The sequence below is a fragment of the Akebia trifoliata genome, chromosome 4, assembly GCF_017979445.1.
Source record: "Akebia trifoliata isolate Shusen 1 chromosome 4, ASM1797944v1, whole genome shotgun sequence".
NCBI lineage: Eukaryota > Viridiplantae > Streptophyta > Magnoliopsida > Ranunculales > Lardizabalaceae > Akebia > Akebia trifoliata.
The window spans coordinates 9,897,072-10,028,175 of NC_141378.1; the positions used below are offsets into that span (position 1 = coordinate 9,897,072).

General features: G+C 34.4%; 10 protein-coding genes and 1 pseudogene across 13 annotated transcripts; 5 read left to right on the top strand and 6 right to left on the bottom strand.

Moving 5' to 3' along the window:
* Window positions 1–1,350: 1,350 nt before the first annotated feature.
* On the bottom strand, window positions 1,351–4,344 carry LOC147403659 (protein HYPER-SENSITIVITY-RELATED 4-like). The gene is made up of 2 exons (XM_086437676.1): window positions 3,459–4,344; window positions 1,351–1,849 (listed from the first exon to the last, which is right to left on the bottom strand). Exons 1-2 carry the CDS (start codon window positions 4,323–4,325, stop codon window positions 1,463–1,465), a joined length of 1,254 nt encoding a protein of 417 aa, XP_086293802.1. The 5' UTR covers window positions 4,326–4,344; the 3' UTR covers window positions 1,351–1,462.
* A 16,418-nt stretch (window positions 4,345–20,762) lies between these two features.
* Window positions 20,763–34,694, top strand: LOC147403660 (DnaJ (DUF3353)). Its single transcript, XM_086439327.1, has 5 exons — window positions 20,763–20,833; window positions 32,318–32,478; window positions 32,586–32,689; window positions 33,602–34,046; window positions 34,269–34,694. The coding sequence occupies exons 2-5, from the start codon at window positions 32,330–32,332 to the stop codon at window positions 34,417–34,419; spliced, it is 849 nt and encodes a 282-aa protein (XP_086295453.1). The 5' UTR covers window positions 20,763–20,833; window positions 32,318–32,329; the 3' UTR covers window positions 34,420–34,694.
* A 2,689-nt stretch (window positions 34,695–37,383) lies between these two features.
* LOC147403661 (ubiquitin fusion degradation protein 1 B-like) lies at window positions 37,384–44,158 on the bottom strand. The gene is made up of 10 exons (XM_086439328.1): window positions 43,994–44,158; window positions 43,282–43,335; window positions 41,908–41,985; window positions 41,561–41,585; window positions 41,430–41,462; window positions 40,466–40,587; window positions 40,235–40,365; window positions 39,121–39,344; window positions 37,867–38,102; window positions 37,384–37,740 (listed from the first exon to the last, which is right to left on the bottom strand). Exons 2-10 carry the CDS (start codon window positions 43,282–43,284, stop codon window positions 37,642–37,644), a joined length of 951 nt encoding a protein of 316 aa, XP_086295454.1. The 5' UTR covers window positions 43,285–43,335; window positions 43,994–44,158; the 3' UTR covers window positions 37,384–37,641.
* A 7,119-nt stretch (window positions 44,159–51,277) lies between these two features.
* LOC147403662 (uncharacterized) lies at window positions 51,278–55,809 on the top strand. The gene has a single exon (XM_086439329.1). The coding sequence runs from the start codon at window positions 51,520–51,522 to the stop codon at window positions 54,934–54,936; it is 3,417 nt and encodes a 1,138-aa protein (XP_086295455.1). The 5' UTR covers window positions 51,278–51,519; the 3' UTR covers window positions 54,937–55,809.
* A 7,125-nt stretch (window positions 55,810–62,934) lies between these two features.
* On the bottom strand, window positions 62,935–65,868 carry LOC147403663 (arginine decarboxylase-like). The gene has a single exon (XM_086439330.1). It carries the CDS (start codon window positions 65,274–65,276, stop codon window positions 63,072–63,074), a length of 2,205 nt encoding a protein of 734 aa, XP_086295456.1. The 5' UTR covers window positions 65,277–65,868; the 3' UTR covers window positions 62,935–63,071.
* Window positions 65,869–88,500: 22,632 nt separating this feature from the next.
* LOC147403664 (histone H3.3) lies at window positions 88,501–89,846 on the bottom strand. Its single transcript, XM_086439331.1, has 4 exons — window positions 89,498–89,846; window positions 89,019–89,095; window positions 88,835–88,925; window positions 88,501–88,712 (listed from the first exon to the last, which is right to left on the bottom strand). The coding sequence occupies exons 1-4, from the start codon at window positions 89,567–89,569 to the stop codon at window positions 88,542–88,544; spliced, it is 411 nt and encodes a 136-aa protein (XP_086295457.1). The 5' UTR covers window positions 89,570–89,846; the 3' UTR covers window positions 88,501–88,541.
* A 1,740-nt stretch (window positions 89,847–91,586) lies between these two features.
* Window positions 91,587–98,054, top strand: LOC147403665 (putative apyrase 1). The gene is made up of 9 exons (XM_086439332.1): window positions 91,587–92,227; window positions 94,042–94,170; window positions 94,268–94,324; window positions 94,437–94,529; window positions 95,926–96,131; window positions 96,258–96,349; window positions 97,043–97,260; window positions 97,372–97,561; window positions 97,687–98,054. The coding sequence occupies exons 1-9, from the start codon at window positions 91,901–91,903 to the stop codon at window positions 97,794–97,796; spliced, it is 1,422 nt and encodes a 473-aa protein (XP_086295458.1). The 5' UTR covers window positions 91,587–91,900; the 3' UTR covers window positions 97,797–98,054.
* A 2,432-nt stretch (window positions 98,055–100,486) lies between these two features.
* On the top strand, window positions 100,487–105,583 carry LOC147403666 (protein BASIC PENTACYSTEINE6-like). Of its 2 annotated transcripts, XM_086439337.1 has the most exons (4): window positions 100,493–100,633; window positions 103,179–103,247; window positions 103,360–103,500; window positions 104,044–105,583. In XM_086439337.1, the coding sequence occupies exons 3-4, from the start codon at window positions 103,426–103,428 to the stop codon at window positions 104,959–104,961; spliced, it is 993 nt and encodes a 330-aa protein (XP_086295463.1). In that variant the 5' UTR covers window positions 100,493–100,633; window positions 103,179–103,247; window positions 103,360–103,425; the 3' UTR covers window positions 104,962–105,583. The 2 variants fall into 2 exon arrangements, with proteins under 2 accessions (XP_086295462.1, XP_086295463.1); XM_086439336.1 differs by lacking the exon at window positions 103,179–103,247 and having other exon boundaries at window positions 100,487–100,633; window positions 104,044–105,274.
* A 2,057-nt stretch (window positions 105,584–107,640) lies between these two features.
* Window positions 107,641–118,051, bottom strand: LOC147403667 (uncharacterized). 3 transcript variants are annotated; one of them, XM_086439335.1, is made up of 12 exons: window positions 117,669–118,051; window positions 117,505–117,555; window positions 116,499–117,418; window positions 115,852–115,941; window positions 115,311–115,775; window positions 114,539–114,650; window positions 114,284–114,454; window positions 113,893–114,134; window positions 113,703–113,796; window positions 112,646–112,698; window positions 112,483–112,563; window positions 107,641–112,375 (listed from the first exon to the last, which is right to left on the bottom strand). In XM_086439335.1, exons 1-11 carry the CDS (start codon window positions 117,880–117,882, stop codon window positions 112,495–112,497), a joined length of 2,481 nt encoding a protein of 826 aa, XP_086295461.1. In that variant the 5' UTR covers window positions 117,883–118,051; the 3' UTR covers window positions 107,641–112,375; window positions 112,483–112,494. The 3 variants fall into 3 exon arrangements, with proteins under 3 accessions (XP_086295461.1, XP_086295459.1, XP_086295460.1); XM_086439333.1 differs by having other exon boundaries at window positions 117,505–117,561; window positions 117,669–118,050; XM_086439334.1 differs by having other exon boundaries at window positions 107,641–112,387; window positions 117,505–117,561; window positions 117,669–118,050.
* Window positions 118,052–121,982: 3,931 nt separating this feature from the next.
* On the top strand, window positions 121,983–125,075 carry LOC147403668 (pentatricopeptide repeat-containing protein At4g13650-like). The gene has a single exon (XM_086439338.1). The coding sequence runs from the start codon at window positions 122,129–122,131 to the stop codon at window positions 124,532–124,534; it is 2,406 nt and encodes an 801-aa protein (XP_086295464.1). The 5' UTR covers window positions 121,983–122,128; the 3' UTR covers window positions 124,535–125,075.
* Window positions 125,076–125,244: 169 nt separating this feature from the next.
* On the bottom strand, window positions 125,245–128,493 carry LOC147403669 (pentatricopeptide repeat-containing protein At5g08510 pseudogene; annotated as a pseudogene).
* Between the last annotated feature and the right edge of the window lie 2,611 nt (window positions 128,494–131,104).

The window sequence follows — 131,104 nt, forward strand, 5'->3', positions numbered from 1 at the left end:
TAAGTCTTGAAGATTAGGGTTACAAGTAGGGCTACAAGTTGGTCTAGTTTAGATGGAGAACTAAACCAAGCCGATAGCTTAGGGCTGAAGTTGTGGTTAGGTTCTTGGTTGAAGACTTGTATACAACAAAACCAAACAAAGAATTGAATCTTTATATAATAAATAAACATATATGAATTTATTTTGAATATTTTAAGGCTAAGACAGATTAATTGACTTTTTTTTTATAGGCAGATTTGTGATATTATTGATTTGGTTTGATTCAATACTAGTGGTAATTTCGTTTAGTTTTGATTCTTATTTAGTGGAACCAATCTATGTTTGTTCGGTTCTAATTTGAAACCAAACTGAATCAAGTTGCGCCCTAGTTACACACCCGACTTGAATCTCTTTATAATTGGGTTATGACTCATACAAACTAGCTCCACTTGAATCCGATCCATTGATAGTCCTGATAGGTAGGTTAAATCCAAGCCTAACCCTAAAGATTGGGGTTGATTTTCAAGATTTATAAAAAAAATTAAATGTATGCATCTTTGGAGCTATTCTTCTAGTTGAAAAATGATGGGTGTCCATATATAGAACCTTCTTATCTCGGACTCATGATCGGGTGCCACTACTGAAAACAACAAACCAATGGGATTTATAGAAGATTGCACTAAGTGAGAAAAAGAACTCGATTGCATGAGTCACATTATTTTTTGCTTGACGTGAAGCGATGTCCAATAATATGCAATGGATACAGAGAATTCTCAACATAATTAATAAAAGTAAGCTTAAAACATTATACTTGGTACCTAGGGATTCGTATTAGTTGAATTTCCATTCTCCCATTGATTGCTTAACATGGGCATCCCCACCCCCCAGCCTTAGGGTGAGACTAATCCCACGGTCACATGCACCTACGTGGAGTTGAGTCAAGGGTCAACAGACCCTAGAGGGTGGATCAAAGGAATTCATTGCTTTGTGAGGTTTGAACACTTAACCTACCTTTCATGGGAGCTTATTAAGGCTCAGCTTGCCACTAGGCCTCCCCCTAGGGTTATAGGAAACTTGTATTTATCATTCACAAAAGAGTCAGGATTACCCCACGTGGCACACTCAATCTACTGTCACAAGAGTTTGAGAGCGACAGACAGATGTGTACGCCTTGCGATACATTTTTTTTATGGGGAACTGGAGTTGGGTCAGCCAAGAGAGTCAATTGAGTGTGCCACGTGGGATAGTCACATTATCACAATTCTTCACAAAAATATCTGTCTATGCTGCTAGACTACTGGCCATGTGGCACAATGGATGTAGAACATTTAACATTGAAACTTATATAAACTCCTTTTCCATATCGTCCAGTAATAGTTAACTTTGAATAGTAATTGCTAATTTGCCATAGCCAAACACCACCACAAACACTTACCTTACCTAAATTTAATTATTTAGTTTATTCATAATTGTCGATTTCCTCCTAACCTATCCCTTTATAGCATTGTCCATTTCTTTCCACTATCTTTCGTTTGAGATTCTTCTGCAATCCATGAAGGACAGTATCGACATTGCCACCCTTCATTAGCTCTTCTGTAACTTCTGCAGGTGTAACTTGTGCTTTCTCTATCAGACGTTCGATCTCTTTGAAAATCTTGCGGTTTGTGATGCCAAGGTAATTATAGGCAAGGTTTCTGAATCCCCGAGGAGTACAGTAGGGCATGTGAATGTGCATGTCGCTTCCTCGAGGTAACAAAGAAGGGTCCAGCCAATCCAGTTGATTTTGATTGGTAGTGAGCACGATGATCCGCTCGTCTCCATCGCTCGACCATAAATCATCCATCAAGTTGAGTAGACCCGAAAGGGTAAACTGTGTCAAAAGAGAAAAATGGACTGGGTTATATTTAGTTAGTGTGATATAGACATTTCCATGAAGATTCTGAGATTTCCATGAGTGGGGCCTCCAGTGCCATTGGGCAGGTTCAATTCGGGCTTTAATTGTATGAGTTGTAACCCAACCTAACGAGACACGGATTGTACCTTAGACCATTTCTAAACCCTATCAGGCCTAAATCAATTAAGCTCAAGTCCAGTCCTAACATTCGGACTTTTCAAAAATATAAATTCTTGTATTTTTCTAAGCTGTTTAGAGTCAGTTGTGTACTTTTCATCGTATACAAATAAAATAAAATGTTTAATCTCCATCGTAGTGAAACTAAGAATTTTTTTTTTTTTTTACAAATCATCATGTAACTAAGGGTGAAAGTTGGTTCGGTTTGGTTCCAAGTCAGAATTGAAATATAAGTCGGTTCCACTGAATAAGAACCAAAACTGAAGTGAATTATCATTAGAATCAAACCAAACTAAACTAAGGTCAGTTTTGTTCGATTCTATGGGCCGTCAATATCCTATAGACTTGGTTGGTAGTAACATATTTTTATTGAAAAAATAAATAATAAAAATGAAATTTCATATAATAAATTACTAATATACCTTTACAAAAAATATTATTAATTTATACATAAAATTGTCATTAGTATGTCCTAACTGTTAAAATAATCCATAATAAATTGATATATGTTTATTTATTATAAAGATTCAATTCTTTGTTTGGTTCGGTTATATACAAGCCTTGAACCAAAAACCGAGCGAACTGAACCAAACCAAATTGTTTGATTCTACATTTTCTAACCCAATAATCGAACCACAACTTCTTTCAAGTTGAATAAAATCAGCCCTTAGCTAGACCAGGATGGGCATTGCTAGGATTTTAGCCTTGCCCAGATTTAATTGGGTGGAAAACTTTGAACTCAATCCTACCAAAGCCACAAATCTTTTGTTTATTTTTAGGGGGCTACAATAGGTTTTATGTTTAAACTGGTGACTTATTCTACTTGAAACCATTAAAAAATTACCTAAACACCTTTTTATCTTCAAATCTTAAAAAAAAAAAAAGAAAGCCATTGGACCTGCATGCATAGCACATTGGACGGCTACTGAATTCCTAAATATAAAATTAAAATTCAATAGTGAAAATTAATTAATATATTTTTTTTAAAAGTACTTGGAATCTTATTGGGATGAAATCATGGAGAGGCTCAAACACGCTATTTTCCTAATAAATACAGGTTTCTTAGAGATTAGAATTCGTTATTTGCCTGACACTAATGCTGAGGTGACACAGGGCATTTACTGTGATTCTCACAATTCTGACGTGGGATGTGCACAGACATCTTCACGTCAGAATTGTGAGAATCACAATAAATCCTGTGTCACCCCAGCACGATTAGAAAATACAGGTTTCTTAGGGATTTGCATTCCTATGGATGATCCAACTCCCTCTCAGCCTCTAATTGAACTGACACTAATCCCTAGGAAAACTGTATTTCTTTGTGTTACAAAACTTTATTTCTTTCTTATTTGTGTTACAATCTTAGCGTTGTTGAACCTAGAAATTAAAATGCAAGAAAATTGCAAACCTTTGGAGGATCTGGGCTGCCGTAGTCCTTTTGTCTCGCTTCTCGAGGATCTCGCAATTCAACTTCAACTTTGCAATCGATATCTTCAATCGAAATTATGGATCGATTAGTAGTCGCAACTAGTAAATTTCTCAGCTCATCATAATCTCTATTAAGCTCCTCCTGTTTCGAAGCATAGATGTCGAATTTCAAATATTCAGCCATGGCTACTACCAAGTTTGATTTTCCAGTACCAGGAGGACCATATAACAGGTATCTACGTTTGCGAGCTTCTCCAACTCTCTTCAGACTCTCAATTAATTCTTGTTTTAGATCTGGATCCATCACCAATGTATCAAATGTTGCTCGATATTCTAGATCGATTGATATCCAAACACCTTCTTCTCCTACACTGTTAGGGTAGAAGGAGGTGTACGTGTTTATTTCTTTTATCATCCTCGATCTCTCTAGAACGTAAGGAAAGTAAGAATTCAAAACCTTCTCCTTGTGTTTCTCGTGGAAAATTAACTCCAAGAAACGATATTCTACTTTTCTTTTCCTTTGATTATCATGTGAATCTTCTTGAGTTTCGCTGCAATTGAATCTCCATTTGAGTTTAATTCCTTCGAACACATCATTGATCTCTTCGCCATTCTCGATTTTGAATGAGATTTTATTCTCTGTGAGAAATTTACTTATTTTTGAACATTCGATCGAGGAAGTGGTCTTGGTTTGAAAGAAGATTTCCATGGCTTCGTAGATATCATTACGAGAGAGTTCTTTGATGATAAGAATTAATCTACGAGAAAAGACAAAGGTGAACAAGTATCGAAAGCTCAAGAGAAGGAAGCCTATGAATCCAAAGAGCATCATCATCATCATCATCATCGAAGTAGCGTAAGTTAATACTAACAGGTTTGATGTTGAAGCAAAAGAATGCATGATAAACGACTTTATAAAGCAATCGAAGAAGGAATATCAGCGTGATCAGTATTCTAAATAGTTTCCAATACGTGTGTTAACCTACTAACGAGTTGACCGGGTTTATATTATATTTTCTTTAGGAAAATTATTAAAAGAGTCCCAACCCACTACGGTTTCCCGATCCTTTACATAGAATTGGTATCTACGTGTCACGTTTAGATGGATTAAAAAATAGATTAAGTTGCGTGCCCGTCTTATAAAATTCAAATCTAACTTTTTTATATATATATATATATATATATTATATATATATTATATATTATATATATATATATATATATATGGAAATGTTCAGCACCCTAAGTTTTACCACACACTTTAACAAACGTTTTTTGTCCTACATGGGTTAGAAGTTTTGGAATGAGCTGATTTTTGGTGAGGATGATCTCTATGATTAGAAGATCATCCTCCCCAAAAATCAGCCCATTCCGAAATGTTTACCCACATGTTTACACGTTGAAAAATCGTGGACCGTCCATTTTTTGTAAATCAATTTTGATGGGGTTAGAAGTTTTGGAATGAGCTGATTTTTGGTGAGGATGATCTCCTCACCATAGAGATCATCCTCACCAAAAATCAGCTCATTCCGAAACTTCTAACCCATGTAAGACAAAACGCGTTTGTTAAAGTGTGTGGTAAAACTAAGGGTGGCGAACGGGACCCATATATATATATATGGGTCCCGTTCGCCACCCTTAGTTTTACCACACACTTTAACAAACGCGTTTTGTCTTACATGGGTTAGAAGTTTCGGAATGAGCTGATTTTTGGTGAGGATGATCTCTATGGTGAGGAGATCATCCTCACCAAAATCAGCTCATTCCAAAACTTCTAACCCCATCAAAATTGATTTACAAAAAATGGACGGTCCACGATTTTTCAACGTGTAAACATGTGGGTAAACATTTCGGAATGGGCTGATTTTTGGGGAGGATGATCTTCTAATCATAGAGATCATCCTCACCAAAAATCAGCTCATTCCAAAACTTCTAACCCATGTAGGACAAAAAACGTTTGTTAAAGTGTGTGGTAAAACTTAGGGTGAGGACAAAAAACGTTTGTTAAAATGTGTGGTAAAACTTAGGGTGAGGACAAAAAACGTTTGTTAAAATGTGTGGTAAAACTTAGGGTGCTGAACATTTCCCATATATATATATATATATATATATAGGTCCCGTTCGGCACCCTAAGTTTTACCACACACTTTAACAAACGTGTTTTGTCCTACATGGGTTAGAAGTTTCGGAATGGGCTGATTTTTGGTGAGGATGATCTCTATGATGAGAAGATCATCCTCACCAAAAATCAGCTCATTCCAAAACTTGTAACCCCATCAAAAATGATTTACAAAAAATGGACGGTCCACGATTTTTCAACGTGTAAACATGGGGCTAAACATTTTGGAATGGGCTGATTTTTGGAGAGGATGATCTTCTAATTATAGAGATCATCCTCACCAAAAATCAGCCCATTCCAAAACTTCTAACCCATGTAGGACAAAAAACGTTTGTTAAAGTGTGTGGTAAAACTTAGGGTGCTGAACATTTCCCATATATATATATATATAGGTCCCGTTCGGCACCCTAAGTTTTACCACACACTTTAACAAACGTTTTTTGTCCTACATGGGTTAGAAGTTTTGGAATGGGCTGATTTTTGGTGAGGATGATCTCTATGATGAGAAGATCATCCTCACCAAAAATCAGCTCATTCCAAAACTTGTAACCCCATCAAAAATGATTTACAAAAAATGGACGGTCCACGATTTTTCAACGTGTAAACATGGGGCTAAACATTTTGGAATGGGCTGATTTTTGGAGAGGATGATCTTCTAATTATAGAGATCATCCTCACCAAAAATCAGCCCATTCCAAAACTTCTAACCCATGTTGGACAAAAAACGTTTGTTAAAGTGTGTGGTAAAACTTAGGGTGCTGAACATTTCCCATATATATATATGGGAGCGGTTAAGCAACAAACATCATTTTTCAGATCATCGTCACCAAAAATCAGTCCATTTCAAAACTTCTAACCCCATAAAAATTGGTTTACAAAAAATGGACGGTCCACACCTTTTCAACTTATAAACTGGGCTAAAAGTTTTGGAACGGGCTGATTTTTGGTGAGGATATCATCCTCACCAAAAATCAGCCCATTCCAAAACTCTTAACCCATATTTTGAAAAATGTTTTGCCAAAATGTTTGTTGCTGAACATTTCCCTATATATATTTATAAATAATAATGATAGTTTTGATACACGGTTGGCTACGCGGCTGACGTGGATAACGGCACATCTTTTTTCAGGATATCCCAATGAAAATGATATACTTGCCACGTGCGTATAATTATTTTAGAATTAGAAAATCTACCTTCGACCAATACTTGACGTGGCATAGACAAGGAATCATAGATATTTTTTCTTGTGATACACAATTGCTCATCTTTTACGGTGTACTTAATGAATCTTAACGCGTGCCCTTACATAACATGGTAACAAACCCCTTAAAATTCAGCCAAATTATACTATTTTGATGTTTTAATAACTTAAAAGGGTTGAGATCCACTAACTCATGAAGAATGACTAATGAGAAAACACATGATCCAAATCATATAAGCATGAAATTCAACCGATTTATACATATCTTGATAATACAAATGTCGATGATAAATCTCAACCATCTAGTGTTTAATTGGGTGGGATCATGCGTTTATTCCACGAGTCATACTTCATGGGGTCACAAAACCCCTAACTTAAATATTTATAATCTAAATTTTTTAAATAAAAAAAAAAAATGACATCTATCATATGTATGGGTTCGGGTGACATATGAGAAAACACGTGATCTTGATCTTGTAAACATGAAGTCCAATTATTAGGACTTATCTCAAGGACAAATCTCAGTCATTGGATTTTGTGTTTAAATAGTTGGGATCATAGTTTTTTCTATGAGTCATTCTTCATGAGTCAGTGGATCTTGAACCTTTTATTTAACACTCCATAATTGCACATCAACTTGGTCTCTTAGGTAGGTGCCAACTAGTTTAGTTGGTAAAGTTTTTGGATGATGACACCAAAGATTTTGGTTCAAATCCCGTCATCATTGACTTACTGAACTCATTAAAAATAGATTTATCAATAAAAAAAAACATAAATAAATTGGTCTTCTTGAATGCCCATAACCACACATCATAACATGCATATAAGATCATTGACAACTTAATGTTTGGCTCCCCCTCTTTGTGGATCTAATATGGCAAATTCTCAAATAACGTGTGCATCAAACGAATGAAAAAGACTCGAAGTGGTTTGGGATTGATTTTGATTTTTATACAAGTATTGAAATTATAAGTATCCAATCTCCATTATAATTGAAAATCGATTGTAGATAAGAGTGAACTTATTATTTTGTGATATACTTTAATTATTTTTTGTAACAAAATTATATATCTAACTATATATATATAATTCAGTAATGGACCTGAGAATCTTGATTTGGTGGTTGGAGAATTTTAAACCTATTCCTACCTTTGCAAGTGAGATGAAGACTCTAAATTTCTGTATTGTTAGATAGGGCATAACTGTGTTAGCGGCCCAAATTGCAATGTATTGCATATTAGGGTGTCAATGGGTACCCATTTAACCAAAATAAAAAATTTGGATCCCTTTTTATGGGAATTGATTAGAGTTGAATCTCTTGGAACCAAAATGATTGAGAATCAGAGCCCATAAAAATATACACAAATCAAGATCTGAAATCAGTTAAGGATAATTTTTTATGATTTCGATACTGGTTTCACTAATTTGAGAATGGAAATTAGAACTGACAAAATTTAACGATCTTGATATTGATACCTTTAGGAATTGAGCGATAATTAATCCATTGACACTCTTATAATGCAACCCGTATTCCATTCGACATCATTTTATAGTTCCTAAACCTAACCAAATGGGCTACATGCACAAACCACCCGATGGACCACCAAAACACCATAAATCACTGCAATGCGTAAAGCATAAGAAAACCCATCATAAATCATACCTGTCCATGGTAGGGCTGTAACGTGGGTTGGAGGGTAAACCCAGGCTCAGCCCAAGAAGTAGAACCCTCAACCAGAGCCCAACTCAACCCAACTTTCGAGCCTGAGCTCACTTGGCTCGACCCTTGCATCGCATGGAATGATATGAAAACATTGAAAATAATATAGGATACAACACACCATAATAAGATACCATATATATAAAGATTGTTGTTACAAGTTTCAATTTTTGTTCTTCCTTATATTTTGTTTCTTGATGATTTATAATACAAGATACATGCTGAAATGTCAAATATATATACAGATAACATTTTGCATTCTTGTACATCATTGTCATCTACTCACAAAGCCAAAATTTCGTGCCAATTTACATTTTCCTTACAATCTTGTACATTGATGTCTCACACGTTAGGATCTATCATATTGGTGTCTGGGTTTCTTCTATTTTTATTTCACTAATCATGTAGCATCTTCTTAAAAATCACAATTTCTTTTATGCTTAGCATTTTGAATGTTAAAATGACTATCTGATGATGAACTCAGGATTGAGGGGATTCTAGATTTATACTAACGTTAATGAGAGTTTCATCATTTCTAGCACTTATATTATTTCACTCTTATTGGGTTTTATTCATTTATTGAGATTCTACATGTTTGATTTAGATTATGTGTAATTTACTTCCCTCACGGGATCCAAATCTATTTGAATATTAGATCAAATCTAATTTGATTTGAGATACAAAATTCAATTAAATTTCATCTTTTTAAACAAAGTACATTATATAATTTTGATACTTTCCACTTTTATCATATCGGGGGCCTATTGTATCAAAACATGTTTGATAAAAAATCAATAGCTTATTAAATCAAATCCATATCAAAACTCAAATCCTCAATCTTGGATTTTAGGTTCATACCGATCCATCAATAGTCCTATTAAAAGTAGGTTAAATTAATCCAAGCCTAACCCTAGAGGATTGGGGTTGATTTTCGAGATTTATAAAAATATTAAATTTATGCATCTTTCGATGTTGTTTTTCTAGATGAAAAATGATACTGGGTTGGGTCCAGAAACTTTTTCTGTCTCACACATGATCGGGTGCCCCTACTAAAAACAGCATACCAATGGGATGATTGCACTAAGTGGAAAAAAGAAATAGAAAAATAACTCGACTTATTGCCATATTATTTTACTTGGCATGAAGGGGTATCCACTGATAATTAATGGGTGGTTGATACAGAGATTAATTCTCAACATAATTAATATAAGTAATAAGCATAAAACATAATACTTAGTACTAAGGGAATTAAGGTTTGGGTTAGCTGGATTTCCAATCTTCCATTAATGTCTATGTATATAGGAAACTTGTATTTATTATTCACAAATCAATCAATCTTTGTATAAAACTATGTTGCTGGACAAGTTAACTATGTGCAATTTTAGGCTCTACGGCCATGTGGCACAATGGATGTAAGACATTTAACATTGAAACATTTATATACTCTTTTTTTTTTAGAGTCGTGATAATTGGACTCCTCCACGTGGCATACTCAAATACTCTCTTGACATGACATGTGTTAGAACCATAGATTTTATGCCTCGAGAACACAATTGCATCAAATCTATGAGGATGTGCATATGTGTACCCAAGGCATAAAACTATAAGAGCTATGATAATATGACTCACCAGTCGGCATACTCAAATGACTCCATGACGTGATAGGTTCGAGAACTGTAGATCTGCTCTCCTTGGGATATATAATGGCACTTCCCCTAAAAAGATACAGTTTTGTATTTAGAGGAGAATATATCTACGATTCTGAGCTTGTCACGTCAGGGGTGTCAATTGAGTATGCATGTGGGTAAGTAGATTATCACAATTTTTTATTTAATATATTCTCCAGTATAATTCACTTTGAGTAGTAATTGCTATATTGCTATAGCCAAACACCACCACTAACACTTGCATGTTTTTGTTGCATTCAATTTTTTGCCTTTTGGGTTTGACATTCAATTCCCTCCTCCAGTATAATTCACTTTGAGTAGTAATTGCTATATTGCTATAGCCAAACACCACCACTAACACTTGCATGTTTTTGTTGCATTCAATTTTTTGCCTTTTGGGTTTGACGTTCAATTCCCTCATCCTTCTGTTCATTTCTTTCCTATCTCTTTCGCTTGAGATTCTTCTCCAACCCACTAAGGATAATATCGGCATTGTCACTCTTCATTAGCTTGTTTGCAACTTCTCCGGCTGGTGTTACTTCTATCAGACATTCGATTTTTCGAAAACCTTATGGTTTTGGATGTGAAGGCAATTATTGGCTAGGAGTTTGAATCATGAAGAGTACAATACGCATGTCCATGTGGCTTGGACGTAACTAAACAAGATTTAACCGATCCTTGTGATTGGTAGTGAACAAGATGATCCGCTCATCTCTATAGATTGACCCAATACGTTGGTAATTATCTTACTTGAGTTTACATCCACCTGCCTAGTCCCAAACCCATCAAGAAATATCAAAGGAAAATGATATCTTGGAGCTTCTGTGGACTGGTGGGAGCACCTGGTCATTTTAGAAGACTCAAAGTCAACTCATATTTTTCTTTTGGAAATTAAAATGCTGAAGTAACATTAAAATGTACATCAATTCTCACATTGCTGATGTGGAAGTGCATATATAACCATAGATGCCTTTCATCGAATCATTTAATGTTACTCCAACACAACTCTTTTCATTTGAGTCATTTAATGTTACTCCAACACAACTCTTTTCATTTGAGTCATTTATTTATTTTTTGATATCATGGGTATCCCCACCCTTCTGGTGGGACTAATCCCGCAGTCACACCCACCGCCCCCTCGGAAAGTCATGCTAAACTGACTTATTAAAAAGTAACTCTCTGATGTGGTAGTGTGCGCTTAATCATAGATTTTTTTTCTTGAGATTCGTAAGAAAAACACAATGGTTTTTTGCACTCTACCACGTCAATGAGTGTCTTTGGATTGATTTTTTTAAACGGTTGGGCAATTCTTGGTTTTTTTTTTTTCTATTATTTTTTTAAAAGAGAGGTCATATTACCACAATAACTTTTACTAAGAGCACCCATGCAACATGTGTTCTTATTCTTCAATAATATCATATGAATTGACGATATGACTTAAAATGGGTCGGATTTTATCTGAAATCCGAATCCAAAAATTTAGAGGGTTAGGTTTCTTTAAGTATATATGAATTAAAAATTGGGTTGGTAGCGTGGTCCATCATAAGTTCCATTTGAAAAAAAAAATCATGCATGTATTACATTATTTACTCATTTTTGCTAAATCCTAGCCCATTCCTCTAACTTAAGTCCATTGTTATCCAAACTCATTCTCTTAGCCTAAGTCTATTTCTATACGAACCCATTACCTAACCTAATTCCAACCTCTTCCTAAACCTATGACCCAAGTCCAAATCCAAACTTTATTAAACTCACAACCTATTCTTAAGTCTATTTTCATTTTAAACCCACTACCTAAGTCCAATTCATAACCCAATTTAAGTCCATTATCCATATCCAAACTCCAAAAAATCATGATCATAGATATTTTCTTAAAAGTAGATACATGTCACTCTTTGATTGGTCTGATTTCAAATTTATATAATTGCTATTACTTTTTTGGATATTCACAAAAGAATGAAAGCCTACTTTTTACCTACCACATTACCTTTACACATGTTATTCTCTTATTTATCCTTTCAAAAATATTTTTTTACATTTTCTTATTTACCATTATTTTATGTTATTTACAAATGAACTAATGTCTATGTTTTACCTACCACATCACCTTTACAGATGTCATTCTCCCATTTATCTTTCTAAAAGTATTTTTTTCATATTTTTGCATTTATCATTTCTTTATGTGTTATTTACAAATGAACCAATGTTTACTTTTTACCTACCACATCACATTTACACGTGTCATTCTCCTATTCACCTTCCCAAAACACATCTTATCTTTTACCTCTATTTATAAAACAATCAAAGGCCAAAAATGTTTTTAGGGTTTCATCTCACAAATTTTACCTTTACCTTTATAAAATTCAAAAAGAAATAACATACATCCTATACCATTTCTATTTATTTTTAGGATTGGACCACTTGTCCCCAAAGTTCTCTAAAAACTCTATAAATAATGATTTTTTTTATGAGAAACTTATCCTCTCAAACTTTCCTATCTTAACTTAAAACTCTAACTAAATCTTGAGTCAATATCTCTAACCCTCTCTTAATCCATTACCTTATCTAACTCCTTCCCTATTTTCTAACCAAACCTCCTTCGAAAGACTGTAAATACTAAATATTAGTCAAATTAGTCTACATTTTCTTGGTTCTTGTTTGATTACAGATTAAAGCACACCATGCTGCTAACCAATCCATGTAACAATCTAAGGTGTTTTAAACTCCGAACTTCCATCAATTTATGGTGTTGAAACAAGGCACTTTATGATGATCGCAAGTAATTATGAACTCGATAATCCAATAGACATTTTCAAATTTTAAACTTGAAAAAGCCCTTACAACTATGCCTACCCTTGGGTGCCCCTTGCACCACTCATTATAAAGCTCTTATCAATTTACATTTCCAATTAACAAGTTTATGAGTTTTAAGTTCTTACATTTAACTCCCTCAGCCCCTTTTTATCCCCCTCTCTTCATTTTCTCGTCTTAGGCTGGAGAAGTTTAATTAACTCTTCGATTGCAACGTTAGGCTTTTCACTCTTGCTTAGTTGTTCTGTTACCTCTGCAAGTATAATTTGTTTCATCTGTATTAGATGTTCAACTTCTTTGAACAATCGATGGTCTTGGATCCCTGAGTAATTGTACACCAGGGTTTTGAACCCATTAAATGAACAATATGACATATGGATATGTATATCCATACGACTTGGTCTTAATAAAGCCCGATTTAGCTGGTCTATGTGATTAATTGTCGTAAAAATAACAATTCTTTCTTCGTCACAGTTTGTCCATAAGCCATCAACGAAGTTTAGCATCCCTGAAGGGGTTAATTGTGTGAAGGAGACAATTAGTTGAGTAAGTGAACTTATTTTTTATTTTATACTTCCTTTGTGTTTACAAATTATACATTTAAGAATTGTGACAATATGACACCCCCCCTCCTCCGACACATGCCCTCATCACAGAACTGTATATCATTTCCCTCAAGATACACAAGAAAAAATATTTATGATTGTGTGTATCTCGATGCAAATGATTTATGATTTTGTGATAGGGACATGTGTCAGAGGGGGTGTTAGAAAGTCATTACACTACATAATTTTTTTTTAATGGTTGAATCTATATTTTTAAATGTTTTTTTTACTTAGGACTTTTTTCATAAATTAATGAGAAATGACTTAGGTTGAATCTATAGTCCTTGAAGAATGATTTTTGGTAATAGAAAATGGCATTTCTCATTAATTTATGAGAGAAGTCCTAAGTCAAAAAGCAATTAAAAATATAGATTCGACCATTAAAAAAAGTTATGTAGTGTAATTACTTTCTAACACCCCCTCTGACACACGTCCCCATCACAAAACCATAAATCATTTGCCTCAAGATACACTTAATCATAAATATTTTTTCTTGTGTATCTCGAGGGAAATGATATACGGTTCTGTGATGAGGGCATGTGTCGGAGGAGGGGGGTCATATTGTCACAATTCTTAAATGTATAATTTGTAAACACAAAAGAAGTATAAAATAAAAATAAGTTTACTTACTCAACTAATTGTCTCCTTCACACAATTAACCCCTTCGGGGATGCTAAACTTGTTGATGGCTTATGGAAAAACTGCGATGAAGAAAGAATTATTATTTTTACGACAATTAATCATATAGATTATTAAGACCAAGTCATATGGATATACATATCCATATGTCATATTGTTCATTTAATGGGTTCAAAACCCTGGTGTACAATTACCTAGGGATCCAAGACCATCGATTGTTCAAAGAAGTCGAACAACTAATACAGATGAAACGAATTGCACTTGTAGAGGTAACAGAACAACTAAGTAAGAGTGAAAATCCTAACATTGCAATCGAAGAATTAATTAAACTTCTCGAACCTAAAACGAGAAAATGAATAGAAGAGGATAAAAAGGGGTTGAGGGAGTTAAATGTAAGAATTCAAAACTCATAAACTTGTTAATTGGAAATGTAAATTGATAAGAGCTTTGTAATGAGTGGTGCAAGGGGCACTCAAGAGGAAGCGTAGTTGTAAGGGTTTTTTCAAGTTTAAAATTTGAAAATGTCTATTGGATTATCGAGTTCATAATTACTTGTGATCATCATAAAGTGCCTTGTTTCAACACCATAAATTGATGGAGGTTAGGAGTTTAAAACACCTTAGATTGTTATATGGATTGGTTAGCAGCATGGTGTGTTTTAATCTCTAGTCAAACAAGAATCAGAAAAATGTAGACTAATGTGATTGGTATTTAGTATTTACAATCTTTCTAAGGAAGTTTGGCTAGAAAATGGGGAAGGCGTTAGACAAGGTAATGGATTGAAAGAGGGTTAGAGATATTGACTCATGATTTTGTTAGAGTTTTAGGTTGAAATAGGAAAGTTTGAGAGGATAAGTTTCTCATAGAAAAAAAAATTATTTATAGAATTTTTAAAGAACTTTTGAAGATAAGTGGTACAATCCTAAAAATAAATAGAGGTGGTATAGGATGTATGTTATTTCTTTTTTGATTTTTTATTTTTATAAGGGTAAGGGTGAAATTTGTGAGATGAAATCCTAAAACATTTTTGGTCTTTGATTTTTTTGTAAATAGAGGTAAAAGACGAAATGTGTTTTGGGAGGGTGAATGGGAAAATGACACGTGTAAATGTGATGTGATAGGTAAAAAGTGAACATTGATTCATTTGTAAATAACACATAAAAAAAGGATAGATGCAAAAATATGAAAATAGACATGTGTAAAGATGATGCGGTAGGTTAAAAATAGACATTAGTTCATTTGTAAATAACATAAAACAATGGTAAATAGGAAAATGTGAAAAAATATTTTAAAAAGTCAAAGGGATGTTTTCATTTGATCGTGCAAGTGATCGTTCGTGAAAATAGACGAGTAAAATGCTCCCAATGGTTGAAGGAATGTTTTCTTGGACTACATTCAAGATGAATTTTTTCACGATATATTGAATCTTCATTAATAATGATGAAGCAAATGAGGCGTTAGCCCATAGTATTGATGATGCTGAAGGTGGTAACATGGTTGTTTCAGAAATCTTGGTTATTTATTTTTTATTTTTCTTTCTTTTCTTGACGAAGGATGAGTTGAAGATAAGAAATAAAAGAAATACTTTGAGAGGAAAGAAAAATAAAAGGAAAACAACAAAAACGATTCTTCTTTTAACTTTCAAGAAAGTGAGTTTAAGTGTTAGTATACAGGAATTGTGTTTTTCCTTGCATATCTTGAGGAGAAATCTATGATTAGGCTAGATGAACACTGCCACGTCTGTGAGTTTCTTTTGAGTGACTCTTTTAAGTCGGTTTAACACAACTCAAACTTAAAAAATATGAGTTGCCGTTATTTTCAGACTCGAAAATTTTCATTAGCGCTTCTAAGCCTAAAATGAATACCAGTCCGCAAAAGTTCCACACTATCATTTTCCTTTGTTATTTTTTGATGGGATCTGAAAAGTGCTTGAAGAATGATTTTTGGTTATAGAAAATGACATTTCTCATTAATTTATGAGAGAAGACCTAAGTCAAGAAGCATTTAAAAATATAGCTTCAACCATAACGTCTGAATGCACCCTTGACATTATTGGTATTCTCTAATAGAATAATGCAAAATGATCTCATTATCCCCATCTTCCACTTGAAACTAAAAGAGCTTTGATTTCTCTTTCCAAAATTACCAATCATCTTTTACACTGATTATTTATTTTTATTTTTTTTAAGCTTTATCTTCAATCTTAAGAATAATTGACTTTAACCTTCAAACCTAAAGAAAAATAAATGATTTGGAAGAGGAAGATAATAAGATTTTTTGTAAAAATGATAGGATTCGTTAAAAGTGATTAAGCCGATATTCAAAATCAAGGATTGAAGATGAGATTCAATAGATTAACATTAATTTACTATAAGGGTTGAAGAGATTGAAAATATATAACTGATTTTGGGAAAAAAGAAAAATGGCAATTTTTTTTTGGGTTAGAAAACATAAAAAATAAAATAGGATATAACACACCATAATTTTATGGGATTCGTAGGTCAAATTATCGATTACATCCTCGAGCCTAAAAGCCAATCTTACTATGCAAAGATTGTTGTTACAAGTTTCAATTTTCCTTCTTCCTTACATTTTGTTTCTTGATTATTTATAATACAAAATACTTGCTAAAATGTCAAATCTACACATAATATTTTGCATTCTTGTACTATTGAGTTTTGTTCCACATCGGACATTCATTGGCTTGTCTCTCTCTTTATAAACTTTAAGACCTCTCCACTCATTGTCAATTGATTTTGAGTTGGACTCTCAAATTTTTCATGGTGTTAGAGCGGGCATTTCTCTCTTTCGTGTCACCCAATTCATATTCCACACTCCACATGCTTTGGTCCAATCCGTCAGTTAGTACCACATCGGATTCTCAATGCCTTGTCTCTCTCCTTATAGCTCATGGGCCTCTCTATTCATTGCCAATTGGTTTGAGTTGGACCCAAAATCTAGCACATCTTAGTAATCTACACATAAAGTCAAATTTAAGAGCCAATTTACATTTTCCTTACATTCTTGTATATTGTTGTCACATATCGTGATTTATCATGTTAGCATATTCATCAATTTTCATCTTACTAATCATGTAACATCTTCCTAACAATCACAATTTCTTCTTCGCTTAACATTTTGAATGTTAAAAATACTATTAGATGATGAACTTCATCCTAAGTGTAGTATTTGGACTTGGGATTGAGGGGATTCCAGACTTATATGAACATTAATGAAAGTTGCATCATGCCTATTGCCTAGCACTTATATTATTTCAATCTGGTGAAATCTCTTATTTGGATTTAATCACTTATACTTCCCTCACAAGATCCAAATCTATTTGAATATTGGATCAAATCTAATTTGATATGATATAAAAAATACAAATAAATTGCATATCTTTAAGCAAAATAAATAATATAATTTTGATACTTTCCACTTTTATCATATCGGGGCCTATCGTATCAGAACATGCTTGATAAAAAAATCGATAGATTATTAAATCAAATACATATTGCAACTCAAATTCTCAATCTTGGACTTTGGGTTCATACAGATCCATTGATAGTCCTATTAAGTAGGTTAAATCCAAGCCTACTAAAATGCATGATTTTCAAGATTTACAAAAATATTAAATTTATACACCTTTCCAAGTAATTTTTCTAGTTGAAAAATGATAGTGGGTTTGGGTCCATATGTAGAATCTTTTTTTAACCTGAAAAAGAAGAAGATAAAAAAATAAAAGAGATGTAGGGGGGCAAGTCGGTCCAATTTAAATCCTATCTTTAAAGGCTTGAGATCAAAGCCCTAAATCTTTTTTATTTTTTTATCTTTTTCTTTTCCAGGGAGTCTATCCATAGATTTTAAATTTAAACTGGTTACTTAACATTTGTCTTCTTCTACTTTAAATCATTAAAAATAATCTAAATACCCTTTTCTTCAAATCTTATTACGGGTCATTGGACCCCTCACATAGATTATCACATTGGAGATCCAACACCACAGACATAGATTTCATGGAAAAAGGTAGGTTAAAAAAAAAAAACTTCTCTGAACTTGATTTAAGGTGTTGAAAATGGACAGCTATGAACTTTTCAATTTGAAAATTAAAATTCAAGGTAAAAATTAACTACGTTTCTTGAGGAAATCTATGATTATGCGACGTCAGTGAGTTTCTTTTGAGTCAACTTTAAAGTAAGACTCAAAAGAAAATATGAGTTGACTTTGAGTCTTCTAAAATGATCCCACCATAGTTTTAGAACACAATATAAAGATCTTTTCTCCTCTCCAACCTTAAGATTTACTATTTAACCTTTCAAAGAAACTCACAATCAAGATAGGATTTTGGAGGATCTAGAAGATGGATTTTTTATTCACAAAAGAGTTGTATATAAGTGGTTGAAATTGATGGATTGAAGATGAAATTGAATTGAAGAACTTCAGGAAGGTGGATTTGAGAGAAAAATAAAGGTTTTTAGAAGAAATTTTGGGAGAAAAATAGGGATTAGGGGAAAAAAATGCAATTCCTGATTGACTTGATGCCTCCCACTCGGTCGAGTTGATGTGGACAATTTTCAAGTTGAATCGATGAGTTTTAAAACTATGGTTCCCACCAGTCCAGAGAGCACCGCACCATCATTTTCCTTTGATACTTGTTGATGGGATCATGAAAAGGTAGGTGGAGGCTTTAAGTAAGACAATTATCAACGTATTGAGTCCCATATGTATCAAGTCAATCTGGGATCAATCCAATAAGATGAGATCAATAGATTTTTATTTTTTATCTTTTTCAAATGAAATCTCATTATTAGGATTTGTCGAGGTTAATAATGCGAAATGCACATCAACAAGCATCACTAATCTCATGGAATAATATGAAAACATGGAAAATAAGATAAGATATAACACACAATAATTATATACGATGTGTAGGTCGAATCATGGATTACATATCTGGACTTGAAAGCCAATCTTAGTATATAAAGATTGTTGTTACAAGTTTCAATTTTCCTTCTTCCTTACATTTTGTTTCTTGATTATTTATTGCACAAATACTTACTGAAATGTAAAATCCACAAATAACATTTTGCATTCTTGTATATCCTATCCTTGTGGTTGGTAGTACGATGATCCACTCGTCTCCACGGACCATAAACCATCAATGAAGTTGAGTAGACCCGAAAGTGATATCTGTGTGAAGGAGAAAAATAGCCCTTATTAAGCTATTGTTTACAAAACAATGGGTAATATTTAGACATCTCCATGAAGATTAGTTATCCATGGGTTGGGCTTCAATTGAGCGGGTTCAAATCGGAGTTGTATGAGCCCTAACCCAACCCAAAAAGATATGCATAGCTCCTTAGACCAAATCTAAACCCTAAAGGACCTAAATCAATTAAGCCCAAGTCCAGTCCTAGCATTTGGGCTTTAGAAAATATAAATTCATGCATTTTTCTTAGCTTTTTAGAGTCATTTGGTGGTACTTTTCATCAAAATAAGTGTCATTCTAAGTTGAACAACAGTTGGACATGATAATAAACTTATTATTTTATTATTTATTTTATATATATATAAGGGAAATGTTAATATTCAATATTTTATGGGGACGTTGGCATTTAAATTCGACTTAAAGAGTATATACACTTACGTTCACTACACATTTTAATAATTTAGAGACTTTGCAACACTAAGAAAATATGACTTTAAGACTTAGAAAGAATCACTTTACGACCAAAGAAAATCATTTACAAAAAATTAAGAAAATTGATAAAATCACGAAAAATACCCTTTGTGGGCCTCACACCTCCGAAATGCCTTGAAAGTACTTTCATTAATCTCAAAATGTGATTTTGAATCTAATGAAACTGAAATTAGTGAAAACAAAGAAGTTTACAAAGAATTACAAAATGACTAAAATGCCCTTTGATGTTCGAGTCTTACTTAAAAATCTTGATTCTTAGGAAAACTTGACTTTGAGACAAAAGTTAAACCTTTAACGATATTTACATCCATTGAAGAAAAATCTAGATATTTTACGTTTAGTAAGATCACCACTTTTCATATGAAATGACGATTTCAATTACGTGGAATGGCACATATACGATCACTTAAAATAACAAAATTTAAACCTTAATTTAGAATAATTAAAATATTTGATGCAAAAAATTAAAATCAAATTAAGTTCTCAAACGTAAAATTCAATTAATAAACCAATCTAACCGATCACCAATTCTAAAAATCATAAATTGTCCCATCGAACCAATCAATCTTAAAAGTTAAATCGATCATCAAAATTTATAACCAATCAATCAAGTGCAAATTTGAACCAACCCGTTTGAATAATTCTTTACTAATCATCGAAATAAAATTTAGGTCCACAAAGCCAAGAAACTAAAAGAAAATGAGATCAAACCAATCGGCATTATAAATATGATGATAGACTAACGTTTATGATCATGCCACGCGGCGTGTATATGTGTAGGATTGGAAGACATGAACTTAGCTAACCTTACTCTCCCATTTGGAGTATCCGCAGTCTGCTCACTTTCTCCAACCTTCTTCTCCCGCTCCTCCGACCAACAATTTTAGACCTGTAAGTCTCTCTCTCTCTCGCACGCACATCACACGCGCGAATCTCACACTCCATTTCCCAACTTAAAGGTTAATTATCTGTTTTTTTTTTTTTTTTTTTTTGCTGCATTATATCTCCTCTGGTTTTCAAAGCAAAATCGAGCTAAGGTTCTGCTTCATTCATTAAGATTAGGTTAAATTTCTACTTTCATAATGGATGATGATATGTTAATGTTTTCAGACCTATAATTTAAATCACTAAAACTGCCTTAATATTTATTAAATTCTGATTAGATGAGAAATATACTATTGTTTAGGAAATTTTCTGCTAAAATTGTTGAATGTCAATAATATATGTTTAAGTTTTGGGTAATTATTAATACTTTCCACTTTCATCATATCAGGGCCTATTGTATCAAAACATGTTTGATAAAAAATAGATAGTTTATTAAATCAAATCCATATCAAAACTCAAATCCTCAGTCTTGGATTTTAGGTTCATACCGATCCATCGATAGTCCTATTAAAAGTAGGTTAAATTAATCCAAGCCTAACCCTAGAGGATTGGGGTTGATTTTCGAGATTTATAAAAATATTAAATTTATGCATCTTTCGATGTTGTTTTTCTAGATGAAAAATGATACTGGGTTGGGTCCAGAAACTTTTTCTCTCTCACACATGATCGGGTGCCCCTACTAAAAACAGCATACCAATGGGATGATTGCACTAAGTGAAAAAAAGAAATAGAAAAATAACTCGACTTATTACCATATTATTTTACTTGCCATGAAGGGGTATCCACTGATAGTTAATGTGCGGTTGATACAGAGATTAATTCTCAACATAATTAATATAACTAATAAGCATAAAACATAATACTTAGTACTAAGGGAATGAAGGTTTGGGTTAGTTGGATTTCCATTCTTCCATTGATGCCTATGTACATAGGAAACTTGTATGTATTTATTAATTCACAAATCAATCAATCTTTGTATAAAACTATGTTGCTAGACTAGTTAACTATGTGCAATTTTAGGCTCTACGGCCATGTGGCACAACGGATGTAGAACATTTAACATTGAAACATTTATATACCCTCTTTTTTTAGAGTCGTGATAATCTAACTCTTCCACGTGGCATACTCAAAATACTCTCCTCACATGGCATGTGTTAGAACCATAGATTTTATGTCTCGAGATACACAATTGCATTAAATCTATGAGGATGTGCATATGTATACCCGAGGCATAAAACTATAGGAGCCATGATAATATGACTCGCCAATCGGCATACTTAAAAGACTCCATGACATGATAAGTTCGGGAACCATAGATCTGCTCTCCTCGAGATATATAACGGCACTTTCCCATAAAAAGATACAGTTTTGTATCCGGAGGAGAATATATCTACGATTCCGAACTTGTCACGTCAGGGGTGTCAATTGAATATGCATGTGGGTAAGTCAGATTATCACGATTCTTTTTTTAATATATTCTCCAGTAATAATTCACTTTGAATAGTAATTGCTATATTGCTATAGCCAAACACCACCACTAACACTTGCATGTTTTTGTTGCATTCAATTTTTTGCCTTTTGGGTTTGACGTTCAATTCCCTCGCGCGCGCTTCCTTCTGCCATTTCTTCCGATCTCTCGCTTGAGAGATTTCTTCTCACAATATCGGCATTGTAACTCTTCATTAGCTCGTTTGCAACTTCTCCGGCTGGTGTTACTTCTATCAGACATTCGATTTTCCAAAAGCCTTATGGTTTGGATTTGTGATGTGAGGCAATATTGGTTGGAGTTTAAATCTGAAGAGTACACAATACAATGCATGCGAGTACAATATGATGTCCCTGTGGCCTGGACGTAACTAAATAGGATTTAACCGATCCTTGTGATTGGTAGTGGTGAACACGATGATTCACTCATCTCTACAGATTGACCCAATTCGTTGGTATATCTACTTTAGTTAGTTTACATCCACCTGCCTAGTCCCAAAACCCATCAAGAAATATCAAAGGAAAAATGATATCTTGGAGCTTCTGTGGACTGGTGGGAGCACCTGGTCATTTTAGAGACTCAAAGTCAACTCATATTTTTCTTTTGGAAATTAAAATGCTGAAGTAACATTAAAATGTACATCAATTCTCACATTGCTGATGTGAAAGTGCACATATAACCATAGATCCTTTTTCACTGAATCATTTAATATTACTCCAACACAACTCTTTTCATTTGAGTCATTTATTTATTTTTTGATATCGTGGGTATCCCCACCCTTTTGGTGGGACTAATCCCGCGGTCACAACCACCGCCCCCTCGGAAAGTCATGCTAAACTGACTTATTAAAAAGTAACTCATTGATGTGGTAGTGTGTGCTTAATCATAGATTTTTTTTTCGAGATTCGTAAGAAAAACACAATGGTTTTGTGCACTCTGCCACGTCAGTGAGTGTCTTTGGAGTAATTTTTTAAAACAGTTGGGAATTCTTGGTTTTTTTTCTATTATTTTTTTTAAAAGAGAGGTCATATTACCACCCTAACTCTTACTAAGGGCACCCATGCAACATGTGTTCTTATTCTTCAATAATATCATACGGATTGACGATGTGACTTAAAATGGGTCGGATTTTATCTAAAATCTAAATCCAAAATTTAGCGGGTTTGGTTTCTTTAAGTATATATGAATTACAAAATGGGTTGGTAGCGTGGTCCATCATAAGTGCCATTTGAAGAAAAAAAAAAAAAAAACCATGCATGTATTACATTATTTACTCATTTTTGCTAAATCCTAGTTCATTCCTCTAACTTAAGTCCTTTTTTATCCAAACTCATTCCCCTAGCCTAAGCCTATTTCTATATGAACCCATTACTCTAACCTAATTCCAACCTCTTCCTAAACCTATGACCCAAGTCCAAATCCAAACTTTATTAAACTCACAACCTATTCTTAAATCCATTTTCATTTTAAACCCACTACCTAAGTCCAATTCATAACCCAATTTAAGTTTATTATCCATATCCAAACTCTAAAAACTCATGATCATATACATTTTCTTAAAAGTAGACACATGTCACTCTCCTATTGGTCTAATTTCAAATTTATATTATTGCCGTTATTTTTTGGGTTATTTACAAAAAAATGAAAGTCTTACCTACCACATCACCTTTACACATGTTACTCTCTTATTTATCCTTTCAAAATTATTTTTTTATATTTTCCTATTTACCATTGTTTTATGTTATTTACAAATGAACTAATGTCTATTTTTTACCTACCACATCACCTTTACACATGTTACTCTCTTATTTATCCTTTCAAAATTATTTTTTTATATTTTCCTATTTACCATTGTTTTATGATATTTACAAATGAACTAATATCTATTTTTTACCTACCACATCACCTTTACACATGTTACTTTTCCATTTATCCTTTCAAAAGTATTTTTTCATATTTTAGCATCTATCCTTACTTTATGTGTTATTTACAAATGAACCAATATTTACTTTTTACCTACCACATGACATTTACACGTGTCATTCTCCCATTCACCATCTCAAAACACATTTTATCTTTTACCTCTATTTACAAAAAATCAAAGATAAAAAATGTTTTTAAAAATAAAAAAACTAAAAAGAAATAACATACATCCTATACCACTTCTATTTATTTTTAGGATTGGACCACTTGTCCCCAAAAGTTCTCTAAAAATTCTATAAATAATTTTTTTTCTATGAGAAACTTATCCTCTCAAACTTTCCTATCTCAACCTAAAACTCTAACAAAATATTGAGTCAATATCTCTAACCCTTTCACAATCCATTATCTTGTTTAACACCTTCCCCATTTTCTAACCAAACCTCCTTAAAAAAATTGTAAATACTAAATACCAATCACATTAGCCTAAATTTTTCTAGTTCTTATTTGATTAGAGATTAAAGCACACCATGTTGCTAACTAATCCATGTAAGGTGTTTTAAACTCCTATCCTCCATTAGTTTATGGTGTTGAAACAAGGCACTTTATGATGATCACAAGTAATTATGAACTCGATAATCCAATAATCATTTTCAAATTTTAAACTTGAAAAGGCCTTTACAACTACGTGTCCCCTTGAGTGCCCCTTGCACCATTCATTACAAAGCTCTTATCAATTTACATTTCTAATTAACAAGTTTCTGAGTTTTGAGTTCTTACATTTAACTCCCTCGACCCCTTTTTATCCTCATCTATTCATTTTCTCGTCTTAAGCTGGAGAAGTTTAATTAACTATTCGATTGCAACGTTAGGATTTTCACTCTTGCTTAGTTGTTTCATTACCTCTGCTAGTGTAACTCGTTTCATCTTTATTAGATGTTCGACTTCTTTGAACAGTCAATGGTCTTGGATCCCTAGGTAATTGTACACCAGGGTTTTGAACCCATTAAATGAACAATATGACATATGGATATGTATATCCATATGACTTGGTCTTAATAAAGCCCGATCTAGCTGGTCTATATGATTAATTGTCGTGAAAATAATAATTCTTTCTTCGCCGCAGTTTGTCTATAAGCCATCAACGAAGTTTAGCATCCCCGAAGGGGTTAATTGTGTGAAGTAGACAATTAGTTGAGTAAGTAAACTTATTTTTTATTTTATACTTCCTTTGTGTTTACAAATTATACATTTAAGAATTGTGACAATATGACACCCCCCTTATCCGACACATGCCCTCATCACAGAACAATATATCATTTCCCTCGGGATACGTAAGAAAATATTTATGATTATGTGTATCTCGAGGCAAATGATATATGGTTTTGTGATGGGGACGTGTGTCAGAGGGGGTGTTAGATAGTCATTACACTACATAATTTTTTTTAATAGTTGAATCTATATTTTTAAATGCTTCTTGACTTAGGTCTTCTCTCATAAATTAATGAGAAATGTCATTTTCTATAACCAAAAATCGTTCTTCAAGCACTTTTTGGATCCCATAAGGAAAATGATAGCGTAGAACTTATGCGGACTAATATTCATTTTAGGTTAGAAGCGCTTCTAATTGTCTACTTACTCAACTAATTGTCTTTCCTTCACACAATTAACCCCTTCGTGGATGCTAAACTTCGTTGATGGCTTATAGACAAACTGCGACGAAGAAAGAATTATTATTTTTACGACAATTAATCATATAAACCAGTTAGATCGGGCTTTATTAAGACCAAGTCGTATGGATATACATATCCATATGTCATAAACCTAGTGTACAATTACCTAGGGATCCAAGACCATCGACTGTTCAAAGAAGTCAAACATCTAATACAGATGAAACAAATTCCACTTGCAGAGGTAACGGAACAACTAAGCAAGAGTGAAAATCCTAACGTTGCATTCGAAGAGTTAATTAAACTTCTCCAACCTAAGATGGGAAAATGAAGAGAGGAATATAAAAAGGGGCCGAGGGAGTTAAATGTAAGAACTCAAAACTCAAAAATTGTTAATTGGAAATGTAAATTGATAAGAGCTTTGTAATAAGTGGTGTAAGGAGCACTCAAGGGGAGGCGTAGTTGTAAGGGTTTTTTCAAGTTTAAAATTTGAAAATGTCTATTGGATTATCGAGTTCATAACTACTTGTGATCATCATAAAGTGCCTTGTTTCAACACCATAAACTGATGGAGGATAAGAGTTTAAAACACCTTAGATTGTTACATGGATTGGTTAGCAGTATGGTGTGCTTTAATCTCTAATCAAATAAGAACCAGAAAAATTTAGACTAATGTGATTGGTATTTAGTATTTACCATTTTTCTAAGGAAGTTTGGTTAGAAAATGGGAAAGGTGTTAGATAAGGTAATGGATTGAGAGAGGGTTAGCGATATTGACTCAATACTTTGTTAGAGTTTTAGGTTGAGATAAGAAAGTTTGAGAGGATAAGTTTCTTATAGAAAAAAAAATTATTTATATAATTTTTAGAGAACTTTTGCGGATAAGTGGTTCAATCCTAAAAATAAATAGAAGTGATATAGGATGTATGTTATTTCTTTTTGGATTTTTTATTTTTATAAGGGTAATGGTGAAATTTGTGATATGAAACTCTAAAAATATTTTTGGTCTTTGATTTTTTTTGTAAATAGTGATAAAAGGTAAAATGTGTTTTTGAATGGTGAATGAAAGAATGACACGTGTAAATGTGATATGGTAGGTAAAAAGTAACATTGATTCATTTGTAAATAACACATAAAGTAATGATATATACAAAAATATGAAAAAAATACTTTTGGAAGGATAAATGGGAGAATGACATGTGTAAAGGTAATGTGGTAGGTAAAAAATAGGCATTAGTTCATTTGTAAATAACATAAAACTATTAAATAGGAAAATGTGAAAAAATATTTTTATATCTTAGTCTTACATGGATCTAATAGAGGGGGACATTTTGAACTCAATCATATCTTTAAAGGCCCTAAATCTTTTTTATTTTTTTATCTTCTTCTTTTTCAGGGAGTCTATCCATAGATTTTACATTTAAATTGGTGACTTAACATTTGTCTTCTTCTACTTGAAATCATTAAAAGTTATCCAAATACCCTTTTCTTCAAAGGTGTGGAGATCCAACACCACAGACATAGATTTCATGGAAAAAGGTAGGTTAAAAAATAAAAAAACATTTTCTGAACTTGATCTAAGGTGTTGAAAATGGACGGCAACAAACTTTTCAATTTGAAAATTAAAATTCAAGGGTGAAAATTAACTATGTTTCTCGAGGAAAAATCTATGATTATGTGACGTCAGTGAGCTTCTTTTGAGTCACCTTTTAAGCAAGACTCAAAAGAAAATATGAGTTGACTTTGAATCTTCTAAAATGACCCCACCATAGTTTTAGAACACAATATAAAGATCTTTTCTCCTCTCTAACCTTAAGATTTACTATTGTAACTTTTCAAATAAACTCCCAATCAAGATAGGATTTTGGAGGATCTAGAAGATGGATTTTTAGTACACAAAAGAGTTGTATATAAGTGGTTGAAATTGATGGATTGAAGATGAAATTGAATTGAATCAAAGAACTTCAAGATGGTGGATTTGAGATAAAAATAAAGGTTTTTAGAAGAAATTTTGGGAGAAAAATAGGGATTAGGGGAAAAAATGCAATTTCCTAATTGACTTGATGCCTCCCATTCGGTTGAGTTGACATGGCCAATTTTCAAGTTGAATCAATGAGTTTTAAAACTATGGTTCCCACCAGTCCACCGAGCACCGCGTCATCATTTTCCTTTGATACTTGTTGATGGGATCATGAAAAGGTAGGTGGAGGCTTTAAATAAGACAATTATCAACGTATTGAGTCCCATATGTATCAAGTCAATCTGGGATCAATCCGATAAGATGAGATCAATGGATTTTTTTATTTTTTTATTTTTCAAATGAAATCTCATTATTAGGATTTGTCAAGGTTAATAATGCGAAATGCACCTCAACAAGCATCACTAATCTCATGGAATAATATAAAAACATGGAAAATAAGATAAGATATAACGCACCATAATTTTATAGGATGTGTAGGTGGAATCATGGGTTACATATCTAGACTTGAAAGCCAATCTTAGCATATAAAGATTGTTATAACAAGTTTCAATTTTCCTTCTTCGTTACATTTTGTTTCTTGATTATTTACTGCACAAATACTTACTGAAATGTAAAATCTACAAATAACATTTTGCATGCTTGTACATCCTATCCTTGTGATTGGTAGTGAAACAATGAACCACTCAGCTCCGCATCTCGACCATAAACCATAAATGAAGTTGAGTAGTCCCGAAAGTGATATCTGTGTGAAGGAGAAAAATAGCCCTTATTAAGCTACAGAAGATGGTATATTGTGTATTGTTTACAATAACATGGGTAATATTAGTTGGGTTGATTTAGACATCTCCATGAAGATTAGTTATCCATGGGTTGGGCTTCAATTGGGCGGGTTCAAATCGGAGTTGTATGAGCCCTAACCCAACCCTAAAGATATGCGTAGCTCCTTTGACCAAATCTAAACCCAATAGGACCTAAATCAATTAAGCCCAAGTCCAGTCCTAGCATTCGGGCTCTACAAAATATAAATTCATGCATTTTTCTTAGCTTTTTAGTCATTTGGTCCAGTCTTAGCATTCGGGCTCTACAAAATATAAATTTATGCATTTTTCTTAGCTTTTTAGTCATTTGGTAGTACTTTTCATCAAAATAAGTGTTACTCTAAGTTGAACAACAGTTAGATAGATAATAAACTTATTGTTTTATTATTTATTATATATATATATATATGGAAAATGTTAATATTCAATACTTTATAGTATTTAAATTCGACTTAAAGAGTATATACACTTACGTTCACTACATATTTTGATAATTCAGAAACTTCGCAACACTAAGAAAATATGACTTTAAGACTTAGAAAGAATCACTTTACGATCAAAGAAAATCGTTCATAAAAAATTGATAAAATCACAAAAATTACCCTTTGTGGCCCTCACACTTCTGAAATACCTTAAAAGTACTTTCATTAATCTCGGAATTTGATTTTGAATCTAATAAAACTGAAATCAGTGAAAACAAATAAGTTTACGAAAAATTATAAAATGACTAAAATATCCTTCAATGTTTGAGTTTTACTTAAAAATCTCAATTTTTAGGAAAACTTGACTTTGAGATAAAAATTAAACCTCCGACAATATTTATGCCTATTGAGGAAAAATCTAGATATTTTATGTTTAGTAAGATCATCAATTTTCACCTGAAATGACAATTTCAATTATGTGGAATAACACGTATACGATCACCAAAAATAACAAAATTTAAACCTTAATCTAGAATAATTAAAATCAATTAAAATATTTGATGCAAAAATTAAAATCAAATTAAGTTCTGAAACGTAAAATTCAATTAATAAGCCAATCTAACTGATCACCAATTCTAAAAATCATAAATTGTCCCATCGAACCAATCAATCTTAAAAATTAAGTCGATCATCAAAATTTATAACCAATCAATCAAGTGCAAATTTGAACCAATCCGTTTCAATAATTCTTTACTAATCATCGAACCAAAATTTAGGCCCACAAAGCCAAGAAACTAGAAGAAAATGAGATCAAACCAATCGACATGATAAATATGATAATAGATTAACGTTTATGATCATGCCACGCGGTGTATTTATGTGTAGGATTGGAAGACGTGAACTTAGCTTACCTTACCCCCCATTTGGAGTATCCGCAGTCCGCTCTCTTTCTCCAACCTTCTTCTCCCGCTCCTCCGACCAACAATTTTAGACCTGTAAGTCTCTCTCCCTCTCTCTCTCTCTCTCTCTCTCTCTCACACACACACACGCACGCACATCGCACGCGCGAATCTCACACTCCATTTCCCTACTTAAAGGTTAATTATCTGTTTTTTTTTTTTTTTTTGCTGCATTATATCTCCTCTGGTTTTCAAAGCAAAATCGAGCTAAGGTTCTGCTTCATTCATTAAGATTAGGTTAAATTTCTACTTTCGTAATGGATGATGATATGTTAATGTTTTCAGACCTATAATTTAAATCACTAAAACGGCCTTAATATTTATTAAATTCTTATTAGATGAGAAATATACTATTGTTTAGGAAATTTTCTGCTAAAATTGTTGAATGTCAATAATATCTGTTTAATTTTTGGGTAATTATTAATGGCGGATTACTTTGAAGAGAGGATACTTGTTGCGGCTTTTTTTTTTTAATATTAACTTTGGTACCCTTTTTTTGGATCCTAATTTGAGATTTGATACCAAATTATATGAACTCAACCAATACACCAAACATACGTAGAAAAGTTAAGCCCATATCTTTTATAGGGTTGTAACCATCATTCTGATTCAAAATCCTAATTAGTAGTCACTTTTTCAAAGATAGGTTTGTAAGAAGGCAATCATTCAATCCTTGTTCTTTCATGTTTGTATTCCTTTCTTCTTCCTTAAAATTTCACCTAGCAAAGGCCATGAGCCTAAAATCAGATAACTTATAGTCTATCTCACCATAAACCTTAGGTCTTATTCCCTATTTTTTAGCCCTGTAAAACCCTAGAATCCAACAACCTTATTAGGCCTTCTATCGAATGATTAAATCTCTAAATCTTTATTTCATCCTACTTAGAGCTTAAACCATGATCCCACATCAATTGTCCATCTCTTAAGCGAGACCCATTGAATGGTGGTCTCGACGCCACTGCGTGCGTGTATGGTTTCACAATGGAAAGAGTAAGATCTCTCTAGTAAAGGGAACTATTGACCGCTCTATATGGGGTTGAACTATTGAAGAGAAAAATGGGGGTTTTGTATTCAATCTCTCTGGCAAATTGAATCATATTCATTTTTTCTTCTTTTTTTTTTTTTTTTTTTTTTAAATACCTAGGATCCTAGCCTGTATGAGACTGTACAACCCTTTATATGTATGGGTGTATGTAGGTCCTAGTTTTGCCTGGAACAGATATTGTAATCTTCTTTTTAGGTTTTTTATGGGTACTAGAATTATTTTAGGTTTCACCAGTGTTGCCTTGTATTGCAATAATCACCATTATCTCTTTACAACCCTTGTTTCACTAATATCTTTTTTTTCTTGAGTGAAAAAACGTTCATTTGTCTTACCGTAGAAGGGGGCCATAAGAATAAGATTGATAACAGAATCAGCTGCCAATAGAAAGAGAGAGGGGCCAATGAGGTAGGTGGAGTGTGAACTCAGTAAGAAAGCTAGGCTCCCAATACTTCAAGGGTGTGGTCTAGGGAAAAGGATCAAATCTTGAACCTCAAGTGGAATGGCACTTGTAAGAGGAGCTTCCGGGCACTAAGTCTGTGAGTGTGTGTGGTGCCCATAAAATGCATAAGATCTAATGGTGAGTTAGATATTATTTGTTTCAGTGGTTAGTAGAAATGCACTACCTTGGCTACTTTTATGTTGTGTGAGCCACGAGCTTGCGATGATTAGCATATGACAGGAATAGGTGCCTTTACGTGAAGAATGATATGCATGGATCCGTCACTGTGATGCATTAGTTTTTGCTTTTTTAGTCTCTGAAGATGACGCACAATGGGGTTCATTTCTTTCAGCACCTAGAACTATTAGAAAGTATTCCATTCTCATTAGGTGTCAATTTGAGACATAAGAGCAGAACAATTGGATCCTGGGTATGTCATTTATCTTAGGGGCATGGTTGGTAACAAATATATTGGTTTTCGTTCCGAAATCTTATCTACATTAGAGAAAGCCAAGTCATTCTTTGAGTTCATTAGTATGTATGGGCTGGCATTTGAGAGAAGTGCTCATCGGGTTCCTCAAGTTCATTACAGTGGCAAATTTAGCTTAGTTACCAAGCACACTATTCAGATATAAAACTTATATTGGAAGTATATGTACCTTTGGTTTTGCTCTGGTCTAGAATGATCAGATATTACTTTTTATTGCGTCTTTCATTTGATTCTCTTCTTTGACAAAGCCCAACTTTCAGATATTCTTCGAGATGTCTGTGTCCGGATTGACTTGTAATCCCTCAAGAACTTCTTTTTGTATCATACCAACTCAAGGCTCTCATGCAATATGTGGTAGAGTTTCAGCTTTCCCCTACGGTGGGAAATTCAGAGAGAATAAGGAACTTCTCCGCATGGACAGGTGTAGCTTCTTTAACTTCTTGTACCATCATTTCTTCATCATTTACTGCTTATAAACAGTACCACTGATTACAATTTTCTCATTAATGTTATTGTCATCCTTTTCAGAATTTATTGGATTGGCACCAAATGGAGATATATGGTTCAACAGAGTAACAAGATCAGGAGTGCAATTGATGCTTCATTTGGTGATATGGCCGATGACTCAACTGGTAATAATTTCCTTTATATTAATCTTTTTCACAGTATAAAGTGGAATCGTAGAATATGATTCATATATTGCTGACCCCAACCAAATAGTTTTCAAATTTACCATATGGTAGTTCTGGTCTATATATTTGGCAATTTTATCAAATTCTTCTTGCACATATTTTACCAAATCAATCTGAAGACACAAGTTATAGAAGCCAATTGTTCCCCTTCTCTACTTATGCCCGGCATACTCCATTTTGCGTAGATAGAAGCAGTGATAGAAAACCCATTTGTGGTATCCCATAATTTCTTTAGAAGGGAACGCAATCATGGTTTCAAAACTCAGTTTGATGTCTTGTCTGATACAGATAAACCATTTAACTTGGTTTACAATTATTTATTAATATATATTGATATAAAAATAATTATAATTTTTTTTATAAATAAGATAGATTTGAAGATGTTTTATTATACAATCATATTTTATTTATATAATAAATGTGTAAATTCTAAAAAAAATATTAATTATTTTCATTAAAATATCATAATTTCAGTTGACTTGGACGAGTTTTATTGACTTGACCGAGATTTTCAAAATATCGTCCGAGTCATCTCGTTTGTGTTGTGAAATTTTGCACATGTGAGACAAAACGTTGGATTTTGGGTTGATTCTGCTGCTTCTGGCTAGGAATAAATCCTCTCTGCTCCGATTCAGGTTCTCCCTTGTCTATCCGTCTTGTTCATGGATGATACTGAGATGACTTGGGCCAGTCATCTTGGTCTTGGACGAGATTTAAAACTATGAACGGAATGGCTTCATCTCACCCAAACTGCCTTGCAACTATATGGGATTTTAAGAACACAATTGTTTGTCTTGGCACATTATATAATCTTCAGTTCAAGGCTTTTCTGATGCATCTTCATAAGTGCAGCTATCTTTCCTAGAATCAACATAAGAGATCCATACAAAAGGCTTGGAATCAGCAGTGAGGCTTCTGAAGATGAAATCCAAGCAGCAAGAAACTTTCTAATAAACAAATACTCCGGACACAAGCCCAGTGTTGATGCAATTGAATCAGCCCACGACAAGATAATCATGCAGAAGTTTCATGAAAGGAGGAGACCAAAACTCAACATCAAGAAAAAAGTGAGGGACATTACTCAATCACGAGTTGTGCTGGCCGTCACGAGTAGGTTTCAAACTCCTGCTACCAATTTCATTATAAAGACGGCCATTGCATTCGGAATTCTTGGTGTGCTCACCGTTCTTTTTCCAACTGAAGAAGGACCAACACTTCAGGTCGCCATATCCCTTATGGTGACCTTATATTTCATATATGATCGGCTTAAGAGTCGAATCCGAGCTCTACTATACGGGTATGCTTACTAACTACTATTTCATTAAAAGACTGAAATTTAGCAATCCCAATATATTATTGCTTCTTAGAGCAACTCCAACAGCGATATCCATAAATACTAGCCATAGTGATTATTACTAAAGCGATGCAGAGCCCGATTCCAAGTGCCCGATTCCAAGTGTGTTGGAGTTGCTCTTAGAACTTTGTTTCTGTTTCTTGACAATGTAGGGTTTTTGTTCAGGGTTGGCGCTTTCGCTGTCTCTTGGCTGTTGGGGACCTTTCTGATGGTTTCTGTGATTCCACCCATACTTCGTGGTCCTAGGAGTTTGGAAGTGACAACTGCTCTTTTATCATATGTGCTTCTTTGGGTTTCTTCTACTTATCTGAAATAATTATGATTCTCATGCTATTTTGGTTACCCAATTTTCGTAAAGAGCATGGGACTAAAGCAATGTTATTTCATGTTTGTTCTGGTATCATGAATTCTCTTAGTCATGTTATGTTTTTTTTCTAGGATCTATGTAGTGATAGGCAAAATGTTGGATGGGTTTGGAAACAAGAAGGGGAGATTATGAGGGAAGAAATAGATTTTGGTTTGTTTAAAGAAGAATGTTTGTGGTTGTTTGTAGTGGTGATGAGAAATATAAGCTGGAAATTCTCGTGCCTTTTTTCTTGGGATATTACAACAAGGTTTTAAAACTCATTTTGATGTCTCATCTGGGACGAGATCTTTTTTTTTTTTTTTTTTAAAAGGCTTATAATTAGAACAAACCATGCCTTTGGGAGGACTTGTCAACTCGTCTTGTTGGTGGATGACACCAAGACAACTTGGACGAGATTTAAAACCACAATTACAGCATATGTTTCAATTCTCCATGATTAAGGAAACGGTTTTTTGTTCTTTTGGCAAGAGCAGTATATGTGGGTATGATTGCATATTTTCTTAGAAAATTATTTTCTTCTAGAAATGATATTTCTATCTAGACAGGTTAAATATTCTTTGATCCAATCCCCGTGAAAATGATTTTCCTGATGGGGCAGAAAAATCCTAGTGGTATTCTCAAAATAACCTCCAAAACTAAATGAACAATTATCTTTTTGACATTTTCATTTGGTGCAATGTGAATATATATATATATATATATATATATATATATATATAGATATATTTGGCCTTTTTGATGCAATGTTGACTATTTTTTTTTTTTTTGGCTTTGTCGGGTCACACGTACCAATCACCCTAACCCGTGTTTAACATTTAAATTAGTCACTTTTAAGTGGAGGGGCATAAAGGATGCAAAGGGCGTGACTTGGGGAGCACACCCAGACACCCATACCATCTCAGCTACCCACTGATGGTCAATGTTGAATACATTTTCTAAGAAAATCTATTAATTCAAAGATCATTTCTTGATGAGGTTTATTTTTTTTGGAAAAAATTCCTTGCAATGTATAGTTCTTAAGATTAATCCAGTTAAGGTGGGTCGTCCATTATTAAATGGTCTGATCTATATTCATGAGATTTGAAGGGGACGATTCATGATTCAAAGATAAATTTTAGATCCCATCATCATCTTCATGTTTAAATCCTATTTGGCCAAATATTGGGATCTGTATTATGATATTCAGCTAGTGGGATCGCGTAATGGCTAGTCAGATGGCTAAATTCATGTGAGGAAGCCTACAGTCTTACCTCCAAAATTAAACATTAATTCTTTTTTATTTATTTTTTTTAGAGGCACATAGAGTTCATCAATCCGTCTTAGTCTAGCTGGTCAGGATACGACCCAGCGACGGAATTTTTTTTTTCCTATTTAATAATTTTATTTATAACTCTTCCTTAATAGACTGAGGTCATGGGTTGGTTTACCAAAATGAGCTCAAGATTGGACCTCACATCGCACACCACCACGTGAATAACTCAAAAGAGTCGATTGAAGGGTAATGTTCAGTAAGGGTGTCAATAGATTGATTCCGATTTGGATCATAAGAAACTTAGAATCTCAATCAATATATATATATATATATATATTTGACAAAAAATACTGTTACCCAATCGATTTCGATTCTCAAGAAGAATCATTGTAAAATCTTTTACTCATCATCCACTCTACCATTCCCGTTCTTCCTATCAGAGGGTGAAAGATCACGATAAATGGATCAAATAGAAGGTGAAACCCCAATTCTCACGTACCCTTTGGGTGGGACTGGAAAACTGGCCATGGTTTAAAAACTCATCTGAGATTGTGACTATTCAATCAAGTGATGTAATCAATGTGAACCACCAATTAAATTGACTTTTTCACTGTAGTAGTTGATTTGTCCGATATTTTGAAAATATGAAAACCCGACGGAATCAACTAGTTTGTACTTTTTAATATAAAATAATTAATGTGATTGAACATTTTCTAATCCACCTTAGACTAAAGATACCATGTTTTAAAGCCATGAAGAAACCAATGGATCCTATTCATAGTCCCCCCTAAATTCTCCAGATTTTTTTCCAAGAGTATGTAAAATTCATGATTAAATCAGCAAATCAATGGATTAATTGGTGCTCGATATATCATGGAATATGATAACAATTTTACCCTTCTCCCCTCAAAATTTTTATTTTTCTAACATTCAAATGTTTAGAGCAAAGATAGTATTTCCAGGGAAGTAGAAGAAGATAATAATAGCTTTTGAAAAGAAATCCAGAAACTATCATTAATATATTCTCCGAAATTTTGTGGAGGAGGGGGTGACTATCATCTAGTGGTGTTGGATAGATGGCAGGGTTGTCGTATAACCTTATCAATGAATCATTGGATCAATTCAATTCTGAATTAACCAAGCTCAAACCACTCCAGTTCAATCCAATCCAAACATGATCCCGTCAACCCTAACACACTACTAGAACCATGAAAAGCTTGCCAATCAAATCAAATCACCAACATCTGTAAACCCTTTTTAAAATAACATTGTCACGGTTTCTCGTGATACCATTTCCCCCTTTTTCCAATAATACATTATCCCACCGACACAAGTTACTCAACTCATTAAAAACATGTTTACCAATAATAAATAAAAGTGATTTTTTTTTTTTTCAAATTAAATTTAAAAATAAAATAAATCCTATCCTGTTTTGAAGTTGGATTTTTCTAAGAGGCTGAAGACGAGGTCAAATAGGTCAGTGAGGACCTACGTCAAGCAGATATGTCGTTAAGTAGAAAACACAGCTTAGTATCACAAATACTCTGAACAAAATAGAGGGTTGGGTCTCAAAAGAATAATGCCTGTAGATCATATATCATTATGAGCCCTTAAAGGGGTCACTTTTGAGCCGCACCCTGCAACCCAACTACAATTAATAATTAAGCTTCATATGAACATTTTTATTTTTATTTTTTTTGGCAAATCAAACTTCATATAAACATATGCTTAAGTAATTAGGAAGGTGAAATTTCTCCTATGAAATGGAAACGTATTAAAACTCCACAATCATTTCACAACAAATAACATGACACTTACGTATAATTTATGTGCCTTTTTTTCCAACCCTCAGGAACACTAAGTGAAGAGATCTGTGGGCTAAAAACAAACCAACCAACCAACCATGGAGGGCATCAGCATCAACCCTTCAACGAGTACTTTTTCCCTGAAAATGCTTGAAACTTTGGCTCTTCTTTCTTTTCAGGCTGCTGCTCTTGTTTGGTCTCTTTCACAGAACTCTGCAATAAACAATAAATCAAGAAACATAAGCTGATTCATTTTCTTTTTCTTTTTTTGTGTGGGTGGGTGGGGGGGCACCATTTTCAACAAAATAATAAGGTGAAACAAAACAGAAGAAAATATACCTTTTGTGTTTCTTTAGAAGTGTTGTTTACATTTGAACCAAACACAAGCTTTCCCTGAGGTTGACGAGAAGAAGTGCTGCTTTGTGCTGTGGACCCACCATTGATTGTCTCTGTTTGCTTGTCTTTGGGTCCAGAGGAAGAAGCCGGTGAAGGTTGATTCTTTGAAGGTTTCCCGTCCAAACGTCTCCCAGAACCCGTGAATGGGCTAAATTTTGGCACTTCCTCAACTGGAGCCTCTGCACATGCAGATAGTCGTATTACTATTTCCAACCTACTGAGATTTAGACACTCTTCTCACATGAACAGATGGAGAATGAAACATCATAATTAGAAGCAGGAACCATTTTTCATCAGCTAATAAGCCTAATGAGGAGACAAAATAGTGTATCCTCATATACTTATTAGGACATAAAGAGAAGTATCCTGCCAATTAATGGAGTCACCACAGCTACATAATCTTAGGTTTCATCAATTCAGTGATCAGGTAATTCCAACCATCAAATATATAGATTATTTTCTGGATTAATATCTTTAGAACATCCAAAAGAATGGAATTTGATTTGATAATGATCATCCAATCGGAAAAAGGATATATGGAAGCTTGGTTTAGTTTGGGAATTGGGATCTGTAGGCCATTGTTAATAAGAATTTGTAATTTTCATGATTTAAATTTCCACCTATTTTATTTATTCAAATCCATCTTTTATCTAATCTAATAGAAAAAATGGCTTTAGTTCAGGCATGCACCTTGGAGAGATCCCCTTAACATGCAAAAACCCATCTCTCTGTGTTTGTTTTCCTGGTAATCCTTGCATTTCCAACTCATCTAATAATTTTCATTTCATCTATTTAGATGGTGTTTATGCATTCTTTCTTCTTTTACGACAACTATGGTTCTTTCATTTTACATTTTAATATTTATCCAAAAAACAAAAAAAAATGGTTTGCAAATATTTAGAAAAGGAAGAGAGGGTTCCAAATGTAAAATGAGACCTATTACTTCCTAAAAGCTAATTTCAACATTAGTTACTTCCTACTTCGTATCCAAACAGGGTATAGTAACCTTCAAATAAATAATAGGCCTGTGAACAAATTGTAACACTGCATAAATAAATATTGATAATCCTCGTTCTGAGAATTTGTTTTAAACCATAAATGCATCTCACATGAACTCATCAAAGTAAAGAAACAGGAGATAAATAACCGGATAATAGTATGATAAAGAAAAATGAAGAGGATAACCAAAATCCGAACCTTGAACTGCTGCCTTGCTTGGAGGAACAGATGGGGCTGGTCTTTCAGGCTCTTTGTAATCAAGGGGAGGTGCAAAGTCCACTTCACAATCCGTCTCAATGATACTTATGGCATTAGCTGGCTTTGCTTCAATGATATCTATGTAATATTTCTTATTATTATAGGCCACCATGATACTGTCCCCAGTGGTTAAGCAGGAGAAGTTCCTTAATGTTGTCTCCAAACTGCAGGAAAAACAAAAAGAATAAAAAGAAAACAGTCAGGGACCTTTCCAAACTTTTGACTCAATGACTTCGACAGTTCAAGAGTCCAAGGTGATTCTCATAGATCACTCTACAAAATAAAACACCTCATTCTCCAGTAAGGGAATTTTTGGATACTATGTTATACCAACATATCAGGCACACACTCTACCAAAGCTATCTTTGATTTATTCGATTATTTTTGTTTCAACAATTTTTTATTGGTTGTTTATAAGGCTTGAGGTATACGGTACCAGGTGAAATATAAACATTATTTAAATATTACAATGGTTAACACAAACTGAAGTATTCAAACAAATATTTCTCAACAAACACTGTATAAACATGTTGGCTTATCATTTTTTTTATAAGTCGGCTTATCGTGTTTGTAGGGGTCGATGTCTAAGACTTTGTGCTCATTTCAAACACCAACACACACATCTATGCCATTGTTTCATAGATGAAAATAAATTGTCAATAACCAGAATATCATGACACATGGCACCAATACAGGGGTGTCAACACACCCTTGGATGCATTCCTCCTAGGTGGTTCTTAAGTTGAATATTAGCTTCTGGCCATTCACCCAAAATCTTTACAAGCTACCAACAGAAAGTTATTATTTAATAAGTTGGATTGTCATGACAATTCAGTTGCATTAAAATTTGACATATGACATCTTACAAAACATTTAATGGTGGTGGTCATCCCTGCAAATATGGCACATTTCCAGATTTATTTGGTATTCTGTGCAAAATCTCTAATATACTCATATTATAGATTCATCCCACATGAAAGCATCACATATTGACAAGGAAAGTCTATGCATACCATTATCTGCCAAAGACTCGTCTAAAGAAGCATACACTCACATAGCTTTAGGGTTGGAGATATCTAAGAAGTCCATTGTGTGTGGCTGCAATTTCACATATCTTCCCTTTGGAAGAGTCACATTTTTCACTCGCACGGTGTCTCCCTCTTGTAAAAGCATGTTTTCCATCATCTAGAAGGGAAAATAAGTGGAAAGGAAGCTTTTATAATTTCACTAAACTATAGGGAAATCAATGCAAGTAACATAAATATTAATACTCTTGTACGCATACCCAGTATGGCATGTAGATCATGCCTTCTTCAGCAATGAACTCCAGCACACCACAATGTGAGACCCGCTCAGTAGCAGCATTGCGAAGCTCAAACAACATTGGATAATCAATATGAAGAGATGCTGTGAAGATTTTTTTTGAATAAAAGATCATTTATGAGGTTATTAGGAATCAAAATGCGTTACAAGGTAGAAATAACAAAATAAAACATTTACCATGGGACAGAACTATTTCTAACCAGAAGCTTTATAAGCAATGTATAAATAATAGGGGAAATTACTATAAAAAAAGGGTTAATTTTTTAACTAATGATTAAAAATATATATATTTTTTAATTACAAAAATCAATTTAACACACTGGACTGTCCAGAGTTTTGAGCTTTCCTACATCTTCTAAATCCCAGTACGAGTTTAATTGCATTGTAGAAAAACACTTTCCTTACTAAGATTGTTGAACTCAAATGGATTACCAAATTGGCAATCCAACATCACAGCCCTCTAGATTTCATGGAGAATTTGGATCCAAAAAAAATTCAAAAAATAATAACGTTTTTTAAGCTTGATTCAAGGTTTTGAAAATGGACGGCTATTGAACTCTCACAAACTTGCAAATTTAAAATTAAAATATAAAGCTAAAATATAAGCTTTAAAGACAAATTATTAAAGTTCAAATTTTGTCCTCAACATCCCTGTGGCATCCAATCATGCTTTCAAATGACACAAAGTGAACTCAAGTACACTTAGTAAGAGATTTCAAATCTTACTATAAGTAAGGCAAGCCTAACTCTTTCTACTACTCAAATATAAAAGAAGTCTAAAACGCTGGACAGTTCAGCGTGTTAAATTGTTTCAGTAATTTCTGAAAAACTATCATTATTTTTTAATTAAATTAAAAAATCAACTCTTTTTTAATAATTTTCCCTAAAATATATGATTCAACTAAAAACAAGAGAAGTTCCCTCACCAAGGCGATCAAGGGCTGAGGGAGGCATTATAACTGAAACAACATAAAACAAGATAAAGTCAAGCAAAGCAAGTGTGAGAAGACACACAACTGTGAACAATAACATTAATTTATAGGATTGGAAGTTTTACTTTTATCTCCACTTTCGAGCTGAGGCTGCAGAGACAAAAAAATGGGGGCAAAATTAGCAATAGAAAAAAATAAAAAAGCGAACAAAACATACATACATAATCCATCCCATCTCAATTAATTTTCATAGAATTAGGTATTTCTTATAAATCAACCAGTACTTAATCAAGGGTATAGAAGAAAACCACCATATAAAACCCACACCCTGCAATAAAAGACCTTTTTCTAAATAATGTTTCAAATAAGAAATTAAATAATCTACAATGAAACAATTTTTTTTATGACCGATTAAAGAACATGTTGACAGAGTAACCGAGATAGCATTGAGAGATGATCGGAGGCATTTCACCTTATCGATAAATGATGCAGGGTAACAACGGTATGTCTGCTCAAAAGATGCTCCATGATAACCATATCCTTCGAAAAACTGCTAAGTTCACAAACAATGAGACAAAACACAAAAATTCGGGACATCTATCATCATATTTATTAATAACAAACTATCCATGCAAATGTTTACAAATCTGAAACATAGTGAAGTGTTAAAGTCCATGAATTTAAAACTCATTGAAGCACATAAACCGATACAACCTAATTTCTATGTCTATAGGATTGATGGACATACAGGAACCACAGTGCACCATATTACTTTTGGTGGTTTAATGTAGTACTATATTGATGAGCCACCCATGTTATCCATCCAAATACTTAAAGTGAGTGCCGCATCCACATCGGATATTTCTATTTCAACTGAAAATGTTGAACCCAGTGTAGTGGTCCTGTGTCCTTCCTGATTCAGGGGATAACAGTCAGGGAGCCATCCCATGGACAAACCATAGCCCAAACAATTACAAATAGGATAACATGAAGCATCAAATTCAGTCCCTTTTGTAACTAATTTATGGGTAGCACCCCATGAAAAAAGGTTTATTGGCCAGATCATCTGATTGGTTTAATTGGGTACGGTCCATTATTCCTTTCAATAACCAACCAGAAAATTTTGCAAATCGGGAAAGGCTTTTACCCGATTCCTCTTCTTTATCTTTTTTCAGCAAATATTAATGTAATATCTTACATGTAAAATGATGTTTCCATTTGAGTGAGAAAATAATTTCCTACACACAGGTGCAGACATATACTTTGTATTACAATTAATATAAACTTGTGGGGACCTATGTTACTAGGTTCGATAATATAGTGCCGAACCATGAATCGGTACAAACCGAACCAGTTCGAGGTTCGGTTTGTAGTGGATTCGTCAAAACCAGCAAACCTGATGAATCCCCTAGTTTTGGCGAATTTTAGAGATGCCCCCACATTTTGGTCAATATGAGAAATAACCCAAATTTTGAAAATCTCGAGATTTGGTCAATATTAAAGATACCCCTTTAATTTTCAAACTAATTATATGTCCCCCTTGACCTGAGTTTCCTTCTATGAGACTTACATAAATGACAGAAATATCATTTACAAACTACCTCTACGAATCTTGTCGTTCAAGAACATAGTCAGTTTTGACCAGTGCTGGTGAAATAATATGTACTTTTCTGCCAATGCCCACCGAGAAATATAATGCATTATACATAATTAACATTCTTCATGCACTAAAATATCCATCACTTGCACTTGGGAAAATAGTTACAAGGCAGTCCCACATAAATCAAATTAAAATTCATTATTAAACATTGTAGTGAGAAGTACAAGTGTGATTACGCTCACTTACCATTGTAACTATGTCTAGATTTCCACACTTAAGATCACCCTTCAAAGAAGCTCCCTAAAGAGAGACAGCAAAACCAAAAACAAATAAGAAAATAACCAATTCAGGAATTAAATGTATACTAATATAGAACAATATTTGAAGTTAAAACGCAATAAATAGAGACGCAGGGGATGAAAATCCTTTACTTCTACAACCAAACAAAACAATAACCATAATAACACCTAGAAAAGGAGATTAATTTGTGTATAAAACGAGTGCAACTTTACAACGACAAAAAAACCCCAATTTGCAGAAATATCCATCATAAAAAACAAATCGAGTACCTAACAGATTAAAGTAATGTAACTGAACTAAAAAGGGAAAAAAATCAAACAAACAATTTCTAAACCGAATCACTGTGATTAACTGAATAAATAGCTGAACTGTTCAAATCAAACTCATGTGTCATTCAAAACCCTAATTCTAACCAAAATCTACCCAAAAAAAAAACACAAATTTATAAGCCGAATCACAGCGATTAACTGAATAAATAGCTGAACTGTTCAAATCAAACTCATATGCAATTCAAAAACCCTAATTAAAATCAAAATCTAGCAAAAAACAGAGGAAAAAAAAACACAGAATCTCTTTCTTTGGTCTTAAACCTGAATTAAGATCTCAATCCATTAAATCAACAATGAGAAACAAAGAATTCGAATAACTAATGCAGTACCGTATAGAGAGATAAAGAAGCGAAGAGATGTTGAACGAACTGGTCTCGAAAAAGAGCAGAACCTGATCTTCAAGAGCAAACCCTAGTTTACGATAAATTACAGAGCAGATTCACGGCGATCGAGAGAAGATTCGATGATAAATAGGAACGAAACGCGATGTAAATGAACCTAAGATGCACGCAAGTCACCCCTTTATATAGCTTTAGTGAAATAATTAGATATTTTGGACTTGCGAAATACTCAACTGACGTGGCATAGACACAAACTATAGATTTTGTTTTCTCGAGACACTCACTGAAAATAATGCACGTCCGTTTAATATATTTGAGTATTTTTTTTTTTTTCAGTCGGGTTATTATTATTCTACTAAATGTACTCGTTTTAGACTTTCCTTCGAGTTCTAAGTTAGTAAGATTTCAATTTCAAATCTAACTATTACTTTGATCATTGGGCCCACATAGACTGCCACGTTGGCAAGATAATAGCCCTTTAGGATACATGATTTTGACCAAACTTTGACCCCCCAAAAAAAATTTCTAATTTTATTTTGACTTCATTCAAGACTTCTAAAGTAAATCATGTTAGAACTGTAAAATTTATATTCAAATTCGATGGTGAAAAATTATCTGTCATATATATATATATATATATTTGTAGACATTTTAAAATTTTGTGATATGACTTGGATAGTGTTGCTAGGCCGAATCGGGCTTGGGATTAGACATAGGTGGATTATGTATAGCGCTGTCAGTAAAGAAAGACAGCCCATGAATCTGGCCCGGCCCGGTGGAAAAAGGAAAGGACAGGACCATGATTTAAAGCCTGCAAAGTAAGGATAGATTCATAATTTGAGCTTGTTAAATTTAGGTTGGGCTGTATAGTGTTGTGTTGGGCTACGACATAATAGTTATCGTTGATCTTCTCTTTGTAATTTAAGATTTTGGCTAATATGTATTGATTAGTTATATTATATTAGTAATCAAGTCCCGTGTGGGTTGGGCTAGGGCTTGATCAATTAAAGCTCAATAGGGTTTTAGGGCCAAAGTAGGTTTTGGCTGGTCTTTTTTAGGATTGGGTTGTGCATAGTCGAGTCTAACCCGAATCCATCCATTGACATCTCCAATTAGTGTTTCGTGCACCAACTCAAAAATAGACTTGAATGCTTGCGAGCCAACCCAAGAGGGTCCATATTGCTAAATGAGATTAACAGTTAATGGTTAACGCCGCGAGATATTGTGCTTGTTTTATCGAGTCAATATAGGTGGCTTGTGGAAATGCACCTGTATAACAAAAAAAAAATAGGATTTATGCATGATTTAAAATTTTATAACTATTTTAAAAAATTTAAATAAAAAAAATCTAATTTTCTATAATAAAAAATTTAAATAAAATCTAATTAAGGGTCTTTTTTATAATTTAAATATTAGTTAAGGTAATTTAATTTTGTATAGAACATAATTAAAAGTGTAATTCTATCGATATTTGATAAAATAATAAATTTTATTAAAAAAAATAAACAAGAAAATATATACCATTAAAAGGTCGTCGATAATGAAGTCCATCTCAAAGATTTAGAGTCAATTAAAAGGAAGTACGTCTCTTCATTCAATTTTGACTTAAATAATAATTTTGTTATTGAAACAAATCGTTTACCCAAAAAAAAAATATATGTTGGCATCCACTTTCACTATTTCAATTCATTGTTTGTCGGGTCTTCCCTATATTCTTTTAAAACCTTCAACTTAAATATTTCTTTTAACACCTTACACAATATATAAATATATATAAAGAGTCATGCTTCAATGCTTTCAAGTTGGCACCTCATATCGAACTTTTTAACATGAAGCAGATAAGAGTCATAGATGCTTTTTCACTCGTATCTCAATGAAAGCATCTATGGTTCCATACACTTTTACCTCAAGAAAAGCCATATGAGGTTTCAACTGGAGGTCACTTGGGCATTATTCATATATAAATTACATTTTTATGATGTAAATGTTCTTGTGATTCCTTGATCTGGACTTATTGGATCGGATTTTAGGTCTGATCCGATCCATTGACAATCCTAGATTCGAGATGTCCCCAAAGATTAAAAAGTCACATATTCTTGCTTTGGCTATCTCAATCAAAGCCGTCAAAAAGAAGCAAGTTTCCTTCACCTTTACCTTCACTTCCTGGAAGCATCTGCTTTCCATTTTTAGTAATCATTGCGAGATGCTAAAGTGATGAGACACGTGGATGATTTTTTGACTGCCACCTCAGCTGCCACGTGTAAAAATATCTAGGTGGAGTGGAAGGAAACCCTCAAAATTTATGATGGTTCTTGGCCAAGCCCCTCTCCCACCTCAATTGTGGGAACCATAGTTTTAAAACTCATCGGGTTGAGTCAAAACTCAGTAGAATTGCATCAAATGAATTTTGAATTGACTCGTCCCTAAACTCGTTTTACCAACTTGTATTTTGAAAAAAAAATTATAAATCATTTATGATTATACTTAATTAGTTTGAAAAAAGATAAATATTAATTTATAGTCTGAAAACTATTTTTTAAATATAAGATATATCAAATATATTTATTTAATTTGACCGATTCCACTTGCGAGCTAATGAATTCACTTGATCTGATCATCTACATTGGTAAAAATTATGATGAGAGAACCATCATTTTTAACTATATAGTTTTAAAACTTTAATTGCAACTCAAATTCCCATCAAGTTGAGCCAAGCCGATACCTTCTTATTTGACTCAAATGTGCAAATAAAAATATATTAAATTTATATATATACTAAAGATAATTTTTAATATTTTAATCTAAATATTATTAAAACACTAAGACTGATTTGAATTCTTACCCGATTTGCTTCATTTTGAAGTTGGCTCGGCCAAATTGATGAATTGACTCGACAAAATCTGAGTTGACCCGATAATTGGTTTTATTTAGTTTGGGCTTGAGCAACCTTGAAATCTAATCAAGTTGAATCAACCAAATTTTGGGTTGACTCGGCAACTTTTAAAATTAGAGAGAACTACTATTGCCACATCAACTTTTACCAATGTAGCACCAATTCATGTGTAAGTCACTAAAGAATTACACAGTTGGTGTGGCGTTAGTAAAAGTTGAGGCGGCAATATTAAGTCTCTAAAATTATGCATATAACATATTAAAATGATAAATTGATGTGGTTGACTGATGTAGTTGACATGGCATGTGCACAAAACCATTAAAACCATTTTCTTGTATATTCCAAAGAAAAAGATATATGGTCATGTGCACTATCACATCAACCTAAATGTCACGTATACGAATAATTTCTAATTGAACCACTTACACGTTGAGATAAGACATTGACTCAACGATACGATCCTTCCTCTTGTTTGACGTATCCTCCCTAAGACAACAGTGTGACACCTACCAAAGAGTTTCGAATGCTTGAGTTAGATCGTTAGCAAAAAATACATTTCTACACAACTTGAAAAAAATACTTTTTACTTACCTATCTTTCTCTATTTATAGGGGTCTATGCCCTATTTATCTTATGAATAATGTTGAAGTGACCTCAAGTTGGAACCTCACACTGCACATCTTGACATAAAAGTGTATGGTAGCCATAGATGTTTTCATCGAGATACGAATGAAAAGTATCTATGATTTCTATCCACTTTCATGTCAAGAAGTGTCATATGAGGTTCTAACTTGAGTTCACTCCAACACAACTCTTATCTTATTTGACAATTTTTGATACCATATTTCTTTTGGAAAACACGAAGTGATTTTTCTCTTTTTATAAATCTTGCTTGGAGGTTGGTGTTTAGGAGATTATTATTTCTTGACGAGATGGGCTCTCATATAGAATTCCATCGAGCACATGGGTAGATTCAAACCTATCACTTGCCATTTTCATAATTGTTGTTTTCGTCCTTCGTGCCGTGGCCTTTGTAATATGTTTGCCAATAAGAAAAAAAGTCATACTGGGGTGACACAAAGATGATAAAATGATGTGGTGTCGCACACATTGTCCTAGAAGTTTTTTCACGAGATACGAGTAAAAAGCATCAACGATTATGCGTGCCACCACATCATTTTTATCACTTTTGTGTCTTCATTTATTACGTTCCAACATTTTTCTAAGGTGAGACCTTTTTGTTAGTATATGAAACATTACGGGCACTCTTTAAACTTTTCAAAATATCGAAAAGCCCCTATATGGTCATCTTTGAAAGACACAAAATCTTGTCTTTCCGACACATAGGTCCAATATAATGTTTTACAAGGAAGGCAACCCACCATTATATACATCCCATCTCAGATTGGTTAGAATAACATAAAAAATGCATGATCGAGAAATCAGTTATCTAACTCAATAGACTGAAATCTATTAAGAGAAGATTAACACCATTGTTTTAATACTCCATCACCATTTATGAATCAACTGGGATGAGTCAAATAGAGATAAATAAATTTATAAATATTAAAAAAATATGCTTTGATGTTTTGAAAATAAAAATATTTTATAATCAAATAACTCAACCAAGTTTCTAATCCAACTCGGTTAATTTTTTAGTTGAGTCAGCAAGTTGGTTTCATCAAGTTATGTAGAATTTCGAGTCAACTTGACTGAGTTCTGAATTGACTTGACAGATGACAAGTATATGTTTGATGGGCCCACCACTTGTTACATCACAAACAGTACGAAGTATAAATCACCAATCAATTTGTTTTTTTTATGTGTGGGTCCACTAAGGACTATAGAAGATAGATATGTGACATCTGCTGATGGGAAGAGGAGAGGTGTGACATTTGTTTTCTTTAGTATGATCTCCACTCTCTTTACAGTGATATTGCATCATATATCTTCACTATTGCAACTAAAAAAGAAGGTATTATCGACACCAAATTAATATTTGTTAGTTTTTTTTTTTTATTATGAGAAATTCTTGCATCACATTGAATGATATGAGAATATCTATATGAAATTATTTAAATTAATTAAAAAAAATTATATCCTTATAAGAATACATTCGCTAGAATCCGTAAATCATGTCAAACCACATGCCTCCCACTAGTTATGCTTAAAAGCAAAATTATTAAAAAAAAATAATCTTACAATTTTTTTAAGATCAATAATCTGCATGCAAAAGTTATATTTTTTTTTTTGAAAGATGCAAAAGTAATATAATTATTTTACTTATCAATTTTTTTTAAATAAATTATTATTATTTTTTAATCCACAATTCCTCTATTAATTAAACCCCTGGGGGTTGGCTTAATGCTAAAACTAGCAATAAGGGTTTGCTTCACCTAATTATGTGTTCAAAATTTGGTGGTCTCTGGAAAAATTTATGTGGGGTTGGGATGTGTTACTGTAGGAATTAGAATCACAAGGGTATGAGGAAATCATGTGAAATCTAAACAAAAACCTATATATATATATTTTTTTTGTTTTTATTTATTTTTTTTTAAGAAAAGAATAAGGAAACGATAATGAATCATTTTCGGGACATATTCTCCAAATAAAAAAAAAACTATTCGATTATCATATATTGGATGCCTATTTGCCTTGCATGTAAATATTCATGGTGCACAGACAATGGACTGTGATAAATTGTTTCGGGGATTCTGATTCCCAAACACATTCTCTCTATCTATTGTCGCAACCTACCAAAGATCAATAATTTAATGGTAAGGCTGAATGAAGAAATTTCTAGGATGGTTTACAGTTAGTAAGGGCCTGGATCGCAAGTACATAAAAAGATCTATGATAGGAAATATCAACTGATGGCAACTAAAGCTATTCATAGTTTTATTACTATTTAGTGCATCAATGAAGAGTTCAAATTTGTTGTTGAGGTTGGAGGGTAATATATAAGCTGTTAAATTAACAAAACAACAACCAATTTGGGTTGATTTGGTTCATTAAAATATATTACTTACAATTACAGATTATTGGCAATACGTAGAACCGAACTGACTTTGGATCGGGCACCAATGGAATTTGGTTTGGTTCTTACTCTTATTTAGTGGAACAGACCTATGTTAGTTTGATTTCAATTTAACCTCAACCAAACCAAGTTTCACCCTTAGTACTAACCAATTTGTGAATCACACCCTTCTTGTTTGTTGAATCTTGTCACTAGGTTTGACAAACAAATAATGAAGACATGGCATTTTTTTTTTAAAAGATATATTAACAAACCTGGATTTTCCTCTTTTTTTTTTCTTCCTATTTTAACTCTTACTTTTTCTTAACATTGAAGATGTATTTATGGCTTACATGCTTAAATTTTATATATTAACAAATAATTCATGTTGGATTATCGATCTAAGAATGACGTGAGATGCGGTCAATAAACTTGAAGAATCTCACAAAAATTTACTTGAGAAGAAAATAGATGACGATCATTTTGGATCATCTCATATTTATAAATGTTATAGGGATTCAATGAAATCCAAGACATATGTATTTGAACATATTCAAATATCTAATAATTCGGCCGAACCAATGTCCCTTTATAGTCAAATGTTAATGTGCCTATTGGTTTGGACGACTATGAAAGACACATCTAGTGTTGACAACACATTGAAATAATTATTCCATAAGTAGTAAGTTACTCATATCCAACGAAATCATTTTTACTATTTTCCTCGTGTGAAAACTTGTCTTACTGTTTAAGTTGTACCATCAAACTGTGGGCCAACAAATCATACTAACAAACATAAGTGAATTAAAAAGCAAATTATCTCGACCTATCCCTAAGAACCAGATTTGTTCTAGACCTAATTGACAAAGCAAGTAACAAGGATCCACTTCACATAGTCTAATTAGTTAATTTAAAATTAACGATAAATTGACTCAAAAAAAATTATTTGAAATTCACTCGTTGACGTGGATATGTGTATGGATTTATAGATCTTTTTCCTTATGTATCTCAAAGAAAAATATGTATGATTCTCTCCACATGTTATGTCAACGAGTGAATTTCAAGTGACTTTCTTTGAGTCAGTTACTGTGACTCTTATTTAATTGTTAAAACTAAAAATTATGGAGTCCAAGTCTAAACCTAACTTAATTCCAACTAAACGTAACTTAATTCACAAAGTTTTGCAGTATTTCTGTGGCAGTTTACCAGGCAGGCTTCAAAGCAAATACACAGCAAAACTAAGCTTCAAAAAAAGGGCAAAAGAAAAAGTTAATCATTAAATAGCCCCACAAAAGGTTAAAAAAAGGGCCCCAACCCGACCCCAACCCCACACCACCAAAACTTGTCTATTAGAAAAGCTTTTGTTTTTTCAAAGGGTTATGGGGAAGAGGGAAACCAAATAGAGACGAGAGAGAGAGAGCACTGTAGCGCGCACAGTGGCGCAACATATGGCGACTCCTGCAGTCCTACATCGTCCTCTTCTGTCAACACTCCCAGGCTATCATTTCTAACATACGCTACCCATGCACACTTTCTTAACCTTCACCAACAACACCCAACGCAATCAAAATAAAACTAAACCCAATTCAACTAACGTACACGAACATGGCTTCAAGTTTTCTGTTTCTCCTTATCTTTCTTCTCTCCACCAATTTCTTATCATGTGCCGCCCAACGCAACCCCCAAACCCTAACCGAGATCGAAACCCTAATATCTTTCAAGATCAATTTAAACGATCCCCTAGGTGCATTGAAAGGCTGGGATTCTTCCACAACATCTGCTCCCTGTGATTGGCGAGGCGTCCTTTGTTACAATGGCCGAGTTCGTGAACTCCGTTTGCCTCGTCTCCAACTCGGTGGCCAACTCACTGATCATCTCGCTAACTTGCGCGAGCTTCGCAAGCTTAGCCTGCGCTCCAATTCCTTAAATGGCACCATCCCTTCTTCTCTGTCCAAATGCACTCGTCTGCGATCTTTGCTTCTTCAGTACAACTCCTTTTCCGGTCGTTTCCCGTCGGAAATATCGAATCTTACCGATCTTCAAGTTCTCAACGTAGCTCAGAATTTTCTCTCCGGTGGAATCTCCGACGATCTCCCTCGGAACCTTCGGTATCTTGATCTTTCATCAAACAATTTCTCCGGTGAGATTCCTCGGAACTTCTCTGCTGCATCTCTGATTCAATTCATCAATCTGTCGTTCAATCGGTTTTCCGGTGCAATACCGACGAGCGTTGGAGTTCTTCAGGAGATTCAGTACTTGTGGTTGGATTGGAATCTATTGGAGGGAACTCTGCCTTCAACGCTCGCGAATTGTTCTTCGTTGATGCATTTGAGCCTCCAAGGAAATTTTATTCGAGGTTTTATTCCATCGGCAATCGGATCGATTCCAACGCTTCAAATGCTTTCGCTTTCGCATAATTATCTCTCTGGTTCGGTTCCTTCATCTATGTTCTGTAATGTTTCTCTTAATCCTCCCTCATTGAGGATCGTTCAACTAGGGTTTAATGCGATCACCGATCTTGTTTCGCCAGCAAAAGATACGTTTTTTAGTGTTTTGCAGGTTTTGGATCTTCAAGAGAATCGAATTAACGGTGTGTTTCCATTGTGGTTGATGAATGTGTCGACACTAACAGCGTTGGATCTTTCAAGGAACTTTTTCTCTGGTTCGGTTCCAATCGAGATCGGTAATCTCTTGTTGTTAGAGGAGCTGACACTAGCAAATAATTCCATGATCAGTGATGTTCCAGCTGAGATTCAGAAATGTAGATTGTTGCGCAAACTTGATCTTGAAGGAAATCAGTTTTTTGGTGAGATTCCTGCTTTCTTGGGGGAGATAAGAGGTTTGAAGATGTTGTCTTTGGGAGGTAATCTTTTCTCTGGTCCAATTCCATTGAGCTTTGGAAATCTCTCTGAATTAAACATCTTGAATCTCAGACAGAACAATCTGATTGGCAAAATCCCAGAAGAACTAATTCGATTGAGCAATTTGACTATTTTGAACCTAAGTGGCAATAAATTTTCTGGCGAATTTCCACCCAATATCGGTGCCTTAGGAGGGTTACTGATTCTGAATTTGAGTGGTAATGTATTATCGGGAAGGATTCCATCGAGCATTGGAAATCTATTGAGCCTCACCACACTGGATTTGAGTCGTTTGAATCTCTCTGGTGAGGTTCCATTGGAGATTTCGGGTTTGCCAAATCTACAAACTGCATCTCTTGAGGAGAATATGTTGTCGGGTGAGATTCCCGAAGGTTTCGGCAGTTTATTGAGTTTACGTTTTCTGAACATGTCGACCAATGCCTTATCTGGTAAAATTCCCACTACGTTTGGCTTTCTTCAATCACTACTTGTTCTGTCTCTATCAGGTAATGAAATTATCGGCCAGGTTCCAACAGAGCTTGGCAATTGTTCCAATCTCGAAGTACTTCAGCTTAGTTCGAATAAATTGAGTGGTGACATTCCGAGAGATCTCTCTCGTCTTTCACATTTAAAGGAACTGGACCTAAGTCGGAATAATTTCGCCAGTGCAATCCCTAAAGAAATCTGTGAATGCTCGGCTCTAACATCCCTATTGTTAGATGGGAATCACATTTCAGGCGCAATACCAGACTCACTATCGAATCTATCAAATTTAACAATGCTAGATCTTTCTGCAAACAACTTGATGGGAGCAATTCCGGAGAATCTAGCACAGATAACTGGTTTGCGTTACTTCAATGTGTCACAAAACAATCTTGAAGGTAATATTCCGACAATGCTGGGTTCCCGATTTAATGATCCTTCTATGTTTGCAATGAATCGAGATCTATGTGGAAAACCATTGGATGGTAAATGTGAGAATGAAAGGAAAGGTATCTTTAAGAACAAAATGAAACTGATTTTATTGATTGGTGTCGTGGTGTTTGGCGCTTGTCTGGTTTCGTTTTGCTGTTGGTGTTTGATTTTCAGTTTCTTGCAATGGTGCAAATGTCTCCGCGGGGTTGGAGAAGGGGAGAAGAAAAGAAGCCCAACCCATGCAAGCTCAGGAGTAGAGGGCGGAGTCGGCCGTCGTAGCGGGGACAATGGGAATCCAAAGCTTGTTATGTTCGATAGTAAAATCACGTACGCAGAGACACTCGAGGCGACGAGACAATTCGATGAGGAGAATGTACTAAGTAGAGGAAAGTATGGGATGGTGTTCAAGGCTTGTTTCCAAGATGGGACTGTTCTATCAATCCGTCGTCTCCCAGACGGAATGGTTGAAGAGGGGACTTTTCAAAAAGAGGCCGAATCTCTTGGGAAAGTGAAGCATCGAAACATAACAGTCCTTCGTGGTTACTATACTGGTCCGCCCGATGTCCGACTACTTGTATACGACTACATGCCTAATGGCAACCTTGCAACGCTCCTCCAAGAAGCATCCCACCAAGACGGTCACATACTCAATTGGCCAATGCGCCATTTAATTGCTCTTGGGATCGCCCGTGGGCTAGCTTTCCTCCACACGGACTCCATGGTTCATGGCGACGTCAAGCCACAAAGTGTTCTCTTTGATGCCGACTTTGAAGCCCATCTCTCCGATTTTGGGCTAGACCATCTAACCATGGCAACCCCATCCGAAGCATCGACATCCTCTGCAACAATTGGGACTCTTGGGTATGTATCGCCTGAGATGGCATTAACAGGAGAAGCTACAAAAGAAGCCGACGTGTACAATTTCGGGATAGTGTTACTAGAGTTATTAACTGGTAGAAAGCCAGTGATGTTCACACAAGATGAGGACATAGTTAAATGGGTGAAGAGGCAGTTACAGAGAGGTCAAGTATCCGAATTGCTTGAGCCGGGTTTGCTTGAACTGGATCCCGAGTCATCCGAATGGGAAGAGTTCTTGTTAGGTGTGAAAGTAGGGTTACTATGCACAGCTAACGATCCACTTGATCGACCTTCAATGGCGGACGTTGTCTTCATGCTCGAAGGCTGTCGGGTTGGGCCCGATATCCCTTCTTCTACTGATCCAACCTCCCAACCTTCCCCAGCATAAATCTGATACGTTACATTTCACTTTCCGATACGCCACAATACCAACCCTGTTGCCCATTTTTTTTCTTCATGTTTTGTGATCTTCTTTATGGATTTTTCCCTTCTTTTTTTCTTTCTTGTTTTACTTTGCTTGGCCGGTGCGTTGACCAGGTGGGGTCCACTTGAGTCAAAGATTGAGTTAAAAGGTCAGATACCCTACTAGCTGACAAAATAGTGAAAGGATGATTTATGTGAGAACTTCCCGCCAAAACTATAGACTTCGTCCTGATTCACCACGTGGCATGAATTGTACGAAAGGAGGAAAAGCAGCCGTTAATGTTGTAGATGTGGTCTGCGGAAAAAATTAGTCTGGATCCGTGACTATGTCGGAACGGATTTAAAGCGACTTGGAGCGCTTAGCCTGCCTCGTAGGAATATCACTGGAACCCACGTTTACTGACACTTGTACTTACACTTTACTGTTTAGAGAGTGAGAAAACAGGCGTGGAAAGTTACATGGGTTTCGGTACCACCGGATCAGCCGGGATTTTTGAATGATACAGTGAGAAAACAGGCGTGGAAAGTTACATGGGTTTCGGTACCACCGGATCAGCCGGGATTTTTGAATGATACAGTGAGAAAACAGGCGTGGAAAGTTACATGGGTTTCGGTACCACCGGATCAGCCGGGATTTTTGAATGATGAAGGGAGAGAGAGAGAGTGAGGAGGACGGACCTGTCACTGGTGACGACTGACGATATTCGAGAGTGCATTATTAATTGGTGTACGTCTCTTTCTTCATTTAATTTATATATGTATATGGGTTGGGTTCCGTAGACACATAAAGTTATAGCGTTTTTGTCTTATATGATTAAAAAGATTCGGAAGATGCTGATTTTTTGTGAGGGTAATCTCTATGATGAGAGGGGATCATATAAAATAAAAAAAAAAAAAATAATAATAATAATAATCTCATTTCAAAAATTTTAATCCCATCAAAATTGATTTATAAAAATAAGATGATCTAAAATTTTTTTACTTGTAAATATAGGGTTAGAAATTTCATAACAAGTTGATTTTTGTCCAAGATGATCTCCTCACCATAGAGATAATAAATACAAAAAATCAGGTCATTTCAAATATTTTTATCCATATAAGACAAAACACATAACTTTATGAGTAGCTTTATATATTATAAACCATCTTCAAAGAAAAAACTGCCATGACTTGCATCACTAAAAGCCCACCACAAAAATCACGTGAGACCCTTTGGCCCACAAAGCATGAATACATGAGATGAGAACTGAGAACACCCTTCCATGGATCCACGTTCTCATACAGAATAAAGAGTCCGACTAGCCTTCCCAAGTTAGCAAGAATTTTCACCTTTACTAAGTGTCCTTGGCCTAACCTTGTGACATTAAAAAGCATTATCTCGATGCTTGAGGGTTGTAGAGTACACAATTCTATTCTATGAACTATGAAAAAAAATAAAAAATTTACAGTTGAATTGAAATTTAAAATTTTGAATTAGGTGGAAGCTCGGTATTCTCAAAACCTTGGATCAAGTCCCCAAAAAATTATTTTTTGAAATTTTTTCTTTTGGATCTGAATTTTTTGATGAAATTTAGAGGGCTGTTGTGTTGGATTGCTAATATGGTAATTCATTTGAGCAAAATGACCCTTTGTAAGACTTAAAATCTTTACTAAGTTAGTAAGGAAATAATCTCTTAATGAATGTATCCTGCATAGAATAAAATAAAATAAATTAAATTAAATGTAAGCTGTCCATTCAGCCTGCTAGTCTAGTAACAAAAGAAAAAAGAAAATAAAAAAGAAGGGACTTATGGCCTTGATTTTGATCCCACAAAGGTGGGATCCATCATCTGATCCACAACATATTGAATGAAAGTTAAAGACGAAAAGGAAGTGAACACTCCACTGAGGAACAAAGTTATGTTACCATTTAAATAAATATAATATAAGATGTAGGAATGAAGGTGTTCTTGACTCGACATAATTTATTCTCGATGAAGTCAATTGATTAGGATAAAATCGTATCCTTTAGGAACCGTACACACACCTCTGAGTGCATTGGTTCAAACAAAATGGAATTGAATGGCTTTCCAAGTAGGGGCAAGCAGGCGGTACAATAAGTGATGTGGCATGAAAGTGCACCATTAGGTTCTATCTATTCCATTCTCTTAATAGCATGGAAGTGCACTATTAAGAACGCAGAAGAGAGATTTTGTGATAGATTGTCGAACTTATTCCAATTCCAACAGCTCAAACTCAGATCATGGGGATAGCCAGAGTAACTTGATACTCGGAAGGTATGCTCTTACTTCGGGAATGAAAAATACGACTCGAGTTTGAAGGAGAAGGAGCCCTCAGTCTGGGCTGTGGTGCCCATGTGGTAATCTATTTGATTGTATTGAAAGGTCCAATGAATTGGGATTTTCATATTGGGCCAAGTCATTTCAAGGCAAGCAGATCATTTATCATTAAGAGGATGAGCCTTAAGAATATGATTTGGACTTCTTGCTGAGTGGAACTATGGCTTAATTATGCCCAGCCCAACCTTACCCACTATTATAACATATATAATTAGATTTAACAAAAATAACTAAAATGCATCATAAAATAACGAACTTTCACAGAAATTTAAGAATTTTTTCACTTTGGATGGATATTAGACCCTTGCTTTGCTTTGATGAAAAGTAGGATCAACCGGCTTATAGTACGATAGTACTGGACCTAGGCTTAATCGGCTTAGACCCAATGAAGTTTGGGGGTTAATCAAGGAATGATCTATCTATTTAGAGATGGGTTAGAGCACATCCAAGCCCAGCCTGAATCCACAGCCTGACCAAAACCTCTCTCTCCAAATTTTATTTTTTAAGATTCAATAGTGATGAAGAGTAAAACTCATTCAATTGTGAATGGTTTTTTTCTACTTGTTCTGTTATTTATTTATTTATTTATTATTATATAGATATAACATTTTGATAGTGTACAATTCAATAATATCCAACACCGATAAACATTATAATCATCAGGTTACAATTTATAATCAAGGAGTTGCAAATGAATGGAGTGTTTCCATTATTTAAAAAGGGAGAATTAGCAGGGAAATTAAATTAGGTTTGGAAGAGAGTTTTCTCGCAAATTCTACTAAAAGTAAATAAATAATAATCAATTGATTGATAGACTATTGGCTCGAGTGAAAAGCTCTCCCACAAGTTATAAGCCCAATGGTACTTTTTTGTCGTTAAACTAAGTTCGATTGAGAAAACTACTTCATTGATTATAAATAATTCATTCTTACAAGTTGCAAGAAAATAATAAAGATCGTGCGTTGAAAGTAAGTGTAGGAACTCAATTGAATACTTTATCAACCATCATCCATTGCATGAAATGGGAGGGACGACCGGACTAGACAAGTAAGAACAAAGAATTAACTCAATTTCATACAAATGGAAAATTCAAAACAAATTAATCTAGTCGGATGTTGTTAGATTATTTATCCAATTTTTACTTTGTTTTCTCTTTTAAAAGAAAAAGTAAATATAATAGTATTTAATAAGTCCCCCACCATATTCTACCCTAAAATTGGGGGAAATAACAGGATCTGAAAATCTTAATTTTTCAACTTCATTACCATATCTCTCATAGCATTTGTAAATGATACAAATATCCCTTGTTTATATAAAATGCAAAAGAATAATGCTCAAGTGACCTCAAGATTGGACCTCACGTCGCACACTGGGAATCATAAACATTTCCTCGAGATACGAGTAAAAAAGCATCTAAGATTCATATCCACTTTCATGTCAAGAAGTGCAATATGAGGTCCAATCTTGAGGTCACTCCAGCATGACTGAATGCAAAATGAATAATTATAATTTTTCAGTAGTATTGGAGACAAACATCCAACACCATTAAAATTTTACATCTCTTACTTTTAAGAGACAAAGGTCATAGCATTTTCTACTTTTAATTTGTTCTTGTCACGCTACATAAAAAGATTACCAGATGTTTGTACGCTCCGAGACCTAAAAGTTCACAGGATCATAAATCTTTTTTACTTGTGCATCCCGAAGAAAAGGATCTACGGTTCTACGAAGGGAGCATAGGGAAAAGGGAGTCAGATTATCACGACTATAAAGAAATACTCCGATCAAATGATTAGATACCCCTAATCATGCGGGAAAAAACTCATGATATCTGTTGGCTATAAGGTATGCACTTGACAATCTTTTACATGTGAACTTTAAGATTCTTGGGCCGCTATATCATTCTCCAAATTTTATTTATTGAGATGTTGTATACACTATATACATAGAGAATTGATCTTATTGATAAATTATTAGATGGTCAATATATTAATACTACTAGGGTATTTACAGAGATTACATCAACAAAGATATAGAAAGTAGTGTAATATAGAAATACTATTTGTCTATAATTCCTCGTGTCTAACATCTTAATAGATATAGCTAAATATTTTATTCTCCATCTTGAAGGTGTCTTTCTTTATTTGACAAGCAGTCTCTAGTAAAATTCTTACTTTTGATAATCTTATGCTCATGGGTTTTATTGGTCTAAACTTTTGTTTCATGTGCAAAGGGAGTGAGAAACCAGTTTCTCATTTATTGACTTTTAGTGCACAAATTTTGGGTCTTGTTATTTTAATTGCTCATTTATTGATTCAGTCCTTTTTTTTTTTTTAAAGGTAATCGTGAAATTGGGTTTTAAGTAAGTTGGACCTAAGACATGATAACACTTTCCAACGTCTTACCAACTTGCTGAGTTGGCATCTTATGATTCATTGTCCTTCAACTGCTATTGGAAATTTTAGGCTTTATTTTCTTTTGGAGGAAATTGGATATTGACTTCAAAGGAGTGTTTTTTGAAGATTTTGTATTTAGATGAGATTCTTTATGCTTAAACTAGTATTTTAGGCCTCTGTATTTTCTTCTTGTAATGTGGCTAGTTATCTCAATCGATCAATTTATTTTAACATATTTGATTTACCTACAAAAAAAATAATTGAGATCGTGAGACGTAAGTTTTTTTACTAGGGAGGTTTGTAGAAACACGCAGAAAGGTAGAAATTTTATTGAAAGAAAGTGAAATACTAGTGAAGGGAAAAAAAACGTTACGGATTGGTGATAGAGATGGCAATGGCGCCATTGCTAAAGAATGACACACCAAGATCATGCGCTCTATAGAGTTTAAGCTCTATTACCATATAAAAAATTAATTTTATTGGTTATTCTTGGATGGCTATTACATGAACCCTAAAAGAATATTTATAAATATTACATCAGCCAAGATGTAAAAGGTAATCTCAATTTAAAAATCTTAATTAACATAAATAACTCCTTCTATTTATATCTAAATATCTTACTTATCAATCATTCCTAAATATATCAATTTCTATCACAATCTTCCTATTGTATAAGATACATTGGCAATGATGTAGTGTATCTCATGCACCTTAATACAATACATCTTAAGCTCTAATAGTATTTACCTAAAATCGTTTTTTATTTTTATTGAAAAAAAATATGGTGTTTGAATCAATTGAAATTTTTTTTTGTCAAAAATTGTGCTTTGGTTGATTATGGATACTTTTATCTTTTAAATACAATTGTATTTTGTGAAAAAAAATTCAATAGTATTTGATGTTTTGTGTCCATAACACGATTGGGCCTTGTATATTTCTTTAATACTTTTTATCTTCAATAAACAATGAGTAAATTTTTCATAAGTCGTGCTGGAGTAATATTGAAATGTACATCGTGAGGGATATTTGATGTGTGTTAGAACCATAGTTTTCCATCAAGATATGAGTGAGATCTCGATGAAAGCATCTATGATTCTGACACACATCTACGTCAAAAATATCCCTCACGATATGGATTTTAATGTTACTTCAACATTATCTATTTTTCATTTAAAAACAATGGATATATTTTTCATTAAAAACAAATGCTAATGCCATAGGAAATCTTGTAACAAAGTTGAAAAATAAAGATTATAAGGGTGTTCTCTCAATTTTAGGGGAGAAAATGTAAATGGTACTAGGGGTATGAGAGGTATGCAGAGTAGTTGGATTTCATGTTTTTCCACGAGTCACCAGATCCCAACCCTACTTATAAATTTTTGATTTTTTAGCAGTTCCACTTTTGGAAAAAAGTGGACCCAGAATGAAGTTATGCCGTTCAATTCTAATCAGGCATATCCATATAATGTATCAGATGGCAATGAATGAAGTAAAAATTTATGACTGAAAATGGGAAGCTTAGTTACATAAAAAAAAAAAAAATTGAGTCTGCTCGAATCCATTAATTTTTGGGTGATCTAGGCATACCCCCGTTCACAACCATCTTCAAACCAAATAATAATGATTCCTTGATTTTTCTCCCCCAAAACTCATCATAAACCAGGAGGGAAAACAAATTCACCTACTCAATATTGTTTCATCTCTTATAAAATTCCATTATCTTTATGATGCAGGATAAAAGATTTTTCAAACCAATAGAAGGAAAGAATTATTTTAAATTTATATGAAAAATCCACACAAATTAGATAAATATCATGAGATACACATAAAATGGATCAAATTTGAACCAGTTATCTTTTACTAAATTATAGATCATCACTCATTCTTTGGGTCCCAAGAACCCCTAGGTCGTTCCTGAGCTACAGAGCTTGAGCAAGAGGGCATTTAACTCATTTTTAGAATCTCTCATATATAAACTAAAGGGCATTTTACCCTCTTTTTTCCTTTTTTTTCTTTTTAACTTTTTTTTTTTGAAAAATATAATATATTGAAGAGAGGGAAAAGTACAAGGAGGCCGAGGAGGCCTCATAAATAATAATGAAAAGAAGAAAAAAAGCAAAATAACAGCATTAGTGATTACATAACGAGTTCCATCGGAAAACAAAGTCATTGAAGGTAGTCCCAACGAACTCAGTGTGCTGCTTTGACCAAAGGTATAGAAAGCTCAAGATCTCCAAAAAACAAGCATGAAAACTACTAATCTTGCTATTAAACACCCTGTTATTTCTCTCGTTCCATATCCCTCACGCAATAGCCGAAGGAAGCATAGTCCACAGTATCCATTTTCTGATATGGAAAACATTACTGGTCCACCCTTCTAATAACGATGAAAACTTGCAAGGAAAGACCCAATTACTAGTCTACAATATCTATTTTTTTTCTTTTTAACTTTAATGATATAAAGTAATAAGAAAATTTTAAATAATAATCCCAGTAGAAAGTATATTAGTCGAGTGACCTAAGTCCAAAATAATTAATTTGATACATCTCCCTTTACATTAATTAAGCATATCTTCACTACAAATTTATTATATTTTATTTTAATTTGCTGAGAAGAAGCTTTAAAGAAGAATAAAGGAAATGTTAAAATAGCAAACATACGTGAGACAAAGCTTTGTCCAGTGCCTCTAATGGCTGGGTCACACAATCACACTATACATACATAATTGTCTGCTTTGGTGTCTCTGCAACGCAAGTCCCTCCTATAATAATAAATTATAAAAACGCAACCCTTGTGACACCGACTAGACCCCACACACAATATTCAAAGACGACCTAAAAACCTCATCTTTCTTCTTTTATTTTATTTTATTATTAAAAATGCGATTTGTTCATCTAAGGTTGACACCATCTTAACTTCAAAAACATGAACCCCACCACCACACCACGCTTGAGTTTACGTCTTCAGAATATTCAAAATAATAGAAAAAGGAATCAAAGAAAGATACGCATCCACCATCATCATCTTTTCTTTCACTTTTGACTAATTATAACAGAGATAAAGATTTGTAACTAAATAAATTTCATTAAAAAGAAAGGAGGGAATAAGATTCCGAATTTACAAGCACTGATTCGGTTCCTGAATCCTGACCCCACAAACCCACCCACCCACCCTACCCACCCCTTCTTTCTCCGACTCTAAACCAACAGAACCACTAGAGAAGAAAGGAAAAAAAAAAAAAGATTTAAATTAGAAGAAAAAACAAACACCCTCACAAGACAAACACTAGACCAAACCAAACCAAACCATTATTACTGATTGGTGATGGTAATGGTAGGGATGATGATTGGTGATGAAACTGATCTCAAGCACAGCAATAAGTCCACTTCTCATCTTCTCCAACCACCACTGCTGCACCATTATTGTTGTTATTGTCGTCGTTAAGGTAATCGACGTAACAATACCCACCATTATTATCCGCAGGTGTGGTGGTGATGGCGGAGAGATAAGGCATGTTGTGGAAGGAGCGAGCAAGGCCGCTCACCAGTGCGTCACGGACCACCATCTCGTCATTTTCCTCGTGCACGCACTCCTCTACACGGTGCTTGAGCATCTCGAACATCAGTTCTGGCTCGTGCTGCATCACCCTTAGGACATCCCCGCACGACAGTCCAGGCACAGCACGCGTTACAGCGAAGCTGTGAGGCCCATCGCATTGGGACACACGCACAACGCTCGGCCCACCAAACAAGTTGTGCAATCCACCAAGCGCCTCCTGGTAAGCCCCACCAAGAAACATCCCTAAATAGTAACCACCACAACCTTCACCCCCACCAAATAAACCACCTTTGCCTTCCAATTCATGAAGAAGCAAACTCGATTCGCCACTTATGAACTTATCGATCTTTCCATCACTATCGCAAGTTAAATCTGATAACACACCCCTCGTCACTGGCCTTTGATCAAGACGATGAATTGGAACAATTGGGAATTTCTGTCCAATTCCCCAGAAATCAGGAACAGATGTGAACACTGAGAGATTCACATGGTAAGTGTGGACTGGATCAGATTCTCCAGTAAACTTTGAAACCAATTCACAGAGACTATCGATTTCAGCCAAATGTTCGAGGCCTAGAGAACCCTCCTTAAACTGTTCGACACAGCGTTGCTTAAGCTGATCTGCATAAAGCAAGCAAGTATCGTATTCTCCACGGATTGCCGCAGTTGTCAGATTCATGTAGTCTGAACGAGCGTCCTCTGGAAGCCCCTCGATGAAGAACTGTAGGCCAGGACCAAGCGAAGAAACAATTGGTGCCTCCTTTGCAGTAGCTGAAACTGCCTCAAATATCAGAATTGAATGGTGAGAAACAAGAGCTCGACCACTCTCACTACAGATCACAGGATGCTTCACAAATTTCCGATCACACACATATCGAATTGCTTGAACAACAGCTGCGGCGTACTCCTCCAGTCCATAACCGACCGAATTATCCGAATGGGGTGATTGAGAACCATCGTAATCGATCCCAAGCCCCCCACCAACATCGATGATTTGCATACCGGCACCGAGACGGACCAATTCACAGTAAATCTGAGCGGCCTCTCCAACTCCATCAGCCAGTAATTCTGTTGAAGGAATTTGAGAACCAATGTGAAAATGCAAAAGTTGAAGGCAATCCAGCATTCCATTTTGCTCGAGTTTCCTTACGACTCGCAAGATCTGAACTGTTGTTAATCCGAACTTGCCTTTCTCACCAGATGTAGATCCAAAATGTCCGGCGTGCTTTGTTCTCAGCTTTGCTCTCAAACCAATAACTGGTCGGATAGCGAGCTTTCTACTGATTTCGATCACCAAATCAAGCTCTTCTTCTTGTTCAAGAACAATCACCGTGTTCAAATAAAGCTTTCTCGCTACCAAAGCAAGCGAAATATACTCTGCATCTTTGTAACCATTACAGACCAGAAAAGCTTCAGGGCTTCCTTTGCACAAACAGCTCATCGCCAATAGAAGCTCTGGTTTAGATCCCGCTTCAAGGCCGAACCTAAACTCAGATCCAAACTTGACTATGTCTTCAACAATGAACCGATCTTGGTTACATTTAACTGGATACACACCTTGGTAATGCGATTCGTATCCGTGCGAGTTTATAGCGGAATTGAACGCAGATTGCAGAGAATCGAGACGATGCTTGAGAACATCAGGAAACCGAACAAGCAGAGGGAGCGGTAAACCTAATCCGCCATAGGATTTGGGTTCCGAAACCTTCTTGACAACCTTCATGAGATCGATCTCTTGGTGAGGTAAAGTATTGACACCATACGGACGGACGGAAATGTTACCGGAAGAGTTAACGGAGAAGTACGGTTCTCCCCAGCCGTTAATCTTGTAGAGAGAGGCTGAAAGTGAGGGAGACCATTGGGAAGATAGGGACTGGTCAAGGGTGGTGGTGGTGTTTGTCTCCGGAGTTGCGCCGGAAAATGTTTCCGGCGAGGGAAGATAGCTATCCCCGGCGAGAGCATAACCAGGAGGATTGATAGCAGCATCTACGCAGCAAGCCAGGGCTGGCATCTCTTCCCGATTTGAGAGTTAGAGAGAGAAAAAAATTACGGTTTTTTAATCTTTGTTGTGAAGCTGGGGGCTTTGAAAGACGCCGAGGCCGTAGCCCCGGCTACCCCCCCAAAAGAAGCAGTAAAGAACTGAAAAAAAGAGGAGCTAAACCCTAACTCAACCGTACAGAACTCAATAATCCCCACACCTGACGATCAGATTTAACAGATTGAAACAAGAGAGATCAAGAAAGATCGTTAAAGATTTCCGCAGAGATCCGAAAATTAAGCTAGGATTAAAGGTCGAACGTAATCGAGAAAACTCAAAGAAGAGAGTTATAGATCGAGCAAACTAGATCGAAAGATAGATCAGAACAAGACGAACAATATAGAATAAAAAACGATAGATCAAGACCTCAAATCTCCTCCACAGATCGAAGAAAAAAGAAACGAAAAACGCGAAAAAGAGAAAAAGTACCTGAAAATTCGCTCCAGAAGAACAAACAGAAACCTAACAGCGAAAAACGAAGACGAAAGCTAGGGTTTCGATCTCTTCGTCTCAATCTATAACTCTTAAGAGAGAAAAAAAAAAAAAAACCTTTAAATGAGAGAAGCGGACGAGAATTGCATGATAGGCAAGGCAACTTTATATAGGCCACAAAGGCCAGCGTGGCTCCCAATTTTACGGCCAAAATAAATATAAAAAAAAAAAAAAAAAATCTTTCAAATTCTCGTTTAATTTCTCGGCATTTTTTGAATTTGTTCTTCTTTGAGATTCCTCTGATCAGCGGCGAGTTGCCGCGTGGTCGTACAATGTGGGCCCACTATCTTTTAGTTACATTTCTAATGCTTCTCTCTCAACCAACTGCCCGTCACTCGTAAAATTTTGAACTTTTTAAAATATCGCAATGAGATATCGAGAGGAAACTTACACGAACCTTCGTCGGTGTAACGGCCGTTAAATAACGGATTTGATTTCAGTAACTCCGTTACTTCGGTGGCGCTTCCGTGTCTAGATTATCTTGTTTAAACGTGTATTCAATGGTTTATATTTGGCACAATATGTGTCCACAATAAATGGAAAAGTTTGCTCCATTTGTGGTGGTCCAAAGTATGATGTACCACTCCCTCATGAGTCACACGTGTCCATTATTGTTTTGGATTTCTGAACCCTGATTACCTGGTCCACATTTCTAAATTTCCTCAATGATAAGAATCAATTTTATTTTGTTAGTGTTGAAATGATAAATTAATGATTTTCTTTGGATAAGGTATGCTTTATTTTAATAACAAAGTTCGATAAATAATATAATAGTAAAAATCAAAGTTCGATAGATAATATAATAGTAGAAATCAAAGAAGTGTATTCAATGACATCGTGATGATCTCAATGTATTTTCGATTTGGAAAGAAGTTCGATAGGGTGGGTCTCACATTGAAATCAAAATGAATTGATTGGCTTTCAAGATTAGCTCAATTATTCGACTCCCACTCCTAAACCAAATAAATATTATATTAAAAGCGATAAGATAATAATGTTAAAATTGACATTTAACCATGTAATGCCAGGGCTAACCCTAAGGGGTTGACTCAATGACAACTTTAGACCAATAAACGGTTAATGTTCATAGGTCGTGCGTTCGATATCCAATATGAGCATTAATTCCTCAAGGACTACAGGCGAGGGTGCACCCTCACTTACTTGTGTGTGTGTGTGATGTGCGGGCAATGCACGTGCCCCAGCACCAGTCCTTTGACAAGTCCATTCATGGATTAGGTAAAGTCCAAATATGGATCTGATTCGCTATCTACGGGGATACCCGATTATAAAAGAAAAAAATTAATGTCCAGACTATATTTAATTGTTTAAAAAACGTGTAATAATTTTGTAACTCAGCCTGACAAGGTAACTCAAAAACTCAACTGACATGTACTCTGCAAGAATCGTAAGTTCTTACACTTGCCACGTCAGTGAGTTTTTGAGTTACCCTGTCAAGTTGAATTATAAAATCATCACTCTTAAAAAATATTTGTAAAAAATGATTTGGAATGTGTCATATCATGTCCCATGAATAGTGCAGAGGATGATTTTATCTTAGGTTTTAGTAATTCGACCTAAAATACATATATTTTTTTCATGAGAATTGTTAAAATCCACAAGCTTCTTATTTAAGTTCATCATGAAAATAATAAATCTTAATGAAGAAAAAAACCACCAATAAATATTTTTTTCTCGTATCTAGATTCCGTCAAAAATAAAGTATGCATGGAGGATGAAGGTGCCTACTAACTTAATTGATAAAGGCTTTTAGTGATGATATCGTAGATCTCGGTTCATTTTTTCATTAGCACTAAGTTACTTGTCATTTAGAATGAGGTGGTAGATTAAATTTTGATACTCCAATAATATAACAAAAAAAAATTGTGCAAAGATATGATATAATTATTCCTAGCTGGTTTGGAAAGAATTAAGCTGTTTTAAAAAAGGAAACAATACAAGGTACTTTTAATTTCACCAAAATTTGATACTCCATTAATAATTATCGTACTTTTAATTTATCGCGATAAAATGAGAAAATAAAATTTTGATACTCCATTAAGATATCAACAACAAAATTTGTGCAACGATATTGCTCTAATTATCCCTAATTTGCTTGAAAATATAATTAACCTGCTTTAAAAAGGCAACAATACAACGTACTTTTAATTTCTCCCGAGAAAATGCGAAAAGTTTTATAGATTTCTGGTTGGGACTTGGGAGAGGATTTGAATGGTGCTTGACACATGGGAAAATCTGCCTTTTCGTCCTCTCACCCAACCTTATCTCGCGAGAATCTTCACTTTGACGCATAATTTTGACACCTCCACGCGCTTCTTTTGACGCATAAATTACACGTAAGGGATGAAATCACGGATGGTTCTACCTGGCCCGGCTGTTATGTGTTTCTTACATAACTGTGCTCAACTTTGATACATTCCCATATATCAAATCTTGTTACATTTACCATCAAATATAACACGTGGATTGTTTTACAGAGCTCAGTGAATTCTCATCCCTTATTATTTAAGTGCTAATATTTTGACTTTTTCTCGGGATACATAAATGCACATCTTTTATGTCAATCGAATATTGATCAAGTGAAGACTTTCTAATTAGAAAATCATTATTCTTAGAATCGTACTGGAGTGACCTCAATCTGAAACTTCATATCGCACATCTTGACATGAAAGTATATGAGAATCATAAATGTTTTTCATTTTATCCAATTTCACGTCAAGAAGTGCAATATGAGATTCCAGCATAAGGTACTTTAATAACATTCTTAATTTTATTATTTGTAGGGTTGGGAGCTGTTGACTCTTAAGAATAACTCATGAAAAAAACATATTATTCAATCCTTTAAATGCAAAATCTTATGATTAATCTTGGGATAAATATCTCTGAGATTTGTATTATCTAGATACTTATAAAGGGTTAGGATCATGTGTTTTTTTCACAAGTCGTTCTTAAGAGTCAAGGGATCTTGACGTTTATTTATATAGGTTATCCACATTGATCACCTATTAATGATTTAAATATTTTAATTTTTCTAAAGAGGGTTTTTATTGCCGCATCAGCTTTTGCTTAAAACCACCCAAATTGTGTTCTAATTCTTTGATTTACGTATGAATTCGGGTGGGATTAGCAAAAGTTGATGTGGCAATAGAATATCTCTTTCCTAATTGTAAAACACCAATTCAATTAAAATTTCCACGTGTTCTTTTCTGGTGTTTTCACATCAAACTCCAACTACAGTAATGCATCAAAGTTTTTTTCCTGAGCCAGTCAAATACTAGACGCAAGGGCTTGCGTCTTACCCATCTTTGAAATTCCTAAGACTGCCAATCAAAAGCGACTAGGACATTATTTAGGGTCATACTGACTTGTGAAAAGACAATAGTAACCTCAACCCTTAGTCAAATATAAAAATAGGAACCTTCGGCTTACTTATTTTGAAGAGGGTATTATAGTTAATTAGCTATTTATGATATTTAATATACATAAATTATAGTCGTGGAAACGTGGTTTTTCCAGTCGAAGACCAAGACCTTTGTTTCCAAATATGACCAAGTGACAATTGGGTAGATATTCTCTTTTACCCGTAACCACCGAGAACTCTTTCTTGTTTGGTTTTGGGAGTAGTTGTCTTGGCTCATGTTTGACAATCCATGCCTCAACTTTGAACCACTAATAACTAAGTAAAAAACCATTGCAACCCCATAACTTATGTTTTGAGAAAAGAAGACAATGAATTTTGTCGAAATAAGAAAGGCAGGCCCATGATTATGTTTTTGAGGACTTTTATTCGAAAGTGACACACATCGAGTATCTCGACGAATGAAATAGTTTGAAATCTTCACAGTCTACGACCAACGCTTACATGCATCATAAGCAAATTACGTCTCCACTTAAAAAAAATCTAATAAAAGATTGATTACTATTGAGGAATCCATTCTAAAACAAGGGAAAACGTCACGGGATAAACATTTGACTATGGCACATGATGAGGTGATGGAACCATTTAATTTTATAGGGCTAAGTGTGTTATAACCAAGGACATGCAACCTCTATTTAAAACACAAATATTAAAAAGAAAGGTTGTATTCTTCGACATTGACCAAGTTACGTCATAGAAATAGCATAACAAATAATTTTGCAAGAAAATATTTAATAATACCCATAGGATTCACTGTTGTTGTCAATTAAATAGGTAGATTGGCTTGTTAATCTTGCTCATGCAATAGGGTCGTGCTCATAATTTTCAAACCCATAAATATAATCTTTAGTCCCACAAGGCTTACGAGTGTTTGATATACTTCTTGATGAGCTCACACCTCAATATTATTATTCATTGATGACTTGTCACTCTATTTGAATTCTTTTTTGAATGCATGTTGTATTGGAACCAATTTCTAAGAATCACTAATCAATTTGACTATAATTGTAGATTCACAAAGTAGATGTGGCTAAAACATCTATGTGGTTGATTTCTTGTAAGGATTCTAAAATGTGACATCTGGGTTTGTTAGACTATTTCGATACACCAAATCAGATGTACATAGAATATGATAAGATTATAGAGATTAAGATAAGATTAAAATCCTTAAGATATAGATTAAATTTGTTAGAAATAGAGTTTATTTATAATTAAGATTATGATTTTCTGTATAAACTATATTGGGTTCTTTAATTAGGTGTAGTATAATACATTGAATCAGCCTTACAAGCAATATAGGATAAGATTGCAGATATTAGGATAAGATTGGAATCCTTAAGATATGAATTAATTTATTAGGGGTAGAATTTATCTCTAAGTAAGATAATTTTGTACAAAAACCCCATTGGGTTCTTGTAAAAGATAATTGAGAATAAATCCAATCTATCTTTCGCAGGATTATCTTATCAATCTTTTTAAAAACAAGATGTTTTATTATTTTTCAAATAAAACTTTATCATTATACTAATGAGGAAAAACTGGAACACCACCAACTCCTTGAGATTCAAACTCAAAAATTAACTTATTTTTTTAGACGTATAATGTGAAATACGCCATGATATACAATCATACAAAAAAACCCGAAAAAGAAATGAGCAGAGAAATAAAAGAGTAATACAAAATAATTTATTTGGAGAGGTTGCCTCTATTCAGCGATTGCACCTTCAAACTCTAGAAAGAGTCAATCTATTATTTTTAAAGAGATTCCATGAAATGTTTTTTACTTTTTTGAGTGGGCTGTCAATTTGATATTTTTTACCATATGGAATATGCCATGTGCTATCTTTATTAAGAAGGTATGTCTTGTCTGATCTTATGATATTCTTGATCATCATTGACCCTTGAATTCAAACTTTGCACCAATCTATCAATCTCAAGATACAGGTAGTACAACCACGAGATATGCACGTGGGGTTCCTTATCTACACATCTTAAAGTGAAACGTGTACGATAGGTAGAAAACTAAGTATCCCCTTGTACAAATCCCTTTGGAATATGTCTTGCACTTTTGTGAAAGTGTCGTGGTCACACAAGCCTCAATCAACTCCCACTTAAACTTATTATTGACCTTGAATTAGTCTTTAAGTGACGACCTGATCCATCTTAAATTAATTTTTGGAGGCCTAATAGTATTTTCCCACCATTTAATGAGGAATGAGTCATTGTACTATATAAATCTTCCAGTCCAACTTGGATTAATCTTTTGACTTGGCCTCGGTCCATTTTACTTTTAAGCATGATTGAGGGTCATTTCATTATTTTTGGAGATTTGAAGAATGTCAAGAAGAAAAAATTTCCATCAAAAAGTGAAAAATCTCTTTAAGTGGATAAGTAATTCAAAGTAAAATACACAATCATACACCTAAAAAAACAAATCTTTCAAGGAAAATAATTTTTTCTAAATGTATTTAAAAAAAAAAATACTCAAATCCAATAGGAAGAAATGACTCAAAATTCTCTTTCAAATTAATACAATACCCCTTCATATTTTATGAATCTTTGATTAAACCTCTATCTGTTTTCAAACTAATAATATGTCTTCTTGAACTTAATTTTCTTTAAATGACTAATAAAATGACCAAATTACCCTCATTTTCAATCAATAATCAAATTCCTCTATTTATTTATTCTCCCCTAAAATTTAATTATATCCAATCTTAATTTTTCATCTTCAAAATCAGCCATCTTCAATTTTAATATATAATTTGCTTCAACCTTAAAACCATAAGATGATATACAAACTCTATGAACCGGGTTCTTCGGTGAATCATGAACCGCCAACCAATATCATGGAGTAAGGACCACAGAGCCATGGGTCAAAACTTCAATCACGAAGTCAGCAGAAAGCTGTACCACGTGGCGTGTTTTGGTTTGTCTTTTATCCTTTTTTTCCCAGTTTGTCAGGGCTCCAGCGCTTTGATTTGGCAGTTACTTCTCGGATTCTTTCTTTGCATTTCTGTGGGTCCCACAAGAGTGGCTGAAGATAGGCTTTTTTTTTAATTTTAGATTCTTCAGAACTTCTAGACTAGTAAAAAAGATTCTCGTCAGAGACCTTTAAATATTAAAACATATATTTACATACTTTTAATAATAATAATGATTTTCTGTGTAAAATATAAATTAATTAAATTAAATTTATATAAGAGGAACGCGAAAAAGACCAAACACCGCATGGCACATGCAATAACAAACACGTACACCAAATCATAAACTTCAGGTCAATAAGACTGGAAGACCCCAAACTCAATTACTATTTACAAACTCCTCCTTAAAATCGAAACAACTCTCTAAGAACCTTACTTTTTTGTCTTTATTGCAAATATATCCTTTCATAGTCATTTTCTTTAAATAACAAGATCACCCTTCACTTTAAAACAATCGAGTACAAAAGCAAGAGTGGAGTATTTTTCTGTCCATCAATCAAATCTAAAGATAATAAATAATACGACACTAACTTTTTAGAGGAATCCTTCGATACCTTTATTATTGCCATCTAATGAGCACCTTTGGATAGTAATGTCAAAAAAAAAAAAAAATTCTGATGCTTAAGTAAGAAATCAAATCAAAATTTTCATGAACCATCAATTTCTTCTATATTTACTTAGTTTACTTTTATTTTCTCTATTTTAATTTAATAATTTCCTTTAATAACATCTCCTTCACGATAACATGAATTTATATCAATGTGGCACATTACTAACATGATAAAATGAATGTTTTACATATATTGTGTCCGTCAATTTCGTACAAAAGAAATGTCCAATGCTTTGTTAAAATATTATTTTTAACCTTAACACCATTTTAATATGTGGTCTTTTAAAAGTCGAAATATCCATCTTTACGATTGGATGGTTATAATGTGCAATGAGATACACAAATAACATTATTATCTGAATATTGAAAACATAAAAGTTGTGGCAGTTTCTCATGATTTTTTCTCTTTATCTTAATTTTTTTTGTATTCGAACTTTAAAACAACGCAAAAGGGAGCAACAATGTTATTTATTACCTAAATTTTATTTTTTATACCATTAACAAATATGTTTTATCCAAGATAAAATGCTAAAAATTCCACTATTTTCTTTTTAGATTTTATATTTTATAAAAGTAAATGATCATTAGTTGCAAAAAGACATAAATATTTAAAAATTTTAAACAGTACAAATTGATCTATCCAAATTGAACCAAGGTTTGACCAATTTGAAAAACACATTGTTTGCAGTACACTCATGAAAGGTTGCACAGTCAATTATTCTATCCCAATCATTGATTTAGGTCCCATGGAAATTCACACTTTCTTGTTGAAATTTAAGATTTCATCTCCTTAGTATCGCTATGGCAAAAGTGATCATTACGAACGGTTTTGAGTGGTTCTTAACTAGGCACGAAATGGTTTGAGGACTGTTAGTTACCGAGGCATCGCAAATATATATGGATAAGTAGAATATATTTTGACTTATGAACGGTTTTAAACTCTTTCATATTTTAAAATTCTAGTTGTTGTTTTTTTTTTTTTTAATTTAGTCAGAAAAAAAAAACATGTTTGAGATGAGAGAAACTTCTTATGACAATTTTTTTTTTTTTTTTTTTTTGTATATAAAACCACTCAATTAGGTTGGGTGGTTTTAGGCCCTAATTAGGGTCCACTAATGAACCTACCCATGCATCTACACAACAACATTACAAAGAAGGGGTGGTTATTTCTACGCATAATGATTGTTGGGATGGTTCTATCGATAGTGGTTGCCATAACTTTGATTAGCATGAAAAGAATCAATGCCTATTTCATCGCGTTGATTGACATATGAATATGGAGAAACTTCAATACGAATTGCATTCTTTCAACTTTGAGGTTACTAGTACATTACATTGGATCTACCCCTTAAAGCTATCATACTATGTCATGGAGCCCATCAATGAATTAATGAAAAATGCTAAAACAACATTAAATTGACATTGATTCTCGCATTGTTGACATGCATGTATGTGTGGAATCATAAATACTTTTTATTGAGATACAAGTGAAAATCATGTATGATTATGTGTGCACCTCCGTATCAGCAATGTGAGAATCGATTTCAATTTTAATGTTACTTGACCACGAATTAAGAGTCATGATAATCTGACTACCCCATGTAACATACTCAATTGACAACTTGACATGACAAGTTTGGGAATAATATATATACATTTGCATTCCTCAAGATACACGGTTGCCTCGAGATACACTTTTTTGTAGGGAAGTGCAGGTATGCATCCTGAGGAGCATAGATATACGGTCCCTAACTTGTCACGTCAGCGTAGTCGATTGAATTTGCCACGTGGGGTAGTCAGATTATCACGAATCATTAATTAATTAACGTCCTCTTTAAGTTCTGCATATTTACTGCTACCGTTTGCAATTTTATTTCACTGTGTCCGGTGATATTGGCCAAGTGGCGTCAGACCAAAGGACAATAGTGATGTTACATTTGTTGACAGATCTCTATTCGGGAATCAGAAAATCAGGGTGATGAGGCAAGGTCCATTTTTGGTGTACTATATAAATTTCAACTCTGTGGGACCCACATATTTTCCATTTTTTTATTTATTTATTGCAAAATTGATTTTTTTTATATGTGAGTTGGGTTAGCCTCACTAACTTAGTAAGATTTCAAGTCTTACTAAGGGTCCTTCAGCCCACATGGATTGTCATGAGTAAGCCCACTACCACAAGCTATTAAAAGTTTCGAAACTTCTCATCATCGATTTATTAACTTAGATACATTTTAAGGAGTATTGTTATCAATTAATTAAAATAAAAGTAAACATATTCTAATTTTTTTCTATTAAAAGTGTAACTTTGAGTTCTAATAGATTTCTACAAATGTTAGAAGCAGGAATCTTGAATCCGATTAAGTTGAGGTTAGCTTCAACTTGAAATTGACTTTTCAAAAAATCCCTATAAGATTTCTTATGTCTTAGATTCTTATCTATTGAAGTAATTACGAGGTAAATTTATCATAAATAATTCAAAATAATATGAAAATAAAAATAAAAACAATCATTATAATTCATTGAAATTGGTAACACGAATTAAGAGAATTCGATCTATGTGAAAAGTCAAATATTTCCAAGAAATGTGTCAGTCAATGTGAAAATTAATTTAAGAATTTAATGATTATTGTTATATTTCGCTATCAAATCTTATTATGTCAGAGTGACCAAATCTTAAAATGTGGTCAAAATATACTCAATTCTTGAAAAAATCACTAATAATGTACCAACTATCCAACCATAACAATTAAGGCTCAATTATACACATAATCCAATTATCCTTCAACGTTGATCAGCCTCAATGGTTGTGTCTTACACATGCTGACATGCATCCATTGTTCATCAATCAACGACCCATCAATTGTGGTCCTTCGTTCTTGTTTTGTAATTAATATATTTGTCATGTTCTCGTTGTGTCAACAAAAATTCAGGATCAACCAACTTCCGTATCCTTCGAAGCCAATCACCAATCAGTGTACGTCTCTCTCCATCAATATAGATTTTCAATTAACATGGTTATGATCCTGACCAATCTGATAGGAGTTTGGATTCAAGATTGAGGCAGTTTTCATGTGTAGGGTGTTTCTTTACTGTGGTGCACAAAGTAGGTCCTTTTTATTCTTTTTCAAGTACTGAGTAGCACACACAATGTTAAAAGTGAACCCTTCTTTAGCTAACCACACAATCATCATTTAGGCTTTTGGATTCAAGATTGAGCAGTTTTCATGTGTAGGGTTTTTTTTCTTTCTTGTGGTGCAGAAAGTAGATCATTTTAAACCTTTTTCAAGTAGTGAACCACTCACTATGTTAAAGTGAACCACTCTTTAACTAATTAACCACACATTCATCCTTTAGGCTTTTGGATTCAAGATTGAGGTTCCTTTCATGTGGTGCACAAAGTAGGACACTTTTATCCCTTTTCTAGTACTGATGAACCACCCACTATGCTAAAGTGAACCTCTCTTTGCTTTACTTATATTACAAAGCACGTACTATTCTAAAATTGGTATCCATCTTATTTAAAATTTATTAGATCAGGATCTAATAGGATCTCAATCCAATATAATATTTGATGTTTTGGACACAATCTAATTCGAATAATGTACTTTGGATCAGACCTAATCCAATCCAATCCAATCTATATATATAATATTTTTTAGGATGACCGAATGCCTTCCATTTCACAAGATCTGAAGGTAACCAATGTTATTGTAAAATGGACATGGCGTGACGAAAACATTATATCAAAGAGTTGTTCTCGGATCCTGACAAATTAAGTTTAAATAGCTCTCGAAGTAGCACTTGAGTGTGTAGAAAATCATAGATGCATTCTCTCGAGATATACACACAAGTGTTATACACTTAGGACAATTGATGGTTCTTTGCACACTTGACTGCTACTTTATACATACATATGTATGTATGTAGGTTTAGGATTAGGGGACAACCAGAATTTGACAATTTCCCATTTTGATACTCCTAACCCTTCAAAACTGGTTTAAAATTATAAATTAACTTGTAAATTAATGTTGATGGACCATCAATTTTCATTGTCAGGGCATTTTTGGAAAAGGGGTAGAAGAGAAAAAGAAAAAAGGTTCGTAGGATACACTTGAAAAATAATGGCAGAGGAAAAACAATAAAGTTAAAAGTTGTCTTAAGATTTGTAACCAGAATTAAACATTGAAAAAGGAGAAACTTACCAGGTAGGCCTATTTGTTGCAATTTTATTACGAAAATGTTATAGTGACATTGATATTGACATCATTTCACACATTACTAACGTGGATGTGTGTACAGAATCATAAATGCTTTTCATTGAGATACAAGTGAGAAGCATCTATGGTTCTATGCACACCAATGTGTGAAACGATGTCAATTCTTCCAACACGACTAATTTTTTACTAAAACTCTCTTAAAGCATCCACGATGAACGCATTAAAGTGTATGTCTATGTCATCTAATCAGCCCAAATTACTCCAACTGACACATTAACGATTGTGTTAAGTGTGTCAGATGTCAATGTGTGCGTTAACTATGGCTGCCAGTTTGGCTAGACACGTCAGCTTGCTAATGTGTTTGGTTTTTAATACAATGAGTATTTTATTAGTTTTAAAAACAAAACTGAGTAGAAAAAAGTTACTAACATGAGTACATTTGAGTTCTTAAACATGTTAAATAAATTCACTTGTTAAAAAATAGTTAACATGCGATAAACGTGCCTATATGACACCTTTAACATGTAGATTTTAATGACTTCCTTGAAGATAAGTTTGTTATTGAACAAACCTTACTTTATGAATTAGGCTAGCATGACTAACTTAGTAAGATTTCAAATCTTACTTAGTGTTCTTAAACCCACATTGATTATCAAATTGGTAATCCAACAATACAATATTTTAGATTTAATGGAAAAAATCTAGATTCGAAAGAAGAAGAAAAAAAAATCTTTTTTGAACTTGATCGAAGATATTGAAAATGAATGGGTACTGAACTAAGGTCATGTTTTTTTTCCTTGACTTAACTTTTTTTTTTTTTTCAATTGGTTTTTCAAAATGCTTAGAATTTTGACATTTATAACCATGTGGCATCTGATCATGTTTTTGGATGCCACAAATTGATATTGTTAAGATCCACTGCAAGGTATTTTAAGTAACAAATTAAACATATCAACTTGAATTTTGTGACGTGGTACAAACTTCATAAAGTAAGGTTCCCTTGAAGTTGTCAGAACTCCAAACAAGTTTTTGTAATAAAAATGCAACAAGTAGGTTTGTCAGCTAAATCTCTTTCGAAAAAAATAGATAGGTGGTATTGTAAAAAAGAAAAAACATGGTAACAAATTGTTGTCCCCCAATGAATTATCAAATCAGATCATAGTCAAATCAAGTCTTCGTCAAAGTTCATATCGTTGTCGAAGGCCCAAGGCTTTTGGATTAGAATGGGTCACATTTTAAACACTTAAGATCCATTGCAGCCCTTAGGTGATGGTGACAGACATGGGCTCTTCATATCTATATTGACCCCATGAATTACTGACCCACCCATTTTTGGGCTTTTGGATTAGAATGGGTCACATTTTAGTCACTTAAGATCCATTGCAGCCCTTAGGTGATGGTGACAGACATGGCCTCTTCATATCTATATCTATATATTGACCCCATGAATTATTTGACCCACCCATTTTTGGACCTTAATACTAATAAATCAGTCTTAATTGACGACTTTAAAAAAAGCAACTAAATTCAACGGCAATAAATGACCAATTGTGCGGTTTCAAACTTAACACATATTGCCAAAAATCTGAAAAATAAAATTGACATATCCATGAGGACCACGTGTCTTAATAACAGTTTGTCAGTGGGCCGCGTAGTACGAAATAGTTAGGTTTCAAACACGGCAACTCCCACTAGACACGATTTCACATGGCAGTCAACTCAAAAGGCAGTAGAAGAAGGGAAAATTACTTAATAGCCCTAGGTCTGATTTTTCTTTCAATTTAGTCCTTTGCAGGTTATGAAAATAATCCATTTAGAGAGTTCCCAACGCCACTCTAGACATTCATAGCTATTGAAATGTCAAAATTATCTAATCATTTACACTTATCATTTTCATAAAATAAAATAAAAAATTACATTTTTGACATTTCGATCAAGTTTTGAAGATTTCAATCTGATGAAAAAGATTTGAGAAGGAAGAAGAAGTCATTTTCAAATATTTTGAAGATATATATAAAAAATTATGATTTTTTTCTATTGTTTTACTTTCTTTTTAGATAAAATCGATCCAGGATGGTTCCTTTGATTTGAAATCATCTATACAAATCATTATATCAAGTGTTAAGTTAATCTTTCTATGTATTTTAGTTGGAAAAAAGTCAAAATTTTTTTACAATGTTGAGGTCAACATTTTTTTTAATCATTATTGACCTCACAAGTTTTATTTATTATCAAGTTCATCAATTTTAATTATTGTCAAACTTAAAAATAATTATTAAAAAAATATTGACCTAAAATATATGGAAAGATCGACTAAAAACTTGACATAACGATTTGTGTAGATGATTTTAAAATTAAAAAAAGCATCATTGATCGATTTTCATCTAAAAAGAAGGCAAAACAATTAGAAAATCATAGTTTTTTTTACATACAACTTTCAAATACTTGAAAAAAATGAAAAAAATAAAACTCATAAAAATGACTTCTTCTACCCTCTCAAATCCTTTTCATCGGAATAAAGTCTCTAAAACTCGATTGGAATAACAAAAATACAATTATTGGACGAGAATTGTGAATTTGAATGATTAGGGCAATTTCAACATGTCTAGAGTGAGATTCATAGATTGTTTTGAAAAAATAGATTTATTAAATGGATTATTTTGATAATTTGTAAAAGTTAAGAATTACATTGAAAGAAAAATTAACGTTAGGGACTATTAAATAATTTTCCCAGAAAAGAAAGGTACATCGCTAAGGGATAATGATTCAGCGTCACTTTTAGAATATCCTCCTGTCATGTCAACTCTTACATCTTTATTGGATGTTTAAAAGAAATTTTGACTTTATTAAACGCATTAAACAATTAAATTGTGAAAATAATCATCTTACCCTAAGAGCATCTCCAACGCAACACCCTCTACCCATACCCATTAACGAAGTCTTTTAGGTATTATGGGTAGCAATTATGGGTATCCATGTGACATGCACTCCAATCGGGCCACTCATAAGTACTATCCTTAAAAAAATTTAATTTAATTCAAATTTAAAATTTACTATTTTTCAACATAACTGCCTAAATTTTTTTCCCTCCAAAAAAGATGGGTAATTAAGTAGGAGTATCTTTTTTTGGTATCGAAAATGTTTAGACCTAAAAAATAATGAGGGATGAGTCTTGCTTTGGAGTTGAAAATTTTGGACTCCATTACCCATTTCGACAGCTAGAAGTTGATGGGTAGAGGGAAGGGTAACATGTTGGAATTACTCTAAAATCAATTTCGAGTGCAAATGTGACATTTTAACAAAAAAAAAAAATTTAATATTTATTTTGAAAAATAATTAATAGGCTTATGAATGTCTTTTTGAATTTTGGAATAGTATCTTAAATACCTTAATTACTAGAAGAGAGCTTCTATTGCCCCACCAACTTTTACTAAGAACATCTCAAGATGTGTGTTAATTCCATGGTGATTTACATATGAATTTAGGTGCTCTTTGAAAATTTTAGTGTGGCAATAGAATCTCTATTATTAATAAAATCTTTCTCGATAAAACTACCAATTCAAACCCTTGAGATCTCTAATTCAAATTATATTACCCGATAATTTTAAAGATTTACACTGAACTTATTTTTTCATTAAATCCGAACGGGCCCAATTGAAATTTTATTCATCTATAGAAAACTTGTAACCTTTGAGACAGAAGAAGCCTCTCTCTCAAATAAATTCTGAGAACTTTGTTTTCACCAAAATCAAATTGTTTTCTAACTCCATGTAACTTGGTCCAAAAAAAAAAAAAAGTTTTAATAAATGCAACTAATTTTATATAAATATATGCCATTTTTTTTTCTATTTTGAGTAGGGAAAAAGCACAGCCCTATAAAGTATATAAATGGGAATCTACTATTGAAAAAGTGTTTCAATAAAGTGATATTTATTACTTTGGTGGCTCGCACGTACCATCCTACCAACACATATAAAACAATTAAATAGTCACTTTTTATGTGAAGGGGCATATAGAAATTCAAAGTCATGACCTAAAAAGTAAATCCAATCAGTCTTGCCATCTTTTAGTTAACCCTGGTAAGGTACCAATGAAGTGATATGCATCAAAGTAACAAAAAGCAACTTTCCCAAAAATTAATATACCATCAAGGCATCAACAACACACTAAAAACTTATCCCAAAGATTTGGTGTCGAGTAACGAATTTTATCCCTCCATTCCATTCTATCCAAAAGTTAGTATTGTATTATCGAAAGTGAGTTTATAATTTTCTTAAAATATAATACAAAATTAATCAATTTTACCCCTCCATTCCAATTTGTCCAAGGTTGATATTGTGTTATTTAAAGTGAACTCATATGTTTTTTAAAAATTGTTCCAAGTTAACGAATTTTATCCCTCCATTCAACTATGTCCAAAGCTACTATTGTGTTATTGAAAGTGAGTTCATATCTTTAATATACAAAAGTGAACAACATTGGAGAGAGATGATCTAAGCAACCAAAACCAAACTTTCCTGAAAAATAATACTGAACAACATTGGAGAGAGATGATCTAAGCAACCAAAACCAAACTTTCTTGAAAAATAATATTGAACAAAAATAAAGAAAAAAAACAAAAAAAGTCGTTTGTTTGTCATGTAATTTCTCCATTTAGGTTCCTATTCTAGTTTTAGACCAAAACTGATATTTTCTAGAAGTAAAAAAATAATAATTATATCTTATCACCAACAGCCTTAAAAAATTTAGATACTTCTAGCTATGGACAATGATATCGTCACGTTTCGGGTTATTGAATATGGCATGACACAAATCACTTGAACCGCCCACATGGCACACTCTTTCGGATGTTGGATCCATTCTCTTTGCATCCCAATTACAATCACAAAGGTTAGTATTACCATTATTTAACTCTCTATAACGAGTTGTAAAAAGTAGATTTGAGATGGTTTAGGCATGTTTGACAAAAGCAAATATTTACCAAAATATAGAGGGCTCCCATTTTATTCCCACTAAACCTGAGGGAGTTAGAAATTATTAATATCTTTATGGAATCTTGTGATATCTATATTTGGAATGATTCTTTACGTGACACCCTCTCTAATTATTACACCGACAGTCAATAATTCACACAAATACCTTTTTAAGTATTTGGTCGTCAAAAGGCGGATTTTTCAATCATCCTCCTCCCATACTTTTTAGATCTTATTTTATGATTATGTTTTAAAATTATTATTATTATTATTATTTTTGCTGATTTAGACATGCCATTCATCATTTTGATCAATAACGTCTTCTTCAAAGAACGGGTCATCCGTAATACTTTTTTCCCATAATTCTCAATAATAAATTTTAAATGATAGAGCAATACATACTAAATAATGGAGATCTTATTACTGATCAAATAATTCAAGTTGATGTTCCCAAGTCTTCACTAGAACCATTACAAAGAATTGACGGACTGATGACTAAGGCAAGGACAAAGATGATGGAAGAGATATTATACGGCTTGATTGTGGAAGTATAATACAAGGAGACCGTTTTAAAAGATTCTACGACCAACTTTGAATATGTCAAAACTTCACCAAGGATGGTCAACTATCTTTTTGTGCAAGGAAGTGATTTGTAAGAACAAATTGGATGCAATGATTGATTGAAAATTTTATATTCTAATTGTCCTTAGTTTTGATCTTTATTTCCTAAGGACTACTTAGACCCAATCTTGATCTAATTTGTATATAAAATGATATCTCATGTTGTATTTGAGACACAATTTACAATTTACATTTTATAAATGATTCTTTGAAGTTTATTTAAGAAGTTTCTTAGGTCTTCATGTGTTCTTTGTTTGAATTTCTTTATGAGTTTTTGTATGAATTCTTGAAGAAGTGATCATCCTTTGTGGCGTCTTAAGATTGGGGTTCTAAGAACTTAATTTCTTTATGATTCTAATCCGATCAACATTAAGATTGAGATTTTGAGGACATAGTTTCCTTGAGATTCTAATTCATTCATCATCAACTTTTGTTTCCTTCGAATTAATAGATTCCTAGAAGAGATCATCAAGTGGATTGAAATCACGTTGAAAGGATCATGAAGATTAGATTTAATAAATAAATAAATAAAAATAAAATTTGAACATGATCACAAGCTTTGAAACATAACGGTCCCTGAACTACAATTTCTTAACAAATGGATTTTTGTGTCGGTGCTCCTTCAATTGTCGAAATCCACTACCCAAAATTGCAGATATAACATACTACAAGGGATCCACTCCCTAACTTAAGATTTTATCTCCTTCAAACCTCGAGAAAAAGATATGATTATTAAGAGAATGAGAAGAATATAATTTTTGGTAGATAAATCAAGGGTTTTCTAGAGCACATTGAAGTCAATGAATTGAATAAAAGAGTGGGGCATGTTAGTTAAAAAGAGATGGAAGACAAGGGCATAAATAGGTTGTTCTACATTAACCTCCATAACAAAATCTAGGTAGACCCAATAGTTCATCATCTAATGGATCTTCCAAGAGTTATCATTATTATCAAATACCTTCCTATCTAATGGAATGCTATTGAATCAAATGACAAAGACATTGTGGAGAAAGAGATGACATTTCTTGGATGAAATGGAACATTTAATTCATGTAACAGGAGAAAGATTTTCCATTCTTTAGCACCTCACTTGAGAACTAGAGACGAAGGGATTGGTGACACCCATAGCACCCTAACTAAGAAATGAGTTTTGAATACCTAGTTACGTAACGTCACAGTTCCATGCAAGTTCTAATATTTAATTCCCTTGCAGGTCAATGTAATATTCTACTGAAATTGTTACGTAACAACACAGTTCCATGTAAGTTCTGATTTCTAGTTCCCTTGCAGGTCAATGTAATATTCTACTGAAATTGTTTAGTTGGCATCATCAACACAATCCATCAACCACTCAAAGTTCCATAGACCCCAACCCAAGAATCAATATCCTAGCAGCTAATCTTTTTCTTTCTTGTCAGTCTAATTATGGGTGACTATTTCTCCTTCAAGTTCTGGTTAGTTGAGAGTAAGGTCTCTCTAAGCTTCATTGTTAGTGAGTTCTCTCTCTTGTTGAATTCTTCCATGGCTTCTTTTTCAAGAACTGATGGGGTCAATCCGATAAATCAGTATCATTTGGTAAGTCTGGCTTAGTACATGTTTCAAATGGTGTAGACAAAGGAACATATAAATCATCAAGAATACTTCTGATAAGGTGTTGGTGTGTCACTGAATCTGTGATTTTTTTGACAAGTACACATAACAAATGTAACATGTTAATAATACCTTTAAATAACTTCAATGAACAATTTGATTATGATAAAAGAAAATAAACAACATGCTCACAACTCATTGGTGTTACAGCTGCCAATGGATCAGGTCTGGATCTAACCCATCCAATAAGCATAGGGTTGAACTCTTTATCAGATTGGTTTTATCACAATCTGATATGCCAATTCTTAATTAACTTCATATATTTAACAAAAACATATAATACAATTTATATACATTCTCACATATATATAATATAATTTCAAGAGCTACCAAAGACACCCCCCAATTAAAAATAAAGAAAATAAGCAAATGGTTTGAAATTGTCAACAACTACTGAAATTTGAAATTGTTTGAACCGAGCATTATAATACTCTGTAAGAGCATTCACAACAAGCCTCTCTTCCCTATATTTGAAGAGGTAAATAATAAATTTAACTCACAACAATCATCCTATATATTTGGAGAAGGATTTGAGGAGAATGTTTCATATTTCTTCACTCTCAAACTTGAATAAAATTATTACACATTATGCCATGCATCTATTTAATTGTTATTATTCATCCATAAAAATTATATTTAGAAAGTTACACATGACATCCTAACTAAAAAAATAAAGAAAATATGTAAATAGTTGAGAATTAAGTACTGTCAATAAACTTATATCTTAGGAAAATATGATTATTCTAATCCATTTTGTTTTGTTACATTTTTATTTTTTGGGTTTAAGATGGTATATATGCCTAATCATAATTGTAAACAACTATTAAAATAGTTTGAACTAGTGTTAAAATGTTATGTAATGCTGGGCTAATAATTTGAGCCAACAATTTACAATTGAAACCCCAATCGTTAATTGTATTAATAGTCAATCTTCATTTATCATTATATATTTTTTACTTATTACTATATTTTATTTCTTCAAAGTTGATTTTATTAGCAAATTGTCATATATTCACCATGAAACACAAATCTTCATATAAACATATTACAAAACTTGGGTGAATACCTTTGAATATTAAAAAGTTTTGGCTTAAATTATAATTTCAACATTACAAAACATTCTAACATTCGATTAAACAATTTTAGTAGTTGTTTACCATTATGATTTGGATCATATAAAATTAAAAAAAAAAACATTATATAATTATAATTAAACATTATATATATATATATAGAAATCTAGCAAAAAATAAAACTAGGGTGTAAATAAGTAAAAGTTGGGGTGCCAATTATACCTCTCACATGTTTTATAATGATTATTAGGCATTTATACAATCTTAAACCCAAAAAATAAAAATTTTAACAAGAAAAATGGATTAAAATATTCATATTTTACTAAGATATACTTTATGGACACTAACTTTAACTTATTCTTAATTATTTATTTTCAATTGAGGTTTCAATAACATCTCTCAAAATATATTTTTTATGACAATGAAATGGATACATGGCACAATGTGTAACTATGAGCATTAGCATTAGCATTCTTGTTATTTTATTCAAGTTTTGAGGACAATCATGATAAAAATAGAGATATAGAGAATGTTGCGAGCAAAATTTATTAGTTCCCTCTTCAAATATAGAGAAAGGAGAAGAATATGTAGGTCTTTGTGGATGCTCTTACAACACAACCCTCTTTGATCCTCTCTACAAGCCATTTCCTCCCTATATCTGAGGATAAGGAAGAGAAGACCTGAAAAGTGTGTTTAATCTTTAAATGAGATGTGATAACTAAACAAATTAATTTGTAATAAGTAAAACTCAGGGTGCCAATAGCAACTCTACATATTTCATATACTTGCTAACATTTTATCATACAAGTATCCCATCAGATTGAAACATAGTTGAACCAATTCGATGAATGGACCAAATTTCAAATATGATATGATACGTTGGCAAACAACAAGACCATGCATGTCACTAGAATATTTTAAGAGTAATGAATAAACTCAATTTTAATAAGTTATCTTACTTATAAATAATAATAAAAAAGTAATCTTAACAAAATATGATCAATCTGAAAGAAGACCCACTAAAAGTTCAACCTAATAATAAATATCTTGAGTCAATACTAAACCATTGACAGAACATATACAAACATCCTCGAATTAGGGTTGATAGGGTAGAGGAAAAACGCAATAAAGTTGGATGGGTACTATTGGAAAAGGGGGAGAAAGATGGAAAGATAATAAAATCTATTGTCTATGACTTATTTTTTTCTCCCCTTTCCAAGAATACCCCTTCAACTTTAGTGCAGTTCATGTTCTACCGCATTCCAAAAGGGTGAGTGCACGGGGGAAAAACAATAAAATTAAAGGGATGAAGAGAAAAGACAATAAAATAGGATAGTTTGGACCCCCATAAAATTGTAGTTGGATTGGACGTTTACCACACACAAAACTATAGTTGGAGTTTCATTTCATATTTTATATATATAATATATATACGTATAAGATATAATAAAACACAACTATTGACCGACTTTGCTACATCTTTATAAGGGATAAACGTCCAATCAGCTACAATTTTATGGAATTCACCTACTCACTTTATTATCTTTTCTTTTCACCCCTTCAACTTCATTATCTCTTCTCTCCCCCTCCTTTTTGTCAATTACATCTCTTCATTTTTACTATATTTCCTCATATACCCTGTTAACAAACTTTATTGTCATTTTGCATTTCCCCTTAGTAATCCTTTCCAACATTATTATTTTTCCTCTTAAACCCCTTAACCTAAAAAAAAATTAATAATACCTCTCCCAACTTTTTTTTTTCATTTTTTACTTCCCTTGATCGATTCCATTTTATAATCAATTCCAATAAAACAAGATCCACCTCAGCAAGCACTCATTTTTTTGTTAGATGGTTAACTAATACTACCAATGGCCTTCATATGGTAGATAAATAGTGGTTTTGATCTAACAAACTATATCCAAGTGGCCGTAAGTAGGGTTGAAAATGGGCCCTTTTTTTTTTGCCACAACTACAATTTGGTGGAAAGAGGTTGACTATTTGCCTTTACTTTTCACCCAATTCAACATGTCTTTGACTTGATAATGGTGTATAATCTATACTAAAATTGATTTTTTAGAAAGGGGAGAGATGAAAAAAGGCAATAAAATAGAGTTATGTAAACTCCACTCCTTTGTCTCAATCTTTATATTACAAAATTATCACTCATTATCGAACTACAATTTTGTGAGAGTATAAAAATAAAGACAAAAGAGTGGGATTCATACAACCCAAATTTATTGTTTTTTCCTTATTTCCCTCGTACCATGAAAACCTTTCAACTATATCACCTATCAAAATAACAGATAACCATTTATTTTTATTATATTTCCCCTCATTGTTCCCCTCGTACCACGAAAACCCTTCAACGTTATCACTTATCAAAATAACAAATAACCATTTCTTTTTATTATATTTCCCCTCTTATACCACACTTCCCCCCCATGTTTTAAGGAATACGAATCTAACTTCACTATCTTTCCTTGTACCAAAATTCATACCCATAAACAATCTTGGGGCAGATTTTACCTTTCCCTTCCTTTTTTCAATATTATGGCTAGGTTCATTCTATATCTTATTCTAACCCTCCAACTCTATTATATTTCCTCTTCTCCTTTTCTTAATAATAACTCTCCAACTTTATTATTTTTTCTCATTTAACCCCTTAACTCGAAATATTTTTTTAATTACACCCCCTCCAACTCCAACCTAAATATATTTCCTCCTTTCCCCAATCCAATTATAATTGGACAATTGTCGGGATTCCAAATCCAATCTGATCCTCAATTGAATTGGTACCAAATTTGATCTATCGATAGCCATAGAAACACATCTCCAAAGTAGAGAAGGAAATGGACCATGCAATGCCCTTAAAAAATAATAGTTGAGAGATCAAACATCAGATATCTAAATTGCGCTAATTGGGTTTGATTTGATTATTGATTGTAGGAAAAATTATCAAAATAACCTAATTTTTAAATTAATTATCAAACGTCCATATAAGAATCTAGGGGATTGACTTAATAGTTCTATTCAAAAGGTTAAGTCCATAAAGTGTAAAACTTGCAAATCAACAAAACTATGAAAAATCTGGCTAACTTGCAGCGAAAATATGCTCTCCTTTTTTTTTTAATAAAAAAAAAAAAAAAAAAGCTTCAAAGGGTAGGTTGCAAAGAAATTTAAGCCCGTTCACCACGGATTCGCCTTGCAAGTTGAATGTCTTTGGGCATTATCGTTACCCTCTTAGCATGGATAGCGCAGAGATTGGTGTCTTCAAACAAACCTACCAGATAAGCTTCCGCTGCTTCCTGAAGAGCGAGCACGGCATGGCTCTGGAACCTTAAATCCGTCTACAAAACAAGAAAGAAACATCAACATTAATCACAGAAGCCCTAAAAAATAGAACCTTTCAGAACAAGTGTAGAAGATTAAAAAAAAAAATCTTCTTTTCATCCTATTATAAGCAATTTACCTTGAAATCTTGAGCGATCTCACGGACCAAACGCTGGAATGGAAGTTTGCGGATCAAAAGTTCTGTGCTTTTCTGGTATTTCCTGATTTCTCTGATAGAATTGATGGGAAAAAAATGGAATTAGGGTTATGAGTAGGAGAGAGGGGTTTGAAGAAGTAACGGAGATCAAAGTAAGATTTCGTACCGAAGAGCGACTGTTCCAGGTCTGTAACGATGGGGCTTCTTGACTCCACCAGTAGTTGGTGCCGATTTCCTTGCAGCCTAAATTAAGATTAAAAAGATCAAGAAATAAGATTTGATACAGAGCTATCTCTGACTCATGGTTGATTTTTCGCCAAGAACCCAAAGAACAAATTTTAAGAGATATTCGAAACCCTAGAACCCTAGACAACAAACAAATGCCTAATGTAATGAAGACAAAGAGAAATCCCAAATCACACAAAAGATCACCCAAAAAAAATTCGATTCATGGCCAATTCGCCTCCAAGAAACCTAACAAGATCTTCAAGAACTAGAATCCGAAAAGAAAAATACAAATCTTCATAAATCTACGAAACCCTAGACATCAAACAAAGGCTTGACGCAATGTACACAGATCAAGAAAGAAAAAAATAAAATTCAACGATATATGTTAATAGAGAGAAAGACACATCAAGAACGCACCTTTGTGGCGAGTTGCTTTCTAGGAGCCTTGCCCCCTGTGGACTTACGGGCTGTTTGCTTCGTACGGGCCATTTCACAAAGAAACGGACTGAAAAATTAGGTTTAGGCTTGAGTTGGTTACCTCTGTGTGTGTGTGTGTGTGTGTGTGTGTGTGTGTGTGTGAGAGAGAGAGAGAGAGATTAGGGTTTTTAAGCGAATAGATTGAAAAATCGGAGAGAGATGGGGATTTTATAGCAGTGTAGTCTGAACGGTTTCCTTGGGACAGAGGGTCAGTGGAGTTCCAACGGCTTTAGGGCTTTTTTTTTCCAGAAAGCACACGATCCGTGTGCTTCGCTCTGATTGGCTGGATTTTACTTCACAAGGAACCACCATGTGCCCAGAATTATTCAAAATTTGAATTTTAAATAATTAACGATACTTAGAAGGCCATTGGTTTTAAAAGCCGTTTCAACGTCTCACCTCGGCTGTAAACGCCAGTTTTTCGATACGTTTGAGTCGTCTCATTCTCTAATTTTAAATCTTAACTGATGCGTTTGACTCGAAAAATTCAGATTCAATTTTTTTTTCGAAATCAATAAAAGTGGATGGTTATTGAATTTTCATATAACTCTCAAATTTAAAAATAAAATTCAACAATAACAAGTAACTATTTTTATAGTTGATAGAATTTTGTCCCCTACAACCTTGAAACAATGGATTATGGTTTTGGATGCACGAAATAAGCCCAAGGACCCATGGTGAGGGCAGAATCTTTAGTAAGGTTTATCAAACCATTCTCCTTATTGGGTTGGTAAAGATTTTAAACTTTATTAAAAGTCATTTTGTTCAAATAAATTACTACATTAGCAATCGTTTCATTGAAAAATTTAGATAAAAAATTAAAAAATAATTATTTTGAGCTTGATCCAAAGTTTGAAATTTTGATGGCTACCAACCTTCCACATAAGTCCCAAACTTAAAATTCAAATTTAAATTCAACAATGAAAAAAATATTTTTTTTTTCTTGAAAAAAAAAATTCATAGAATTTTGTTCTCTACAACCCTGAACGATTGGATCATGTTTTTTGATGCCACAAGATGAGCCCAAGAACCCTTAGTAAGGGTGAAATTCTTACTATCTTTGTAAGGTTCTATTTGCAATTTAAAATTATTAATTAAAGGATTTTTGAATATTTTAATAATTTTATAATTTTAAAAATTAATCAATGTGATTATAAAATTATTGGATTGTAATTTTCAATGTTTTTTTTTTTTACCAAAATGACTTGACAATTGTGAGATCCAAATTTTGGTGTCGAACAACTTCTACCCCACTTTCCATCATTTTGATAATAAAGATTCATGAAGGATCATATGTTTATATAACCTAACATGTAAATGCACTTGTGAGATGAATTTTAACCATTGGATTTCACATTTACTTGTTGCGTGAAGGGTTGCAACCTGTGCGACTTGAAGGCTTTCCCCTGACTCAATTCAAGTCATATAACCCTCAACCCGATATCAACTCAACCTAAGCATTGAGCTCGTTAACTCAATCTCAATCGAGCTTGAGTTTCTAAATTCTGATTGAGCTTGGATTAGTCCAAGGTAAGTAATTTTGGTGGATTGGACTCGTTGAACAAGTCCAAATTTTTTATTATTAACAAAGAAAGTTGGTATCTAAAACAAGAAATGATTAAAAAATATTTTAATAATTAATATAAAAATATTTATATGATATAATGTAGCATCGGATTCGACTTGAGTTGGGTTGAGTTATTCTAACCCAGTCATAATTTGTATTCAACGTAACTTGGACCAAGCTCGCCTGTCAATCACGTCTAGCCCGAGTTGAGCTCGGGCCAACTCATCCAAGCTACAACCCTAGTGTGACCTTTTGAGTTCATTGAACCAGCCTAGCCTTTGAGACTAGTTGAAACGAATTGGTTAACAGAGATCTGATCTGTTCCTTACCGGATCGGTACAAATCGTCACTGATCCGATCCATTGACAGCCCCAGAAGGATGACCAATGATTGGGACGAGTCATCTCGGTTTTTGACCACGTTTAAAACGTGTTGTCCTTTGTTAATTCCGTAACTTATCCACACATGACTCACTCGACCAATCGCCACATCCATCCACCTAGCAGAGGACCAGTCTGTCGTCAGTTACAGTCGTTGGAGAGACCGCTCCTCCCAGTGTCCTTTCTTTCGTCAGCCCCACCATCTCTGCAACGATTGATTCCTTCATCCAACGGTCCAGATCTCTCCATCTCTCTCTCATTTTTAACTAAGAAGAAGAAGAACTGGAGACTCTACAAGAAACCACAACTCAGTCCCTCCGTTACAGATCACCTTCATCACCTGATCTAAACTCCCAAACCCCCTCTCGACCGTCTGATCAAAATCAAGTTCATCAAATGGACAAGATGCTGAAGCGGACGAGACAAGAGTCCATCACCAACAAGGTCTACAGGTTTCGAGGCGCCATTATCGTAATCTCCATTCCTCTCTTTCTCATCTTCTTCGTTCTCTCCTTCATGCCTCGCTCTCCTACCGAAACATTTCAACCTGATCTCCTCCGCAACCGAAGAACCTCACCAGATCATCTTCATCTCAAGCTTTCAAGTAAAACCTATGCGGTGATCTTTGATGCTGGAAGCTCTGGTAGTAGGGTTCATGTGTTTTGTTTCGATCAGGATTTGAATCTTGTACCGATTGGGAAAGAACTCGAGGTCTTCGTTCAGGTAATCAGTTCTAAATTTAACCAAATTATGCGATTTTTATCTGCATTTTATGAGTTATAACATTACATCGTGCATGTTTTCTAGTTATTTTTTATTTTGATATCTGATTACTTGTAATTATAGAAAAATCCCTACTTGATTGAGTATGCGAGTAATCCTCAAATATACCTCTAGTAGGCGTTTTTTCTTCTTCTGAATTATATGAGCTAGAACAATACCATGTGTATGATTTCTAGTTATTTCTCATTTTGATCCGAGTACTTGTAATTACATAAGAAAAAAAAAACAGCTTGAGTGGGTGTGAGATTAGTCCCCAAATGTACCCATTCGTAAATTTAACCAAATTAGGCGAATTTTATCTGAATTGTATGAGCTAGAGCAATACAATGCGCTTGATTTGTAGTTATTTCTCATTTTGTTCTGAGTACTTGTAATTATAGAAAAACACTTGTTTGAGTGAGTATGCAAGTAGGCTCTCCTTAATCTAACCAAATTATGCAATTTTTACCTGAAATTTATGAGCTATAACAATGCAATGTGCATGATTTCTAGTGATTTCTCGTCTTGATTTGAGTAATTGTAATTATAGAAGAGAAAAAAACCAGTTTAAGTGGGTGTCAGCTTAATCCCCAAATGTACCCACTCCTACATTAAATCAAATTATGCAATTTTTATCTGAACTATATGAGCTAGAACAATACAAGGTGCAAGATTTATAGTATTTCTCATTTTGATCTAAGTACTTGTAGTTACAGAAAACCCCTGTTTGAGTGAATATGTGAGCAATTCCCAAATGTACCTACTTCTGAATTTAAACAAATGACATATGAGCTAGAACAATACGATGTGCACGCTTTGTAGTTATTTTTTATTCTGATCAAGTACTTGTAATTATAGAAAAAAAAAACAGTTTGAGTGAGTATGGGAGTACTCCCCAGATGTACCCACTCTTAAATCTAACCAAATTAGGCCAATTTTATCTGAATTATATGACCTAGAATTTTTTTTTAATGTGGTTTAAATCCTGCAGGATTTGAGATAGTACAATGTGCATGATTTCTCATTCTGATTTGATTACCTGTAATTTAGAAGAATAAAAAAAAACCTTATTTTGAGTGAGAATGCAAGTAATCCCCAGATGACAGCAGAATCACTCGAGTTTTTGTTAGAGGAAGCAGAAGTTGTCGATCCAAAAGAGCCCCACTTGTAAATTCAACCAAATTAGGAAGTTGCTGTTCGTGAAGCCCCGAATTATATGAGTTAGAAATTGTTAAATTAGTTTAGATTCTTCAGGATTTGAGATCTTAGAATATGCATGCTTTCTACTTAATTCTCATCCAAGTAGTTGTAATTTTAGAAGTTCTATGGTTTCACATGAGAAATCAGTATGAATATAACCTACATGTCCAATCTGAACTGTGAGCTTGAGGACTTCTGATTTTCATTTGGGCCATGGTGAGCACTAATGCTCCTAGGATCATAGAAGCAACACTGCAGTTTAAGAAGATTTGTTGCATAAATAGAAATATGTGACATATTTGTAGAAGCAGTGATTTTAGGTGTGATAGAAAGGAATGCTGTAACTGGGGTGGGTGACAAGGGAATCACTTATTTCTTTATTGAAGGAAGCAGAAAGCATTGTTCCTCAAGAGCCCCACTCATAAATTTAAACAAATTCGGTAATTTGTATGTGTGATGCTATGAAATTATATAAATTTGTTTTATCCATTCAGATCCTGCAGGATTTGAGATGACACAATGTGCATGCTTTAGTTTTTTTGTTCTCATTTTGATCTGACTATTTATAATTATAGAAAAAACCTGGTTTGAGTGCTTATGCGAGCAATCCTGAGTTGGCAGCAGAATCACTCCAGTCTTTATTGGTAGAAGCAGAGAGTGTCATTCCCCGAGAGCTGCGTCATGAGACACCAGTCAGAGTTGGGGTAATTTGAGTTGATTTCATAGTACTTTATTTGGGCTAAATTGCTTGATTTCCATTGCCGATCATTGTGCATGAAATCGATTCCGGCATCAATGTAGGCAACAGCAGGTCTAAGGCAATTGAAAGGTGATACTTCTGATAGAATTTTGCAAGCGGTGAGCCCTTTCTCTCTCTCTTAAATCCTAGTGTGGCTCTTCTTGCTAATGTTGAACTCTTTGTAAAAAGCTTGCACCACCTTTACTTGGTTGTGAACTTTTTGTCCAACAGGTCAGGGATTTTTTACACAATAAGAGTTCATTGAAATCAAAACCGGATTGGGTCACTGTTTTGGATGGATCTCAAGAAGGCTCCTTTCAGTGGGTATGTTATGTAAAAGCTTTCTTTGTCTAGTTTTCCGTAGTCTAGCACTCGAAACAGAATAGTATTTGTTTTTCAATGCTTATTTATGTGTATATGTGTGCGTATGTCCATCATTTTCTATCAATTAACTTCTTCTTTTTTTTTTATAGGCAACAAAAATGTATTTTATTAACTGATTGGGTTAGAGATTCTTTAACTAATTCACGATGTAGTTTGGATATACCTAGGATCCTTGAATAACATTTGGAACTTGGGTCCCTTTTTTTGTACGTAAGCTGGGGTTAGACAGGCACCCGACCAGATATGTTCATTTTAGCAAAAGCGTATGATCTTTAGCATATACAACCACAAGCCTAGGTCTGCCTTCTGTAGGACATATGGGATTTTTACTGATTTCCCATCCTTCTTGCGTGATTCTGTCCATATTCTACTCCATTTTGATTATAAAACAACCGCACTTGCAAAGTCAAGCATGCAGCCAAGTCCACTTTCTTTCATTAAATATTTGTAGATCCGTTAGTGGACGTACTGAAATGTGGTTCAAAGTTTGACTGAGTTGGCCTAAACAAAATTTAATAATTCAACAGTATTTTATTAAAAGGTGTTGGGCAAGCTTAAGACGGAAAGGGAAAGAATTGATGGAATGGAGCTACAGTTTGTCTTATGTACATCAAATCAGCGCAATAAAGATAGGCATTTTGTTACATTTTTGTCATAACTGCTTTCAAGTTCCTTTTTCATTTGAAACCTGTCTAGCGGGATCCGGACAATTTGATTCCATCAAATCACTTTGATTTACAGTAGTAAGTCAACGGTGCGGATCCAATTACATACTAAGTAGATTTCTATTGACATCAAGGCTTGCCCAATTTTCCTTTTCTTCTTTGTCTGATCCAGAAAATGTACTAGTTATAACAGTGCCGCTCAAAGCACCATGTGTTGGTAGGTAGACATATAAAGTTTTAAGCTTTCTCTTAGTAGGATCTTCATGTATCACCAAAACATGTTTTTTAAAGATATTAGATGTGTTCCGATGTCACTCTTCCTGGACTATTTTTGTAGAACAAATTGATTATTGATTTGCTGTTAAATCCAAAAGATCTCTCCCCTACAGACTAATATTGATTTGTTAAACTCTCTTGAAATATATTAGATATAGGGGACAACTTAACTAATATTAGATACGTGGACAACTTAACTAATATTAGATATGGGGACAACTTAACTACATGATGCAGGACGATGTCCCCATCACTACATCATACTATCTTTTATTTAATTTTATTCTTAATGATTAAATGGAAATAATGGGATCTTCACTCTCTTCTAAATCTCATATATTTCCATGAATAGTCCTAGGTATGGTGTCTAGGCTGAAATTGCTTATTGTTTGCAGGTAACAATAAACTATCTATTAGGAAATATAGGAAAGAAATACTCGGGTACAGTCGGAGTAGTTGATCTTGGAGGCGGATCTGTTCAAATGGCATATGCTATCTCAGAAAAGGATGCTGCAAAGGCTCCGAGAATATCACATGGGGAGGATACATATGTGAAGCCATTGCTTCTTAAGGGAACCAAATACTACCTTTACGTTCACAGGTTATCAATCTTCCCTCCTAAATGAATCGATGTTTCTAGGTCTAAACTTGATGATTTCTACCTATCCAAAAAAAAAAGAAGAAGAAAAGAACTGATGACATCTGGGCCCATTCATGATGGTTGCAGTTACTTGAATTATGGCTTATTAGCAGCTCGAGCGGAGATTCTGAAGGCCGTTGGAGGCTCTGGAAATCCATGCATTTTGAAAGGCTATAATGGTATGTTGGGTATCTGCATTTGCAGGCATTCATTCCTAACCGATGAAGCATCGTGTTAAGAAAAATAGCTTTATTTAAGAGAGCTGCTATTGGCATGCCAACTTTTACTTATTACACTCCGATTTCTTAAATTATTTATTACACCCTAATTAAAGATTAAAACACACCATTCAAACATTACAAAGGTTTGGATCAAATTATAATCTCAACATTACAAAGTTTTATAACACTTATTCAAACAATTTCAATAGTTGTTTACAATTATGATTAGGCTCATATAAAATCTTAAACCAAAAAAATTGAAATATAGCATTAAATTAAATTAAATTAAAATCCGAGAGATAGCTTATATTGGCAACCCAACTTTTGCTTATTCTCAACCATTTACTTATTTTCTTTACTTTTAATTGGCGTGTAATAAGTAAAAGTTGGGGGTGCCTTTAATAATTGTCTTCAACACTAACATATAAAGCATGTTTCTTAGTATGACCTAATCCTAATGTAAGAGTGCACCATATTAGCTATTTTTTCCAGTTTATCATCAAATTATGCCCTTGATTTGCTTGTGCATTATCACCATAATGGCATAAATTAATGACATTTGTTGATAGTTCATCTTTCTTCAATCTGGTTCTTTTGAATTTTAACTTACAAATTTTTTCTGAAACTCTAATGTTGTATATTCTTCCCAAGGTTCCTACAACTATGGAGGAGTGGACTACAAAGCATCAGCCTCTCCATCTGGCTCCAATTTGGTTAAGTGCAGAGGGGCTGCCTTAAAGGCTCTCAAAGTTAATGAATCAACTTGCACACACATGAAGTGCACATTTGGTGGGATATGGAATGGTGGTGGAGGAGATGGACAGAAAAATCTATTCGTTGCTTCATTTTTCTTTGACAGGGCTGCTGAGGTATCGATCATACAGAATTTAGATGCTTTAGAACACTTCATTTGTCAATAAGTTTGTAGATAATTTTTTTTTGATGTCCCTACTAAACAATTTGAATCTTTCCACGCATAGGCTGGTTTCATAGATCCAAACAAACCCGATGCCGAAGTTCGGCCCGTGGACTTCGAGGATGCTGCGACGCGTGCTTGTCAAACAAAACTCAAGGATGCCAAATCCATATTCCCACTCGTAAGCGAGGATAACCTGCCGTATCTTTGCATGGATCTCACATATCAGTTCTCGTTGCTTGTAGATGGGTTTGGTATGTTTTTATATTCAGTTATATCTGCGAATGCTTCTTCTGACTAATCAACTAACATCCCTTCAATTCAAACTTCATATTTTGGGATTCTAATGTTTACATTTGCTGCTATTTTGGCTGAACAGCCCTCGATCCACGGCAAAAGATTACGTTGGTGAAGCAAGTGAAGTACGGGAATTCCCTGCTTGAAGCTGCATGGCCGCTTGGTAGTGCCATTGACGTCGTGTCGTCATAAATGGAACACATTTGAGCAGTCATTTTTGGAAAATTGGCAGTTTATGGGTGGCCATTCATGCTCAGTCACACTTTGATGTTCTTTAGCTGAGTAGAATCGAGTAGGTTTGAACTTTGAACCTTTAAACCTTTAAGGGAACTTATATTGTTTTTTCTTGTCTAATTTGAGAGGAGAGGACCATATGAATGTGATTGACCATCCATTTGTAATTTATACTCTTTTTCTCTGCAGAACCAAACAAGTACCATTTACATGTTCTCCCCTAATAGAGAGAACTCTCTCAAAACCTTTCTAGGTCAACTTTGTTACCATATTTTTTTAGTGGCCAATGTTGTTGAACACAAAACACCCAACACCATTAGAGTTATTACAAAATACTATTTAAGATACAAATGCCCTAAATCGATCTAAAATCAATTTTTGATATAAAAACTAGTATCCTACAAATTTCAGAATACGGTTTGCAGTAGATGTAGCTTTTTCATTCAAAATTTTTGGAAATGATACTAGGGTCTTGATGTTTCTAAACCTTACGCCTTGTGCATTTTTAGAAGAAATCAGTGTGATCGGTTATGTCTAGTCATTTAAATCTGAAGTGTTTCTTACAATGGATTTGAAACCCAATGTTCTTTTATAGGTGTACATGATGCAAAGTGATTTGATCCAACAGTTAGGAATGAGAAACTCAATTTTTGAACTCTCTTTCCATGTATTGTAATAAGGAAAAGAAATGCAAGGACCTTTGATCCAATTGCCTTTCCACGTTCTTAACCTTGGATAAATGGTAAATATTTCACTAATGGTGTGATTTTATTAAAGGATGATCTATAGCCTTTTATTATGGGTGATTTAGCCATGCCCCATTACATTTTGATCAATATTAGAGATATCTCCACCCACACTTTTTTTTTAGGGTAGATTACTTAAAGGATCTTGACGGAGGGATTTATTTCTAAATAGCCCCTAAGTTTTGGGTGGTAATTTGATAGGACATATAGTAAACTTCTAATTTCTTAATGGTCCCTCATTATTGGCGAACTCACCGTCTTTTATTTATTGTTGAGTTCACAACTTTTATTGTCAAACTCACCAATTTATTGTAGAGTTCACCATTTTTTTTATTGTCGACAAGATACATGGATAGATCAAATAAAAATTTAAGATGATGACTTGTTTAGATGATTTCAAACCAAGAGTTTATTCTTGAATGATTTTCATCTAAAAACTTAAGAAAAAAAAAGTGAAAAAATCTTAGTTTTTTACATATATCTTTAAAATGTTTGAAAATTCTTTGAAATGACTCCTTCCTTCTTAAACCCTTTTCAACGGAATGAAGTCTCTAAAACTCAATTGAAATGCCAAAAATCCAACATTTTGGATGAAGACAATAATTTCGAACAGTTAGGACATTCAATCATGAGAAATGTGGGAGATGAGATCTAAGGACTGTTAAGAAAAGAAAAGTTTATTAAATGGACTATTAAGAGACTGTCCAAAACTTATGAACTATTTAGAAAAAAAAATCCCTCTGCTAGGGCTCTTTAAGTAATGTTCCTTTAAAAAAAAAATTGGTAAGCTACAACTTGGCTTAGATCTTCCCTAAGATATTTAAGTAAATGATCTAAATGCACCATCTCCAACCTCTAGTCGAACCACCCCTTTATTTGTTCTATAATAAAAGTAGCTATCTTCAACCTTAAAATAATTTTATATCTTCCAATCTTCGAAACTTAATAATAAGAGGATATCCATCTAGAGAAGTAAACAGATGAATTTCTAGGTAAAAAAATGAAGGATATTACATATTTTTTTTAGTAAGATCTTTCCATTCAACACTATCATCACAAGATTTTCCTTCATTCCCTGTAAGTCCCATTAGGAATCATAAATTCCCTCGAAAATTGCTTTCTTTATTGATTGGTTGCCTCTGACAAAATTATTTCTTTCAATAATCTTATGGTTAGAGACTTTGCTGAGCCAAATACCTGCTTCTTGTGTAGAAGGAATGAGGAGTCAGTTGGTCATTTATTGATTCATTGCTCGTTCATGGAAAAACTTTGGTTCCATTTCCCGTGCCTCTTTAACTGTTCATGGGTGTTACCACGTTTGGTACGTTCATTTTTTCAAGGTTAGACTCTTAACATATTTTCGGGAAGAAAAAGATACCTTTGGTCCCTTACCCCTTTTATCATATGTTGGGTATCGTGCCGAGAAAGAAACAAAAGATTATTCAATCAAGTGGATATGTATTTGCAAGACTTGATCTTGGGTGTTGGGATTCTTATTTTTTTTGCAGTAAATTGAACGTGAAATTTAAATGGGTAATTTTTTAGGAAATTGTGTTTAGATGAGGTTCTTTGTGCTTGGAGTAGCTTTATAAACTTGTTTTCTTATATTGCGACTGGTTATCTCAGCCGGTAGATTTCTTTGATTAATAAAATTTGTCTATTCATTAATAAAAAATAAAAAATAAAAAAGGATGAGGGTATTTAGATAATTTACATTAGTATCGCAGAGAAGACCTAGGTCAAGGGAGCTCGTCATTAATTTGAAAACAAAGTATCTCTAATATGAATAAAATATTGAACATAATATAGAGGGGCATGTCTCAATCACCCGCACATTGCAAGTTTAGGGGTGCAAGCATTATTTCATGGTGTGGTACAATCAAAACCCAAAAATAAACACAGAATCAAAAATCAATCAAGCAAATAGTAGTTTTGCTTCTGGTACAGTTGAACTCTGCTTATTGGAGAATTTTTCAGACGAGCAAGTAATTTCGATCGAAAGGTCTCTAAAACCTTTCTTCCTCTCTCGTCTCACTGTTGGATTTTGAGGTAGATTTCGATCTCTCTGCATATTACTTCTCCTATTTAATGGTGATCTTCTTCTTCTTCTTCTTTTTCTCTTTCCCCAAGTGTTGATTTTGTTTCCTTGTTTCAAAAACTGCGTTGTTTAACATATTTTTCTCAGATTATGTCTTCTTTATTATAGATTTCTGTTTAATTTTGCGTAATATTGAATTTGGTTTTGCTTTAAAAACCCTAGTTTAGGGAATCGAACTGATTGGTTTTTAGGTTTTACTTTTCTCATAGGGAATTAGGTGTTCTATGTTGACTAGAGTGTGGAATCAGCTTCTTTTGCTAAGTAATTTAAATGTGATTGAAAACGCTTGTATTTAGGGTTGGGTATAGGTCAGTAAGCATTTGCTGTATTTTAAAAAAAATATATAATTTCAGTTAATAGTTAACAGATGAGATTCTTGTGACTCCATTTTCACATGTTAGACTCTTGGAATTATAAAATCAGAAAGAATTGTTTGCTTTGTGAGTTTTCTGCACTTCCATGGGAATCAGATACCTAAATTTGGTTATGGGTTATGTATCATTGACACGACATGTCAGACACATTGGGTCATTGACAATAGAGAGAAGATTTGCTCACCTTGACATGTTGGAGAGGAGGATGGTGCACCAGGACATGACGATTTAGATTCACAAAAAAAGAAGTCAAAATTTAGAACAAATAACAATAAAGAGTCATGATAATATGACTCTCCAGGTGGCATACTCAATCGACTCCCTGATGTGACAAGTTCGGGAACCGTAGACCTGTACGCCTTGGAATACACGATTGCACTTCCCCATAAAAAAAGTATCCTGAGGAGGCCACATATCCCGAGGCATACAGATCTACAGTTCCTGAACTTGTTCACATCATGGAGTCGATTGAGTATGCCACCTGGTGAGTTATGTTATCACGATTCCACAATAAAGCCTTAGACCAAAGATTTGGGGTTGGCTAAAAGAATCTTGCTCCTTCATTCCACTTTGTCCAGAACCAAGCAAGTGAAAAATCTAGAATGCATGTATGGTTGTGTCCTATGTGGACTCCCTCTTTTTGTGAGTCCTTGTGTTTGGTATTTGTTGGGTTACTGGAAATTCAGTTGGAAGTTGGGCACTTTGTATTAAGGATGCTAATAAGGGCTTAGACTTCATGTACATCTGTACTATAAGGAGTGCCAAGTTGCATGAAGATTCATATGCAAAGGAAGGTACAGTGGAAGCGAAGCTCCCATTAAATTTAGTTTTAGTTTTAGATTTAATGGTGAAGGAGGGATAATTAGGCTATGTGTATGTAACACAGTCGCAATGCTGTGTAAGGGGTGAGGCAACTGCGGTGGCTTTGACTTCTGCCTAACTGAGTCAAGGAGAGGTTGAAAATGCCCCTTCTTTTGTGGCTAACCTTTATTGGCACTGACACCTTTCAAAGAATGTGAATATGTATGTCGGGTAGCACTCATGGACACAAGTAATGCCCCTAACAGTGTTGTCAACGCCACCACCACCCTATAAGCATTCCATTAATGGCACCACCTTCTCCATTTAGCAAAAAGTCGCTTCCTTTCCCAAGAGTGAAAAAAACACCTTTTCAACTTTTCCCTGTCCCATGGCCTCAACACCTTTGTCCTTGTAATTTCCAAACAACAAAGCGACCTCACCTCAATTTGTAATTTCCTAACAACAAAGCAACCGCAGTTTGTTATTATTATGTGATGCTATGGCATGTCTAATGGCACCAACATGAAATCCCACATGGTGTCTACATTAGAGTTCATGCCTGATACGGCTACAAATATGTTTTATTTGTTTTTTTTTTTTTTTAAATTTATTTATAACTTTTATAATTATAAATTATATTAAGAAAAAGAGAAGAATGTACATGAAATATATGCCCAATATATTTTATTTCTTACTAATTAAAAAAGTTACATCCTGAATACTATTGTTCTTCTTGTGCGGGTTGAAATTGTTAGAGATTGGCATTTTTTCAATGAATGCAAACTTCATTAATCAAGTAAAGGAATATAAAGGAGGTTGTGGAAACCTACCTGAGGGAATAGGCCAGACCCCAACAAATACAACGAAAGCAAGAACAGGCAAAGAGGGCAAATAAAGCACACAAAAGCACCTACTAGGAAACCATGCTAAAGTGAGCTCCCATCTAAACAAGAAATCCTCAAATAAAATACCTTTAAAGTTAAAGAATCCTTGCACCAGTAGAAGTATAGAACATAAGAGCTGAAATTTTGACATTGACCTCCTGCTCTAAATTCTCATTTCCTTCAAAGATATGGTTTTTATCTAAACAATAGTTGATTGATGAATATGCAAGAATTTTGATTTTTCTTATATTTGTATCCCAAGTTTTTATTTATAACTTACCTGGTTTTTATCTGTATATGATGGAACTCTCATATCTCATCAGGAGACTTAATTTTTGGGTAGCTGAGGCATTTGGTTCTTTTATAATTGTAGGGATTATCTTGTTGTGATGATTTATGGCTTTGTATCTCAATTGTTGGTTTCTTTGATTTCCCAGATTTAGGGTTTACTTGCGAGTTATTTCTTATGTGTCCATAGAAAGTTGTATTTGAGGATGACTATCTAGGTTTGACCTGCACTTGCTAAAGTTGTTCTATTCAGAATGTATAATTTGCAAGCTGAAACATTTGTTGTTTATAAATCAATGGGAGATTTTTTTTTGCTCCTTTGTTTTGTAGATTTTTTTTTGCTCTCTGGACATTGAGCTTCTATTCTCCACCATTGGTGCCGAAGCTGGATGTAACATGGAAGGTGGTACGCATCGAGAAAATGGGAGGCACAAGCAGGATCAGTACAAAGGGCTTCACACTCACACTCAGGTATCAAGCAAATGAAGTTTCTGCAGAAATTAAATTCGGTTCTATATAGATTTCAAGTTAATTTATTGTCTTTGTTGTTTTGTTGAATATCTTGACCCATTTTAAAACAAACAAATAGAATAAGAGAGCTGCTATTGGCACCCAACATTTACTTATTACACCCCCAATTTCTTAAATTATTTATCACACCCCAATTAAAGATTAAAACATACTCTTCAAACATTACAAAGGTTTGGCTCAAATTATAATCTCAACATTACAAAACATTATAACACTTGTTCAAACAATTTCAGTAGTTATTTCTAAACTGGAAAATAGAAATCTATATATATATATATTAGAGAGCTTCTACTGGCATCCCTACTTTTACATATTCTCAATTGTTTACTTATTTTCTTTGTTTTTAATTGGGGTGTAAGAAGTAAAAGTTGGGGTGTCAATATCAGCTCTCTAGAATTATGGTTAGTTTTTTTACGTAAACTCTGAGATCTTATTTGACTCTTTGTAAACATTGTTCCTCAACATATGCCACTTCTGATGCAGTGGATGATTCCCCCACATCTGATGAAGGATCACCATGCCTTGTCAATTAAGTTCATGACCATCATCACTGAAAGGGACACCGCATTCCAAGAACGTGACTTGGCCCTCGCCGAAAAAAAAGCTGCCTTAGCCGAGCGAGACATGGCAATCCTACAGCGCGACACAGCCATTACTGAGCGGAATAATGCTTTAATAGAACGAGACAATGCCATTGCAGCCTTTGAGTATCGAGAGAACACCACAATGAATAGCAGTAGTTTACCCATGTGTCCACCCGGATGTGGAGCTCCCCGTGGAACAAAGCATGTTCACCACATGCATCATTCACACCACTTGGCTGATTCTACTTACCATACAAGAGAAATGCACATCGCCGATGCCTTACCAATATCAGCGATTGCTTCCGAGTCAAATCCTCGGCGGGGTAAGCGTACCAAGGAGACAAACACTGTGTTGTCCAAGAAGCTTTCAAAGCGGTCGAAAAAGGGCAAGAGAGAAGGTGAAGACTTAAACAAGCAAGTCACGGTTGCCAAGCCGCTTGAGTGGAAGAGTGGGTTGGGTATGGGTGTATCAAAACCAGAATGGAAGGATCAGGATTTGGGCTTGAACCAAGTCAATTTTGATGACTCGGCTATGCCGGTCCCTACTTGCTCGTGCACAGGTGTCCCTCAACAGTGCTACAAATGGGGAAATGGAGGTTGGCAGTCTGCTTGCTGCACCACGACCTTGTCGATGCATCCATTGCCAGTGATGCCCAATAAGCGTCATGCCCGTATTGGTGGCAGAAAGATGAGTGGCAGTGTCTTTACTAAATTGCTTAGCCGGTTAGCTGCAGAGGGTCATGATTTGTCGAATCCACTTGATTTGAAGGAACATTGGGCCAAACATGGGACGAATCGTTACATCACCATTAAGTAGGTAATGTGCAATGTTTTGACTTGAAAGAAATGACATTGGTGAGGGAGCACCTGTAATAATATTTGGGAAGTTGTGGATAAGAGAGGAAAGTTAGTTTGTAGGTCGAAGATTCATATTTTAGTATACCGAATCATCAAAGACTTGTCCCAAAAATTTGGGGTCGGCCGAATTAATCTTAATCGTGTCTCAAGCCATGCTTTCTTGTTAATAATTCAAGTGTCTTCATATCGGTTTTTAATATCTTGATATATTTTTTCTTCTTTGGAGTTATCAGTATGTATCTCTTGGGATTGTATCAGTATAGTTGGCCATCAACCTGAAACAGACCTCTGCCATCAAAAGTTTTCTCACTATAATAAGAAATGTATTATAAGATGAAACCATCAATGGACAGTTACAATGAACTCACCATTGCCAATCAGAGGTGTCGATGCCCCAAGTCTGACAAGGCGTGCATCTCTAGTAATATAATTTCAGCCTACCCTCCGAATGCAAGTCCAATTCTTAGTTTTGAAATAAATTCATAGGAACAATTGCAATGAAATCTTCATATTTCTTTATTTCCTAACTTCAACTCTTTATATTTGTACCTAATTTGATATACACATTTGTTACCTTTTGGGGCAGAATATTTTTCTAAAATAACTGCCTAGCCACATTTTTAAAATATTTATCAAAAAGTTCATATACCCATTTTGGTTTTTTCCTCTCAGAACATTAAATTGAATTTATGTTTATACCTTTTTTTTTTTTTTTCGCACTTCATGCAAATAAACTGATTTTTCCAAAAAAAAAAAAAAGTTTCTCATTTTGATAAATATTTTAAAAACAGGGATGGACCAGTAATGGCCTCTTGTAAGACCATCTTGGTACTTTCCCTAACTTGAGTCCAACAAGCCTAAGTAACACTTTGAGATTTCAAGTCTTACTAAGGGTCTAGAGGACAAAATTCTAAGAACTTAAAAAAAATAAAAAAAATAATTATTATTATTCACCATTGACTGTTAATTAAAATTTGGGGGTTCTTTGAAGTTCGGTGATCATCCATTTTCAAAACCTTGAATCTAAGCCTCCCAAAAAATTGTTTTCGGTTTTTTTCGGATCCAGAGTTTTTCACAAAATCTAGGGGTGCTTTGGGGTTGGGATTGCTACTGCGATGATCCATTTGAGCTAAGGACCCTTGACAAGAGTAATACTCATACTACGAAAAGTGTTTTTCAAAAACGAAAAGAGTTACCCTAGTGTTTTCAAACTGATGGCCTGACCCCTTGACATCGGTCATCTCTCATAGACTAATGTAAAATGACATAAATACTGCTATCTTCAACACAAAAACCCTTAATTTAATTTTTTTTTTTTTTTTTTTTTATATTATAGAACTAATCATCTTTTGCCTCTTAGGTAAGCTTTTTTACCCCCCTACTCATCAAGAAAAAGATCTTAATTCCATTTACGACAAACATCAAGAAATTTCTATCACATAAATTTTTAGTCTTCTATCTACTTCAAACATCAAGAAAAGGATAGAATTCCCCACGACGTAAATCGATGACTGAAATTCAGATAATTAAAAAATAAAAATAAAAATTAGGGTTTTCTACAAGGGATTCAAGCAAGAGATTGAAATGAATTGAACATGAGGTTAAATAAATAATAAATCAGAAGTTGGAAGAGCCTAAAGATAACTGATTTGAAAAGAAAAATCAAAGATATAGATCATTGACCAAAGTCAAGGACGCACGTCATCAGTTTGGAAACTCAAGTAGGTGTGACTAAATCCCCCAAAAGAGTATAACGTATAAAACAACTTTTGTACTGTTTTTATTCTTTCAAGAAAAAGAGGAATAATAATAAATCCCTCGGCAAGAAACATTTTCCAAATATATTTTGCTAAGAGGAATCGAATCAGCAAAAAGGGCAAAAAGTTGAAATGACTTGTGAAGATGGAACTTCTATTACCACACCAACTTTTATTCATAGCGCATCTATTATAAGACTATATATGTAAATCACTCCAAACGTAGGATTGTAGGAGAAATAGACATTACGCACCTGCTTAGTTTCCATGTGCAAAGGCAATTTTGGAAAATTACAGAAATCTCCCTTGCAGTGGTTTTCACAGCAAGAGAAGCAAATTATAGAAAATAATATTTGGGTCTGTTTGGATAGCAACAAAATAATTTTTGCAGCATTATTATACTTATCGGAAAAAGAAATGATATATTTTGCCAGTAACCAAACACAGCCTTACCCAGAACAATAGAATCGGCAAAATAGAGTGAAAATGAAATTTTGCAACCAAAGCAAAATACAATTTTCATTCCAAAAAATATATTAAGGAAAAAAATTTCCATTAAACAAAGCAATAACTTTAAGGGGGCAGTGCAGCTCATTTCCTATCATTCATGAGCCATCCAGGATATTCCAACCCATGCAACTAAGGTTGGAAATCTCATATTAATTGGGAGGAAACTCAAAAACTGTAAACCGAAAATTTCCAATACAATAAAAAACCTTCAATCTTCTCCAAAATAATCATTCATACACATTAAATGTAGTAATTTCAAGTAAATTTTCAATATCATTGTTATTTACAAACAAATATATGAAACCTGTGAATCAAACCCAAGTCAAAACTAAAACCTTTCCTTACGAAGTAACTCCCACCAAACAAAAAAATCTCCAAAGAATCGAACGAAATACATACATTACAATTTTTTTATATATATATAAGTTCATACTCAGTAACACATTGAGGCTTAAGCAAATATATAAATTCATGACAAGCAGAAACTCAAAATGCATACTAACATCCCACTTAACTCTGAAACCCTACAAAACTCATAATAGATTTTTGGCCAAAGAATCAAAACCCAAATACTAATTTTCCCATATCCCAAGGTGGTTCCGAATGACAGAATTCAAGGAAACTTCTACAACTGCCATTTTGTCTTCAAACCATTCAATTGTAAAACAAAAATTATCAACCGCGATTTATAAACTTATCAAGTAAAATCGTTATGTGCTTCGGTGGTTAGGGGATACAATACAAAATTTGTTTAGCCAAACCCAAGTCTTTGGGATAAGGCATTGTTGTTATTGTGTCCCACAATAGACTTGGGATCTTGCAGTGCTTATGAAAGCAGACATATGCCTTCAGCATTACAATCCCAAGAAAATTCAAATACAGAATAGTATTCATTGATCAGTGTGTGCCAAAGTATTTGAGAAGCAAGAAAAAGAAAAGAAATAGGAATAATGGAAGCAATTATTCAGTACCTACAGATCATCACCACAATATAACAGTTAAAGGAGAATATAATTATGCATGAGAAGTGCCGGTGAAGAGAAAAAACTGTGCCCAATCCTTAGATATAAGCACATCTGGCGAAAAGTTCAAAATAAAAAAAATAAATAAATAACCCAATATTTTAGACAACAATAAAATTACATTGAAGCAGCTTTCAAATGATATTAATTAATTCTCTGCCTCAACACTCTCCCCTCCCCCTCCCTACTACAAGGGTTCCAACTGTATTTTATTTCCTGAAACCATGCAAACTCTGAACTCTTTCTCCATTCTCTCCGTCTTCTTGTAACCTTTTCATTTCTAAGTTTATTTATTTTAAAGGTAAAGGGTTACAGGTTAGCAAGATGAAGCTAAGTTCAAGGGGGTTTGAACCTAGGGCATGGGACCAACATTGATCTTTTTTACAACTTTGATTTTTCCTTAAAAACCTATTGTCTTCGATCTTCTATCTTCTTCCAAAATTTTATCAACTATTCTTTTATTTTTCATTTCCAAAATAAGAACCTTGATTTTTTTCCTAAAACCCCATGTCTTCAACCTCTATGGTAAAAAATTTACCCTTCAACCTTCAAATCTCAAGAACAAGATAGCATTTTTAGTGGGGTTAAAGAAGATCGATTTTTGGGAAGAAACCCAAAACAACATTTGCATAATCCCCAGACTTTTTCTGATTTTTTTTTCAAAAATTTCCTGATTTAAAATAAACCGAACTGACTCCTGCCGAATAGTTGCCAAGTCCAAACTTGGTTAATATGCCTCGCACTTCTTATGTTATAAGTTGAACATCACCCAAAAACTATGATATGGATTTGATTATAGAAATTAATACATTGACCCTCAAATTAACCACATCCCAAATTGCCAATTATTGTGAATATATCTAAGGTTTAAAATCTCTTCTCGAGGCAATATTTCGGTGAAAAACAAAGACATTCTTGACCGAAACATTCCGAGGCATTCTGAAACATTCAATGTTTCGTTATGGTCTAGCAACATTCTGAAATAGAATGTAACTTCGAACTACTCTATAACACTCTGTATGATTATCGCATTATTACAATAATGTTCTAAAACACAGATTCGATAACATGGTCTTGGAGTTGGATCCATTCCTTCTGTGGCCATTCTCCCTCGTGCTCTGCCACCTCATTGCAAACAACCACTTCATCTTTTTCGGAGCAAGTTGGGTATAAATTTCCTACTTGCTCATAATCTTAATCATGTTGGGTCCAACTGAACTATCTTTCCTTCTCATACAAATCTGACATGTTATCCATTCTCTTCCTTCTTTGATAAGGATATGATTCACTTTCACTCTACAAGAAAATAAACATAAAATAATTTACACCCCGTAGCGCCCTTAACCACGCTAATATGATATTATCCGCTTTGTATTTTACCCACCACGGCATTAAAACTCGTCATACCAAATAGGGTCAAGCGACTCAACATGATTAAGATTTCATGTCTTCCATTTCATCCAACCCCTTGGTCTCAGTAGCACTTGCCCTAAACTGGCTAGGTGCACTGGCGAAATATTTGGACTCAAAAATTGAATAGTACTCATGGAGACTCCTACAATCAAGCAAAATCCCTTGATTTTACTCCACATTTATAGAAATGCGATTTCACTTCCATACCATCCTTAGCAAAAGCCTACTAATAACCATAACTTAACAAAGCAACCAAATGGTGAATGCACTTAATAATCCATTGATGTATACTGATAAGAAAAGCAAAAAAATCCATTGACGTATTCTCCTCACCATCCTCAGTTTTGGAGTGTTGTCCTTGCAAGAACCAACACCATTCAAAGACAAGCCCTCAACTGTATCAGTACAGCCAATATTGTATTATTTATACTCAATAATCACCCAATGAAAGGATACCTCTTAACATCCTCACAAAAACCAGCACAGCTCAGATAAAACTCAAAAACCTTAGGTATCAACAGTTTAATTGTATTTTTCATACTCAGTAAAACTCCTCAATGGCTGGGAGAACCCATCTTGATATCTGCCTAATACAACTAAGAAATGTAGGCAATGGCTCATGTTCATGACACATCCATTTCTTGTATATGCATGCCTTAATTATGATAAACCAAATAAAAGGTGCATTTGCAAACAGACTTAGGGTCAATTAATCAAGCAATAGTAGCAAGCAATATCTTCATCAACCACAAGAACAGAAAGTAGATCTATTAAAAAAAAAGAACAGAAAGTACCACTACCCTATCCAACTTTTGACATGTGAAGTTAATTCTACAAAAAGTTGAAATCCATGAACATGTCACATTCTCCAATGTTGTTGAGGGTTTGAAACATGTTGCAATCATAAAAAACAAGAATATTGACTTAGTTTCACCGTTTCAAGTGACTCTTCTATTGCTGTCCAACCATCTTTGTTTGATGGCCTGCAGTCTAATGACTCAACTAAACCTATCAAGAGGAAGATGTGGGTACACAATACTAGTGTGCTGAGGTAGAATAAATTATATTTCGTGTTTTTGTATGATTGAATAGTATTGTGTGATATTAGGGAGACCACCCACCCACCCAAAAAAGAAAAATCATAATTGATCCAGTATAATTGAACAATCACGATATGATGCTTACACTTCTAAAGTGTTTACTACTCATGGTTGTACAATCAAATTCAGCCAAGTATGCTCTAAAATTTCATGGCCAATGGGCTAAACAAACAATCCTGTGAGGCCCCAAAAGAAACCAAATGCTAAAAACTACTAACCATGGCAAAGAAGAATTCAAATTGGTAAACAGAATTTACCCCACTGCCTCAATTAAAAAGATCAACAATAGCAGTGCAAGGTTCCAAAATTAAAACACCAAAAATCTAGAGCATCCAAAACACACAACAATTGATAGAACTTATCAAACAGAAAGTATAGGGCATACCACATGTTAAAATACCTTCCCCAAATTTGTTTGTTACTAATATACAATCTCCATTAATAGCCAAAATGATTACACAGTACCACGAAATGATTACCAGGTCCACTATAATAGCCTAAAAGACATTCAAAATATCTATTTTTGCCCCTTTTTTGCTTAATTGGACTAATTGCAAGCATATCCAGCACCATCAAAATGGTTAGACAGGTAATCCACAAGTAGCTTCTACCCTGATAAGAACCTCAATAGGTATAGTTGCATCAACTCATGATGTCAATTCGCTCCACAATACCATAGAGAGCAGTATCTTACCAACAAAAAATCAATTTCCATACATATCTTCCTAGCAAGAAATGAGAATGCAAGCTGATATTCTGGAATTAGAATTGCCAAAGAAACATTATTAATCCATGTGATCATTTTCCCCCTCCCTCCTTAGCGAAGCATCAAAACCATATCATATTTGAATTATGGGTTCAAAGAAAGTAGATCACCAGCTTCTTCCAATTAAAATGCATAAAAAATCGGTCTTCTAGAGCACGATAATTTATGAAAAAATCCCAATTAATCCAGGCCACGGAACGATGGATGAACAAGCCATAGATGATATATATATTAAAAGAAGGATAACATTGACAACTAATTTCTCCCATATTTTTCTCAAGTAACCCTGACGAAGATCAAGGTAGGATCAACAGCACTCCAGAATGTACTCCAAAGATATTTGCAATTTATATTCAGACATTAACAACATTAAATCTCCATGAGGAATGTCGACAAAATCAATTACAAACCCGATTAGTTACTCAAAACATTTCATTCCCTTTAAGATTTCAATTAAAAGATTGACAACATATTCTCCAAACCAGGATATAATCATAAACAGAAGCCCAAAAGCCACATCACCAAATTTATCTCAACACCCATGCTCATCATCTTCATGTGATTCATTTCTTGGACAAACCAAATCTGTAATTTCCTCAATGCCCATAATATGAAGGTGCCTTAATTTCTATGGCAACAATGTATCTACCAGAAAAGCCCTTCTAAGAGGCATAACCTAGACCAGAATCAAATTAGACACGGCATAGTCCACCAACCAAAAGTTTAGCAGTTTAAAAGGAAAATAAAAACTAACGGTAGTTTTTTCAAATAGCTAGCTCACGGTCCATCTTTCAGCAACAGCAATCTGCAACACCAACTAAACATAGTTAAATGAGAAATTAAGAAACACGGTAGCTGCAACCATATTAATGAAAATTTGAGAGTGTAGGACAGCAAATAGTTTTGTATTACCAAAAGTTGAGTCTAATAGTAATAGCCACTTCCATATGAACTATCACCACCATACATTGAGGAATATGCACTGCCCCCATACTGCAACGAGATAGAAGAAAGAATATCACAATCACATAGAAAACAATAAAAGAATCCATGAAAACAAGCATCATGTACTTACATCTGAACCATAATAATCATGTGAATAGAGACCACTTCCAGCTCCAAATGAATCTATAGAAATCATTAAGACATGAACATCAATTCAACCACATACATAAAACTTACATCACTATGTGTGTGAGTGCATGTGTGTATTAGAGTTTGTCTATAACTACAGCACGTCGACACGGGAATCCTCTTTGGAGTTAAAAGAAGAAATAGTAAAGTTAGGGGGGTATTATTGAAAGGGGGAGGGTAAAAGAGGAAAGATAGTAAAATTGGAGGGATATTATTGAATTGGGGGAGGGGGAGGAAAGACAATAAAGTTAAAGGAGGTGAAAAGGAAAGACAATAAGGTGGGATAGTGTGGACCCCACTCCATTGTAGTTGGAGTGGGTCGTTTATGCCCACAATCTTCGCTAGAGTAGGAACCACCATTGTGTTTTATCATGTAGAAATATATATATATATGGGTGTTTTGTCTTATATGGGTTAGAAGTTTTGGAATGCGCTGATTTTTTTGCGAGGATGATCTCTATGGTGAGGAGATCATCCTCACAAAAAATCAGCCCATTCCAAAACTTTTAGCCATATACGACAAAACTTTGGCTGCCGAACGCTACCATATAGGGGGCGGTTCATGGGACATATGTAAAAACAATGGTTTTTCAAAATATGGGATAGAGGTTTTGGATTGAGCTGATTTTTTGCGAGGATGGTCACTATGATGAGAAGATCATCCTCACAAAAAATCAGCTCAATCTGAAACTTCTAAATCCATCAAAAGTGATTTACAAATTATTGGCAAAAAATCGACGGTCCACATTCTAAATCACTTTTAATGGGGTTAGAAGTTTCAGATAGGACTGATTTTTTTTCGACGATCTTCCCATCATAGAGATCATCCTCACAAAAAATCAGCTCAATCCGAAACTTCTAACCCATATTTTGAAAATTTATTAATGTTACATAGTTTTTACATATGTTTTTTCATATGTCCCTTGATCCATTCCCATATATATATATATATATATATATAGAGAGAGAGAGAGAGAGAGCGAGAGGGAGATCAAAACCTTGATAATGACTTCTGCGGGACGATACTATTGGATCAAGATGATCAAACCGGGGACGCTGTCTACTAGGCTCCAAGTAACCAGGCTCGTAGTCCTAAACCAATATACAAGCATGTTTGAACAAAAAGTGATACTTAATGAACAAAAAATAAAATAAGAAAAGCGTTGAATAGTTGACATTTATGCTTACCATTGCAGAAAATGGTCGTTTTACACCATAACCACTGTCATCATACAGATAAGGGTCATCAACAAAGTGCCTACCACCAAAAGGTCGACCATAGTGCCCTTCCGATTGAAATGGTTCTCTCCTGGATTGAATGGCCTTCCCACGGCCTCTATCAAAGGCACCATGCCTAGACCTACCCAGATCAGATCTTGATGAGGTGGCAGGTCGGGATGAAAAATCTTTGCCATATTCCATTCTTCCTCCTGCATTTTTTTAAATAATGGAATGTGGAATTGCAACAGGTGTGGTCATTATAAATTGTAAGAAACTTGCTACAAGGTTGAAAAAAAATAAAACAAATTGTCTATAGCTGCTAAAAAAAAATGCTTTCAAATAAAGTTCCTTAAGTTACCTCGTCCACCAAACGGTTGCCGTCCATGAAACCCAGAATATGGGCCTTCCAAATCATTGTCACCTCCAAATGCAAATCTTCCAGCTCGACCCCGTCCACGTGCATGGAAATCCTTGCCACGTTGAAAGTTCCCCCGGTTGAAAGGACGCCCTCCTCGCGCAAAACCTCTTCCTGTTAAGCAAAAGGGTAAATTATCCATGAAAAATGGGAGACATATTACATTTGCTAGGGTTCTTCAAGTAAAATATAACATACCAAATCTAGCAAAACCACTATTAGCATGACCAATTCGAAATCCACCACATAATCCACCCTTCACCGCCTGAGTCTTGGGCAAAGGACTCGCAAGTCTCACTTTAACTTTCGTCTAGTATTACATGTCAAAAATATTACGCACTTTGTTAATACTAACTCAAATGCAAATTCGAAAATCAATCTTGGCCAAAAAATTATGAGTGCATGTCTACGAATTGTTCTTTTTTGGTAAGCTTGTTCATGCATAAGTACAATATGCAGCATTATGTATTTATGCAAAAAAAAGGAGTTCGCATGAAATGGAAAACCCACAAATTATGACCAACAACAGAGATAAACTAATGCATATATGCAATTTTATGTATTTATGAAAAGAAGAGATCACATGAAATGGAATACCAACAAATTATGACAAATCGTGATAATCTGACGCCCCCCTCTGACATACGGCCCCATCACAGAACCATAGATCATTTGTCTCGGGATACACAAGAAAAAGATTTATGGTTCTGCGTATCCCGAGACAAATGGTCTGCGGTTTTGTGATGGGGGCGTATATCAGAGGTGGCGTCAGAAAAATCATTATTCAATTATGACTAATAACAAAGATAAACTAAAGCAAAACCCATAAAAGCCGATCATTTCAAGGACTTTAATCTTAAAACTACATTTTTTATAGATAATCTATAGATAAAAATGTATGCTAGGCTCAACACGCCAAAATATAACTGTAACAAAAGAACGATCCACAATAATCAAACTAAAAGTTTACCTTTGACTTCTCATCACCCAATTCTGTATTGTTTACACCATTAATGCATGCAATAGCAGCTTCATGAGTAGTAAAATCAACAAACCCAAAATCCTTCCTCTTTGCAGTAGGCATGTTCCGGGCAAGCACAATACGTTCAATCTCCCCATACCCTTTAAAATGCTCTCTAACATGTTCTTCATCCCAGTGAGGAGGGAGCCCATCCACAAATACCGACTTAACATGGGCCATAATCTCTGGATCTGGCTCGCGTAAAGGTTCAGCAAAAGCCACTTTAACAGTCCTCTCGGCATGACCAAAAATAACATCTGGTTTTTGGAGTCGTTTGTATGCAAGCATTGCATCAGCATGGCAAGAGAACTCCACAAAAGCAAAACCTCGGCTCAACCCTTCATGCCGGGCATCTGCGACAAGGGTAATGTTTTCAACACCCTCCAATCCATACTCCTTTAGTTTTTGCTTAATCTGAAAATCCACCGTAGCAATTAAGAACAAATAAAATGCAAGTACACAGTGCACTACTGTTCAGTAAGAATCTTACAGCTTCCTTCGTCCAAGTATTGCAGATATTGCCCACAAACAGCGTATCATTGTCCTCGCTTGAAGCAACCCCACACCGCTTCCCACGTATCTACCAAAAACAAGTAATCACAACCATGTTTTAAAATATTAGAATGTATTGGAATGCATTGATCAATATGTATAGGTATCAGCCAAGACCAATACAAACATTGACCCCCCAAACCAGGAGCGGATTTACAGGGGGGGCACTTGCCTCACAAGAATTTTCAAAGTCTAAGGAGTTATTGCGAAAGATAACCTACGCGGATAAAAAGATCAGCCCTTATTGCTCCCCCCCCCCCCCCACCCACCAAAATAATAATAATAATCTGTAAATAAATAAATAAAAATTCAATCTTAGTTGTCTCCACACCAAAAAAAAAAAAAAAATTCAAACTTAGTTGCCCCCGCATGGGCAAAATCCAGGCTCCACCCCCACCCCAAGCATTGAATCTTTCGCATATTTATCAGAATGTATACCACATCGATTTTTTCATCAACCGAAACATACAATCAATGCAACATTTTAAAATTGATCACAGCTAAATATATGTACTTGGAAAGGAACATCAAAAGGGAGTTTATATATCAAAATAAATAAAAGGGTATAGAAGAAAAGGTCCGTACAATGGGATTTTTCAACTCAGACAAAGCCCTGGTCGCATGCTCCTTGTCAACAAACTTCACAAAAGCATACCCCTTGTTCTTGTTAGTCGACGGATTCCTATGCAACCGAACTTCGACAATCTCTCCAATCTTTTCAAAAGCCTTCTTAATATCATCCTCCACAGCATCCCTGTCCAACCCACCAACAAATATCTCTTGCTCTTTCTTTATCCTCCTCTCCTTTGCAAGAGCAGATATTTCCATGTTTTCCGCCTCCAACCCCGCAGCTTCCTCATCTGGATCTGATGCATCATCTTCTGCAATCTCTTCATCTCCAGGTTCTTCGAACCCTTCTTGCTCATTGTAATCCTCCATCCCATCATCGGCATTGAGCTCTTCGTCATCTGGTCGATCGCCTTCCACTTCCTTATCCTTCTTGGTGTCTTCTTCCATCTTAACTAAGTCACCCTCAGCCTCGGGCTCGTTTGTACCCTCATCAGCTTCCACATACTCCTCCACCTCCTCCACAGAAGCAGGTTCTGGATCAGGTTTTTCATTCTTGGAAGATTCAACAACCTCTGCGACAGGAGGTACTTCCTTCTCCAAAGATTCGACCATGTTTGCGATAATGGGTTCTTCCTTCTTCGGGGATTCATCAACATTCACAACAATGGGTTCTTCTTTCTTAGAAGATCCAACATCATTTGAAACATCGGGTTCTTCTTCTTCTTCCTTCTTCGAAGATTGTTCAACCTCCAATTTTACTGATTCACCCGATTTTGGAGTCTTCGCAGAAGCAGATTTAACCGATTTTGGATTCTTTGCAGAAGCAGATTTAACTGAAGGAGACTTAGTAGTTTTCCCCGGTGTTCTCTTCGCTACAGATTTAGCTTTCTGAACAACCTTCACTTCTGGCGTCACGGATGCACTCGAACCTTCGGCTATGAACCATTCATAGAGACTCAAAAACCCACCAAAAACAAAAAATTCAATTGTATCCAATTAGGGTTTGAGAGATTAGACGTACCTTTTGATTCTGTCTTTGAAGCGGTCTTTGGCGTCGATGCCTCTTTCGAACCTTCAACTATAAATCATTCAGAGATAAACAAAAACCTAAAATTGAACAAAAACCCACAAAACAACCAAAAAAATTGAATTGAATCCAATTAGAGTTTGAGGTATTAGATGTACCTTTCGATTCTGGCTTCGAAGCGGTCTTTGGCGTCGATGTCTTTGCAGAGGCAACGTTCTTCGCCTGTTTCGGTGCAGTAGAAGGAGCAGATTTCGGCGTTGCAGAGTCATTCGATGGTTCAGAGGGTTTTGGTGGGGTTTTTTCGGTGGTTTTCTTCACGGGTGTCTTCTTCGTAGGACCCGATTTGGGGGTATCGGTGTTACGAGTTTTCATTCTGAAAATCACTGAGAGAGATGCTTCAACTCTGTAAGTTTATTAAATTATGAGTAAATTTACCGAAAATTTTGAGAAACAGATTGTGTTACTGGTGATGTTGCGGGGATTAGAAACCCTAAGTAGCAGAGAACGTTTGGGAAAAATGGCGATTTGAGATACCAGAAAGGTAAGGAAACGCGGTTTAAATAGTTGTCCAGAATCACGTCATATATTGACACGTGGTTGTTAAAAATCAAATTATCTTAACAATCCCCTCTTAAGAATGGTTTTTAAATTCGGTATCGCGTCTCGTCTCATTCAGTTCCGATACCTAGTCATCTCGGACGAGTTTTCCGATACGTTTGACATGTCTCTTGAAATAATTCAAAAAATTGAACGTGAGACATAAAACTTGATCAAAAAATGATTTTGTGAATTGATCTCATTCAACTCTAATACCGAGTTAACTCGAACAATACGTCTCGATCTCGGACGAGTTTAAAAATCACGCTCCTCAATCGAGTCCCTGCACCCATTGTTTAAGTTTCTTTACACCCACTTACTCTTTCATCCTCCCTAAAATCTCTCCAATATAAACAGACCTCCTTTTCCTTTTCTTATTTTTCGATTACTTTTTGCACCAATCACTCAAATCAAACCTTGATCATTCTTCATCTTCCTTTCTCTCCTTCTTATCCACCCTTCGCGACTCTTCTCTTTCACACAATCTTCTTCTTCTCTTTCTCTTCTTATTTGAATTTACAAGTGTTTCAATTTGAAATTTACTATATAAAAAGCAATACCCCTAAAATTGATGAAGTGGCTTAGAAATGGTTATAGAAACCTCCACTCCTCGTCCTAGGATTAAGAAATCTTGACCACAACCAAAAATAAATAAATAAAAATTTCATTTGATAAATCAATAAGAAAATTATTGAAAATATATTCAATACAATCTTATCAAAATTACATGAAAAGACTTAATGTTCTTACAAATAATCCAAGTAGTAGGTTTTTGAGAATTCTTTTAAGTAGATTCGATAGGATCCTATCCAATCACGGTAACTACATACAAAATAAAAAATTAGCCTTTTTTAGGTGGGTGTGGATAATTTTTTGTTAGGGTCAATTTGGTCACTACATAAAGCACGAATGGTCAGTACAAGTAGAACACATCTAATACCCTATATAGACTTATAGTTTACATACATCTTAAACATGAGTTGATTCACTCAAGTCATCTAGGCTTGCACAAGATAAATCTTTTAATTCGATTCGTAATTATTTATTAATATATGTTTATATTCACAAGTTAAATTCGTATTTATATAACACATTTTTATAGCAAATTGAGTCCCTTAAATTAACAAGAAGGACTTTACCCATTTATTCACTAAATCAAACATTTGTTTGGACTGCTCATTGTTCCCCATTTGGTAAAGGGGCCATAAAAACATCGATCTTTCTCAGGATTATTGGTTGGATCTATTTTTCGGGGTCAATGCTTGTTTTGCTAAACTCTTTCCCTATCTAGGTTGATTTCGACAAAATATCTTTTATAACATATTACAGATTAAAAGATATTTAGTAAGATGAAATTTCCATTTAGATAATAAATATTAATATTAAATTATTAAAAAGTAAATATACAAAAATCCTTATTAATTCAATTGAGTTTTTCTTAGCATCCAATATTTTCATATCATATCTTGAACAAATCAATATAAGGGACAATTCATATTGAAAATCCCATTTGTTTTCATTTCACACCTAATGTAGTTTTCATGCGAATTTTCGAGAGGTTGTCAAGTAATTTTTTTCCTTTTAAATCGCCATAGTCTACACTAGCAACATAAATATTTTTTCCTAATTATTTTACTATATAATTTGTCATATTTTAAAATAAAATTTCGATTAAAGCACCTTCCTTCAAAATTTTACACTCCACTAGCTTCCAAATCAGATCCCATAACAATTGGATTGAATCATATTTTGATCCAATCCGTTTTAATATAAAAAAAATCAAATAAACTTCATCTTTACTACTATTATAAAAGAAGATAGAGTTGAAGTGGTTGGACACCAAAATTTGAAGTTCAAAAATCCCCTTCCTTTAACATTTAAATTCAATATAATTAAGGTCATTTCAGTCAAAAATCAAGAAAATTGCAGACAACTCTAAAATCAAGTTAATTAATTTTCAAAATTACAAATATATCCTGTGGGTTTGCACATGCCACCTTCTATTATATATGGGGGCGGTTCGCGGGACGTCTTCGAAACTAGCTGAAAAACTGATGAAAGTCAACCGTTGGATTTTTAGCTTTCAACTGTTAGATCTCGTTTTGAAAGCAGAACATGCGGCCAGCTGGAAACACAGTTTGTTTTAAGCTTTTTAAATTATTTTCAAAGACCTCCCTCTATCATTTAGTTTATTAAAATTAAAATCATCTCTCCTCTTTCTCAAAACTAACATACGGACTTTATCTTCTCTCTCAAGTCTTTTCTCTACAAAAATCACAGATTCAAACCCCACATACATGAAATCCCTCCTACCACTACGACCACGAAACCAAAACCAACGCTCCCTTGATTTGAACTCTTCCATGGCCCTCCCTCTTAGAACCTCCCCTATCTTCCTTACCCCAACCACACATCTCGCTAGGTCCAAATCGTTGTTGAAGTAGTTGAATCGGACCACTGGGTGGACTCGGACGTCTGTGGACCTCAGTTGAAGCGAATCATAAGATAACGGCCTCGTTATTTTCTCCACGAGTGTTGTTACCGTTAGATATAATGGAGTACGATTGTTGAGGAAGATTGAGCGAGGTGGAGAGGAGAAAGGAACGATATTTGATGCACGGCTTCGATGTACGTGCCCGAGTCTGTGATACCAACTACCTGTATTAAGGAATGATCCAGTGGAAACTAGAGATTCCGTTACGAGGGTTGTCGTATAAGTATTGACCAACGTAAGGTTGATGGTGGGCCACTGGGATGCCCCAAGATGAGAGGTATGGGCGTGGGCCAATGCCACTTAGTAAAAGAAGTTGGGGACTACCAAGAGCCCCGGCACACAGGATAACTTCTCTATTGGTTCGAGCCATGGCGTGGTGATGCCGCCTTGTACGTTCACGATAGACGACCCCGATTGCTGCTTTTTTTACTAGAACTAGAAGAAGATGATGACCCTGACCCAAAAGACCGATCAAAAAATAGAAAACAAAGAAAAATTAATTTCCAACAATTTTTTTTTCCACCTTGAGCAACTATGGGTTCATACACAGGAGGTTGAGCAGTCCAATTTCCAATAGAGTCCTTCATGTGTCTTCTATCGGAGGCAAAAAAGCGAAGGAAAATTGGAGCATGAACAACACTGAAAAGCCTAAACTTTTGGAGCAAGATCAATTATTAACTTTTGAGAGACCCTGGTGAGAGAGAAGGGTTTGAATGTGTGATTTTTGTAGAGAAGAGACTTGAGAGAGAAGATAGAATACGTATGTTAGTTTTGAGAAAGAGGAGAGATGATTTTAATTTTAATAAACTAAATGATAGAGGGAGGTCTTTGAAAATAATTTAAAAAGTTTAAAACAAACTGTGTTTCCAGTTGGCCGCATGTTCTGCTTTCAAAACGAGATCTAACCGTTGAAAGCTAAAAATCCAACGGTTGACTTTCATCAGTTTTTCAGTTGGTTTCGAAGACGTCCCGCGAACCGCCCCCATTATGTATAATCTATATACTTGGCAAAACATGTGGATTGTCAATGGAATCCTTATCAAAACCCCAAACCGATCCAGATTCGAAGTTATCTGATCAAAATGGAATGGATTTTGGGTGTAATCCGATCCATTGACAGCCGTATGAATCACACCAAGTGCAGAGCATAACTACCTTTAAAAAGAACGGTTAAACAAACGGTCGAAACTGGCTGGGTGCAGTAGAAAGCTCCCAGCTTTCAGGTTCTCCATTCTACCCTCCCCTCTTATTCCCATAAAAACCCGTTTAAAACACCCACCAATCTCATGCGGAGAAGAAGAACCCACAAACCATGGAATCCAAATCCTCATCAAACACCCAAATCCCCAAATCTCTCTCTTTCTTCAAAAAGGTTTCTCAGAAATCACCAGTTTCATCACTGGAAGAGCTGTACACGCGTTTTGTCTCAAACACTCAATCCACCTCAGCCTCTTCTATCAGAATACATTGGTCAATTTCTACACAAAATTCAACAATTTAGATTCAGCACGATACTTGTTCGATAAAATGCTTCACAGAGATGAGGCATCGTGGAATATAATGACCTCGGGCTTTGTTCAAGCGGGTTTGTATCCCGAAACAGTTGAATTATTCCACGAAATGCGGGTCCAAGGCTTTAAGCCTAATGGGTTCGTGCTTGTTGGTTTGATAACTGCTTGCAACAGGTCGGCGATATCAATGGTCTCTCAAGGAATTCAAATTCATGGATTTGTTGTTAAATTTGGGTTGTTATCCAATGTTTTTATAAGTTCTTCACTTTTGCATTTCTATGGTACATATGGGTTTATGTCAACAGCACAAATATTTTTTGAGGAGATGCCGGAGAGGAACACGGTTTCTTGGACTTCTTTAATGGTGGATTACTCAACTAATGGTGATCCAAAGAAAGTTGTAGAGATATACAAGAGAATGAGGTGTGAAGCTGTTAGCTGTAATCGGAATTCTTTTTCAACAGTGATCAGTTCGTGCGGCTTGCTCAAGTATGAATCATTAGGTCTTCAGGTTCTCACTCATGTTGTGGTCTCTGGGTTTGAATCTAATGTTTCTGTATCAAATTCTCTTATATCCATGTTTGGAAACTTTGGGAACATAGAAGATGCATATTATGTCTTTGATCAGATAGAGGAATGCGACATAATCTCATGGAATTCGATGATATCGGCCTATTCAGATAATTGGCTTTGCGAGGAAGCATTGAGATGTTTTCATTGGATGCGATGCACCAATGTCAAACCCAATTCTACAACAGTGTGTAGTTTGGTTTCCGCCTGTAGTAGTGCAGACGAATTTAAGTGGGGAAGAGGAATTCATGGTCTAGCTCTTAAACATGGATTTGATTCATTTGTTTGTGCCTCAACTGCTCTTGTTACTATGTATTCTGAATCGGGAAGATGCGAAGATGCCAAACTATTGTTTCGAGAAATGCCCGTAAAGGATTTGGTTTCATGGAATGCCATGATGGCTTCGTATGTTCAAAACAGAGAGTTCCAAGGTGCCCTAAAACGCTTAGCCGAGTTGCTTTTAATGAGCACGATAAGGAACAATGTGGCTTTTGCTAGTGCATTGGCTGCGTGTTCTAGCCATGAAGCTCTGACTGAAGGCAAGACCGTCCATGCTCTGACAATCCGTATAGGACTCCATGAAGATTTACTCGTCGGCAATGCATTGGTCACGATGTATGGTAAGTGTGGCATGATGAGGGAAGCCAAACAAGTATTCCGAACAATGCCCGAGTGTGATGTCGTTACGTGGAATGCACTCATAGGAGGGTTCATTGAGAATGAAGAACCACAGAAAGCAATAAAGGCTTTCAAATTGATGCGAAAAGATGACATGTCCGCAAACTACATCACTATTGTAAATGTTCTTGGTTCTTGCTCGTGTCCAAATGATTTACTAAACTATGGGATGCCCATCCATGCAAATATAGTCCTGGCAGGTTTTGAACGAGACAGTTATGTGCAGAATTCTCTTCTCACAATGTATGCCAAATGTGGCGATATTGATTCAAGTAATTTCATCTTTGATCGATTGGATAACAAAAATGTTGTTTCATGGAATGCGATGATTGCTGCAAATGCTCATCATGGATATGGCGAAGAAGCTTTAAAACATTTTGTGGAGATGCATCGTGTTGGGTTTGAGTTTGATCGATTCAGCTTCTCTGGAGGGTTTGCCGCATGTGCAAGCTTAGCTTTATTAGAGGAAGGTCAACAACTTTATGCTTTGGTCATTAAACTAGGGTTCGAGTCTGATCTCCATGTCACAAATGCAGCAATGGATATGTATGGAAAATGTGGAGAAATGAAGGATGTGTTACAAATGCTTCCCAAACCAAGTAACCGATCTCGACCATCATGGAATATATTGATATCGGCATTTTCTAGACATGGTTATTTCAAGAAAGCTATGGAAACTTTTCATCAAATGCTACAATTTGGACTAAAACCAGACCACATCACGTTTATTTCTCTTCTCACCGCATGTAACCACGGGGGCCTCGTGAACGAGGGTCTTGCATACTTTTCTTCTATGACTTCAGAATTCAATATTTTGCCAGAAATAGAGCATTGTGTGTGTATAATTGATCTCCTCGGCCGATCAGGGAGGCTCATTGATGCTGAAAAGTTTATAGAGAAAATGCTGGTTCCACCAGATGACCTTGTATGGCGGAGCTTGTTGGCTTCATGTAGAACCCATAATGATTTGGAGCTTGGGAAGAAAGCTGCCAAACATCTTATTGAGTTGGACATGTTAGATGACTCAGCTTACGTTCTTTTATCGAATGTGTGTGCCATTAATGGGAGATGGGAAGATATGGAGAATATTAGGAGGAAAATGGACTTGAATAACATAATTAAGAAGCCTGCTTGTAGTAGGCTTAGGGTGAAGAATAAGTCGAGTTCAGTCTAAAAGAAAATTTTCCGAGTTTTGATTTCTTCTAGTCAGCTTCACCTCTGCCTCCATATGATTCCAAGACAGGGCTGTGCTTCTATAAGATATCGAGTCTGGACTTGATGTCTATATGATGAATCTGAGAAGGGACTTGATGCATATATCATACATCTAAAATAGCCCAATGGAGGAGTCTGCGGGGAGAGACAACAATCTAATGTCAACAAGATAAAGAAAAAACGTGCAAGAAGCAATGTGTTCAAATGTTAGTCATTAATTTAGAGGCTGCTATTGGCACCCCAACTTTTACTTATTACACCCCAAATAAAAATAACGAAAATAAATGAATGGTTGAGAAAAAATAAAAGTTGGGGTGCCAATAGAAGCTCTCTCGTTTTTTTTTCCGTTAGGTTTCTATTTTTTGGGCTTAGGATTTCATGAGTCTAACCATAATTGTAAACAACTACTGAAATTCTTTGAACTGAGTGCTATGATATCTTGTAATGTTGAGATTATAATTTGAGTCAAACCTTTGTAATGTTTGAAAAGTGTGTTTTAATCTTTAGTCGGGGGTTGATAATTTTTTTTAAGAAATTAGTGCGTAATAAGTAAAAGTTGGGGTGCCAATAGCAGATCTCTTACAGATTTACCTTCCCCTCGGGGAGATTTCTTCGTATGTGCAAAACTTCAGTAGAAGTACTTACCAGCACTTACACTTTTAGCTTTTGTTCTTCGTTCCACAGCAACACAGACTCTCACAGCATGAATGTTGACTGTTTCAAGTTTTGTCATCAAATGAGAGAATATAAATGAAAGGTAAAAGATAGTGGGGAAAACCTTTTTTGACATCCTTCACATTCATGCAAATTAGATGTTCTGTAGTTCCTCTAGACCACATTAACAGGTATCATCATAACCAGTGCCATTGTTTTGTGTGTCAAATTTGTTGTCCAATGGAAAGATTAATTCAAAGGAAATAATTCATGAATTATAATCCATTAAAATCATCATCGTCATTGGTACTTTATCTCAAAGGTTTGAGATAGGCATGAAAATCCAGTACAATGCAACACAGAGTATGAAATAATAGAGTTGAAGTAGACCTACACAATTGAAATTTCTCAATAGAATTACAATAGTGAGAGATTGCTGAATTGGTTTTGTTTTTCCTATTTGATTTTTTTATTGAAACATCGAAAAGCCATCAAAATCTAAGTTACAAGATAAATACAAACATGAACAACCACATAAAAAATCAATTTCCAACCCAAGTTTTACCATCAATTCATGACCCCAAAAACTAGAATCTGAGGATTGATTCCAGCAAAAGCTCTATTAAGACATGTTTTCATGGCTCATACTGTGCTACATTACCCATACCTTTGAATATGGTTTCCTCTAATGAATAGCATTAGAGGCAATTCAACAATTATGTCAAATAGAATATGGTTTTCTATTTGACATAATTCTAAGTTTGAATATTTGTGACAACAAATGATTCTAATTTTAGATTGACTGATACAAATGAATTTTCTTTTGGACAACCAAACGTTGGCACTCGAGAGTCACCTTAGAATGTCAGGGTAGCAATCTTTAATCCCTGAATGAATTCTACTTTAGATGACTGATACAAGTGAATTTTCATTTGGATGACCATCCTTTGGCACTTGAGAGTCAACTTCCAATGATGGGGGAGCATTCTTTAATCCCCATGGCTTGGAGTTCACCACATGGTTTTTGACTAAGCCAGCTTGATTCATTGAGTTTAAATACACTAATCCAAATTCATAAATGTTCCTCAAGTTCCCTCCTCGAGCTCCCCAAGCTCTACTTCATTCTGAGACGATTTTAATACCTTTGTCAATCCACGCAAGACTCCGTATATCTCATATCTCTGAGGATGCTTCTCATCTAATGAGTAGAATTTAGCAACACTATCTTTCACCTCAATCAAGCTACATCCCGGTGGTTTTCGAACCATTTTCTCCCTCATCGTGACTTTCAACCTTGCAACATCTTCCCACCTCCCAGTCTCCCCATAGATATTGGAAAGAACGACATAATTCGCAGGGTTCTCTGGCTCAAGCTTGATAAGTTGTTCAAGAGAAAGCTCGGCCAGTTGGACATTTTTGTAAGTCTTACATGCCCCAAGTAATGTGCTCCAAATAACACTATCCGCTTCAATAGGCATCTTCGTTATGAAATCCATAACCTCGTTAAGCAAACCAGCCCGGGCCATTAAATCAACCATGCATCCATAATGCTCAATTTGAGGCACAATCGAGTAATCCTCAGCCATCGATTTGAAATAGGAGAATCCACTTTCAACCAAACCCATATGTGAACAAGCGGATAAGACACCAACAAATGTGATTCCATCCGGTTTCTCTCCAAAATCCCTCATCTGATGAAAAACATTCAATGCATCCGCCCCACGTCCGTGTGTCGCTAAGCCACCGATCATGCTATTCCAAGTGACCAAATCTTTTGAAACCATGCCACTAAACATATCGATCGCACTCTCTATTCTCCCACATTTTGAATACATGTCAATCAATCCATTCCCGACATAAACATTTCCTTTATACCCGTTGTTCTCTGCATAGACGTGTACCCACTGACCCAAACCGAGAGCTCCTAATCTTGAACAAGCGGATAAGACAGTCACGAGCGTTGCATCGTTAGGCCGTACATTAGACTCAGTTAACATCCTTTTGAAAGCTCCCAATACCTCAAAGAACTGACCATTAAGAGCATACCCTCCAATCAATCCATTCCATGAAAACACATTTTTTTCGGGTATTTCTTCGAAGAACGTCTCCCCAGCCTTGAGATCATCATTGTCAACATACCCAATCAAGATAGTGTTCCACGACATCACGTCACGGGTAGGCATCTCATCGAAGAGTTCACGTGCCATCACCATATCTCCCATGCCGATATAACCAGAAACCATGATATTCCACAAGATGACATCACGATTGGGTGACATGTCAAAGAGGCAACGGGCAAACCCAATATCAGACGAAATGTACGCTTTGATGATTGAAGTCCATGCAACTACATTCCTTACTTCCATTTCAGAGAACACGTGATAAGCTAATTCAATTGCTCTCCCACCTGAATACATTTCAATCAACGTGGTTCCGATAAATGGGTTCGAACTGAACCCATTTTTTATTACAAAGCAATGTACTTCCTCACCTACTCTCAAAGCAGAAATCTTCCCGCACGATTTTAAAACACATGGGAACGTGAAACAATTTGGTCTTATATCTCTGCTCTTCATCTGATTAAACAAAACCAAAGTCTCTAGATAGAATTCGTTCTCCGCGTAGCCTTTGAACATGGCATTCCAGAGAAGAACATCTGGGTCAAGAATTCGATCGAATACTTGGCGGGCAAAAGCCATTTTCTTCGATTTTGCACATGCAGCAACAGTATTTGGGACAATATATTTGTTCTGTTCGAACCCATTAATGATTATTTGGTTTTGAATCTGTTTGATCTGTTTTAAATTCTTAGATGCCTGTAGGAGTGAAATTAATTTCTCTTCAACTTGCCTTTGTGATGGTTGCTGGGCTAGTTTGAGAGGAATCATCGCCAATTTCATCAGAAAATGTTGGTTGATAGTTCAAATAGTGAAGAACAGGAGGAACCCAATCTTTGGAACCCCATAGAGAAGCTCCCCCTTGCATCCTGGGAGGTTGAACAATTAGAGCCTCGATTTAATCTTTTGTAGAAAACCCTTGATTTTTCAACCCAAAATTTCATTTTTTTTTCCTACTTACACAATAATTCCATCTCGTTCTTGAGGTATCAAGGTCGAAGTAGAGGTTGAGAAAAACTGGTTTTGAAGGAAAAACTAAAATCAAAGGCTTTGGCTATAGGTTGAAAACAAGGTTATTCGGATCATATTTTATTAGTCTATCAAAAAATAATAAGTGTGTGCTTTGTAACACTTCTAAAGTCTCAATGCTGGTGCTACACCTTTAAAATTCAGACTTAAGAAGTTTTAATTATTTTATTTCAGATTTTAAATTATAGAATTAAAGGACGTTAATCCAAAAGTTTTAACTAAAAATTAGAAAATAATTTCAGACTTCAGACTTCTAAAATGTTTCCAAACATACTGCAAGTTCAAGGAGGCATATCATCTACTCTAAAATTTTGATGTGTTAATCCTTCGTAGTTGCATGATAGGTAGCAATTCGGGGTGTATTGCAAAAAATTATTACGGGATTAATTCAAGTACGATTCAGAATATTATTAGTAGTTCATTTAAAAATTTGATAATAAATTTGGATAATAACAAAAATGCGATACAAGAACGATTAGGGTATAATTCAACTTCAACACTCTAAAAAACTTTCAAAAATTCATTGTATACATATTAAAATTTTTGCGGGACTCATATCTAAAAATTTACAAAACTCCCTTATCTTCTTAAAATTTATTATTCTTACATCTCATGTTTCAAAATCACTATTAGTACCCTTCATCTTTGAACTAATGATACTTTTATGCATGTACATTTAAGCCTTATTACAAATCAATAACACTTGATACTTATACACATATTACATTTTAATATTTATTCTTAAATAGTATATATTAGACATATTTGAAATTAAGAAAAAAATTTATGATTAATTATACTATTAACACAAATCTTCGTAATGAAAAGCACATACTATCTTACTTAATTGAGTTACCAAGACTCATGTTAAAAAAAATTGAGAGGAGAGAGATGATATATAAAAGGAGTGAAAAAATTAATTATTGATTGATAATCATGAGATTCAATAACAAGCAAGGGTAAATTATTGTCTAATTATGAAACCTTCAAGTGTAAAGAGAGAGAATACTGAAAAATTATTATGCAATATTGAGGTTATAATTTTTTTTTACAAAAATAAATGATAATTTTTATTTTTAACATTTTTTTGCAGAGAGTATTTTTTTATTTTAATTCGAAAAAAGAATAAATCATGAATGATTCAAATTTTTTTTAAAATCATGAATTTTACAAGGAGTTGAACTAGACAAAAGTTTTCAATCATTTTGTATATCATTCGCAAAATTCGGGTATAGTTCATGAATTATTCAAAGAATAACTAATTAAAAGGAGAATTTTCCTTTTTAACAATGAGTTTGTTTTAATGGGTTCAGTAACTTGGTGTTGGTGGGATTTAAACCTAGGTCTCTGGTATCATCACCCAAAGACAATCAATTAAGTTTAGTAATTCAAAGTCTTTACGATCTTCTTTAATCCAGTTTTTCTTTTTCTACTATTATATTCTCAACGTTTACCCCTAATTGTAATCATAGTCACATCCTCTCAACAATTCAACTAATTGTAAATTTTGGTAAATCAAGGGGTAATAATAATATCATCTTTTAGAAATTTATGATGAAAAAAAAGGACTAGGCCATTTTTCCAATTTCAATCAATTTTTTCGTGTGGACATGTTTGAGGGAGAATAAAAAGAAAAGCAATAAGGAGTGCAACGTTTCTTCCTTTGTTTTTTTCTAAATGCAATCATTGTATGAGATGAAATGAGCATTGTTTAAGCGATGTAATGTAATTAGTATTAGGTAATCTGCAATTAGTCACTCTTGCATGATATTTAAGCAACTCTTGTCATATTGTCCAAAAGAAAACCAACACATGCCTCAACTAGACCAAAAATCATTAATTAAGCAAATGAACAAGAATAAATCTGTGAGTGTTGACACTATGATCTAGGTCCAAAATTCACCTTTATTAACTAATTATTAACCGCTAATTTTGCTCGTTAGGACTATTACTCTAGCTTGCGAACTTGGTCCATTTGGAAAGCTAAGGTTTTAGGTCTTGATTTCGAGACTACAAAGCTAGGGTTGAACTTAATTTTTTTTAAATTGACTACGGGACTAGGGTCAAACAATGCTCAATCCAGCTCAACCCGACTCACTACTATGTTGTATTTACATATGTTACATATAGATAGACTTATGATTTTGTAACAAAAAATAATGAGAGTAACAAATTTACTTTATTTTAGTTGTTTTCAACCAAAATGAAGGCATGACTTCTATTTTGATGAAAAGTATCATCAAATGATTTTGAAAGTTGTATGAATTTGATATTCTTATAGAGCTCAAAAATCCATGTAAGCTCAGTCGAAACCCATTAGGGCCAAGTTTGGGTTTAGTTGACTTTGGTTCAAAGGGAATATAAAGTTGATCAAAGGTTCAACACACCTCTTTATACTACGTGATAACTGAAAATTTTAACAAGAAAATTCAACTAGTCAAAGCCCATAAATTTTAGAAATCGAATTTTGACAGCCCACAATCGTTGAAATTTTTTATATTTCCCAATTCGACTGTTTAGAGCCATTGAATTTCTCCTATCCTTGATTAATTTGGCGATTTCGATCCATCAAAAAAATAAATTTGATAATAAAAAATTCAACGGCCTTGAACTGTCAAATATAAGTTTTTTTTCATGTAGTAATTCAATTTCTTGACCCAATCCTTATTAACCGCCCTAATATATATATATATATGTATACTATATATGTATACAGTATAAAAACTCTT

What these genes read in the sequence shown, in the direction of transcription:
- LOC147403659 (XM_086437676.1), bottom strand. Translation starts at nt 4,325, where the DNA reads ATGATGATGATGATGATGATGCTCTTTGGATTCATAGGCTTCCTTCTC. An exon ending in GCAGCCCAGATCCTCCAAAG is followed by an intron (nt 1,850 to 3,458) that starts GTTTGCAATTTT and finishes CTTTTGACACAG; the next exon opens with TTTACCCTTTCGGGTCTACT.
- LOC147403660 (XM_086439327.1), top strand. Translation starts at nt 32,330, where the DNA reads ATGTCTGTGTCCGGATTGACTTGTAATCCCTCAAGAACTTCTTTTTGT. An exon ending in TATGGCCGATGACTCAACTG is followed by an intron (nt 32,690 to 33,601) that starts GTAATAATTTCC and finishes TCATAAGTGCAG; the next exon opens with CTATCTTTCCTAGAATCAAC. An exon ending in ATCCGAGCTCTACTATACGG is followed by an intron (nt 34,047 to 34,268) that starts GTATGCTTACTA and finishes GTTTTTGTTCAG; the next exon opens with GGTTGGCGCTTTCGCTGTCT.
- LOC147403661 (XM_086439328.1), bottom strand. An exon ending in ATCTCCAACCCTAAAGCTAT is followed by an intron (nt 39,345 to 40,234) that starts GTGAGTGTATGC and finishes TTTTTCCTGCAG; the next exon opens with TTTGGAGACAACATTAAGGA. An exon ending in AAGCAAGGCAGCAGTTCAAG is followed by an intron (nt 38,103 to 39,120) that starts GTTCGGATTTTG and finishes CTGCATGTGCAG; the next exon opens with AGGCTCCAGTTGAGGAAGTG.
- LOC147403662 (XM_086439329.1), top strand. Translation starts at nt 51,520, where the DNA reads ATGGCTTCAAGTTTTCTGTTTCTCCTTATCTTTCTTCTCTCCACCAAT.
- LOC147403663 (XM_086439330.1), bottom strand. Translation starts at nt 65,276, where the DNA reads ATGCCAGCCCTGGCTTGCTGCGTAGATGCTGCTATCAATCCTCCTGGT.
- LOC147403664 (XM_086439331.1), bottom strand. Translation starts at nt 89,569, where the DNA reads ATGGCCCGTACGAAGCAAACAGCCCGTAAGTCCACAGGGGGCAAGGCT. An exon ending in GAAAGCAACTCGCCACAAAG is followed by an intron (nt 89,096 to 89,497) that starts GTGCGTTCTTGA and finishes ATCTTAATTTAG; the next exon opens with GCTGCAAGGAAATCGGCACC. An exon ending in AGATCGCTCAAGATTTCAAG is followed by an intron (nt 88,713 to 88,834) that starts GTAAATTGCTTA and finishes CTTGTTTTGTAG; the next exon opens with ACGGATTTAAGGTTCCAGAG.
- LOC147403665 (XM_086439332.1), top strand. Translation starts at nt 91,901, where the DNA reads ATGGACAAGATGCTGAAGCGGACGAGACAAGAGTCCATCACCAACAAG. An exon ending in AGACACCAGTCAGAGTTGGG is followed by an intron (nt 94,171 to 94,267) that starts GTAATTTGAGTT and finishes GCATCAATGTAG; the next exon opens with GCAACAGCAGGTCTAAGGCA. An exon ending in CTGATAGAATTTTGCAAGCG is followed by an intron (nt 94,325 to 94,436) that starts GTGAGCCCTTTC and finishes TTTGTCCAACAG; the next exon opens with GTCAGGGATTTTTTACACAA.
- LOC147403666 (XM_086439336.1), top strand. Translation starts at nt 103,426, where the DNA reads ATGGAAGGTGGTACGCATCGAGAAAATGGGAGGCACAAGCAGGATCAG. An exon ending in GGCTTCACACTCACACTCAG is followed by an intron (nt 103,501 to 104,043) that starts GTATCAAGCAAA and finishes CTTCTGATGCAG; the next exon opens with TGGATGATTCCCCCACATCT.
- LOC147403667 (XM_086439333.1), bottom strand. Translation starts at nt 117,882, where the DNA reads ATGAAAACTCGTAACACCGATACCCCCAAATCGGGTCCTACGAAGAAG. An exon ending in TTCAAAGACAGAATCAAAAG is followed by an intron (nt 117,419 to 117,504) that starts GTACGTCTAATC and finishes AATGGTTCATAG; the next exon opens with CCGAAGGTTCGAGTGCATCC. An exon ending in TAGTGGTTTTGCTAGATTTG is followed by an intron (nt 114,455 to 114,538) that starts GTATGTTATATT and finishes TTTGCTTAACAG; the next exon opens with GAAGAGGTTTTGCGCGAGGA.
- LOC147403668 (XM_086439338.1), top strand. Translation starts at nt 122,129, where the DNA reads ATGCTTCACAGAGATGAGGCATCGTGGAATATAATGACCTCGGGCTTT.